This window comes from Equus caballus, chromosome 1, assembly GCF_041296265.1.
Source record: "Equus caballus isolate H_3958 breed thoroughbred chromosome 1, TB-T2T, whole genome shotgun sequence".
Classification (NCBI taxonomy): domain Eukaryota; kingdom Metazoa; phylum Chordata; class Mammalia; order Perissodactyla; family Equidae; genus Equus; species Equus caballus.
Window position 1 is genome coordinate 88,085,562 of NC_091684.1, and position 144,179 is coordinate 88,229,740.

Genomic DNA, 144,179 nt, shown 5'->3' on the forward strand with positions numbered 1-144,179 from the left:
CAGAGGATTCTAGAACCAAGGTCTTGTGGGATTCTCTCTCTTTAATCTCTCAACAAAGATAGACAGAGGAATTTATCATTATCCATTTAAGTTGATTGATGTCCAAGAAAATCCAGCAATGAGTGCACTGATGTTTAGGTAGTTCCTGTTAACATGAGCCCAAAGCACTTGGGGAAAAATTTATATTCATAATGTCTAAGCGAGGCAAGCAGATGTCAAGAATCATTATCCCATTTAACAGATGGAAAACCTAAAGCCCTTGTTCCCAGAGCAAGTCAGGAGCACAGCTCAGTGAGAAGCCATCTCTCTCTGCCTGCACGCGCTGGTGAGTTCCCACAGGAATGTCCTCTGTTACATGCTCCTGGAACATGCCTTCCTGAAGTCAGCTTTCCCTAGTCGGTGTCCCTGCAGGGGACAGATGGAAGGAATGGGTCCAAAGGCGCCCATACCTTTGTCCATGTCTTTCTTAGTGTCTGGGAGGGGAGGCGGGCGAGTGTCCCTGAAGTGTGGCCTCCACAGCATTGCTCTAGCATGGTCACGAGCCTCTCGACCATCCATATTTATCACACACTCTTCATCCTTGCTGTCTTCCTCCTGGGTCGCCAAGTCACACCCCAGTGAGTGCTGCACCCAGCTCACTTTTCCCCATCATGGCTCCTGGGCAGTCTCAATGTCTTCAGGGGCTCAGCGGCAACGCGTAACTCAGCCTCATCTTCCTCACCGCCTCTCCTTGGTCATGCATATGGCTATACCTCGGAACTCAGGCTCACTTGGAACTGCTTCACTCCAAAAATACTGGACTCAGGGGTCTCCCTCTCTGACTACAGCCTTTCACTCCTGTTGCCACTTGCCAAGAACACTTTCTGACCTTATCCACCTCCCTCTCCACTCTAGGCCGTGGTCAGCCGTTTCAATACTGCTTCCTCGGGCACGTGGAACCCCTTCCTGCATCTCTTTGATTCTCTGATGAACATCATGTCCACCCCAGCCTCTGCTCTAATTGCTCCAAAACACATCTACAGCCAATCATATTTCCTGCACCTCAAACCCTTATGTCCAAATGCCCACAGGACAGCCAGCTCCACTGCGATGTCTCATAAGCACCGAAAACGCAACATATTGAATCCTGAATTCATATTTCTCTTCCCAAACTTGCTCTTCTTCCATGTGCCATTTCTAACATGATGGCACCGCCACCCACCCAGGAGACTGTTCAAGGCCAAGACTGGGGTCATCCTTGGCATGCACATCTCCTTCAGCCCTTCCTCCAGGCAGCCACCCCGGCGTGTCTCATTTTGCCCATTTTCTCTCTCCCCACTGCCACCTCCCTAGCTCAGGTCATTGGTCTCCCTTGTCAGGATGATGTCAACCTCTTTCGAACTCGCCTCCTCTTCTAGGCTTGTCCCCTCCAACTCTCATCCATACTGCAGCAAGAGAGATGCTTCTAAAATGCAGGTCTGATCATTCTCCTTAAAATCCTGCAGTGGCTCTCTGTTGCCCTCAGGATAAAATTCAAATGTTGCTAGTTCCCAGTCCACCTCCCACTCCCTCTGCAGTCCTGCCTCTTCCTGTACTCCAGTCTCACCAAACCACTTCCTGTCCCTTCCATGTTTTTGGCTCTCTTGTCTGGGAACTTTGCATATGCTGTTCCCCCTGCCTGAAATGTTATCCCTTCCTCGCTCTCACCCTCCTCCACTTTGGCCTGGCTAACCCCATACTCTCTGTGTCTTTTGGCCCAGAAGTCATCTCCTCCAGAAAGCCTTTCCTGACCCTGAAATTCAGGTTAGATTCGCCCCCTGGATTCCCATAGCTCCTGTCATCCCCCCACAACCCTAACAATGCCTTTCAGTTAACAGCTAGCATGTACTAAGCACTTGCTATGCGTTAGGCTGTTTCTCAAAGACTTTATATGGATTATCATGTCCAATCCTCACTAGAGCCCCACGAAGTATAGACTATTATCCCTTTTTACAGATGGGGAAACCAAGGCAAAAGCAGTCCCCCACACACAGAGTCAGTAAGTGGCAGAGCTGGAATACTAATGGAGGCAGTTGGACTCATGATGCTACACTGCAGTGATTCTCAATAAAAAAAAGGCATGCCTGTGCCCTGCACCGAGAGATTTTTTTGGTAGTGGTGGTGGTGGGAGGGAGTTAAACAGTTGATGGGAGTCTGTATTTCTAAAAATCTCCAAAGGTGAATCTGAAAAGGACCAAGACCCACTGTGCTACATTGCAATCACCTGTTTTCTAACCACTGCCCCCCCCCCCCCCCCCCCCCCCCGCCCCATCCTCGGTCTGCAATGAGCTTGGGGAGGACAAGGAACAACCATGTCTGACCATCTCCCCTCACTGCCTAGGATAGAGCCCAGCCCTTAGTCAACCCTCAGTAAATGTTGAGGAGTAAATATGTTGCTTTTACTCTGTGCTTTCTGGTCTCTTGGGATGCAGAAAGAGGCAGGGCACCCTCCATCACACACTCTCTTTGGAACCTGCGTGGTGCTCTCCCTCCCTCTGATTTCCTGTCCACTACCCCACACTGAATCCAGTCCTGCGGTCCAAATGCCTCTTGCCTCCATCTGTCTTGCATGCCCACATCCCTGCCTCAGCCACCCTAGTGACCTCACAGCTGACTTGCTTGTTTTCATTCCCGCACCCCCCAACCCCGCCACCCCTCCGGGTCCCACGCTAATAACTTCACTCTGTTCTCAAAAATTTTCACAATGCCAAGGAATGGAGTATAAATACAGCTAGGCATTTGAGGTTCCTCACAGATAGGCCTAAACAGATCTTTCAAACACGAGCTCCTTCTCTCCTCTCTTCTCAGACATTTAGGTCTCTTCCTTAAACATTTCCCCCATTCCTGTCTCTCTCTGCTCCCTCCCGGCTTTGTCCCCATCAAAGCCTTTTCCAACCTCGGTGCCCAGCTGGTAGGCAGCCTTCTCCATGAGCTCCATGACCATCCCACCAGTCAAGTGGGCCTTCCTTCCTTTGAATTGATTCAGCGGGTTGTTGGTGCTGCTCTTCCAGCACTTGCCATAGATTGTCTTACTTCCCTAATGGACTATAAACCCCTTGAGGGCAAGGTCTGGCCTTTATACCCCAGAAAACACTTCGCACTAGACTTGCACATAGAGAAGGCCCCATATATGCCTGACGGGTCATGGAATGTCACCGTTCATCCAAGCCTTCTCTGTGCCCTGGGAGCCATTTGTGCACAGCCTGAGTTTTGCCCCCCACATCTTCCGGTTTCCTGGGCCTGCCTGCTGTGGAGCGCTCATGGGTGCTGCACCGGGTCTAACAGCTTGGCTGCAAGAAACTGAAGCTAACGCTGCTTTTCCCCAAGGCAGCAAATAGGCAGCCTCTCCCCCAGGCGAGGCTGCCCTGGGGCCCGGCGGAGTGACTCAGGTCCGAAACCAGGATGGCCATGCCTGATTGCTGGGCCAGGTGGCCCCAAGGAGAGGCTGGCACAGTGACACGCCTCTCTCAGTGTGGGCCGCCTGGACACCCTCACTTTCTTCCAGCATGGGGTGCCTGGGCCCCCCTCCTTCCCAGAGGCCCGGAAGAAGGAGTCATACAGGGGACAGGCTCAGCTGTGGGAGGCTGGAGCAAAAAAGCCAATAAAACCTGCTTTATTTATAATGTTCCCCTGTTTGTTATTCTGTTATCCCTACTCTGTTTCCTCAGAGCAATGAAACAAGGAAAAGGATTAAAGAAAAAAAACCCTGCTCTAAGTATGCAGGAACCGTATGGCCTCCCTCGCCTCCCTCGCCCCCTCCTCCCCACTAGGGTTGCCTGTGAATTCCTCTCCCAGGCTGCGTGTTTTCCATCCAAACTTTTATGGCACTTCCCTCCATTAATGGTTAACGTATTCATTCTCTCCCCTCCGCCCCCATTATCAAAGAGTGCTTTGAATAACCATTAACTCCCTGGTTAACAGAAAGAAACACGTTAATCATCTACGGGCCCTTGGGCAGGAAAATTATTCTTTGTAACCATCTCCCAACGGCAGGGGAGCCCCCGCTCCCCGCAGCTGACCTTCAACCACACCTGGGTCTAGAAACTTGCAAAACTCCTATGGTAATCGTGTTCCAAGGGCTTATTAGGAAGGCAAGGTCATAAACCGCTGAGCGGGAGTGACGCTGGTGCTCTGCTGTCCAGGCAGAGAGGGCTTCTTTCAATCCAGCCAGCCTTGCTCCCGGACCCTAGAAAGAGGCCAGGCTGCACCGCTTTAAAAAAATTGTTTTGCAAGGGAGGGCTAATCTATTGTACATTCTTTGATGCTGGGAGACTCGGAGTGGCTGTACAGGCTGTTCTTTCTCGCAGCCATAGTTCAAAAGTGCTCCTGACCCAAACACACGCATGTTGTAATCCTGCCCTCCCTTTGTGTGGGCTGGGACCACGACTAGGAAGCGTCTCCCTGCAGCAGCGCTGAGTGGCCGGGATCCACAGGCCAGACGCTGGGAGGGTGACCTCCTTCTGAAGTTAGGTGGGTGGCGCCCTTCCAGGGAGGGGGAGGCAGGAGCAGGAGGAGGAAAGGGTGGAGGTCCGCTCCGATGCGCCGCCCCCTCTCCGCTCCTGGAGAGAAGGGCTGAAGCGGCAGAGACCCCTTGACCTCTGGAGTGTGAACCCTGAGCCCAAGGGGTAGAGAGCCATCTTGCAAAAGCTCCCCCTTCATTCACAAAGCGGGTCTGTTGCAGAGAGAGGAGGCCAGGGAAAAGGAGAGCTGTGGTCCAAATTCTTGCTCGGTTTGGCGTGCTCTCCCTCTCCTGCAGCAACTCCATCCCCTCTTCTTGAATAAGACCCGGGCGGAGGGGAGAGGCCGTTCTTCAGAGAGAGGACGCAGGCACCGCCAGACTTATTAGGAAACATGTAGTCGGGGTCTTGGCAGGCGCGGGCGCGGCGGGCGCTTCACGTGGTCCTGCGCGCGTCTGGTTACTGTCAGGCGCTGCGCTGGGCCCCAGCGACCCGACCTCCTCCTCCCCGGGCGGGCGCACGGCTGGCCGCACAGCCTGCACCGCCTGCACCGCTCCGGATCCAAACATTTCCACATTAGGCAGCCTCAGCGTGCTCCCGCCCCTGGCCGTGACCTCGGGTGACCTCCGCGGCCGGGCTCAGAGCCAACCCTCCCTCTCCCCAGCCCCAGGTGCTCTCGTGGTTGTTTTCTGGGTCATCCTTGGGATCTGGTGTCCAGGCCGTCAGCAAGATTCAGCAGACGTTCCTCAGTGCTCTGGCTCGTCTTTTCGCCATTCACACAGACACCCCTGGGAACATGGGACAGGAGCTGGGGCCTCTTGTTCATGCTCTGGTTATAGCGCCCAGCAGCGTACGCCGGCCCCTCGAAAATGGTGGGTGACTCTCCCTCCCTTTTCATCCCTAGCCCTCTCCCTTTATTCTGTTCTGACTTCTCTTTTGAACTCAAGAATTTGAGCAGAAGTTATTATTCCCTATATACACACACCCACATCTGGATCTGCATAGCCATATATGGCAGCCACCAGCGGGGTCCGGCTAGGGAGCGGGGGATGCCCGGCTGGTCCAAACTGAGATGTGCGTAAGTGTAAATTACACGTGGAGTTTGAAGACTGATGTCAAAAAAGAATATAAACGTAAAATGTCACACATGTTGAAATGATAATATTTTGGATAAAGTGAGTTAAATAAAATATGTTATTAAATTTTTTTTTTCCTTTTTTTTAATGTGGCTCCTAAAAAATGCCACATGTGTGGCTCACATTATATTTCGGTTGGGGACAGTGCTGCTCTAGACTGTCCCCACTGTGCACAGTTCCCTCCTTGCTAACTCATGTCCTGTGCTTCCCTGAGGGCCAGACACTGCAGGCTTCTGTACCTCCTGCTCCCTTCCTGTCTTCCTTCTTCCCGCCTTCTTTCTTGCAGAACTTCTAGTTACTGTCCAGGATCCAGGCCCCGGGCCTCCTCTCTGGGCAGCCTCTCCGACAGAGCCGCCGGTTGGCTGCGTTGCCGTCACTGCCCCTGCACATGCAGCCTTAGGCATGCTCTGTCTGCTTGGCTGTCATTAGGCTGTGCTCTCCTCCAGGGCAGTCTTTGTGCCCAGCATCCCTGGCAGACAGCACATGAACACGTGTGTGCTTTCCTAAACCTTGGTCAGCCCTAAGGGTGGGAACCATCAGAATCGGGTTTTATTTATTTTTCCGTTGTGACGGGTAAAAAATGATTAGCCTAAGTCAGGATGCTTTGCGTGAGGGTATCAGCACTTGAAAGGAAGTGTCAGCCGCATCTGGGCTTGAGACCTGCTTGGTATCATTTAAAAGAAATTTTTAGAAATTCCTATTTTATTAAGAGCACTAGCATTTTAAGTCAAATCAAATGTCATGTATCAAAATTTCATTCATTCTCTATAAAAGGTCTGTGGAAAATCAAAATCTTGTGAGCTGGAAGCTTTACCTTCTGAGGCTGCACTGTCTGATACAGTGTATGAGACCTCTGTGGCTGTGAGAACTTGAAATATGGCGAGTCCAAATTCAGATGTGCCATAAATATAACATACCCTTGGATTTTGAAAATTTAGTATGAAAAAAGAATGTAAACTATCTCACTACTAATTTTTATATTTATATTAAATATTTTTGTATTTAATGATGAAATAATGTATTTGGTCAATTGAGTTATATTATTAAAATTCATCTCACTTGTTTCTTTTTTTAGCGTGGCTACTAGAAGAGGTAAAATGATGTATGTGGCTCACGTTATATTTCCGTGGGACCGTGCTGCTCTAAGGGAATTTGCTTTGTTTATTCTGAGACACTTACAGACATATGTGAGCGTTTCATCCAGGCTGATCACACCTTAGGAGCCTGGGGGCTTGAACTCTGAGTCCTCCAGCCTCGCCACAAAACACGCATCCACTTTTGTAAATTTGGATGCTGGTTCCTCCCCCCAGATATTGTCTGGAGGACCTGCCTTGACTTACCCCCTCCAGAAAGGCCCTTTGGGAAACTCCCAGGTTCCGCAGAGACTTGCCAGGTAATAATTACAGGTGTGCAAAGACCCTCCCGCTTCACACACTTAGTCATAATTATTTACCTTTACCAGGCACCAGAGGTGTGATGGGAGATTAGCTGAACAGAGAGAAGACTCAGCAAGCACATCACCTTGAAGTTGACCTGTCAGCCAGATTTCACAGCACCTGCCTGTTCCAGCCTGAGGGGCTGCGATTCATTCCTTGGGACAGAGAGCCGCAAATTCTGCCTTTAGGCCACAGTTCAAGTCCTTGCCACTCTCTCCCAGGCTTTGAAGGACACAAGAGAGACAACTCTAAGGCAGGGGAATTCTTCCCAGGGAAGCTTTTCCACTCGAATTAGCTTTTATGACACCTTCAAGCCATCTCTAAGAATCTGGTCTTTTGACATGTGCGAATATTCACATCTCTATATATAAACATTAAAATCTGCATCAGAATCTACATGCTTGTTGAGCCTCCTGGAGACTGGGTCCTGAGTGGTATGCTCCCCTTCCCAAGCCCTCTGGAGCAGGGACCCCTGGATTGGAGGCAGTGGGAAGAATCCTGGTGAATCAGGTGTTCCTGTCCATTTGCATAAACTGAGCGCCCTGCCTGCCAACCCCACACGCTGAGTACTGCTGGGAAGAAGTGAAGAAACATTTATCAAAGGGCAGGAAAAATTAGGGCCTTTTCATTAAGATCAGAAGATTTTTGAGGTTGGATTAGCTGCCCAGGTGCATGACCAATTTTCTTGGCTCCTTGGAAGCAGGAAAGTATTTGAAAAATAATAGAGTCCTTAGTCCTGTAAGTAAAGACCCATTTATCTCGGGAATTAAAAAAAAAGTGCTGGGGATGGGAATTTTCCGATGAGATGCATTACTTCTCACCTGAGTGTCTTGAATGCCTGCTGGATTTGTCTCCCTGCTAAGATACTCACACTTGCAAATGTGTGCTTTTCAAGGTGAGGAGATGAAAATAAAAAAGTCTGTGAGGCGTGTGTCTGGGAGGGACGAAAATGGGGAGCAAACTGGAACCACGGCGTGTGGGGCTCGGATGCTGGATTCAGGGAGGATGTTTGCTCATTGGACTGAGAGCAGCATTGCATCCCACCCACTGCCAGGAGCTCTGCACCTTGTTAACGTCTCATGGAAACCAAGGTTCTCTTTGGGACTCAGTGGGACTGGGTTATTTTTCCCAGCTTAACTTGTTTTTATATGGTTACCCTCAGTATTCCTTTCTGTTTTGAGATATTTTCATATTTTTTATTAAAAAACCCCAGAAACTTCTTGACTTTGAAAAGGCACATTCACCCAAATAAGGTGCCAAGAGCATAAACAAGGTTCTTCAATATTTCATGTGTCAACAGCTAATGTTCTCAGTATGTTCTTGAGAACAAGAAAGGAAGGAGAAGCTCAGTCCTTGCTCTCCAGGCATCTGAACATCTCCCAGTCCCTCCTCTGACCTCTCTCAACAACTTTCACTTCTGTGGCTTTGAAGGGAGAGAGCTCAGGTTGGAGACGATGCCGATTATGGAACCAGGAAGGCATTTCAGGACGTGCATGGTGAGGAGGTGGGGTGGGTGGGAATGGGGGATGGAGAGTTTGTCTGGAGGGGTTGTCTGGTCATCTGTGGGTGCGCGAAGTCAGCGTGGGTCCCTTCTCAGCCTCCTGCAGCTCACACACTAGGTAGTAGCTGCCACCAACACTCCGTGGGTGAGGTCACAGAGTTGTGTTGATACCATCTTATAGGAGGGGCACCAGGGGACATTCGAGAAAGTTCTTCATCGATTTTGGAAGGTGCAGAGTCTGCAGTCGTTGAACACAGTTTTACTGTCCAGATAAATCCAAAAGATGCTACACATAGTGTGCCACATGGCATGGGATATTTGCGTAGGTTCAAACTTGGGAGCCATCTTTTAGTCCTTATGTGTCTGCATTTCCCATACCTGTCCAGTCACCAAATCTCATGGCTCTTCCTTTCCATCTCCATGACTCTTACCCGGGTCCAGGTACACGGTGTTTAAGGAGAAACGTCCAGCCTTTAGGAGCTGACTCTTGCTCAATGCTGCATGGCTGCTGGTCTATAACTCCGCACCCCACAATATGCTCTGACTTCTCAGCCCTTACTGCTGCCCAGGTCAGAAGCAGATTCCCCAGGAAACTTGCTGAGTGCTGGGTCCATTGACCTGGGAATGTACTTAGTGACCGAGAATCAGAGATCACCTGCCTCTCATTTGGCAGACATGGAGGCTAAGACTCAGAGAGGTTAGGTCAGTTAGCCAATTAGCAGGAGACCCAGAGCTGGCACCTAGATTTTCCAACGCCCCAGAAGCTCCCCCAAACCTACCCATGGGAAAAGTTAACCAGTGCCGAGAAGTTGCACGGAGTAACAGGTTTGGTTTTGTAGCTAACTTATACAGACACACTTGAGCATGCAGAGAGTCACTGCATATATTCCCACGCTGACGGACTCAGCACATCACCGAGTTTCCAGGAGATTCTGCTTCTGAGAAGGGAGGAGGTCGCTGGTGGAGTGTCCTGGACAAGCGGTCGTGCAGTGCTGTGCTGGAGCCAGCTCCTAACTATTCAGCAATCTAGGGAGTGGCTTAACTGTTGATAGCTTGAAGGTGGCCGTGGTGGGAGCATTTACACCACAGGAATTGGTAAATGCTACAAATCAGGGTGTCATTTTCCCTCCCCAGAGAGCTGGTTTACCAGCTCACCACTGATTTAGAGGTAGGATCCCAGCTTACGGCAGGGAGCTACTTTCAGGCAAGACTTTTTGTGACAATTAAAAAATGAAAGGTGGCCCTATCATGTGTGAAGGACACCATCAAATTCGGACAAAATGCTGCCTATCGTATGGGAGCTAAGTGTCACCAAGGCATCTTGTACCAGACTGAGCTCAGCTCCAGGGAACAGCAGGACCACCCAGCTTGGTTAATGACAGTGAGGCCTGGATGGGACCCTGAAGGCCGTCTTGGAACAGCTTCCCAAGGGGCACCCACGAGCCCACAAGCTGGGTGTACTGCTCTGTGATGGGGCAGAAACCCCTGTGCAGCGCAGGCACAGCCAGTCCCTCCCTCCCAGTCCATCAGCAAGTCCTGTCAATCCAGCTCCGCTATTCATCTGACTGTGCCCTCTCCCCCTTACAAGTGCCACTACCCAAGGGCAGGTCACTGTGGCATCTCTCCTTCCCTGCACTTGGCCATCTCTAATCTGCTCTCTACATAGCAGCAGCAGTGATGTCTCAGAGGAAGAAGGAGAAGAAAGAGAAGGACGAGGAGGAGGAGGAGAAGAGGAGATTATGTTAGGTCATCCCTCCCCATTCTTCATTAAAACCCTTCAATAGCCCTGCCTTGTACTTAGAATAAAATCCAAACGTGGAGTAAATCTCTGCATGACCAGACTCTGCCCCACCTCCAGCTCCCTATTCTCCATGTCCCTCTATGCTCACACCACTCCTGCAATGCTGGTCTTCTTTCAGTTCCTTGAACACTGGCCAACCTCCTTGCTGCCACAGGACCTTTATACATACTCTGCCTGCTGCCAGGAATATTTGTTTCCTGAATCTTCTCAAGGCTCCTTCATTTCCTTTAGGTCTCAGCCTGACTGTCCCCTTCTCAGGGGGAAGACAGTTCTTAGCTGATGGAGCCCCTGGAGGGCTAGCAAGAGGCTTTGCACATACAGGGCCAGTTATAATCAAGCAGTTTGGGATTTCTGGGTGAAAGGGGCCATGTGGGTTCAAAATGTTCCTGTTAAACTTGTCAAGGTGGTAAACCTTACAATACTGATTCAAAGTTCTTTTTTGGTGACTATGCAGTTCTGTGTCCATTAGGGCTGGGAAGGCAGCAACCAAGGCTGCCAGTGAACAAGGGCCAGTGCCAGGCTATGGGTGCGCCAGCGCCCTGCTTGGGCCTGGCCTGCAGTAGGCGCATACTCACGGTGGCTCTACTCTTGTCCTAAAGCTCCTGCTGGCCTCTGGTTTGTTACTGGAACCAGCACCGATGATTCACTTTAAATAGATCCCAAGCAAACCTCACCATTTGTTTTTCTTGAAATGGTCTTGAGAGGTGCTTTCCAAGAAACAAGGCAAAAAATGAATTCACAGTGGTGACTTGGAGCCTGTCTGGAGCAGGCGGCCTGAGCCGAGGGGGAGTCGACCGTGACTTCCCAACAGCGAAAACTTTCCTTGCTGCCTGGTGTGTGCGACCGTGAGGAAACGAGCCACAGCCTGGGAACCAGGAGTGCTTTGCAGCTTCTCCAGTGGGGTCTTCAGTGAGGGCTTAGGGGAGCTCACGGGGTGGGGGATAAGGGGGAGGGGGTGTTCGTTTCCTGGGGCAGCTGTAACAAATCACCGGAAACTGGGGGACTTAAAGCAACAGAAATGTATTCCTGCATAGTTCTGGAGGCTGGCAGTTTGACATTAACGTGTCACAGGGCCACGGTCCTTCCATAAGCTCTAGGAGAGGGTCCTTCTTCGCCTCTTCCAGCTTCTGGAGCTGGCTGGAATCCTTGGCACTCCTCGGCTTGCAGCCCCATCACTCCAGTCTCTGCCTTTGTCGACACATGGCTTTCCTCCTTCTATCTCAGTGTCTAAGTCTCACTCTCTTCATAGGGACACCAGGCACTGGGTTTAGGGCCCAGCCCAGCCCCATAGGACCTCATCTCAACTTCATTACATCCGCAAAGACCCCATTTCCAAGCAGAGTCACATTCACAGGTACTAGGATTAAGGCTTCAAGACATCTTTTTGGGGGGACACAATTCAACCCACAACAGGAGGGGTCCCGTTGCTCCTATGCAGATAGTCACATCACACGCACATTTCACAAACATGCTGAACTGATGAGAAAACATCACCTCCAATTGGAGTTGCTGTGATGTCAAAGAATAGGACACATAATTTACAAAAACATCTTGAGGTTTGGAGTAAAAGACTGTTGCAATTTAGGAAGCCTCCTTCGTTCAAATATTCCCAAATACATGTTACATAGGTCACTGTGGTAGGGTTAATAATGGGCCCCCAAAGATGTCCATGTCCCTGGAACCTGTGAATATGTTACTTTACATGGTAAAAGGGACTTTGCAGATGTAATTAAGGATTCTGAAATGAGGAGATTATCCTGGATTATCTGAGTGGGTCCAGTGTCATCACAGAGTCCTTATAAAAGGGAGGCAGGAGGGTCAGAGTCAGAGGAGATCTGACAATGGAAACAGAGGTCAGAGACTGAGGGTTTGAAGATGCTACACTGCTGGCTTGGAAGATGGAAGAAGGGGTAAGGAGCCAAGGAGTGTGGGCAGCCTTGAGAAACTGGAGAAAGACAAGGAAACACATTCTCCCCTCAGAGCCTCCAGTGGGAACCAGCCCTGGTGACACCTTGATCTTAGCCCAGTGAGACTGATATTTCACTTCTGACAAATGAACTGATCTTGTTTTAAGACACTAAATTGGTGGTAATTTGCTCTCACATAATCAGCTCTCAATTTATTCATCCTGCAAATAGTTATTAAGTATCTTTCACATGCAACATACTATTCTAGATGTTAGTCAGTAGAAACAATAGACAGATGGATAGTTTGTTACATTAATACAAGACACTGATCTGGGCTATGTGGCTGTATTAGCTTCCTATTGCTACTATGACAAATTGAGAGCTTATTACATACTTGGTAGTAGGCTAGATCCTTTGGATACACCACTGCCCTCATCTCTATGAGTACAGAGGAGAATTGCATAGTAAACAAATAATTTTACAAATAAAGTGTACAGTCATTTGTCGCCTAATGATGGGGATTTGTTCTGACAAATGCATCATAATGTGATTTCATCATTGTGTGAACATTGTAGAGTGTACTGAAGAGGAACAAAATTTGCCACCCCAAAATGTGTCTCCTTAACACGAGGATTATTTTAGGCTGATTATTTTAAAGAAACAAAAGACTCAGAAAGTTTTTCTTGTTACCTCCTCCTTAACAGCCTAAAAGAATTCAGATTAAAAAATCTGTCTCAGGAAGTGAGCTCTCACCTTACGTAACATGAACTAGATGATAGACAGCGAGGAACCTGGAGATGCCTGTTTGTTGTTCTCCCGTGTTCTTCTGTTTCTGTGGCCAAACACTTGTTTCCCAAACATTTGCTCCTTTCCACCTGCCTGTGAATTGCCGTCCTTCCCTTTGAAGTCCTTGACTCTCCCCACCCCCAACGTCTTCTTTTGTCTTTAGCTGAGGATGGTATTTAAGATGAGGGCTTCAGCCATTTTGGCGAGTTACTCAGTTTTCCTGGGTTTCTCCTATATATACACATTATTAAACTTCTGTTTTTCTCCTGTTAATCTGTCTCATGTGAATTTAATTCCTAGGCCAGCCAGAAAAACCTAGGAGGGTAGAGGAAAATTTCTTCCACCCCTACCGTACTTACACAAATCTTGATGGTATAGCCTACTACACACCTAGGCTATATGGTACCAATCTTAAGGGACCACAGTTGTATATGCAGTCTGTCGTTGACCAAAACATCGTTATGCAGCACACAGCTATACATAGTTTATGTGATGAGTGCTATGACAGAAAACTCTAGGGAATGATGACAGAGGAGAGCAAGGGGGACCTAACTTAGATTCTGGAGTCAGGCAAAGCCATCAGGGAATACACAGCTGAAATGAGGATTGGACATACCTTCTCTCATTTCCAGTTTCAAAGACAGAAACTTTCTCCGCACAAGGAGGGGACCTGATTTGAGCTCTCATAGTGTCCACCATTTTTTTAATGGTCTGAGGTTCTCATTTATTCATGGAAAAAATGTAGTGTAGGCTAAGCCTGGCTCCGAGCTGGAGGTGGTGACGGATTGTCATCTTTGTTCTGCTGTTAATGCATTAAGTGCCCTTCGGTGAATCTCCTGCCCTCCCGCACGCCATTTGCTCTCCAGCTGGTGAACGATGACCTCACTGTGCTCCTCGGGGATGAAGGGAAATGAGGAGGGCAGGAGAAGGGGGCACCACTGCCCTCTTTCCACAGCCTTCATGGGGACGCGGGCCGTGCCGTGTGCTCGCTCCTGGGGCTGCTGGTGCTTCCTGAAGCAGAGCTGGAGCCAAGGGGTAGGTTAAGGTTCGCTGGGCACCTCTGTGCCAGGGAAGGGAACAGGAGCTGGGAAGGCGACACTCAACCAAGCAGAATCCTCGCACCTGAGCAGTCGGTGACATGTGGGAGAGCCAAAGGCAAGCACTCAGAATACACAACAGGAGTGTTATAATAGAGGATGAAGGGAGGCACGAGGAGCTCTGCCTGCGGAATTCCAGGGAACACAGAGGAGGTCTGGAAGGATGCTGGCTTTGGTACATGAAGTTGGGGGCACATTCCGGGCCTGGGCAGCAAGGGTGAAGGTTCCTCACACTTCAGGGTCCTGTATGGTTGGGGACACAGCTTCCTGCCTCCTCCCTTTTCTCCTCACATCAACAAGGGCAGGAGCTACCGTTTGCACTTTCCATGTGCCCGGCTCTGTGTTAGAAGCCCGACACACAACATCTCCTCCATCCTCGCAACAACACCATCACATGATTATCATCACTCCCATCTTTTCAGATGAGTCTCAGAGAGGTGCAATAACTCATCTGACCTCACACAGCCCAGACCTGAGTGCAGTCTACTTACGTTTAAACCCGGGCTCGTACCACCGTGTTGATGGTGGATTTGTGGTAAAGGCGCAGGCCGAGATTTCTCCTTTTGCTGCCACCCAACATGTGCACACCTGCTGTTTTCTGGAGGTGCGTTTCCTGGCTGAGAAGGGAGCCAAGCCCTGGTGAGTTCAGGACGTGCCCCAGATGCAATTTTGTGCCCTGGGGTCACAGGACATAGACTGTACATCCTGGGATGGCCTGCCATTTTAGGGGGCACCCAGGAAAGTTTCTGAGGTTAAGCCGGGCCCTGCTGACCACAGGGAGCTCTCCCGCTTCCACTGCTGCAGAGGAGGGTTTGTCGTGGAGCCAGATGCACGCTCTCTGGATGTGCTCCTTGAAGTCTCCTTTGGGAGGAAAACCACTTGAGTGTGGCAAGCAGGAGGGCCTGGGTTGGCAGAATATTCTGCAGGCTGCCACTTGCCACCTGCCAACCAGAAACCCTGCACTCCCCCTTCCCGTCCCCCCCCCCTCCCCCGCCCCAGCTCAGTCTTATCAAGCGGAATCTTGTAGGAACTGCTGGTACCACAGCAACTGTGCCGTGTGGAAAACACCCTAGTCAAACAAAGGCTTTCCAGAGCTTTCCTGTAGAGGGAAGAGTTAGCCCCCGGCTACAGCCTCACACAGCACTTCTTGCTCAATTTACATGGGAGCCAAACGCCCTCCTACTGGAGGCCCTCCCACATCCTTTGGGTGAATCATTCCCCCAGGGCACCCATTTGAGGGAAGACCTGGGCCCCACAGGTGAAATGGCAGCTGAGAAGTGAAGGGGTGGAGGTATGCTTTGGAGCAGGGCCAAGGAATGTGGGGGTGGGCCCCAGCCCAGCCTGTACTTCTCCATCACCCTGAGCAACCTCCTTCTGGCACCAGGCAGGAAGTTCCCCTGAGGAGGCTGAGAGGAAGACAGTTGTGTTCAGGAAGGGCCAGAGTGCATGGGTGCACTTCCCAATCAACTAGGGAGGTGAGGCCCAACCAGGAGTTTCCCTGGCCTTTGCTTAAGATTAGTTGGGTTTCTAGGTTGGCCTGGAGAGGCCCATGTGGCCTCTTTCCTTGTGGCCCTTCATTCCGTCGTGGGCCAGCTTACCTCAGTGTAGCACTGTGGCCACTGTGATGAAGCCCTGAGGTGGAGACACTCAACCCTTAGCACCATGAAAAATCCTCAAGAGTTTGTGTTCCTAATGCTGCTGGCACTACAGGGTTAGCATATCTGACATCAGGATGTACCAGTGTGTGCTCATTTTTTGTTGTATTTATGATTGTCTGGAATCTAGAGCATATTCTGTGTGCGTGAGGGTGGAGGTGTTCAGCAGGCAACAGACTTCCCCTAGAACTTCCTAGAACTCACTATATTCTCTGACGTCAGGTGTCTATCAGTTCACCCCCCCGTGCAGGACGATGAGCTCCATGAGGAGAGGAGCAAAGTCTTGTTTTCCTTTGGATCTTCAGCTTCCAAGATACTGTAAGTATCAACGCACATTGTTGACTGCAGGATGGATGAATTATAGTCAAGTTGTTGAACAGAGTGGTGTGGGGGGCTCCACGCTTGGGTCCCATCCCGTGGCAGGAAGAGTACATTGGTAATGATAATCAATCTGGAGCTCAACCGGGTCAAGAGGGCTTTGAGATCTACTGGAGGATCTTGATGTGCTGGGTTAGAGTTGTGCGTTTCAGGTGGCTCCATTTTCATCTGAAATAGCAATAACAACAGCGATGAATTACCACATGTCAGGCCCTGCGCTGGCTATTTCATGCACTATTTCTAATCTTCCTAAGGACATTGTGGGGGGTGGGAATTATCATCTTCATTTCACAGATGTGGAAATTGACACTCAGAGAGATTAGGTGTCCTGCTCAAGGCTAAAAGTGGCGGAGCCATTCATTCAATTCATTTATTCATCCAGTATTTACTGTGTGCCCACATACATCAGGGTCCAAGCACCATTGCAGACACTGAGAGAATAGCAGGGAACAAACCAGACAAGAATTCCTGCTCTCATGGAGCTTCAGCTCTAGTGGAGAGAAACAGAACAGCAAACACAATAATCAACAGAAGATACTGTAAGTGAGAGGTCGGTCAGTACCAAGGAGAAAAACAATATAGAGAAGAGGGAGGGGAGGGCTGGTAGGGAGTGTGAAGCAGCTGCTGCAATTCTGGGCGGCAAGGAAGCCCTCACCAAGAGTGTGATATCTGAATACAGACCTGGAAGAGGCGGGAGAACCCGCAGAGAGCCCAGGGAAGAGGGTCCCAGACAGAGGGAACTGCGAATTCCAAGGCCCTGAGGCAGGAGCGTGCCCAGCGTGTTCTAGAAATAGCAAGGCCAGTGCTGCTTGCTGTGGGGAAGGGGTGGGTCGGGGGAGATGAGATAAAGTCAGAGTAAGGGTGTGTATGTGGGGGTCAGATCACAAGGGGCGCTGATCATGCTATCCTGAGGATCTTACTGTCACTCTGAGGGAGAGAGGAGCCATGAGAGGATTTTGAGCAGAGAAGGGACATGATCTGATTTAGGTCTTAGCAGCATCTTTCTGGTTGCTAGGCTGAGAACAAACTGAGGGGACAAGGATGGAGGCAGGGAGACTGGTTAGGAGGCTCCTGAAATAACCCCGGTGGGGGGGGGGGGCTTGGATCAGGGCAGTAGCAGCGTCGAGTTCCGTATATATCTTGAAAATAAAGCCAACGGGATCTGCTGACAGGTTGCGTGTGAGGTGTTAGAGAAAGAGTTGTCCTGAGCAACTGGGAAAATGATGTTGCCTTTCCGATGGGGACTGTTGGGGGAAGCCATATTTGGAGAGAAAATCAGGAGTTCTGTTTGGACATGTTACGCTGGAGATGCCAATCAGACATTCAAGTGGAAACGACAGCACATAGTTGGATCTCCGAGTCTGGAGCTGAGGGGAGAGATCTGGGCAGGAGATAGGACTTTGCCATCATCAGTGTGAGCAAGGTACTCAAAATCATGACACGGGATGAGATCACTGAAGCAGGAGGAAAACCAGGCAGCTGTGCTACAGCCAAGTGAAGGAGGAGGAGGGCGAGGGAGAGGAAGCGTTTTGGAAGAGGGAGTAACTAGCTGGGTCAAATGCTTCTAGGAGATCACATAACATGAGGACTGAGATTCAGCCCCGCTCCTCGCAGCCCAAAGCTTCTGCGCACTGCTCGCTCCCTCAGTACTTGACCATGACGGATGACAGAGGCTGAAAAACTCCATGCCCCAGGCCACAGTCTATTTACTCAGCATTCAGTTTCACTCGACCACTCCAGCGCAGCCCACCCACCACCGTGCTCCCTTCAAGTCTCCAACAGGTGTGCTTCCCTCCCCGCAGCAGGTGGGTTCTTGAAAATGGAATGGCAAAGGAATTATTCTAGAGTGTATTATATTGCAATTGCTCTAGAGGACCTCGCTATTTAAAGGAAGATGATTGCGAACCTCCTTCTTTTTAAGAGAGTTGTCACCATCTAATTTCTGTTTTATAAATTAGGGTTTACAGACAGTGAGTGGATATACCTGCCCTGGGGTTCGACCTATATTAGGAAATCACTGTGCAGCACACCAAATGGTACTGGAGAAGAAATCCCAAAATAAACTGGCCTGAACAAGAGGTGGGTTCAGTGGAAGTGATGGACAGGAGGAGGGAATCCGGGCCAGCCTTGGCTATAGATTGGCCATGTGATCTTAGGTCAATCACCCTACGGATGACCCTTAGGTCATTCTCACTACGCTTACCTCACGGAGGAAGGACCAAGTTCAGATGTTGTAAAAGCATTTTGTAAAGTGGAAAATCTGCGTGTAAATGCGGTTGAGTGCTTAGCACAGTGCCTGGAACATAGTAGGGTGCAGTAATTGGAAGCTAGTCTCAGTTATTACTGTGCATTTTATATAAAAATATAAAAAGTGAGGTAAATCTGAAATGCGTTGGGGACTGAGTGGGGGCACGGTGAGCGCATTCTCTGAGTCTGGGCTTGTCCTCCATCAGAGTGACTTGCTGTTGGTCCAGCTCCTGTTCTACAGAGGCTTAGGTTTGCTGTGTACGATGCCTACAAATATGAGTTTCTCCCTTGCCTACCAGCGGAGCTCCAATTAGGGTTTCTACTTCACTGCACCTTTCATCCAAGGATGCTAAGGGAATTTACCGCTACACCAGTGACACAAAGAATTCATCCAGCATCAACATTGCCCATCATCATTAGCATCATTGTGGCCATTAGGACATGTTGGCAAGGCAATGATTGGCACCACTGATGGGCAGCACCATTAGCCTTCTAAGTGATTTTTCATACTGGACAGTTCTGGAACAAAAAGCATCAGCCCCTGAGGAACTCATTTCATCAGATCTACCTCAGGCTGCCCCTCCTTCATCCCCGGGTAGCTGTGGCAGCCATGAGGGTACCAGTGTGTGGGGTGATGCCTGGCTCAGAAAGAAATATGGATGAAGTTCCTGGATATTCTTGATTCAAGATTACTGCTTGTGCCCATATCCATTCTCACCTTCTTCCACCATAACTGAGAGTGTGGCTGGGCACATGGCTGTCTAGTTAAAGACTACATTTGCTAGTATCCCTTACAGCATGGCAGGGTCATATGACTAATTTTTGTAAGCAGAGCTTGTGCTAAAGTGGGGGGGTGCAATTTTGGGGCCTTTAAGGGGAGAGGTTTGTGCCTACCGTTCTTCTTCCTTTTTCCTCCCTCCTACTCATTGGAATGTGAATTTGGTGGTGAACTATCTTGGACTAAATAGATGAGGGCAACGGACTCGAAATGACAGAGCAATAAGATGGAAGGCATCTGGGTCTTGACATAAAAGCCCTAGATAGCTTACACGTAAACTGATAAAGGAGAGATAAATAAAGTTCTATCTTACATAAACCCTATTATTTTGAGGTTCTATTAGAACTGAAGAAACTACATTCCAACTAATACTTTCTTTAGGCTCTTCGACTGACTTAGTAGATTATAGGTCGCATGAGGACAGAGAACATGGTTTGCTCACCACTGAGTCATTAGGGCTGCACATAATATGTGCTCAATAAATATTTGTTGGAAGTATGAATGAGTTACTGTTTTACTCTGGCATCCTGACTTCTGCTTTCCAAAGAGTGGCTGGCTCTTGACCCATTGCTTACTTGGACTATGATGGCCTCTGTCATGGGCCAAGTACAGAATGTCCCCAGGAAATTAAAAATGCGGGGAAGAGAGTTCCCGTCCAGCTGAAGGACGCTTTGGGAATGTGAGCCTCAAATCAGGCTAGAAGATGTCATCTTCCTATCTGCTGAATAAAAGACTCACATGACTTCCCAGCTCCATGGAGATGATGCCTTCATCCATATATAGTTGATAGAGAATTCCAGCAGAGGTGCGAGGTCCATCAGTTAGACCTGGAGCTATGAGGATAAAAGAATCCACTAGGACCTTATGGATTTTTCAGATCGATGACTCTCCTGGGGAACGACAATCCAGAGTTCTGGCCTATCTTGGCCTCCTATGCTTTTTGATGCACTGAATGAGAGTGTCCACCAATTGCCTGCCCTGCAGCATCTCCTTGCCTTGAGCCTTTACTCTTAACTGGGGTAGCCCATGAACACCGGTGATATACCCTGATTCCTGAATTGCTGGAACCATGAGTAACCTTTCTAGTCTCTACAGATTAACCCAGTCTGTGCCGATAGCCCTTAACTTCTCATCTTAGGACCATGGGACCCATGTGATCTGCATGAATCCTGCCTCCCCTCCATCAGACACTTCATCTGTCAGATCTCAGCTCCCATGTCACTTCCTCACATTATCTGACTATTCAAGTCTGGAAAAGTCCTTCAAAGTGCTCCCCAGCACTCTTGCTAATAGACAGTGAAATCCAAGTGACCGTATCTGTGTCTTGGTCACTTGTCTTGGTGTCTGGCTCCTTGGGATTTCTCACTAAATATTTGTTGAGTGAAGGAGGAGATGAGTAAGCGAATGGCTCTTCTTGCCTAGCACGACCTAAACTCTAGCCTTGTTGCTTGGCCAAGCCATGGCCTTGAGCCTCAGAAAGGTTCCCGGCCCTTATTCTTGGTAAAAATACTTTTAGACTCCCTGCCCTAAATCCATACCCTCATGGCCATCATAGCTACCCAAAGTTTTCGTGCTGGCAAATCCCTTCTCCTAGCGTATTGCCATTTTGGTGCAATTGCTGGCACAGCCTGCCTATTCCTAGGTACATGTCATTTCTACATGAGGAGTCTAAGAGGGAGCATATTATGAGGATGAGAGTAAGGCCAGATCATGGTGATCTGAACAGATGTGAATCTCTGGGTGTGTGACATCTGCCTCTGGCATAGACAAATGAGAGATGATGATGATGATGAATTTTTTAGGAAGATTAGCCCTGAGCTAACATCTGCCACCAGTCCTCCTCCTTTTGCTGAGGAAGACTGGTCCTGAACTAACATCTGTGCCCATCTTCTTCTGCTTTATATGTGGGATGCCACCACAGCATGGCTTGATAAGCAGCGAGTAGGTTTGCACCTGGGATCCAAACCAGCAAACCCCGGGCCACTATCCAAACAGTTATGCCACCGGGCTGGCCTGAGAGATGATTATTTTTTGATTAAACTTTTCATTTTGGGTTAATTGTAGATTCACATGCATTTGTAAGAAATACTTCAGAGAGATCTGTGTAACTTTTACTGTTTTCCCCAGTGGTAACATCTCTAAAACTAGGGTACAATATCACAATCAAGATGTTGATACGGATATGGTCAAGATATGGGACATCCATCACTACAAAGGTCTCTCATGTTGGTCTTTTATAGCCACATCCACTTCTTTTTACTTCCCCCACCCTTAACTCCTGACAACTGCTAATCCGATCTCCATTTCTATAATTTTGTCATTTCAAGTATTTTATATAGGGGCCGGCCCGGTGGTGCAGCAGTTAAGTTCACACATTCCACTTCGGCGGCCCTGGGTTCACCAGTTCGGATCCCAGGTGTGGACATGGCTCTGTTTGGCACCCATGCTGAGGCAGGTATCCCACATATAAAAAAAAAAGTAGAGGAAGACGGGCATGGATGTTAGCTCAGGGCCAGTCTTCTTCAGCAAAAAGAGGAGGATTGGCGGCAGATGTTAGCTCAGGACTAACCTTCCTCAGAAAAAGAAAAAAGAAAAAAAAAAGAGTTTTAGTGGGGCCTGCCCAGTGGCGCAGCAGTTAATTTTGCACATTCTGCTTCGGCAGCCTGGGGTTCACTAGTTCGGATCCCAGGTGTGGACATGGCACCGTTTGGCAAGCCATGCTGTGGTAGGCATCCCACATATAAAGTAGAAGAAGATAGGCAGGGATGTTAGCTCAGGGCCAGTCTTCCTAAGCAAAAAGAGGAGGATGGGCGGCAGATGTTAGCTCAGGGCTAATCTTCCCCCCCCCAAAAAAAAAGAATTTTATGTAAATTGAATCATACAGTGTGTAACCTTAACTTTTTCCAATCAGCATAATTATTTGGAGATTCATCCAGGTTGTTGCCTGTATCGATAGTTTGTTCCCTTTTATTGCTGAGTAGTATTCCGTGGTATGGTGGTTCCAGTTTGTTTAACCACTCACCTGTTGATGGACACCTGGACTGTTTCCAGTTTGGGGTTATTACGAATAAAGCTGCTATAAACATTCATGTACAGGTTTTTTGTGTGAACATAAGTTTTCATTTTTCTGAGGTAAATTCCCGGGAGTACATTGCTGAGTCATATGGTAGCTGCATGTTTAGTTTTATAAGAAACTATCAAACTGTTTTCCAGAGTGACTGTACCATTTTAAATTCCCATTAGAAATGTATGAGTGATCCCGTTTCTCTGCATCCTTGTCAGCATTTGGTGTTGTCACTGTTTGTTACTTTAGCCCTTCTGGTAGGAATGTAGTGATATCTTAATGTGGTTTTAATTTGTATTTTCCTAATGGCCCACAATTTTGAAAATCCTTTTATGTGCTTATGAGATATGAAATGTTTTTCATATTTCTTGAGAAACATTGTCTAAATGATTTTTTTTACCATTGAGTTTTAAGAGTTCTGTATATATTCTAGATACAAGTCCTTTATCAAGTAGACGGTTTGCAAATATTTTCTCCCAGCTTGTAGTGTATCTTTTCATCCGCTTAATAGGATCTTTTACAGAGCAAAAGTTTTTAATTTAATAAAGTCCAATGTATCAATTTTTCCTTTAGCTGATTGTGCTTTTGGTATCAAGTCTAAGGACTCTTTGCCTAGCCCAAGATCTCAAGTACTTTCTCTCTCTTTTCTCTTCTATAACTTTTATAGTTTTATGTATAAATTCATGACACATTTTGAATTAATTTTTGTAAAAGTTGTGAGACTTTAGATTGAGGTTCTTTTTTTTTTTCACCTATGGATATCACTCTCTCAGGACCACTTGTTGAAAAGGCAATCTTTCCTCCATTGAATTGCTTTTGCACTTTTATTCAAAATCAATTAGATGTATTTGTGTGGATCTATTTCTGGATTCGCTGTTCTTTTCCATTGGTCTATGTGTCTCTCCCTTCACTAATACCACACAGCCCTGATTACGGTAGCTTTACGATCAATCTCAAAATTGGGTAGACTGGTTCCTCCTACTTCATTATTCTTTTTCAAAATCATTTTAGCTATTCTAATTTCTTTGTCATTCCATATAAACTTTGTAGTAATCTTGTCTATATCTAAAAAGAACTTGTTGAGATTTTGATAGGAACTGAGTTAACCTGTATATGAATTTGAGGAGAATTGACATTTTTACTGTGTTGAACCTTACTGTGCGCAATCCATGAATATGGTATATCTCTCTGGTTATTTAGATCTTCTTTGTTTTTTTCATCAGCCTTTTAAGCATACAAGTTTCCTAATGAATGAGTGTTGAATTTTGTCAAATTTGGGGGAGGACAGTAATTCTTTGGTTATTCCAAACTCCTTAGTGAAATCAGTCAGTCAATGGGCATGCTATTTATTGAGCACCCACTGTATGTTCAGTGCTGTGCTAGGCCCTGCAAGACATATAGGAGCTTAAAAATTGACCCATGCCTTCAATCACTAAGGGGACACAATTTCCATTCCACAACTTAGCATATACTATCAGTCTGCAGAGGATCCAAGATAAAGGAGGCCAGTAATGACATGGCCAGAGGTGGCACTTAGACTGGCCTCTTGGAATGAGTACAACATAGATATACAAGAGAGAAAGTAGGAGAGAGAACTGGAGAAATCTAAGTGACCCAAAATTCTATTTTCTAACAAGGACGATGGTAAGTCAATAATTAGCAGGATACAGCTAACTTTTGATTTATGGAGATGGATTATCTCTGTTCTGTGGATTATCCCTTACAAATGCTTAATCCTGGACTGCCTCCCTTTCCTCATCCAGTGGACCATTTGGGCTTTCTTTCCTGCCATCAGTCAGCATGTTCAGGGAATGCAAACAACTATTACTACTAGCTAAAGAGAAACAAAATTAGGAGGGCAATCTGTTGTCCCTAAATTGTATCATCTATTCCAGACGAAATATGAGTGATATTTGTATTATCTTTCATTTGTAGACATCCACACCACTTCTCCTCCTCTTAAGGATAAACAAGAATCTGTGTGACTATCATATACACATCACGTTTATTAAGCTATCCCTCTAACAAGTTAGCTAAACTCTTGGGGACTAAGAGTAATGCTCAGAGATCATGGACTCCATGACATCTGGTTCATTGGACCCTTCCATATTTTTATGTGTTTGCTCTAACATAAAGTAATAATGTAATAGTGCTCTCAATGGCAAAATTGAAAATCCTGGCACATTACCCACAGGTCATGCTTTGGGTTGTCTTTCTACAGACTTGATGGATTTGCATGGATCTGGTCCTTCTATCTCACTTTGTCCTGCTGTTGGCCAGTGGCTCATCTTTGAGGCAGATGGCCAGGGTTAAGGGTGGAATCTGAGGCCATGAGGCAGAGCAAAATTAACTGCTCCCTTCACATGGGGATTGAACCCCTGACCTTCACCTCATTAGCACAGTACTCCAACACAGCAACTGCTAACCTCAATTTTACAGCACCCCAGGGTGTTTCCATTTATCTCAAGAGGGAGCTGCAGAATTCCCCAAACAAAATTAATTTTAATTCACTTTAATTTAAACATTAAAATGGGCTATGCGGCAGTTCTTCGTAGCAGTGGAGGAGGATGGCTGATGTTAAAAAATCCAGCCGCCACACTGTGCTGCTACCCAACTGCCCTGAAACACCCTCTCTAACCCACTGAGCCAAGCAGTTTGGGAAGGAAGGAGTCTGTATGTAAGTAGCAGACATGGAAGGCTTTTAAATTATGGGGGAAAACAGCCCAGCCCCACCAGACATCTGCATTTCATAGGGTCTGTTTCATGTGGTCGGCTGGGCGCACTTTAACTTTGCTCAGGCCCAATGGGCACGGTTTAGCTCTGGTCCAGCCAGGCCCTCCCTTTTTCTTCCTGGGGACTGTGATGCTTTGCACAGTCTTAGGAATTTGCTGCAGGAACCATTTGAGATTTATTAAGATAATAAATTGGGCTTTGTTGCCAGGGCTTTTTCCTGGGTCAATACACAAGATTTATCACCTCCACACCAGCCCAGGGAGCATGCAGCTCAAAGGGTTCCGGTGCACTCCGGCCACCAGCTTATTTTGGAGGGAAGCAGGGTCACAGCAGGACCTTTGCAGGGGAGGCCAGCAGCCAAGTGTAACGCAGGGGAAGGAACAGGAGGAATCAGTTATTTAATGAACGTCTTCAACACTCTTCACTGTAGTTTACTGATAACAGCCACATACATTTATTGTAGGATAATAAGTATAGTTCCTTACACTGGTAGTGCACTTTATAATTGATAAAGGACTTTCACATACATTATCTCATTTGTTCTCTACAGCACCTGTCAAGAATTACTATCTTCATTTTATTGATGAGCAAACAGACTCAGAAAAATTAAGTGACTTGCCCAAGGTCACACAGCCAGTAAATCGTGGATGCGATACCAACTCCCATGACTTCTCACACCCTGTGCCCTCCTCATGATACAGCTATCTCAGTTTATCATCAACATCCATTTGCTTCTGGCAAGGAAGGGTCTAGTATCTCCATTTTACAGAACAACAAATTGACACAAAGATGAAATTAAACTTTTTGGCTTCTGCCTCTCTTTTTCTGGTGGCATTATATCCCTTTCTTGTCAAAGGGCAAGGAATTCTTTTGCAGACTGATTTCTGCTCTCAGAGTCTGGAATCTCCCCTGTTATCGCCAGTGCCATGATAACCACTTGGTTCCAATATGCCCTCTGCATCCGATGAGGACTTAGACCGGCTACTTCCGGGTAGGAAGGAGGTCAGCTGTGAGCAGTTTCTTCACATCTACTTCAAACTGCTCTTTCAACTCCATGGTCTCAAGCAGTTGCTGGCCAAACACTCTTCTTCCCAGTCCTTCAAGGATGGGCATTTTGGTCTATATATTTTTGCAGTCGCATTCTGTGAAATTCTTCTAACACAGTGAGCTCAGAGCAGACTTTCCCAATTGGGCCTTTAGTCACACCCTTTCCCCCAAAATGACTAACTTCCCCAAGGCCCATTCCAGATGCCTGGCCACCCTGTGCCTCTCCACGTGGAAGACAGCTTGGCCTCTTCTGAACACTTCTATGTTCATTACCCAGGCTTTGATTGGAACTTACAGGAAGCTATCGTTTTTTAGCTGCCAGTATCTATATCCTCCTCCTAGGTTGAAGGAATTCACTGTGGGGCACAGAGCAGCTGGAGCAAGAGCATATGACACAGCATGGCCAAACCCGCATGAGTGAGAGATGACCCCACTAGGATGCAAGCTCCAGGAGGGCAGAGAATTCTGTCTTTTTGGTTCATGCCTGAATCCCCAGTTCCAGAACAGTGCCTGCCTCCTACTAAATTATTTATTCAGTGAATGAACTAATGATGCAGAGATGATGAGATTAGAACTGAGAGTGGCCAGCTGTGGTGGAGGCAGCCCAGCAATCACTCTGTGTCCATTGGTGGCATAAGGTTATTTCTGCTTCCTGACTCCATGGGTTTACACCTATTTACTAAGCCTGGTCCTCTAGCCTTCCCAATAATTCCATTTTCTGCTTAAATTATCCAGAGTTGGTTTCTAAGGCATGCAACCAAGAAAGCTGACTGATATAAATGGGATAGGGTTGATTAACCACGTATGTATGTTTTATGGGCTAACTTAGACCATAAACTTCTGAAGGCTGTGGAAGGTACCATATCTCGTTGCATTTTTCATAACATCTAGAATGATGCCTTGCATGTAGTGAGTGCTCAAGGCGTGTTTACAATGGTGTTAAGGATGATCTCCTATTGCTTTAAAGGCCAGGCATCCAAGACACTGGTGCTCGGAGGCCTGTCCTCTGTATGTGTGCATGCATACACACTTACACACACACGTACACACACATTCTCCTTTGTGAGGCACCATTTGCAAGAGGCCATTTGGGTAGTGCGGTAGGCCCACTGAAACCGGAAGAAATTCAAGGCCATGGGCCAGCTACACCACGGAAACCCCACACCCAGCCAAACGTTCTCATTGGCAAACCAAACCCAAAAGCTGTCACCAAATTCTGCTCCCTGGCAGTCCCAGCCCGACAATGCACTGAGAGACAAAAGAATAGAAACCCAAGTGAAGATCGCCCACGTGTCTTTTCGGGCAACAGCACATCGCACAGAGGGTCAGCACAGACACCGGTGGAGAGGAACATTCTCCTGGCAGAACTCCATCTCCAAATTAGGCACCACTTCAGAGGCTCTCAGCCTCATACCTTATGGGATTTATTTTTTTAAAGATCCAACATTTGTTCTTAATTATTCTTAATAAAAGTCTTTATTAATGTAGCACCATTCATTCATGCACTCACTCATCTATTCATTCATTCAGTTAAACCTTTGTCATCCAGGCTCCTGGCCTTTTCCCTGGCCCCATTTGATGATAAAACTCTGGAAAGCAGGTAAACCATTTCACCTGTGCAGAGTAAAGATGAAGAAACCCAATTAGACGGAGATTTCTCCCATGGCTGATTAATATGGAACTCGAACTAAGACTCAGATATTCTAACTCCTAATTCTGAGCAGTAGCCCCTGGATAAATGATTACTGAGAAATAGTGACTAGAAAAAGTACTCTTACCTGACATTTTGTGGTGTTTTGGGGCAAAGTTAGTGATAGTGTTTGTGACTCTCAAAATACTGTTTTGGAATTTTGTAGCGATTTTACAGGATGGCTTTGGGTTACCCGATTGTGTCACCAATCATCCCAAAATTCTCGAAAGAAATCCGTTTTATTCAGAGTTACACATTATGTCATTTAGCCAGATCCCCCCAGGTAGGGGTGTGAAGCTGGGGTGGACAGCATTGTCTCAGCATCATGGGAATGCAGGTAGGGTCCACGGCTCCAAATTGAGGCTCAGGGTCTGAAGAAAAGAAAGAGCTAGATAACTTGGGGTGGACAGAGGTTGGAACAACCATAGGAGAGCTTGTTGAATAGAAAAAGAGAAACTTGGATAAAAATTTTAAAAGGGAAGGGATGCCAAGTGGGAGGAGTTGCCAGAGGTTTCTGGGAATTTGAAGGAACCACCAGTTTGGAGGATGGTTTTCCCCATTTGAGTGATGATCAGAACCACCCGGGTTTTTTTTTTTAAACTACAGATTCCTAGGCCTCCCTCTTTAAAGATTCTATTCCGTGAGTCTGGGTTCAGGCCCAGGAATCTGTATTTTTAGCAGCACCCCAGGTGATTTTTATAATCTGGAAAGATTTGGGCAAACTCTGGGTTTGAAGATGCTGCCTCTCAAAGTGAAGACGTAGCTTGCGAAGTTGGCCTAACAGAGGGACTCTGCGTCAAAAAGGCAGGAATGAAAACGGCAACATTTAAGAAAAGGTGAATTGGCAAAAAGTTGTAGTCCATATTTAATGATTTCCCATGACTTTCAGAAAAGAGCTGAGTCCGCAGACCCCCGCTGGCATCCAGGATGAGTGGAGTCCATGTGCTCCTTGGGATGCATCACAACATGCACATTATCACCAAGGGGCTCCATTGCGCCGTTCCATAAGAACTCGCTGTCACCCAAGCTCCCAGGCTGGAATTTCCTTGGACACCCTCCCTCTTTCATGAAAGCCTCAGCTTTAGGACTTCCTCTGATCAGATGACCTCATTTCCCTTCTCTGGGCCTCCTGAAGGCCTGGCTCTGGCACTCCATGGGGAGGCTAGAGGCCTGGACTGTCTGGGACAACAGAAGCTTAATCTCCACCCCCATTCTAATCACACCCCCAAGCAGCTGATCTTTCTGTGAGGGTGAGGACCTGGGGCCTGTGAACAGTTTGGGGCTGGAATCCCAGGAGGCCTTGAAAAATCCCGGGTTTGCTGCTGACTGGTGTGCCCAGGAAAGGACTGGCTGCTGTTGCAGGCAGCCACCCAGGATGGTCCCAGAAGTAAACAGTGAAATGGCTGAGATCCTCAATAGTGATAACAAAGCAGCTACTGTTGATTAGGCTCGCCCTGTGCCGTCCTTTTCATGAGCATTATTTCATTCATATCTCAGAATAATCCTCTGAGGTAGTTATTATTATACCCATTTTACAGAGGAGGACAGAAACTTAATGTGGTTAAGTAACTTGCCACTGTCTCACAGACAGCAAGTAAATAAACTTTCTAGGATTGGAGTATAATGTCCATAAAGAAAGCTGTAGTGTGCTGCCTAATGGATTATCACAAATGTACACACATCTGTGCAACCATCACCTTAAGGCGAGAATATTACCAGCACCAGAGAAATCCCTTCATGCTCTCTCCAATAATCACCTCTTCCCTGATGGTAATCATTTTTGTCACCAAAGATTAGATTGCTTGTTGTGAATTTTATAAAAATGGAATTGTACATGGGTCAGCCCTGGTGGCCTCATGGTTAAGTTCAGTGCTCTCTGCTTCGGCGGCCCTGGTTCAGTTCCTGGGTGCAGATCTACTCCCCTCTGTTAGTGGTCATGCTGTACTGGCGGCCCACATACTAAAAAACAGAGGAAGATTGGCATGGATGTTAGCTCAGGGTGAGTCTTCCTCAGCAACAACAAAAAAAGGAATTGTACGTTATGCTTTCTTTTATCTGGCTTTTTTTCCCCACTCAGTTTTTTTGTCTGTCAGACTGAGCTAATGGTATTAAGGATACAAGTAGCTTTTTCATTTTTAGTGCTGTAAAAATTTCCACAGTACGGATATACCACAATTTATTTATACATTTATCTGCTGCTGGTCATTTGGGTAGATTTTAATTTGGTGCTTTTACAAATAATACTGCTTGGAATGTCTTTCAGTGTATACATTTTTGGGTGGTATACACCAAGGAATGAAATTGCTGGGTCATAGCGTACACATACACTCAGGTTTAGTCGATACTGCTGAAGAGTTTTGCAAAGTGGCTATACCAATTCACACTCCCAGGAAACAGTTATGAGAGTCTGGGCAGATCCACATCCTCAGCAACACCTGATGTCGTTGGTCTTTTTTATTTTTGCCATTCTGGTGAATGTATTTTAGTTTGCATTTCCCTGATGACTAATGAAATTGAGCACTTTTTCAAATGTTGTTGGTCATTTGGATATCTCTTGGCCTGTTTGGGTCTTTTGTCCATCTTTCTATTGAATTGACTGTCTTTCTTCATGATATATAGGAGTTCTTTATGTTTTCTGGATATGAGTCCTGTGTCGGTTATTTGGATTGCAAATATCTTCTTCTCTATGGCTTCCCTTCTCTTAACGTTATTATTTTTTTTATGAACAGAAGGTACAAATTTTAATGTAGTTCAGTTTATCAATGTTTTCTTTTTGGATTCTGCTTTTTGTTTCTGTTATATAAAAATACTATTGACTCATTTATTGGTAATTTTTATCTAACCACCTTGCTTGATTTACTTATTAATTCCAATAGTTTTTCTATACATTAGTTTTTATTTTCTACATATGCAATCATGTAGTGTGTAGATAATGTCAGTTTTGCTTCTTTCTTTTCAATTCTTAAAATTTTATTTCTTTGTCTTGCTTTATTGCAAAGGCTAAGACCTCCAGAACGATAATGAATAGAAGAGGAGACAGGGAAAATCCTTCTTTTAGTCTCAATACTGAAAGAAAGGTATCAATATTTGAACATTAAGTATAATATTTACTAGAGGTATTTTTATAGATACTCCATCATAGTAAGGTATTCCCTTTCTATTCCTAGTTTCCTAAGAGAGTTCTTTTTTTCCTTTTATTATCACTAGGGATTTAATTTTATCAAATACTTTTTGTGAATTCATTGAGTTGATCGATGATTTTCTTCTTTATTCTGTTTCTGTGGTAGACTACATTGATTGATTTTTGACCATTGAGACAATCTTGCATTCCTGGAATAAACGCCACCTTGATTATTATATTATCTTTTTTATGTTGTGATGTACATCCTATTTATAGAGGCCTGGACTGGATCCTGTTTGATAATATTGTGTTTAGGATTCAGCATCCACGTTAAGGAGGAAGAAACGGCCTGTAATTTTTGTTCCCAGTCAGGTTTTGATATTAAGGTAACATAGTTCTCAAAAATGAGTCGAGAGGTCACTTGCTTTCTATTCTTTGCAAGGGTTTGTGTAGGATTGATGTTATTTCATCCTTAAATATTTGGAAGAATTTGCTGGTGAAGACTTCTGGTCCTGGAGTTATCTTTGCGGCAAGATTTATTCATTATGGATTTCATTTATTTTGATAGATATAAGACCATAAATTGGTTCAAAACAGCCTCTTACCTTATTTAATAGCTGTACGCTATACGATTATGTCTTCTTTTTCGTTCCTGATGTTAATTATTTATATCAAATCCTTTTTTAAAGAAATCAGTCTGGTCAGGAGCTTATCAATTTTATTAGTCTTTTTAAAGGACAATTTTTGGCTCAGTTGGTTTGGTTTGTTGTATTATTGTTTCCTACTTTACTGATTCCTGCTGTTTATTATTTCCATCCTGGGATTATCTTAAGGTTTAATTTGCTATTCTTTTACTAAAATCTAAATATGGAAACTTCTTTCATTGCGTCTTTAGCCTTTCTTCTTTTCAAATGACACATTTAAGGCTATAAATTTCTCTTAAGCATGCTTTGGCTGCATCTCATAAGTTTTGATATGTTTTAATTTTATTACCTTTTCATTCAAATATTTTCTAATTTCCATCGTGATTTCTATGTTGACTCATGAGCTGTTTAGAAATGTGTTGCTTCATTTTACATCACATAAATCCAGTCAAGGACTGAGCTCTTTAAAAATCATTCAGGCTTTCTGCAGGCTGATCTCTTCCTGAATCCACCCTTTTGGGGGGAATCTCAACTGAAAGCTGGAGGTATTTAAGCTCACCTTTCCTCCGTGCTGGACCCTGAATTCCCTTTTTGTCACCCCAGCCCCGTAAGACTCCTGGAAGCCCTGCTCAACTTCTCAGTTTCTCGTCTTGTCGATATCCATGTCTTGTCCATATCATTCTGTGTTCTTGGCAGGAAGGTAGTCTGTGGAGAGCCAGTCTTCCGTGACCACCAGGGAAAAAGCCCTGGAGGCAGGATTTACACACAGGTCTGTGCAGCCAGCACCCCAGAGCTGAAGCTGGCTCGTGGCAGGTGGAGCCCTTGGGGTGGGGACAAAATGTGGAGTTCAAAGGAACGTTAAGCCATCCTTGCCACCCAACTCTCTCCTTTGTCTTCTTCATTATTCTTGATCTAGTCCTTTGGATTAAGCATTGCCATTTATCTAACCTCAGTTTTAAAATGTGCTAAACACAAATTTTTTAATTTCTTAGTAAAATTAGTCTTTTGGGATCACTTACTTTCTGATGGTAGTTCACAGCACCTCTGCAACCCCTGCTACCTCTTTCTTAAGGTCTGAAACCAATATGTGGGGCAAACAAAAGCAGAGTGAAACAGTCCTGTAATTCTCTCTCTCCCTCAGTAGACTTGGCTAGTCCCTGAGACGAATCCTCTGCAGGGTTCACAAGGAGCTGTCCTTGAGGCTCTCCCACAGTGGCTTCTTTTCCGTCAATGTGAATGCCATAACTGGCCACATCTCCCTTTTTCCTTTGGCTGCCAGGAAGTCAAGCATGTAGAGCTAAATTTACAGCTCAACTCTAGCAACTACATCAGTGCATAGGGACTCAGCACGACTTTTCCTTCTTAGCTGGACTTCTCCCTCTTATTTCTCTTTTCCCTAGTTCTGGATTTTCTTAATTTTTATATTTTTTTACCATTTTGTTGTCTTTCTCTGTGTGTCTTTATATGAAACTTGAGTTACTTCAATTCTGTCAATCTATATAACCACTTAGAGTTTTTATTTGTGTTTAAAAATTTCCAAGTATGGAGATATTTGAAAGACAACAAAATGGATCCTGGAGAAACAGAGATATGGGTAAATACTGCAATTTCTAGAATTTTTTGCAAAATTGGGTTTTCATGAATCTTTGCCATATGTATTCTGTTGTTTAAGATTTTTCAGAACTTAATATCTATTACTTTATGTGAAAGACTTTTCACAATTAAAACCGAGAAACAGTGTTCTTTGATTAACCAGGAGCAAAGGTGGATGGACAAATCTGGCTGTACTGTCCTTTGAGCAGGAAAATATGAAGATCAATTTTACAAAGTCATGGACAAATTAAAGAAGTTAAGCGTCGAAAACAGAACTGTAGTAGACCAATATGTAAAAGTAAGTGCGTTTCCTTTTTTTCAAAAAATACATTAATGTAACTAAAAGTACTAATTCATTACATTTTTTTGTACCGTAATATTGTGGGTTTCTTTTGATGGTCATGACCATCTATAGAAAGGTCAGAAAAAGAAAAATTTCACTCTCTACTTTTCTTTTCTATCCATTATTATTGTTGTTGCACTTTTGATTATTACTAAAAAAATAGGAATAAGGGAGATGAAATATCTCCTCTGGGGGTCGGTCCACGAGGATGCTAGTGGGCACCCTGTAGGTGGTGAAAAAGTATCTGTTAAGCTGAGTTCTGGCATCTTCGTATCCTTTCCCTGCAACAGACGTCCTCATTTTGCTTTCTCAAGAATAAGCCAGTTCTTTGCAAACCTTTCCTCAGGGCCGATGCTTTTACGTTTCATCTGCCCTGGCCTTTGTTACTGAGTTCAGTCTCCTGCTCAAGTCCCCCACAGGGCCGGGCCAGCACGGGCTCTGTGCTAGCAGCTTTCTGTTTGTGATGTCCCAGCCAAGGAGCTCCAGTCAGCTGCCTGGGCCGCATTCTCAGCCCACCTCCTTCTTACTGTGTGGTCTTAAAGCAGGTCACTTCACCTCTCAGTATCTCTCTCTGTAAAACCCGGATAATAATACTTCCCAAATAAAGACAGGGTTTTCTTTAAGCCCTTTGAGCTCCTCAGAAGGAGTGCACCACAGAAATGCCCATGCTGCACTGGGACGGGCGCTGCCGCCATGTGATCAGGTAATGTGAGATGCGGCTCATTCTGCTTTGTCTGGAATGAATGCGAGCCCTGCCACAAAGCACTGGGAACTCTCGATGACATTGAAACCCCGCGGTAAGCTTGGATTGCCTTACACTCTAATAAAGCACACCAGAAAGGAGCAGTAGTTTTGACTAACCCAGTCCTCAGTTAACACTCTCATTTGCTTTCTTCTGCTGAGTACAAGACATGTAAGTAAGCCATGACCCAGTTACAGGTGGAAGCAGCACAACCATCACTTCCAGCCCACTGAGTTGGGGGAAGGGCAGGCTTCTCTGCCACATGCAGAGGACTGCCGAGGAGGAGGCAGGCCCAGACTGGGCAGAGCTGGACCTATCGCTGTGCAGAGAGGGGAAAAATCAATGGCTACCATATACTGAGTTCCTACTAGGTGCAAGAACTATACTAGGTATGTCTTTCTGTTCTACATCCTCAAGACAACTGTATTAAATTCTATTAATATTCTAAAAACAAAAACAAACAAAAAACACCACTAAACTTTATACATTTTTCACCATAATGAAAGCCTACCCCGTTGGATCCACAAGCCTAAGCCCGAAATTTTGGCCTGGGGCCTCCCCACTGATCCGAGGCTTTAAGACCACACAGCTCGGGTCTGCAAACGGCAAAGGGGAGGTCTCCTTTTCTCCTTCTGATCCAGAGCTGGCCCTGCAGCTACATGCAGACTCCTTCCTTATGAGGCCCTGGCCAGGTCTCACTTAACTTGACAAACTTTTACCCAGAACCCTCTGGTCCTAGTTTGACTAATGAAATCAAAATCCCAGTGGGTTCATTCCTCTGGCTGCTGCATCATGGCCAGTCAATGGTAAGGTCTTGGTTGTGTTTTCCTTTGAGTGGGTTAGGAGCTGTGGGTGGGGTGGGGAAGGGGTCTTAGGGAACTCTGGAATCAGAGAAGATGAAGGCAAGTGTCTTTTTGACCTGGGGTCCTCCAGGCACCTTAAGCCACGTATGTGTCATGTGCATGGAGAGAAGAGGCTGTGGAATAGATTGCTGAAAGATTTCCCTTGATAAGGGGGGGTGGGGGGGTTTGTGGAACTGGCTGCTTGGGCCACAGCCTCCAGTGGCCCCCTAGAGGCAGGGGCTTCTGGAGACCCCAGGTGAGAAGACTTCTCTGCTCCCTGGCGAGGCATCTATTGTGTTGATTGCTGGGAAACATGCTTTGTTGAACTGACACTTTATTGCTGTGCGTGCGTGCGTGCTTGTGTGTGTACGTGCATGTGATGTGTTGTTAGGGAAACCATGGAGAGAAGAGAAGCAAAGGCTTTGGATGGGGCTGCACCCCCTCGGAGTCTGGTGCTGAGTGCTGATTTCTGGGCCCTCCGGAAGAGGTTGCCTGTCATCCAGGGGACTGTTGTTCCCAGAGAGCCCTGGGCTGACTTGCTCCTGTGGGAGCTGGTGTTTAGGGAAGGGTGAAAGCAGCTGGTTTATGGTTTATCAAACAAGGTGAGCTGCAGAATCCATCACATCCCAAACATTTCTTGTCAAGCACCCTTTCATCTAGATTTCGAATGCATCTGTTTCAAAAGCAATTCGTTTAAACGGCTTATCCCCCTTACTCCTAACCCACGGGAAGCTGTAACTCACAGGCAGCAAAGAGGACTCTGAGATTTCTTCACCAAGGCTGCTGTGAGCCGGACACTGGGTGATACCGTGCGCCACCCAGGATGTGGTAGACCAGAAGTCAGGAGAGGGGCCGGTGCCCTGCAAGGAACCCCAGTGGGCAGGTATGCAGCTCTGCAATCCACTGACCTGGGTCTCAAGGCGGATAATTTTGCAACTTCCTATTCCTAACTGAGCAGCATTGTTTGTTACTTGGGACAAGTCATTAAAGTGCAGGGACAAGGACTGTGTCCTGTATTATCTTAACATCTCTTAGAATGCTGCGGGGCCTCCCTCAGTCAATGCTTCTTGAATGAGTGCTTGAATGAATGAATGAGCTCATTGTGTTGACCATAGCAAATTCAGTAGTTTCCTGCCAACTCCACAACTTCCAAAAGGAGCCCCTTGGAGGTTCCTTGCAAAGAACTTGGTACTAGGGACATGCTTATAATGCCTCCCGCTATCATCCTAAGTCTTGTCTTCCATTATCCAGACTCTAGGAGTTCTGTGAAAGAGGGAAAAAAACCCAAAAAAACTCAGGGAAAAAAACCCCTTGTAGGAAGATTCTGCTGCCGCTAGACATTAGGAAAACCACTGGTCTAATTCATTTGCTATGGCGACTTTTCCATCCATAGGACTGGCGCTGCCTGTGTAGTTCAGTCTGTGAAGGCTCCCTTTCAAGTAGACCAGCTGCTCAGCATTCCGGGCGTACAATGTGGAGGGCAGATGTGGCATCCTCTTGATACACACTTGTTGGTGGGGAGCAAAATCCAAAGGCAACCCCCCCCCAAAAAAACCCCTAACTAACGTCTTCTTTTTTTTTAACTTTCCAGATCTGAGTACCCATCTGGAGACTTCATTAGGATCGTAAGACATCTGGGGACCAGCAATGGAAGAAACTCGCTTATGTTGAGTGCCTATTATATGCTTGCATTGTGCTAAGCTCTTTCCCATATGTCATCTCATATAATCCGCCACGAAAACCCTGCCAGAGTGGAATTATTATTTCCATTTTACAAATGAGAAAACAGAAACTCAGAGAGGCAGAGTTACTTGCCCAAGGTCACATAGATGGGAAGTGGTGGTTCCTGAATTTTAATCAAGATGGTGGCATCACAAGGGGTGGTTTGGAAAGCTTTCCATGCAGCCATCGTCTCCAGCAGCCCCCTGCCCTCCAACCCCCTCCCCTCCAAATAAATACACAATCTAAGTCAGGGGACAAAATGAAGCTTCAGTATATGTTCCCTTACCACCTCGGTTTCAATGAGATTGCTGTCTACACAGACATCCTGCAGTCCACACTAAACCAAAATTTGTCTGGCTCCGAAGACCATGTTCTTCCCAACACAATCAGGATGCTTGCTCTCTTAGCCTCCTACCAAGAAGACCTTTGTTTTCTTAAAAACTTTACCCAGAAGAGCCAATCAGTCAGTGTAGGATTCCCCTAATGGAGCCTGGCACCATAGGTTCCAAAATGTCACCAGCCTGCCCGAAGTCACCAGCCCATTAAATGCCCTGCACTTCCCAGGGTACACTGATGCATTGCATCCTGGTGGGTAAGCATCATTGGCATGAAGAAGCATGGGGCTAACGGTGTGGATTAGAGTTTCAGTTTACTTTGAAACATCCATTGGCCAAGGTCCAGTTCATTTTGGGTTCCAACTAATTTTTTTCAGCCTCTAAATGTAGAGACCAGGAGCGTTTAGCATGGCTGTCCGGACACAGGCTATTCCCCGAGTGCTACTGTACCCTCCACCCTGGAAGTGAGAAACAGACTGCAGGTTGAGGTCAGCCAGGGTCTCATATTCCAGACGGGAATTAGTTTTCAGAGACTAAATGTTCACCAGTGAACATCGTGTCATGGGCCAGCTGGAAAAGATAAAAACAAGCTAAGATTCCAGGAATCCAGAATTGTAAATAGGTATAAGCACCTTCTATCTCTTCCCTCCTTCCCTCAGAAGGTTATACCTAATACTACTAATAATTTACATTAACAGATCTCCTTATAATTGCAAAGCATTTCACACACAGGACTCTGGAGAAGAATTGGAGACCTCAGAATGTTAAGGACTTTACCCAAAGTCACGGGGCTGGTAAGTCATAGCAATGACAGGCTCAGATCTGCAGATTTTGTGCCTCTCTCCATCAGATCCGAAGTCATTTATTTCAGTGCCTGTGTTCTCCCTAAAAGGGCAAAGGGCGAGTGTGACTTTTGACGAGCCTAGGTGGTTTCACTGTCCTGGCAGGTTGCCTTAGCCTGATAAGACCTGGGGCTTCAGAATTTAGCTCAACACTTCTTCGCAGCTACACGGCCATCCCATGCAGGCACCACCCCTGGTCCCAGGAGTGGACACAGCCTCTAGGGTAGAGGTGGCTTCTTCTGGTAAGCCACATGCCAGGTCATCTGAAGCTGCTTGGTTGGCCACCATGAGATGGAGCTGACGGAGGCAGAGAAGAGAGAGATAGTGTCCGGGCTGAGCGATGATCTCTGTCAGTTTCCGACTGACCAACATCCTCTAGCATCCATCAGGCCAACAGGAGGCTGAGAAGGTGGAAGTCCCGGAGGTGGCATTCCCAGCCAGTAGGAAGCTCCCAGGAGCTGAGTAGGCTGCGTGCTGGATGGGGCAGGGTTCTTCACCCTTTCCCACACTTTGGTCCTGCCCAGGTCAGCTCGGGGGCTGCTGTGAGGCACGGGGGCAGTCAGCCAACTCAGGGAGACTGCAGGCAGCTACCCACCCCCCCACCATGGACAGAAGCTACCTGGCACCCCAAGGATGTGGGCCCCAATTCCTGCACTTCGTGCTGATGGGCAGATGCCCCTGGAGGGCGGCAGCCCCTCGGGGCCTCTCCCCTGCCTACCCTTTATCCCGGGAGCTCTGCTCCGTAGACAAGCACCCCTTCCTCCTTCAGCCAATGAGCTGCTCTTCTGATTTCAAAATCCTTGACTTCCAGTGCCCGACATAGAGTGGGTTCAAATATTAAGTGAATAAATGGACAAATACCTCATGTCACACCCATAAAGTTCTGTGGGGTGGGCATTCTTATTCTTACTTTTCTGGGGATGAGCGATGTGCTCCTGGTCTTGGGGCCTGCAAGTTGCAGAGCTGGGACCCAAAAGAAGGCTTCTGCTTTCTGCACCCTGAGGGGGCCCCTCATCGACCCAGGCATCAGTTCAAGGCATTGTTGGGGTCCGCAAGGACCCAAAGGCGCCCCTGTGTGCACTGCCCCTGAGGAGCCCTTTGCCTCAAGTCAAGATACGCAGCAGATTCTGAGAGGCTGGGAAACAGCCCAGGAATGGTGGGAGTTCCAGGGAATGCTCCCAGTGTCTTCCCTGTGGGTAAACGCGGCCTCTCCTGGTCTGGGCTGCGACACAATGTCACCTGCTGAAGGGGCGACTTGTTGGAGCAGTGGATTGCAGCCCTGGCTGCATGCCGGAGGAAGCCCACTGAGGGGGCCTGGGAAATGCCCCTGGGCCTTTGCTCAGAGCTGCTCCAGGGGTCATAGCCCGGCTCTCAGGAAGTGCCCTGCTCTTCAGATGGAGGTTTCACTTCCGGCCAGCAGCCCTCCTCAGCGCTGGCTTCCTGTCCCTGCTCCTTGCCAGGCCTTCCCCCAGGTTGTCTCAGAGCCCTCTCAGCCCTGACCACACCTCCTCCTTCACAGCCCCAGGCCCCCCAGCCTTCCAATCCTTCCAGAAACCCCGTCTGTCTGCATCGGGGTCTCCTACACTCTTGGACGTGGGATTGGTAAAATGTGCTCCTTCCTGACGTGGTTTCCTCTTTCATTTGCAGTTGAAAACCGTGACCACGAAAGCCTTCCACAACCCGCTGTAATCGGCACTTGCATAATGGGGCTGGGGACAGCGTTTGGGGGAACCAGGGGGGGCGGCTGTGTTTTTCCAACACTTGTGAGATTCATTTTGGTGAAGCAAGAAAGTCTGACCGAGTCCTCTCAGACTTGGAGAGAGGAAGGCGTTTCCCGGGAGGGGGGCCAACTCATAAACCTGCCCTTTCTCCTTCGCCTTGTGCTGCTCACGGCCCTTTCCTCTCTGCCTAAGGGGGAGTTTTGACATCTGTAGATTCCTCTTTCTTTGCTTTGCGAGATGGCCTGTATTTATCCAACTTAGCAATAAGGTTAAACACACAGACCCTGGAGTCGGATCCCGGTGGCACCACTTACTGGCTTTGTGACCTTGGGCACGTTATCGAACCTGACTCGACTTCCCCATTGTAAAATGTGGGACAAGCATAGTACTTACCTCATAGGGTTGTTATAAGGGTTAGATGAGCTCATACACAGAAAGCCTTTAAAACAGTGCCCAGCGCCATACTTGCTATTGCTACTGTCTGCTACGCTTCTCTTTCTGGGTCTCCACTTTGCACAATTATTTGTCAACATCTGAGATTGTCAAATTCTCAGTGGCCAGTCAGGCTGATTCCCCTGCGTTGTGTGTGTACTGGGCCTGTCTCCCTTTCTGGAACTGAGCAACACCTCCCCAGTCTGTCCACTACAGAGGTCAATGTAGTACCTTAGCTGCTCCTGGTAGAGAGGCCTTAGGCAGAGACAGAGAACCGAGACCCTCGCAGCCACGTGCGTTTGCGATTGCTCGCAGGAGTGGGTGCCGTCACTTGTCGTTTAGTGCAGGCCCAGATTATGGCTCCCTTCAGCCATCCTGTCGTCTCCTGCCTGGGTGAAAGGTCAGTGTGCTGAGCACCCTCGAGCAGGAAGTGACTTGGTTTCCCATGGGAGACCCAGAGCTCGCCGGCTTCCCCAGCCTCCTAGCCACCGGGTGCCAGCACTGCTGCCGAATCAATCCAGGGAGCTCACTGCCCAGCAAAGCACAACAAACCCTGCAGGCCTGGGTGGCCTGTCCCTTTTGAAAATAACCAAACCTGCATGCGTGTTTGGCCAGGTGATTCAAATGACGTTAGGCAGCCAAAGCAACTGAAATGTGTCAAAAGTGACTCAGTCAACACAGCCGGCTGGTGTTAAGCTATAAAACATGGGGCCAGGTTATGTGCCAGGAGCATTTCATTTCATTCAAGCAGAGTAGGTGGGAAGGACCTCCGGCACATGCCCCCCGGGGCGCCCTGGCGGCAGGCAGTGGCGGCAGCCGGCCTCTCGCGGGTCCCAGCTGTGCCAGAGCTGACCTTCTTCCACGGAGTGGCCGCCCCTCCTCTGGGCACTCCAGCTCTGCACTGTGACTCACTCTGCACCGTCTGGCACACTGCTTCTCCAGTAGCGCGAGGGGACAAGAGAGAGGCTTGAGGAGACACGGATGCCGCAGACACAGTGTGCCATCTCTCAGGACCTGTGTGCCTGGGACACACATGCTGGCCCTGAGGCCACGTGGTGCCCCACTCCTAGACCTAACAGCACTCTCTTGAGTAATGCTTCACGCTGTCAGTCCATTTGCCCTCTGGACTCTGGGAATTGTGTGAGGAGCATGAGTGGTCAACAAGGCTCCTGGCCTGCAGGGGACCTCCTCATTAAGAAGTCCATTTTGATGATGCTGTTAATGCTAGCTGTAATGATATGAAAAGCAGCAGTAATGGTAGCCACCACTGCGGAGGTCCTGCGGAGTACCAGCTGTCGTGCTGTCCTGTTCTAACAGCACAATCGTCTCTTCTCAGCATCCCCGTGATGCAAGGCCTGCCGTTTATCTCCACTTCGCAGTTGAGGTAACTGAGGCTCAGCTAAGCTAAGCGCCTTGTCAGAGGTACAAAGTAAGTAAGTGGCTGAGCTGTGATTCAACCCCAGGCCTGTCCGATGCCAGAGAGCGTCCTTTCTCCACTACGACAGGAGGCCTCCTCTCCTCTCATGGTGCTCAAGGTTCTGGGGAGAACCAGACAGATTTCTGGGAGAGTTGCAAGAAGGTGACTGTTCCAGTTCCGTAATGGGAGAATCAGCTCCGTCACGGGGACAGGTGTCATGACTCAGATGTCAGAACTAAGGGTTTCCTACAACTTTGACATGAGGGTGCTTCTCCGCTCCTGCTTGCTGCCCTCCTTGGAGAAGAACAATCTTTTCTCCCCCATAGCCACTATTTTTCAAACATCACTTTTAATTTGGGGCACCCTCTCTGTGGGAGATTGCAAAAATTAAATCGTTTTTAAGCAACCAAACAACACTTCTGGGGTTTGTAATAGACTTGTGAAATTTGCGGAACTTGGCGGTTGAGGTTCTCTCAGTCCTGCTTCCCGGGGCCCTGAGGAGCTTTAGGCTGGCTCTTCCTTCTCTCTGGTTTAGAGCTTGTCTTGCCAACTGGGGCCCAGCCATTGCATCTTGAGCTAAGGAGGCTAGGACTTTATAAACAATCAATCAGGAGCTCCGGGAGGCAGCCCCCGATCTGGGCTTCTGGCCCTGCCCCTCCGTCATTGCAGGAAAGTCACACAGGCCTTAGGTGGGTGGCTGGTCCTTGTTTGAGGCCAGCCTTGTTCATTTCCACAGGGCTTGGCTGCTGAGGAGGGCACAAACGGTAGCCAACTTCCGCTTGTAATGGTTCGCTCTCTGACCTTCCATCCAGTGACTCCAGGGCCCCCTGGAGGGTAGGACCACACTCCAACTTATGGCGCTCTATTTCCTCTCCTCTGTGAAGTCCCCTCCACTCATGGAAAACAGCAGCAAGACGATTTCCTTGCATCAGCTGTCCCTGGGCTTGTCTTGTCATGGTCTAAGCTGAGCACGAGGGGTGGTTGTGTTTCTGGCTCCTCCAAACTCTTAGCTGGACACTCAGCTTCACAAGCCAGGACTCAGATGGCGTCAAGGCCAGAAGGATGAGCAGAACTGTCTAGTTCACCCTGCCCCGCTTACCTCTTCATAGTAAAGAACCTGGAATCTGGGTCAGAAGGTTGGATGCTAACCCTGTCTCTATCCTGCACCAGCCGTAGATATGTTCTGTACCTTTTCCTCACCTGTGTAGCAAAGCATGTAATAGTATCTACCTCATAGAACTGAAGACACGTGAAGTGCTAAGAACCATGCCTAGCAGACAGTACATGTACATTATAGCAATCACATTATTATAGACGAGAAACTGTGTCATACTCAGGGAGACTAACAGACCCCAAGAATCCCACAGACCGTCACAGAATAATAGCCCCGGAAGATATCCACATCCTGATTCCAGAACCTGGGAAGGTGTTAAATTACATGGTGAAGGGGAATGAAGGTTGCAGAAGGAATTAAGGCTGCTAATCAGCTGACGTTAAGATAGGGAGGTCATCCTGGAGTTTCCAAGTGGATTCAGTGTAATCACACGGGTCCTTAAATGTGGAAGGAGGCAGAAGGAGGAGAGTCAGAGAAGATGTGACTCCAGAAGAAAGGCACCGAGAGAGCAACCTTGGTGGAGTAAGGAGACCATGAGCCAAGGACCATAGGTGACCTCTAAAAGCTGAAAGAGCAAGGACACGCATTCTCCCTAGAGCTTTCAGAAGGAACCCAGCCCTGCCGCCCCTCAATTTTAGCCCAGGAAGACCTGTATCAGACTTCTATCCTACAGAACTGTCAGATGATAAATGTGTGTTGTTTAAGCTGCCAAGTTTGCGATAATTTGTTACAGCAGCATAAGGGGACTAATTCACAGAATTCTCCTTTTTATGTCCCCTGTGCTGCCTCTGTGACTGACCTCAGCTGCTTAGAACCCCCCTACAGTCCCGTACAATGCCGTTCTGAGGAGTACACATTTCTTGAGCAACCCTTCCAAGAATATGCGATGTTACCAGCTCTCTGATATCTCTGGAGCTGTTTACTACAAGTCCAGGATTTTCCTCCATCAGCGGATTCTTTAGGTTCTCTTAGGAATGGGAGGCAGCTAGCATTTGTGACAATAGAAGTATTGTGTAATACTTGGCCTGCTTCTGTGGCTTACACAGCTCCCAACCGGGTCAGGGGTCTTACCAGAAGATTGGACTAACAACGCTCAAGGCTGGGCTTCCATTTCCCAAATGACTCCATCTCTTTAAGAAAACTGTCAATAACAATAAAAACATTGGAGCAAAACGGATTCTTGGATGAATCCACTGCCCTCCCATATCACCCGCTGGTAACATCAGAGGCCCATGTTCTAGAAAGACTTCCCTCCCCATAGAGGACGCTGAAGTCTCCCACTGGGTGCTGGGCCATGAGGCCAAGTTGGTTGCCTCCCCCTGGGGGCTGACTGTCTTCAGAGGCTCTGAGCGCCCGGGGAGCCAGCGCAGCCCTCCTTGGGCCTCCTTCCTTTACCAAACAAGGTTAGGACTTACAACTTCTTTCACGGAAACATCTGGCTCATTTCCCTCAAGTCTTTCTTCTTCTTCTTTTTTTTAATCTTTCATCTAAAGTCATTTCACTTCAGTTGAACTCTGCGTCTTTTTTCCCTCTGCGTTCTTCTGGCCTTTGGAGACAGCGAAGCAGAAGAGTAAGAACTCATCACCCACAGCTAACGACTTGGGTTAGAAGTGAAAGCGCTGGCAGGGACCTGACTTCTTTATTTCTCTTTGGCCACAGAGCCACAAGGCTGGGTCCCCAGCGGGCCGCCCGAGGACATCTTGTTGCACCATCTGCTTGTCCCCACCACCTCTACCAACCGCGGGGCTCTGGTTGTTGTTGTTGCTGATTTTTTAAAAAAAAATTTGTTGGTTTTATAAATTCGCTAGCTCTGTACTTTTTAGACTCAGCTTGCTAGCAGAAAAGCAAAGCCAGGGCAAGGAGAACAAACAGAGAGGGCTGGCAGAAGACTGGGCCACACGTAGCAAGGCCACTGAGCGCGGGCGGGGAGGGGTGCCGGCCAAGCGCCTCAAGACGCATCTGAAAACTTCTCATGGCCTTAGGGTTTAAAATACCCACACTTCCTGCTCCTCGGAGAGGGTATGCACAGAATGCGAGTGACTCACCAGTGGTGGTTTTCAAATGTGTCTGTCATAAGGAGGTTTCATCAAACGCTCATCCTGTCTCAGATGTTATTTTTTCCACTCTCAGCTATGCAGTGCTGTAAAAGCGGAATGCTTAAAACCAGTGTTTGTTTTGAGTGCAGAAAGTGAAGGACGAATTAATTGAGCTGCAGCAAGTAAAAACCCAACTCTTAAGAAAAAAAACAATGTGTAAACAGTGTGGAGATTGAGTTTCAAAGCCCTTGTTTTCAAAAAGTTTAATTATATTTCAACTAAGGCCAAACTGTCAAAACACGGGAGGGTGATCTGCCTGCTTTGAAAATGCATTAGCCTCCTTATGTAAAAGCCCATAATGGATATCAGAGACGAAACCGGAGCTGAGCGCGGAAAGAGGACGGCCTCTCAGAACGGCTCCTGTGGGCGCTTCCCTATCGACCATGTGCGACTCTTCAGATGTCGGTTCGTGAAGTGGGAAATTGGAGAGGAGAACAAAGGGAAGGCACTGAACGAGAGGGGTTAATTAAGACATCGGCCTGGATACGGAACGTGTGGGCCCAGCGCGTGGTTCATCGTCATTTACATAAGAGGAGACCTGGTGGACAGCCTCCCAATCTGAACAGCAGCGTCATAAGTGACAGTAGGCGGCACCTTCTTCCTCCCAAAAAGCTTGTCTGCCACCTGTGCTGCCCTCGGGGCTGAGGGTCCCTGTCTAGGCTGGTTTCTAGGTCACCTCTCTTCTCCCAGACCCGCCACCTCCTCCAGAAAAGGATCCTGGGTGGTTTGCCCTCCTATCTCAGCTCCCATTCCTGCCTCTCCTTTGGTGATCTTCTGGAACTTTCTAGTTCCCAGTGCAGAGATTCTTAATCTTACTCTTTTGATGTCTGAGAGTTCTTTATCTTCCTAAACCATTCTCAGATCAAACTAAACTTGAGCTAAGTGAAAGTTAATGGTGCAAGCCATATACCACACATTTGGTAGGGAGAGGTACGCATCAAAGCAGACCAGGACAGGATGGGCAGACCAGGAATTACTGCTCTAAGATTTGGGTTCCCAAAGGTGGCCACCATCCTTCCTCCTCCTCCTTCTGTCAAGCCACTAGCCTCTGGGCAGGCCAGGTTCATCTGGCAGGCCCTTGGCCTCCACCTATCTCTGTCGTTTTCCCCTTGGATGCTGATGTTTTGAAGCAAGCCCAGGTACCTGCAATGTGGATGCCCTTAGGACTTAAAATCCTCTTTCCTCTTTCTTCTTCTATCTTGTGTCACTAGACAACCGTCATTCTCTTTCTTCCTTCTTCCTGGTTTTGCTGCTCTCCCCCAGATGTGGTACATTCCACGTAACCCACTGTGGGGGAGGGTGGACTTGTTGGTTTATGGTCTGGGACTCTGTTGACCTCAGAAAAGAGTTGCCAGATAAAATACAGGATGCCGCTTAATGTGAATTTCAGATCAACAACAAATCATTTTTAGTGCAAATATGTCCTAAATGTTATGCTAAAAAAAAAGTATGTCCCATGCAATATTTAGGACATAGTTACACTAAAAAATTGTGTGTTGTTGATCTCAAATTCACATTTAACTGGGCATCCTGTATTTTCATTTGCTAAATCTGGCAGCCCTTCTGGAGCCCCTTGTGTTCTAAATGAATGTGGGCTCCACAAGCCATGTGAGGGAGTGGGTTCTAATCCGGATCAGAGCCTGGTGGGGCTGTGTGCTCCCTGCAAGGCCCCAGTGAGTGCAACCCACTTGTTGAGTCCTCCCTTGTCCTGTTCTGCGTGCGGGGGTGCTGTGTCCACACCTCTGTCGGTCACAGCACTGGAGTTATTAGTCATGGTTCTGGTCCTAAGAGCCTTTTCTGGCTGAGGCCGTGTTTGTTCATCTGTGGGCTTGGCATCCAGCAGGTGCTCAGTACGTGCAGGCAGAACTGGTGGCATGGGAAGGAGAAGGTGATACGAGGCTCCACAGGCCATGCCTGGACAGTGGAGCCAGACCTTTGACGACACCCAAATGAGTGTGGAGCCAGTGGAAGCCACCACGCAGCTCACATAATGAGAGCTTTCTCCTTTCTTATTCCAGACAGTTTCGATTCTTGAAAAAACTCGCTTTTGGGAAGCAGCAGAGGGTGCGGGAAACTCAGAAAGCGGCCGCGAATGGAAAACAGGAAAGGAGCGCCTCTAATTAGAAGCAGCCAGCTCCCGGCCCCATCTGCGGCCCTCGGAATCCAGCTGGGAAGGGAAGGCCGCTCCCTGGCCGGCCAGCCGGCCGGCCGGCGCTGTGGGCAGGCAGCCTGGGCAGGCCCCGTGGAGGAGCGCTCGAGGCCCCCCGAAGAGGAGGGTCGGGGTTTTGTCAGGCCCTCTCCGCAAGACGCCTTCACCCTCACACCTCTGCCAGGTTCCTTCCTCCCCACCAGAGCCGACGCTGGGCTCTGAGCGGGGTGCCCAGATGCACTGAGTGTGCCTCTGCTCAGAACTGCACAGAGACACGGTCTGTCTCTTTCATCACAGACCGGAAAACCCCCTTTCAAGTTCTCCAAGAAATGGTCTCAGCACTAGACATTTACTGTTGGCGCCACGGTTGGACTCTGCGTTTCCAAGATATTCGGGTATTAACATATACATTAGAACACAGCCATGTTGTGTGATGGGTCAGCAGTATTGTATTTATTTTATAGATCCAAGAGAAGGCCCAGAGATGGTGAACAACTGGCTCACGGTCACACAGCAAGTCATTCATTCATATAATATACGAGTGTTAGGTACAATCACGGTATTAGAGAAAGGAAGATGAAGGAGATACTGTTCTTGGTAAAATTGTAAGGAAAGCAGACACATCTCAAACCAACAGGAAGACGGTGGGGAAAGGGACAGGATAGTGGCATGCGAGAAGTATGAATCACACCAAGAGCGGGAGAGAGTAATTTTGCTGGGCAGGGGGGCATGAGGGAGGATGGTGAGCCATGGCACTGAGGTTACAGGCCAAAGCAGGTGTGTCTGGTGCCGCGGTGATGCCTCCGGGTCATGGCTCTGAGACATCAGGCAAATCGTGGTGGTCCAAGGGCCAGCTGGCCTGTGGCCATGTGGTATGCACAGAGGAGCAGAGGGCAAGCAGCAAGGAGGCCCGAGCCTAGTGTGGCCTCTGACATCAGCAAAATTCGGACAGGTCATCTTACCTCTCAGGACCCTCACCTGGGTTTCTCATCTGAAACGGAAGGGGACTGGATTTGGTGATTTCTGAGATCTCTTTTCATTCTAACATTCCAGAATTCACTGTGAAGCCCCAAGCTCTAGACCACAGACCGCTGCCTTGACTCAACCTTTCACCACTTTAGGCTCAGCGTGGGCCGTGGAGACGAGCATTCAATGACTCGTCTGGTATTTCCTGAGTCCCTACTGTGTGCAGGGCTGCCGTGCACATAGAAAACAAGTGCTCTTCTTGGGGCTGCATTCTTGCTGGTCCCTGCACACTCGCTCACCGTCTCTTCTCCTCCCTGAAGTGCGCACGAAAGGATGTCTGGGTGGCTGCAGACAGAGAGCCTCAGCAAGTCCTCGCTTTGATCTCAGCAAAGTTGCTGCAGCTCTGGCGTGCTCAGCTCCTCCTCTGTGCGTGGGAGCCGATTTTGACACAGAACAGCATAAGCACTACGCTGCTGAAGAGATTTTTCCAAAGGCTCGGTCAGGGACTTAGGGCAACACCGGTAGGGACAGGCTCCCCCACCGGACAGTCAACCCCCTGCCTGTGGGCGACAGAAAGTGCACGTGGCACCCAGAATGGGCCCTTTTCACGGGGAGCGCTCAGGGAGGAGTAGTGACCTGGGCTTTGCTACGCTGATGTTTGATGTGAAAGACTCAAAGGAAAATTTAGCCCTTTAGGGAAAAGGCATTCATTAGACCCAGGAGCACAGGAAAGGCCCAGAGGGAGGCAGGGGAGGCCAGTGGCAGTGGTGAGGCTATACTCTCCCAGAGCCTGGGGCTTTCACTTCCTCCTTGGGTGCATTAAAATGCTAGATCACAAGCCAATTCCTCACCATTGGAAGAGATGGCTAGGGGACTACGCATCCCGCTCACCTGGACAGTCCGATCCCCGCTGTTGTCCTGGCGTAACTATGGAGAGCTCCCCCTTTCATCCTCAAAACCGCCTTGTTTGAACAATATATTGTATGATCATCCTTGAAAAACTGAACTAAATAGAAAGCCCAAGTGACTACAATGTTCTGAGACGAATGCCCAGCTTCTGCCATGTGACCAAGCACTGGCCCCCTGGCTGCAGCAGCTTCTTTCCCAGAAGCTCAAAGCGCTCCTCAGTTAGGACCATTTGTCATCAGGTCTTACCACTTCCCAGGGCCAGGTTTACACTCAAGTTTTGGCCCTGCAACAGAGATTTTTTCAAACTCAAAATCACCAGGCGGCACTTTGACAGCTGTTTCTGATCCTCCTCTCCAGCCACTGCCCCCTCCACCCCTCCTCCAGCATCCATCCATTCCGTTCTGTATCTTGTGACCTTAGGGCTCTGAAGAAGGCACTTGATTAGGAAAGTGCTGCGCAGAGCTGTCCTGGAAAAATTGCATTCAAAGGGAGGTCAGCGGGCCCTCAGGAGGCGGCCTGATCTGGTGGAGAGGACACGGGACCTAGAGCTCCAGTCCTGCTGCACTGGCTGGATGACTGAAGGTCTGGGTTTCTTGTGAGTTAAATGGGCATAAGGTTGGTGAGAGGACTAAACAAAGAAAAGAGTTGCTAATGGTAAAACTTAAGACATGGCGACAGGCTAGTTAGCGGCGGAGCTCTTTGTGCGCCTGAGGCCGTCCTAAAGAATTAAAACTCATCTCTCTGTGCACTCCTGACTGTCTCACGAGATTGGCTCTGATCCCGCAAGTAAAGAGTAACTGAGCACAGGCTCTGGGGATCCCATAGCACCGAATCTGCTCGTGTGTCATGGGAGTAGATTTCAGCACTTTCTGCTGTCCCTCGTCCGCGGAACTGGACTGGCCTGGAGACAGAGATGTGCTAATGCACCTCAGGATGGGACGCACCTTCTTCCCGCAGAATTCTAAGAGTGGTGCCTGGAGCTAGTCCATGCCCTAAGAACACAGCAGCCACCAAAACCTCTCCCTGCCCACAGGGAGCGTGCATGCTGGAAGGAGGGATGGACACACAGGTAATGTGCCACAGTCAGGCAGCGCTGAGTGTGTGAAAGGGAGGGAAGGAGATTAGGAGGTTGGGAGATGGAGCTGCTGTCTTAGATGGGACCGTTGGGGGAGCCCTCTTGGCTGGGGTGGCATTGGAACAAGCCGTGTGTGATGCTTTTCGAGAAGTACCTTCCAGGGTAAAGGCCCTGAGGCCGGACGTGATGGATGTTTGAGGAAGAGTCAAGGCTAGTGGTGCAGATGTGCGGGTGTGGGCGAGAGTAGCAGGATGGGGGTGCAGATGATGGGCCGTCTCATACGCCACGGTGATGACTTCGGGGGTTTGTGGGGGGTTTCTAATTCTGATGAGAAGCCTTTGGAAGGTTTGATCAGAGAAGTGAAGTAACCTGACTGACGTTTCAGATGGATTCCTCTGGTGGCTGTATGAAGACTAGATGGTAGAAGGGCAAAAGTGAAGACGTTTTAGGAGGCAATTGCAAGAGTCAGGGTGAGAGGTAATGGGGGCCCGGCTCCAGCAGGAACAGCAGAGGTGGTGAGAAGCGATTTGGTTCTGGCTGTATTTTAAGGGTAGAGCTTATAGGATTTGCTGTTGAGTTGGACGTGGAGAGTGAGAGAAGAAGGGAGTCATTGATGATGCCAAGGGTTTTAGCCCTGGGTGCATGGAGACTCCATTTCCGGAGAGGGGAGCACTGGGAAGGAATAGGCGTGGGGGAAATTAAGACTTTGGTTTTGGGTACTTTGACTTTGAGATGCTAACTAGACACCCAAGTGGGTGTCTATATTTTATAACAGGTATGATATTAAAAATAGTCAACAGTTCCTTAAAAAATTAAACATAGAATTACCATATGACCCAGTAATTCTACTTCTGGGCGTACACCCAAAAGAATGGAAAGCAGACTCAAACAGATATTTGTATACACATGTTCATAGCAGCATTATTCACAATAGCCAAGGGGTGGAAACAACCCAAGGGCCCATCAGTGGATGAATGGATAAACAAAATGGCAAGATAGACAATGGAATATTATTAAGCCTTAAAAAGGAAGGGAATTATGACATATGTTACTACATGGATGAACCTTGAAGACATTATGCTAAGTGAAATAAGCCAGTCACAGGACAAATATTGTATGATTCCGCTAGTATGAGGCACCTGGAGGAGTCAAATTCAGAGACAGAAAGTAGAACAGTGGTTACCAGGAGCTAGGGAATGGGTAATGGGAAGTTAGTGTTCAATGGGGACAGAGTTTCAGTTTGGGAAGATGAGCAAGTTCTGGGGATGGATGTTGGTGATGGTCACACAACAATGTGAATGTACTCAATGCCAATCAACTATACTCTTAAAAATGGTTAAAATGGTAATTTTTATGTTGTGTATATCTCACCACAATAAAAAAGAATGCAACCATCACCGTGGCAGGGTGCTGGCTGATCAGAATGGGCGCTGGCCGTAAAGAGCAGCTCCGATGGCAACAGATGCCCCACCAACGCTAGCCCTGGAGAGCGAGTGCAGAGTTCGGTCAGAGGCCTGGGGCCTTGTGCAAACCCAGAGTGACAGGCCGGGCACTGGTCAGATCACCTTGGGAGAGGATGCAGGTAGAGGGGGCCAAAGGGTAAAGGAGGCGCTCCATCCTCTCCATGACCGAAGCTCAAGAACACGAGGCTCTAAAACGAAGCTGCTGGACAGCAAGTCTGAGACGCCACTCTCCTCCAACTGGACGTCCACAATGAAGCACGTTGATCTCCACACCGTGTGCTGCTGCTTTAGCTAAACACGCAAACTGCGGTTTGCAGTCTCCTCAGTACGGGTGAAGTTATGACCAGCTGTTCTGGTGTTGAAATGGCTTCCAGGGATATTCCTCCCGCCTCTGTGCTGGCTCATGTGGTGTCATCACATGGAGGCACAGGGCCTGAGGTCACATCATAGTATAAATAGATCCTGTGGCCTCCACGTCCAGGACCAGGTCAACAGGGAAGCAGAGGCAGAATTTGCAATGTGTGGAGCCGGAATCTGGTCTGTGGAGAGTTCTTTCCAGTTATCAGATGTGTAAAATTAGAAGGAGAAAATTCTGTTTTCATTGACACCTAGTCGAAAGGGAAGTTCTCTCCTGCCAGGAATATGCCCACTAATGCAGCAAATGCGATTATGAACCTACAGGGCTGACTTATGGAGGCAAGAGGACGCCAGGGGTCCTGTGGCTGATTGAAACACGGTGGCTGTGGAGCCCGCAGAGGATTGTGGTTGTGTGGCGGGTGTGGGTGTGAGGGTCTCTGTGCTGAAACACATCATCCTAACATACATATATGCTGTATATTTTTCTGTGTGTGTGTACATATATATATATATATATATAATAGTATAAATATGTATGTGTGTGCACTATACAATATATATACATATATTTGCCATATGTATAAATTAGGATATGTGTGTGTGTGTATAATATTTTATTCCCTTGAAGAAGTCAAGGGAAGCTCAACGGAATTTGGGATTCTTCGGTCAATCCAGGAACGGGAAGGGTTTTCCATGCCCCTGTGAAGGTTTCAGGAACAGTTTGATCTTTCCCAGGCATCAGGAAGGGACTTACAAGTAAGGGCAAGAGGGAGTCACCCTTGTTGACTGCCCCACTGACAGCCCTTTGCCTGCTCCAAGAAGGTCTGGGGAACAGCGAGGGTGGGAGATGGGAATGGGGTCTGCTCAGAGCTCTGTGAACGGGGTCATGGGAACGGGGAGCAGGCAGCACCCCGAAAACACATCCACTCAAAGCCAGATCTGCTGACACGTTCAAGAGAATTGCACCCACCTGAGGGCTAAAAGTGAGTCAGGAAGCCACAGGAAATGGGGAGGGGCATGTATGCAGGGACACAATCACATCTGAGCTCCAGAATCCAAAACCTCTCCTAGTAGATGGGAGAAGACTGGAATGATTCTGGCTTTCGAAAACTGTAAATCTGCGCAAGTGTTGGTTTGGCTGACAGGCTGGAAAATTCTTAGGGTTAAAATTCAAATAAGAATAATAGTATTGGAGTCATGAGTATAGTTTTTATTTAAATTATGCTCCCAGATCTCTGTGAAGTCAATCCAAAACATAATTAATACTGTTTGGGGTTTTTTTTTACTACAGAGGATAAGTTTTGATTGCAATGCTACACACACACACATACACACTCCCCTATGCATGCACACATAATACAATGTGTACACATGTACTTGCCACGAGGAAGTAATGGGAAAGATGAAAGCTATCCCCAAGTTGGCCGTAAATGTCGAGTGAAGGAAGCTGGTGGCTGTGCTCCAGGTGTGGGGAGCCTCTGAGCAGGCTGCGCCGCAGTGCCCTGGCCCCAAGGAAAATGCAGAGCCCCCAGCCATGCCTCTCCATGGCCTTAGGAACCGGCACGCCTCCTCCTCCCCTGCCTCCAAGTTCCACTGCCAAGCTCCAGCCCTGTAGAGTCCTTCTCTTCCTCCTCTCTCTCTCTTTCTCACCAATCCTCCCAGACCTGAACCCGCGCTCCTGTTGATTTTAAAAAATGGGTACCCAGCATCTATGCCTGCTTCTCATTTGAAAGGAAGGAAGGCACTTGGGAGAGAAGCCTGCTAAGATCTGGGGTGGTCATGGGATAGAAGCAGGGCTCCAAAAGTGACGTGGATGAGGGAGGGAGAGAGAGAGCATGGCCATGGTCCGAGCGCTACACGTCATATCCTCCGGGAGTCCTGGAGAGCTGCAGGCCCCGGGAAGTGAGAGGGGGTTTGCTTTTGGGAGTGATTGCCTTCCATAGGCTTCTCGAGGCCAGCGGCCTCTCTGTCTACACTGCTCTGTCTAGCCCCAGGGAACAGACTTGACCAGGATTATGTTTCTGATGATGCAAACGCATGCAGCTGGACTGGACTCAGGGCGGAGCCTCAGGGAGGAGGGTGCAGGGGCCCAATGACCCTGGAATATCATCTGGGGCCTTAGTGTCCTGTAGGAGTCTCTCCCTGGGCCTGGGATTCCTACTCTGAGCCTGGACAACGTTCTTCTCTCAGCTCTAGCTCCATCCTTGGCGAGTTTCTGTACATCACCCTCAGCAGATTAGAACAAAAAGTGGGTCACCACCCCACCCCCAGACCAACTCCTCAGGCACCCAATCAATAGCTGAAGAGGGGCCATGGGAGGCGTCCCTGCAGGAGAGCAAGCTCTTAGAACGTGACTTGTGGTTAGACGGGTGGTGTTTTTCTCATTCCTCTCGGGATCCGTTTTCAGGACTCATGAGCAGACAGCCTGCAGTTAACCTAGTGGGCCCTTAGAAGTGGTGCCTTCACATTTGGCCCTGGCACACTTTTTCTGAAGCTTTTTAAGATGAAAAGCATGGCTTTCGGCCCTGAGGGCCTTTGCAGCTGCCATCCCGCTTCTCCACGCTGGGAAGTCCAGCTTCTCCCAGCTGCATGGGCCGGGCGCCTCCGTGGGCTGACAGCATTTCCAGGAAGAGTGAGGGAACACTGAGTCCAGAGGCTTGTAGCACCTTCAAAGTGGGGTCAGAGGCCCTGGATGTCATCTCGCCAGAGGCTTCCCAACTTTTCCTGGCCACAGAATCCTTCCTACCGTGAAATGCAACGAGGAACTCTAGCACCTAAAGCAGATGGAAGGGGAACTGGTCTCCCCGAAGATGGGAGAGGGCCCTCAGAGGTGGAGGGTGAACCCACGCCCAGCCACGGCTCCCGAGGTGACTCGGGGAACCCCAGGGCTCTTTGGAATATGGTTTGCTAAACGCTTATGTACCCTACTGTCGGAGTTCCCCCAAACCAGCTGGAAAGGCCTGCAGGCTCAGTCCATCATCAGAAAGAACCATCTTACTGGTCCAGAGGAGAGTCCAAAAAACCAAACCACCACCACTGCTCCTCCTGTCACAGCTCTTCTCCTAGGGTCACCTTTCAGTCTGCCAGAAGCCTCCCAACCTGGAACTGCCTCACCTGGCCCACCTCCCAAGGTCTTAGCCTCATTCTGCTCCTCGTGGCTGACATGGCAAGTCCCCTCCTCCTGGGTCATCCCAGTCTCCAGGGACCAGCCAAGCACCAGGGTGGCTGTCAGTGTGATATAGAACTTCCCGCTACCAGTGAAGAGGCTGAGGCTAGAGAGCCCCAGATGCTGCTGGAATGAGTGAGAAGCTGTGCCATCCAGCCCAACGAAACCCGTCCAGGGCTGAAGACTGCTACTTTTGAGGCAACTCCTTGCACTGCTGAGTTAATTCGTTGTCCTTCCCTGCAGCGCCTGAGGTCGATGGAGCCTCAGGAGTTACCTTCCAACTCAAAATCGAAATTATTTTAGAAGATAGTTTCATTAAAATTTTTTACCTCTTTACAGCACATGTGTTCCGTCAACAGCTAGATGCACTTAGCACACAGATAGCAAGGTTCGTTAGTTATAAAAGGAAGGTGCCAGAGTGTGGTCATGGCTAATCCCCCCCATCCATGATTCACAACATTGCAGCAGTGATTGCAGCATCCAGGGGGTCAAAATTGCCATTGTGGTCCACTGCCCAGAGAAGGAATGGAAATATCAAGGAGGAGAGAAGGAAGGCGAGAGTGTAGGATAAAGACACAGCGCTTTCTGATCACCTGCTGTATGCTGGCATGTTCCACTCCTTTTGTGACCTGTTTGATTCACACAGCCATTCTGAGGAACCAGATGAGGAGATAGGCACAGAGTGGTAAGTTTGTCAAGGTCACACAGCAGAGCCATGTCCTTCAGGAGTGGCAAAGCGGGGAATGAAGGAGGCAGATAGGAAAGATGGAAGAGGGAGAAAACCTAGAAGCATTTGCTGGAAACATTTCAGGGAGGCCATCTTGCTCCAGTCTGAGGAGCATCATCAAATCCGCAGCCCTTCTGGAGAAGAAAGCTGCTGTGATGCGCCGGTTCACGAATGGAGCCGCGTGTGAGGGGCCTGTCCTGCTGAGTGGTTTGAGGTTCTCGACCCTTCGCTGACACCGCTAGTTTCCTTTTGCTGTGCGTTTTTGTACCTCTGTGTCTTCCAGGCTCACTCTGCCATGGAAGAGGCTTTTCTCTCCTGTTCCTTAGGACTGAAGGCGGGAAAGACGTGGAACCTTCCAGAAAATGATATTTTTGTGTACAGTGGAGAGGATGCAAGCAGGAGTTTTGGAATCAGACTCAGTTAAGTCCCGGCTCTGCCACTGACTGGCTGTGTGACTTCAAGCAAGTTACTTAACTTCTCCAAGCTTCAGTTCTCTCAGTTATAAAAGGGGGACCATAACAGTATCTCTCTCATAGGGCTGTTTTAAGGACAAGATGAAATAATACATGTAAAATACTTAGCACCAGCTCTGGCATGAAGTAAATGTTCCATGTCTCTTGGCTTTTGTTATTTTTAGTATGTCCCAATTAAACACTCTTGGTCTAAGGAGCGCCATGTCAATAAAAGTCTCTAGAAAAGCAGCCCTAGTTTGGGATTGTTTGGTCAAACGTGCCAAGTTCTGTTATGGTGAGTGTGAGGCCAGTCTCTATGTAAAGTCAATGAGATGGGGGCAGGGGGAGGGGGGAAAGAGCTGGTTTGAGGAAAGCAGTGGGGCTGGCCCGGAGAGGAATCAGTGCCTAAGTGGCACCATCTACAGGTGCTAAGGGCCCCAATCAGGTAGCCTCACTTGGGGCTCTGTCCTTCTCTTCCTACCAATGAGAGCTTTACTCCCTGCCCAAGACGGTGCCTCAAATTCCATTGAGATACATTTGTTTAGGATCTCAAAGTGTTTTGGGGGCTTCAAGAAGGTCTGGAAGGAGTGATGCCTTAAGCCATTGTAACTCTCATCAGATAGCCAACATGCAGTTGCCCCCATCCTACAAAACATCTCATCCAATAGCTGGGGGGTAGGAAAGGGCTGGAGAGAGGGCTGGTCTACAGGCCTATTTAACCCAGAGGGGCGTGAATTCTGTCCATCTGCCCACTTCCCCAGAGTTCGCCCCAAAGGTCAGCAATCACCAGGGGAAGATCTCTACAGCCCTCAGCCCTGTGCAGAGGAGCGTTCTCAGTGCACACCTCCCTTTGGTTATGGTTCCCATGTAGAGAAATTATTGTCTACTCAGTGGCTTTCAGGTAGAGAAAGAAAGTGTACGCAGTGCGAAGGATGTGAAAATGGAGGGCCTGAAGTTGTGGGTCATGTTTTGTGGTTAATTTCTCCCACATATACAAACAGTGAGCAAATGTTTATAAACAGGAACTCTTCATTTCAGTGATGAAAGCCTCTGATCCTCGCCCACTCTGATTGTTTGCACACATATACATGTGCATGCGCACACTCACACATCCTGTTTTTCTCTCACGTACACAGCTGCGTGGAGCACGGAGCTGGAAAGGTGTTGAGAGTCATTGATCAGCCTCATCTTCCCATCCGCACCAAACTCTCCCTCGTTAAGGCCCATCCACCCAGATGAAGCGCTGGAGAAATAAACTGTTGGGTCGGCCTGTCGTTTAGGTAGAAAATGCCAAGGGAAGCACTGGGAAAGGAGGGTCTCCAGCAGAAGTGAATGGACGGATTGCGGGGTTGGGGTAGGGGCAGTCCCTATGGGCTCAGCTGCCCTTCTCCACTCCTGGATTTGAGTCCCCTGGGAGGACAGTGGGGCTGGTGCCTGGGTGACACTCACATGAGCAGCGCTGCCCCAAGCTTGCCCAGGCAGTGTCAACCTTGAACTGGGGGAAGCAAAGTGGTTCAAAGTGGGATTTGAGGACTTTTCATTTCTCATCTACATAGAGAGAAACTGCTGCTGAGCATCTTTCTTGTCTTCCTGTCCGGGCCTCTTAGCTTTTCTTGCTTTCCTTTGTCTTTCCCCCTTTCTCTGCGGGAAGGGTAGGCTGGTACTCACCAGACACATCCAAGCGCATCTCTCTTCCCAAACTAGCTCTGCCCCTCCTGTATCTTTCTCGTATACTTAAGTGGCGTTTTCTTAGGGAACTGCCCAGATTTGCAAACACCCTCCATATCCTGAACGCACACATCTTTCTTGGCTACATTACGGCTTTGCATTCCTGGAGTGTCCGAGACGAGATTTTCCAGAGCGTCTTTGGACCCACACTGTGCTCCTCATTTTTGACCTTTGTCCCCAAGTGTTTTACCTCCAGTGGCTGGGATTTGTATCCTTTTTGCAAATAGTCATCTCTAGCCTAGGAGAATTTGTGGGTTTGTCAAGTGGCTTTGAGTAGTGTCTGTGACTGTCCTGCTACTGGATTTGCAGAAGATAAACAGAAAAGGAAAGAGATCCCTCCTTTATATTAAAAACAAGTAAGATTTTCAATTTCTAATTTAAGACATCTTTCCTTTCTTTGAAAATAAATGTACAACTGTCTTGACACCCTCCAAGCCAAAAATATATGGTCCCGATGTTTCTCCTCTATTAGGCTCCTTCCCAAAGCAAGGATCCCTAACCTGGAACCAGCGAGCCCTTGAACAGAAGTCAGTGTTTGTGAGTGGGCTGTGTGCATTTCATGTGAATATCAAAGAGCTTCTGGGCTCAACAAAGATGAAGACCCGCTGCCCTGGGTCATCCTTGACACCTTCTCTCTTTTATCCCCCCAGACAATCCATCCACAAAGTTCTCTCCATACAGTGATCCTCAGACTCCGTCTCCTGCCCCGTTTGTCTGTGTGAAACCTGCTCCATCATCTCTCATCCGGAGACACCCAGCCGACTTCCCTGTTCCCAATCTCTCTCCCCGAGGCAGTCCATTCTGCTCATCACTGCTGGAATGTTGGTGCTCAAACGCCCAGGTCTGTGCAGTTTCTCCACCTCCAACTCCCGACTATGATCTTTCAGGCAATGGCCTCTCTTGCCAGCAATCCCAGCCTACTCGCCACTCCTCTCTCAAACTTCTTATTGAAGTGGAAAGACCAAACTGCCTTGGATTTTAATCCTGGTTCTGCCACACAATAACTGTGTGGCCTTTGACAAATTACTTAACCTCTCTGAGACTTGACTTTTTCATCTGAGAGGGATGACATGTCTCTATCACTGGGTTTTGGATGAGGATCAAATGAGATAGTACATGTGATAAACCTGGCACGTTGCTCACCAATTACCTCAACAATGTTTCTCCCCTTCCATTCCTTCCGCACCCCTATCACCCAGTGCTGGGCTTTGCAGAGTGGCCTCTCCGTAAATGCCTTTGCCTGATGATTTCCTATGACTCAGTCAAAGTCACCTGCAGCTGGTTGTCCAAGCTCGTGGATTTGGGGTGAGTACTGGGAGGTTGACCGTGAGGGCACGGGGATCTGAGGGGAGGGAAGCGTTTAAGAGGTGGGGAGGGGCCGACAGTTCATTTAGGAGAGGTACTCTAGGGCGGGGTCCCAGCCTCACCCTCCTTCTGAGCATCTGCTGAGATGACCCAGAAGGCTCCATCTGGACCCTAGAGAGAAGCCCAAGGAAGGTCTAGACAGCAGGCAGTGGGCCCTTTGCATTAATTGTCCAGGCTGATGAGCAGCCTTTTGTCACAGGGTCACTTGAGGTCAGAGTTGTCCCAGACTGTGTCTAGACTGTGTTCAGGTACCTGACCAGGAGAAGGGCCTCTTGATCTCCTCGGTCACCCCATGTCCCCTCGCTTCCCTCCCACTTGGTGTTTTTATTCCTGTTTTGGACCAGAAATAGATATCGTGTTTGCCAGCCAATTTGTGAAAATAACAGAACCATTATCCCCCACAGAGTAACTTCTTAAAACATGAGTCAATTTTTTTCCCTATAAATTGTCTGTTGACAACTTTTCCTGTGTCTGCAAGGTGCTTTGAGCTCCTCAGAAGAAAGATGTTACCTCAACACAAAGTATTATTATTTTTGTTGTTATCATTATTTCATAACAAGGACCCCTTTAAGATGGCGATAAGAGTGGAAAGCAATTATTTCGTTTGCTTTGGTTACATCTGGGTCTTATGATAGAAGGTGCAATGCCCAGGAAAGGAAGTCACAGGAGGAAAATAAAAGTACAATGTATCTGTGGGTTTTATAGCCTTCGCAGATGTTAATTCGTTAATCCCCCAGGGTTAATTAATCCCCAGGTTAAAGAGATAACTACTGTTGTCCATGCTTTTAAAGACATGGAGAAGTTGGCAGACCTGGAGTTACCAGAAGGAAGAACCCTAACCTGCAGGAGTTATTTGAAACCCCTTAGGGATGTGCCCCAAATGCCCTTTCTGGTCACACAACAGGATCGTTGACAGCCGACATAATACACTGGCCATCAGCTGATGGAAAGGCAAGAGTACCCGTGTCCCTTCCAGCCCCTTCTGCAAGGAGGGCCTCTTCCCACACTCTCCTCCCGACACTCGGACAGTCCGTGGTGCCCCTAGACACTTAGTAGGCACCTCGTGGTCAAGTTGATAACGTCATGTGGAAACTGCCAGAACTAAACAAGGTAACAGCCGCCCTACTAACCCAGCAGGCACCCATCTCATATGTTGCGAGAAAGCTCACGTCTCTCAAGGTTGGGCTTGGGGTTCTTGGCAGTCATGGATCTCTGTCTGGACCCAGTCCTGCTCCCCCAGGCCTGCCAGAATCTGTGACTGGTGGGCCACCAGGGTTGGTCATTCTTACACAGCGGTGTGGCAGAGAAATGGACTGTCCTGGAAGGACAGCGGGGTTGGGAGCCAGGTGGACCTCGGCTTAAGTCCTGAGTCTCCTCTTACGAACTTTGCGATTTGGGGCAAAGTATTTTCCAAGGCTGTTTCCTCATCAGCAGAATGGGAACAACGATATCTTCCCTGTAGGAAAATATTATTGCTAACACACATATAGCACCAGCCACAGTAGGGGAGGTGGTGGGAGTGGCTCCTGCTGGCAGGTGAGGGCTGACTGTGTGTTCAGTCATGTCAGGTTGGTGCTTAAAACTGGCCATGGCGAGAGTATTTCCTCCACGGAAATCAGCAAATGCTACACAGAGGGCTGATTTTTTTCCTGATAGCTTATCTTTGCCGGGAGCCTGTTTATCAGCACATCACTGCATAGTAGGCACTCAATAAATGTAGCTATTATTAGTAAACTCAGGTAAAGCCCATGTTGATTCAACATGTAGAAATAGAATACATCCATTATATGGAACACAAAATCACTGCTTGTTTTACAAGAAAAGTGAAATCACATCTGCCCCAAATTGATCCCACGGAAAGATGAATGGGTGGCTTCTCTTGGTACATGGAGCTTGTCATTTAGATCTATTGCTTTTGCTTATTGAACTTGGGAACATATTTTGTGTTGCTTCTAGTAACTCTCGTAATTGTTTGGCTTATAAGAATGCGCTGGCTAAAACCCAAACCGACAGGAAAAAAGAGAGTTTTGGAAATAATTTTCATTATTTCCAAGCTGGAGAAACTGCTTGTCAATCAACAAACATCCAACATTGGGCTTGATTCTACAACTGATATAAAAAATATGCAAAATGATTCTCGACTTCATGAAACTCACAGTCTGCACGGGGTTGGGAGGGGGGAGGCACCCATATTTGCAGTAATATAAAAAATAACTTTTGAAATATATTACATGTTACAATATGCTTTTGCACAGAAGAAATCTAGGCACAGGGAAGGGAAGTAAATTTTTTCAGGTTACACAACTAGTCAGAAGAAAAGCTGGTATTGAACTCGGACTGTGGAGCCAAAAGTCCTTCCAGAAATAATTAGGGAACAAGAGACGACATTATATGCTGACACAGATATGAGCTAAGTTTTATATCTAGATACTTAGAGAATGGACAAACTATGACAAGAGGCTAATTATTTGGTCATGGGCAACAAATGCAGGAAGATCAGAAGAACTGAAAGGGCAGGAATCACTGTGGATGAACCATTAATGGGGGAAGCCCTGTGGAAAAATGGCATTTTTCCTGTATCTTCACAGATAGTTACACATTTTCATGCTATTTTGCTAAACAATGAACACAACCGGGTCTACGTGTGTTTGCCCCAGATGCAAACAGCCATCTGAGGAGACTGCCGAAAGAACAAGGTGGAAGGAGGGAGCCCCACAGAGGAGGGGGCAGAACAACAGTCGAGAAGGCCTCCTCTCTGTGTTTGGACAATCCTAAAACATTCGGGAAGAGACGATCAAACCAATATTTTGGTAATATAGACCCAGTCTAGTTTTCTTATTACACACGTCTTTCTTGCTTTTCTCTTTCTTCCCCACCTTCCTCCTTGGTCTAATTTTTTTTTTTTAACTTCGGCAGGCTTATCTGACTGTGTCCAACCCAAACACGACTCCCAATAATAAATATTGGAGCAATGATGGTAAAGCCACTGCTTGGCTGGGGGGAAGCCATACTTCATTTCATACATCATTTACTACTGTGCTAGGCAGCAATGCCACAAAGCCAGGAAAGATTTAGAAAGTTAAGAAGGAAGGGAAAAAAACCTCCGACAACATCACTACTCCATCTCCATTATCTTGTAAAGTTTATTGATGCACAACGAGAGGCAATTTATAATGGTACCCGCGGCTGTTCTGATTTACACAAGGAAGGGCAAAATGGTGCTAAACAGTGTTTCTATAGCATTTTGTATTTGTCACAGGCTTTATTGGAAATATAGCGATTTCTCTCTGTGACCCAAGTCTGGGTTTTCTAGAGCCCAGTTCTGAGTTGAAAGCAGATATCACACACATATGCCCTGGATGTCCAAGGAGGCCCCCGAGATGATTTGGGGTCTCCATGGCAGAAAAGTCATACAAACTTGCCAATCAGCTTCGGCAGCCGCTATCTGTCTTTGAGCACAAGTAAGCGGGAAAGGAAGAGACAGGGGATCCTGTCGGCAGCGGGAGGAAGGAGATGCAAGGGACAAAAGAGGTGGCTCCTTCTCCCCACTGGATCAGCTATCAGTGATGCTGAAGAGTCCCTGCAAATCTTTCCCACCCCTTCCTCCCCCAGGACATGCGTGTTCTCCTAACATCCCCCATCTCCCCCAACTTCACTCCCTCCTCCCCACATCAAGTGTCACAAGTCCATGTTGGTGATCACACCCATGTTGTCCACGTCCCAGAGTCCTCTCTGTGCAGACTTTCAACCATCTATGGTACAGTTTCCTGACACCCTGCCGCCCGCAGCCCTGCCCCAGCCAGCACGGAGGTCTGAGGTGCGCAAACCAGAGTGTTGGGCATGTGGAGGAGGTACTCCAGACACACGAAAACCTTAACCTCCCCGCTCCTTGCTGAGAGCTTGGTGACCTCAGGAATGGCCAAAGTACTTAGAGTGCCCATGGTTACTTGTCCCAAAGAGGAAAGGGAAAAACCCAGAAGCCAGGAAGGCTGGTCCCTGGGCAGTGCAGTGAGGGTAGTGTGCTGGAGCCAGACCACCGTCACTTCTCCCAGGGCCCTGAGCATGGCCTCTCGGCTCCTGGGGGTGCTTCAGAGCAGGTTCCATGGGTCTGGTCTCCAGGATTCCCCGGGCTTCCTGCCCCTCCCCCACCTCCAACTCTCTCAGGACTGGCCTCAGAGCAGCCAGCAGGCCCACCTGGGCCCCTCCCAGGACCTATTTCAGAAAGGTCGCTTTTATCTCTTTCCCCCAGTAGCTCCTCAGGCTGCCAGGAAGTCTCTGAGCAAATTCTTGTTGTTTGAGTCCCGCATACCTGTGACAGGTGACCTGTCCTAGGGAATCGCTTCCCCTCACTCTTCCTGTGAATTCAGAAGGCAACATTCCTTTCCCACCCCTCCCCTCGGGCCCCGCCCAGTCTAATTGTTCTCCTAGGAGCCAAAAGCACACTGCAGGATCTCTCAGCAGAAGCCTTTGTCTTTGGATGACTTGAGTTTGACACCTGTGTGACCCCTCTGACAGGTTACTCAAGCCCTCCATTTCTCATCTGTAAACTGGGGTAAGAAGACTAGCTATCCAGTGGCGTGCTCGTAAATGTTGAACAACCAGCTCTGGAGAAACCAACCAAACAAAAAGACATTTCTGCTTTTATAGCATTTGCCAATTTCCACGGTGTCAATACTTCCATGATGGCCAATTTCAAGCTAGTACCACGATGCCAAGGATGCTACCCAGATGTTTGAACTAGGTAATGCGGAGGCAGTGTTTGCAATGTTGAGTGCAGTGCCTGGAACACAGTAGGTGCACTTCCCATAGCTGTGGCGCACACCAGCCGGGGCTCTCAGCTTGCAAGCCTCTTGCCCTTCAGAATGCAGCAAGTGGATCCCCTCTTCTGGGGGAAGCAAATTGCAAATGATTTTTAAATACTGTGAGGCTCTCTTTTCTGGCTTCTGATAAATTGCTCTGAGCACCTTCCTGGAAATAACCCAGGGCCAGTGCATACGCCTCAGGGTGGTGTTGGAAAGGAAATCCTTGGAAGCATCTGCTGAATCCCATCTTGAGAGCCACACTAGGCTGCCGTGGCCACACCACAGCAGTTGCACCAACACGCAACATACAGAACATCATTTTACTTTCAGCTCGTTCCTAATGCGTTTGTTCCTTCCCTAAGCAACAGCCATGCTGCTGGTCACATCCAACAAAGGAACAAAGTCACATTGTTCAAAGCAAACAACTCCAGTATCAGTTGGAACAAATACACAATCACCCTCCCAGACCTCAATCTCCAAACCCAGCTGGACAAGGCAGAGTGAAAAGGCTCAAGGCCACAAGGCAGGAAAACACACCTTTATCTGCTTTCAAAAGGCCTTTATCAAGTGCCGTTTTCATGTGGGTTTGTTCCCCCCTGACTGTTACTAATATCCTTTTAGAAACCTGAAAATAGCATGTCTTTCCTTACTGATGGGTTCTGTTCCAGTGACTTTGATTGATTTATTTTTTCCCTCACCACCCTCTGTGTTTAGAGGAGGACAAAAAAGATTTCTTTCGCTTCTCAGTTCATTCTTTAAGGTCCCTGGAGTAAGACTATCGTTTCACCTTTGTAAACTCAGTCGGCCCATCTGTTGGACTCGATGATTATTTTAGATTCTTCTACCATTAGATAGCCTCTGATTCTGTGAGCAATTACCCCTCTTCCAGCCTCCCGTCCCAAGGCAGCCAGGGCTCCTTGGCAGAAGCATTTACCGTATGGAAATTTACCACCTGCAATTTACTACTGCAGACAGGCGTGCCCCACAATTCACAGCCTCTGGCTTCTTGATGCTGGGCACTCAGAGAATCTTCTAGAGAACTGCTCCTGTGAGTCATTGGCCAGCTGAGGGTCAGGAACACACAGGATCCAGCCTCCCTGCAAAGGTGGACAGTTGGAGGGACTGAGTACCCCACCAGGTAGCAGAGGTTGGAATGAAAATGAAACTAGGCTGGCCTTTAGCCAGTCCTGAATGTGTAGTGTTGCCTTTTGTACACATTTTTTAAAAAATGACTCTATTTAGAAAAGTTACTGGTTACTTGGCAAGCCCCAAGTTAGGAACTGCTCACAGACGCATGGGAGACTGCTAAGCACAGGAGGACAGGAAAGCATTAGGGAAGCCCGATGAATTAGTCACTAAGGGAGCCAGACCCAGGGAGAGACAACCCTGCCTGGAGGGACAGGAGGGGCAGGTCCTTAAAGACTCCAAGGAAGAGGAGGAATGAACAGGTTTCTCCAGGCACAGAAGAGGGAGGGAGGGAATTTTAGGCAGAGGGAACAGCTTGGGCAAAGCGGCAGAGACGTGAAGTGCCCCCAAACCTGTGTGTGTACGTGGCCCTGGCTTGGCGTGTGTCTACACTTCCTGAACAGAGGGTGAAAGAACTCTTTGTTTTGGGCTGATGTATCTACTAGAAAATTATTGAAGTGCTTTCTGGGGTTCTAGGTCTATGACCAGGGCTGTGGTCAATACAAAAGGAGCATAAGATGTCCCACCAGCTGCACACTCTTCCTTCCCTTTATCATCCTTGAGATTCTTCTCAAATCCCTGCATTAAAAACCACGATGGCCTGAAGGGAAGGTGCCTTCCTCCGAAACTTCAATGCAATTATTGTCTATATAATTAAATTCTACTATTAATGATGACTTGCTATGTTTCTCCCATTGTTATTTTGACCTGTTATTTCCATTGTAAAGTACTATTTAGTTCTCTATTCATTTTTAAACCAACTTAATTGCTCTAAATCTACCTACAACAAAACGCATAGAATTAAAGTGTATACAGTTTGATGACACCTCTACGCGTAACCACCACCCCAAGAGGATGAAACATCCCACCACTTCAGAAGGTTCCAGTGCGCCCTTTGCCTCCATCAGTACTCCACCACCCACTCAGAGAGCCCAGACAAACACTGATCAGACATCTATCATCATAGCTTAGTGTTTCCTCTTCTAGAACAGCATACAAATGGAAGCAAAGGATCTTTTGTGTCTGGTTTCTTTCGCTCAACGTAATTTTTCTGAGATTCATCAATGCTGATTGTATAGTCTCATCAATTTTTATTGCTGAGTAATGTATCTCACGAATACAATAATTTTCTTTTTCATCCTTTCCCCTATTTGCATATATTTGGGTTGTTTTCTCCATGCGTTTTTTGTCTTGACTTACTAACTAGCTTGTGAGCTTCAGGACAGGATGTGCCTCACAGACTCTGTCCCCACCCCCTGAAGCACCTTATCCAGGGCCACGTCAGAGTGCATCCTCAAATGTGTTGGTTAATTGAATTATATTCGTGGATGAGATGTGGTCCCTGCCTGTTAAGACCATATAATCTAATCATGGAGGCAGCTACAAACAGAAATCAATGACTCCAAGGCAACACACTGGTCCATTCATTCAGCCACTGTTTAGAGTAAAGAGAAGACAAGCCCGTGAATATCCCAAACATAAGGCAGGAAGTGAAACGTAAAAGAAATTCGGAAGAGGAGCCACAGAAACCCTGAGAGTGAAGGGGCGTCTTTTGCTGAGAAGCTCAAGGAAATCCTCAAGGAGGAGCAGGTACACAGGCCTCACACGTTCGGCAGGGTTTGGACCTTGGGAGGTCACCATGGACCAGTCCAACAGGGTCCAACAGGGTCAAAGAGCTGGAAATGCAGGCGTAGAAAAGGGAAGGCATTCCTGGCAGTGGAAGGAAGGTGACCCAAGTCACAGAGGAAGCACTGGGCATGTAGAGAAGCAGCCAGTTGGTAGGTTTGAGCAGAGTGTGGGAAACGGCCGGCGTGACTAAGGGTTGGAAGACAAGACAGGTTTAAATTACAGAATGCCAAGCGAGGAAACCCATGAGCAGGTTCAAACACACGTTACATGCACATCAAACTCTCATGTGATGATTGTGATGCTATTGTAATAATTTAGCACGTACCCTCTGCAAGGCAAAACCCCTCCATCTCTGAATCATTACATCCATGTTACAGGGGAACAACAGAAACTCAGGGCGGGGGGAGTCATTTGACTAGGTCCCACCAAAGGTGAACATCAGAGTCAGGATTCAACCCCAATTTCTGATAACTGTGGTCTCTTTATGTACAGCAGGTGGTAAATGCATGTGAGGTGTAAATGACCCAGAGTGTAAAGGTCAGACAGAGTCTTTTTTGTGAAAGTCATACAAATAGAGTTTGGTCGTTTGTTTTTAAGGGAGGAAAATGCAGTGAAATTATTATCATCAATAACACTACCTACTTTGAGGACTTTATACTTTTCCAGTGATTTCATCTTCATTATGTCATTAGACCCTCGTGGTAATCCAGACAGTTCGGCAAGTCAGATATTATTACTATTATTATTATTATTATTGTTATTATTACCAGTCTTATTCTAGATTGTTCACGGGAAGAAACCAAGACCCAACGGAGTTAAGAACCTTTCCAAAGGAACTTTAGCTGATCAGCCAGGACTGAAATCTGCATCTCTTGAATGAATTTCTGCAACTAGTTATTGCAAAATTAGAAGGAAGGATTCTACTGGATAGAAGTGTCTAGAAGACCAGTGTTGCCAAACCAAGTCAGCTTGTCTCAAGCTCTCTCCCACTCCATCCCCAGCACACTACTGGCCTATGGGGAATTTGAGAGGGGGCTTAGAATACGTCAAGATAGGGATCCAAGTCAGAGTTTTTACTATGAACACGTGAGTCACATTTTACTTCTGTAACAAAAAGAGGTTGAAGATGTAGATGACTAAGCTTTCTGCCAGTGTAGACATTTGTCCTTCTCTGATCCTCAGGGCCATGGTCAGAAAGGGAGTTGTCTGCACTAAGAGCTGGGAGAGACCCTTAAGTCATTTCTGCAGGGGTGTAGGACTTGCAGCTTTGGGTGTCTGCTGGACCGAGGACTGGCCCTCCACACTGGCCTCCCCACTGCCCACTTGTTCTCCTGGCCTAAAGCTTCTTTCTGCTGCCTGATGTGGCGAGCTCTCAGCCTGGGCTGGGTCCTGAACCGATGGGCCTGGGCAGGCTGTGTCCTGTGACCCGGGGCCTAGCTGGAAACAAAGAGGACTTCAAGCGGGGGTGACCTGGAGGAGTTTACCTGCGTTGTCATTTTGCCTCGGGTGAACAACCAGGAACCAGAGAGAATGAGTAAATGACCAATGTGAGAAACCACTGCCTGTAAAACAGCGTTTCTGAAGAACCATCTGGAGGGGGGCAGAGGCTCCCACCCTGGGCGGGGTCTCTCTTCCAGACCCCGCTGCCTAATTTGGAATCTCCCACAAAGTTCGTTTGCTTTTGTGTGCACATGATCTCTAAGACAGTTTGCTAAACTACTGGAAGGCATCATCTACTGCTACCTCCGTCTATTCACCACCTGCCTCTTCCTTAATCTGTGACAGCCTGACTTCCATCAGAACAATCACCCAATCTCCCGATACTGGATGCTCCAAATAGAAACAATCGTCCTCCCCACTTTGCATCGTCACGTTCCTCTTGAAATATACACATGTTGTGAAGGGACTCTAGAAATAACTCTTTGCTCAATAAAATTCTCTATGCATGCATTAATTTTTGTCCTTCTCAACAGCAGCCAGGCAGTTAGCAAATAACTACTGCCCTTGGTCATTGCTGGGAGGATAAAGTACTATTCAAAAAGGGGCCAGCTGCTTGATGATTACACCCTCTATGTTGAGGGTGTAGAGAGGCTGGTCTGTCATTGCCCTCTGCCTCATAGGAAGACACTAATAACAATCTTCAGCCATGATAACTGTCTGGCCCATTTTCTCCTGGACCAAGTTTGCATAAGTTCTAAGCCTGAAAGTCAAAGAGAAACAGAATCTTACATATAAACATGACTTTTCCATCACTTGAAAAAAGCATCCTCTCTCTCTCTCATAAACACAGCAGCTTTGCTTAGAGCAATCTTGAGCTCTGAGCTGTGAAGAATTGCTGTAGGTAGGAAGAAACGTTAGCTCTGGAATTCAATTAACTATCAGCACAGCTGTTGGAGTCAGGATGAGTCACTCCTCTTCAGCAAACGGGCACGGGGGCTGTGAGCCTCCAAGATTAATGGTGATTGATAAGCTGCTGGAGGACCAGGACTCGAAGCCTCCCAGAGCCTTCCCTCACCCACACGCATTTTTACATGAAAATATAATAAAGAGATAGGCAGAGAGAATGTATGAGTACATGGGAGATGCTGTCAAGAATTTGCTGTATCCTCTTCTTTTATATTGTGAAGTTTATTGGATTCTAAGCTACTAAAGAGCAGGGACTGTGTTTTATATTTCTTCTCTCTCAGTTCATGTCCAAATTAATGCTTAAGAGGAGAAGAAAGGATGCTATCTGGTACCCCGAGAGGTAGGTAGTATTTTTAGTGACATCCTCTAGATAAGGGGAAGTAACTTGCTAAGAAGAGAAGGAACTGGAGCTCGGTCCCCAGAAGCTGCTGGGAGCACCTGCTCTAACCACTGCCCAGGCCACCTCTTGAGGGGACTTTGTGTCACTTCTCTGTTTAACATGGGAAGTAAACATGGGCCTGAACAAGGCAAAGGCACGTTTGTCCATTCTGTACGCTATGTGTGTGCAATCTAGACACAATATACAATTGTTCCTACCACCTGCAGTAGGAAGACACGGCTTCACCCTGTGCCTCGCTCACTTGAAAGGTTCAGGCCACGGCAGACTGGTTTCTTGTGGGTGTTATTTGTTAGTTTCTCCAGCTCCAGCATTCATTTTCCAGACCCCTCTGTCCTTCACTTCAATTTTGTATTTGCAGAAATGATTCAAAGAGAAAAGAAATATTTTCATGAAGAAGGATACAAAAACGAACAAAAAACTGGTTGAATTTAAAATTTCTTCAAGATTTGAGGATAAACATTAGAACATGAGAATAAAAATTCAATGTGAATTTGTCCAGGACGCTTAGAAGTGACATGGTGGAAATGTCACATGCTTGTGAGAACCAAGTCAGGGTGGCCAGAGAGGCAGATGGACGACATTCAAGGAGAGAAAAGGGTGAAATAAGATACTCTAAACACATGGGAAATACCAGCTATGAAAGCACTGGCCCTTTTAGTCACACATTTTATAAACTTCAGGTGATAAGAGACAACAAGAGTAAGAAGAATGGGCTCAGCTCATATTCTCATTCAAACTAGAGTCTGGATATCACGGCTAGAAGTTGCCGAAATTTTAGGTTGGGTCCATTCTCTGTTAGAACTCCCCAGTACATCCCTGGATCACTCGCTTTTGCTTTCTTTCCCTTTGTCTTTGCTTTCTCTCCCTGTTCTCCTACAAAACCAAACATACTTGCTCTCCCAGCTTCACAAAGAGAAAACGATTCCAAGAGGAAATCACTTCACAGCAAGTGAGCCCTGGGAAGAATTCAAGACTGAGGAGCCCTTGTAATGAGATTAAGGGGAAAATGCTTTTGTGCATCCAACTCAGCCCCGTCCTCAGTGCTCGAGAGGAGCCAAAACAAACACGGGCATTGTTTTGGGAAGGAAAAGGTTAACAAGCTATGAAAACAAAATTAGAGATATTTCAAACCATGACCCTGAGCAGAGTGAGTAGGATGCAGTCTGCCAGGGCAGCAGCATTCCCCTCCTCGCTGACATTTCTCCTGCAGCGTGGGGGGAGCAGCCAGGGCTATGATGTTCCAAACAGACGATGAGGGAGCCTCACTCTCCATGGCGGACGTGCTGCATCCATTGGTCAGAGGCATGCAAATCTGGGTCCAGGGGAAAAAGACACGCGGCTCCTTGGCCCCTTATTACAAATGAGCTTAGAAAAAATTCTTTGTGGATCCTGTAGAACTTGGAGCACATGCTTCCGTCCACCCGCTGGCAAAGGCACTAGTCTGCACATGGAAATTCTGAGCTTGTTTCCAGACTTGGGTCTCATAAGGATCCCAAGGACAAGACGTGTGCCTCAGTTTCCTCATTCAGTCACTTAATGTTTATTGTGAACATGCTACGCAGCAGGCTTAGGGCCTCCTGCTGTGGATATAAAGTCGAAAGGTCACATCCTTGTCTTTAAGGGACTCAGTCTGCTGAAGAAACAGGTATGCAGATAGACAGTTATCATTGTAGTATAGGAAGCGTATATATATAATGCTTATCAAATGCAGCAGTTTTCATTGGTTTCTGAATATGGTAGTAATGTCAGTGGGCGTTTGATATTCAAGTGGAAGGTTTTATGTTTATGTGTGTGTGTGTGTGGTCTGACACTCATCACCCTCCGTCAGCAGTGCCCCCTGGTTCTTTAGGAGCCTGCAAACCCACTTCCATGTTCTAAGCTGGCTCACAGTGATGAAGGCTGTCACTCTTCAGTACAGGGAAGCTACTGTGATGATGTGTGTGAAAGGGCCAAGACAAAGTAATAGGAGTGTTTCCTTACCATTCTTCCTCCAAAAAAGATTTCCAGTGCCCCAAGGGCCTGGGCTGTCTTTGTTTATCTCAATGCACACAGACTCCAGCACTTAATCATAAATGCTGTTGGCAATAATGATGAAAGCTTTCATGAAAAGAATCAAGGGCCCGAGAGGAAGAAAGAGATGAGAGTGTCAAGGTGTCTGCAGTGGGTTCCATGACAAGGCACTGAGTTTTCTCCAATAAGGCTTGAGTCTTGCCTGTCGCATTGACATCTCATCTCTGCCTTGCCAAGAAGCACTATTCCTGGATTTTATATGAACTTTTTGAACTTTGCTCAGATTGAGAGGGTGCCACTTTTCTCAACGTCTCCATGATTATTTTATACTCGAAACTTCACAGCCCTGGCTGGTGACTTCCCAAGATCTGAATGGATGAGATGCATTTCCATACATCAAAAAGTGAAGATATCAAAGGCACGTGGAGCAGCTCAAGCTCACATAGGAAAGGCACTGCAGGCGGTGACTTCTCTGAATGGGAGTTAAGACCATGCGATGATGGCCCTGTCCTTCTGCTGAGACTTGCAGTGATGAGCCCAGAAATTTGGTGACACTTTAAAACAAATTTGGTGTGGAGCAGGTAGAAGAACCACTCTGCTGCCCATTCCTTCTTAATTCAGGGGAAGAATTACCAATACTCCACCTTTTGGCCCTCTGATTAACTTCCAGTTAACGATTAGGTCGCAAGAATTTTGTTAACCTAATGTGAAGTTAATCAGGCTTTTTATTTCCAGATCTATACATGAGATTTGAATTCTCTGTTCAGAAAAGTACTCACTTCAAATTCAGTTTATTTCTCAGGCACAAAGTTTCTTTGAATGTATTCAGTCAGTTCCTGATTATCTGAAACAAAAATTACTAATCCTAGACCAGCTTCCTCTCAGGCTTCTGGGTTACTTCCCTCCTGTCTCCCTGCTCACTCAGGTCAGGAATGTCCACTGTACTGACTACTGTGGCACTTACCCCATGAGGCATCTTAAGGGAAACAAGAAGTGGGTATCTGTTTTTGTTCCCCTGATGAGTGAAGCTAACACCTGAAATCTTAAAAGTTATATGTATTTATAGATGTTCTAAAATATTTCCCACGTTCAAAGTACACCCAAAGGCCTTCTTGACATCTCTGCAAAGCTAATAGACATCTCAACCTCAACATGTCTAAAACTGAGCTTCTCACCCCCCTAGCCCCCCTTCCACACACACCTGCTCCACCCACAGCCTTCCCATCTCAGCTGGTTCAGGCCCCAAACCTTGAAGTCATCCTTGACTTCTCTCTTTCTCTTATACTCTATGTCTGGACTGTCAGGAAATCCCACTTACTTCCTCAAAATATATCCAGAATCTGGCCACTGCTCATCAGCTCTGTGGCTGTAACCCTGAGCTACCACCATCTCACCCTGAATTATGGTAGTGGCCTCCAATAGGTGTCCTTGCTTCCATCCTTGACCCCTACACTCTACCCTCAACACACCAACCAGAGCGATCCTTTGGAAACATAAGGCCAGTAGTGCTACACCTGCTCAGAACCCTGTAGAGGCTTCTGGCCCACCCAGGAATAGCCCAAATCATCACACCTGCCTCCACTGTCTTCCCAGCCTCGTCTCCTACCACCAGCCATAGCAGCCTGCTTCCTATTCCTCCAACAAGCCAGACAGGCTCCCACTGTGGGGCCATTGCCCTACTCCTTCTGTCTGGAACTCTCTCCCTTTGACAGGGCACTGGCTAAGTCTCTCACCAAGTGCTAGCTCTGATCTCACCTGCTCAGTGGGCCCACCCTGACCTCTGTTGAACTTGCTTGCATCACCAGACCCACCTGCCTAGCCCCAGCTCTCCTTGGCCCTCTTGTCCTGCTCTGTCTTCTGTGTTTGTTTGTTTGTTTATATTTCTTTTATTTTTTCCATAGCACTCGCCCTCACTGGCCACGAGGTCCAGGATCTTTATGGATGTATCTCTAGCACCCAAAGCAGTGCCTGCCATAGTAGGTACTCAATAAATACTTGTCAAATGGATCAATGACTCAGGGAGTCAGTGCGTAGTGTTGAAAAAAGCATGGATTTGAAACCAGACAGTTGGTCGAAGTCCTGCCATTACCAGCTATGGGCCCTTGGGCAAATCACTTTAACTTTGTGACCAGTTATATGAAGTCATGACTATAAAGCATCTAAGATAGTGCCTGATGTATCTAAACACCCAATAAATGGTGGTTAGTGGTTATTACTGTTGTATTTGCCAGTATCTGCTGTAACAGGGCAATAACCTTCAAGGATAATCTATCTAAGCCCAGCTTCTCAAGTCGGACCATAAACTAAGGACTGGGTGAATGGTCTCTGGCACCTGCCATGCTTCCTTCTTGCCTATCCTCGTTGTTCCTCTGTTTAGCAAGAGGGAGGTGGTGAGAAGGCATGTAATTGCCAAGGCAATAATTTGCTCAGTGACATTGAGCTCCAACCCACACCACGTAAACTGCAGCTCTGCGAGCAGGTCAGAGGCTGGCAGACAGAGGCAGGCTCCTTCTATCTCTCCTTCCCCCTCCGGCTGGTTCAAACTGGCTTCTTCATCATCATTATGACTCTAGGAGGCAGCAAGGGGCAGAAGAATGGCGTGGCTTTTGGAGTCAGACACAGTGGGGTCTAATCTCGGCTCTACCACTTGCTCGGTGAGTGGCTTCAGGCTTGTCCTCCTCTGAACCTCACTTTTCTCATCTGTAAAGTGGGGATAATAGTACCCTCCTCAACGGGATTCACGTGAGAAGTAAATGAAATGCAGGGCGCCTGGCGCTCGCTGGGTGTTCAATATATGATGAACTGATGGCATGAGAGAACAGTCCCACCCATGCGATAACCAGCACTTGCAGCATTTTTTCAGCAGGAAATTGCTGAGTAATTGAATACCTTCTCCTGAAGTAGTGAGGTAACTATCCTTAGAAGTATTCAAGAAGAAATCCGACAGCCACTGAGTAGATTGGATGGCCAGGCTCTCATGTAGGCCTCTTCATGTCTAAGATCTGTGACTACAATGAGGTTGCCCTCGTCTTCCCACCCCTGCCCCCCATAGACTGGACAAGGCTCTTGGCAGTGTGGAAACAGAGCTCCTTGTTCTGAAGGCACAGAACAAAGGAAAGTGCTCAGAGGGCTCACACCAAAGTATAAATGTGATAGACCCGGGGAATTTAGTCGATCCACATTATAGATGCAAAGTTAAATACAGCAATATTGAATATGCAAGTATAATAAAGCATGTTTGGAGAAAACATCCTACAGCCTCCTGCTTTCGGCTTAGAGGGGCACTCTGAATGATGGAAAGATGTAAGTATGGAAAAGAAAATGGGGAAAATGTCTTCCATTTTGTAAAGTGTGAGAGTTTTGGACCCGCTCCACGACTGCTGAATATGCAGGGGTAGAGCCAGGGGGCAGGGGTAAAAAATGCATCTGTACAAAGAATGCTTCCAGAAATACAGAAAGCCCAGCCCCAAACTCACACTGCTGTTTTTCGTGCTGTTTCCCTGCGATTCTTTGCACCCCCTCCCAAAGTGGTCCATAACCAGAGTGTGTTGCCATGGCAACAGTCTCAGTAGGGGAGCCACTCAGCATTACCCAGTAATTCACATCTGTGCTTGTTTCTCTCCCTCTCTCCCCTCTCCCCTCTCTTTTTATCTGTAAATGGAAAGCAGCTCATGAGTGACGCCACCTTGAAGCTGGCAGTTCCAGGAAGAAGGAAAGAAGAAAATTTCTTTCTGGGGGATATCCCCCCCCCCGCCCCAGAGGTCTTTTTTTCCCTCTCCACAGGTCACACTCTCTCACCCAGGGGTGGACGGAGCTGCCTCAGAGAAGCCCACAACTGGGGGTGTGTGAGCCTCCAGAGAAGCCTGGGAACCAGCCATAGCACTTGACCTTTGCTGCTGCAGGAGAGGGTCTTCAAAGGTTAAGGAATGAGCCTGCAGGCTTTTACAAGCGCCCTTTGATTCCAGGTGGGTCAGGCAGGTGAATGGAGGCTAGACGAGGGGAGACCTAGCATTTCTGACCCCCACCGCTGAGCGTCCATCTTTCCTGTAGGCCCCTGACTTCTTCCTCTTCCCTCTCCTCTTGTTCTTTTTTCTTCCTTTCCTTGTTTTTAAATTCTCTCCCTGCCTTCCATTCCAAGGCCCAAAGCAATGGATGACTGAACAGGCCAGGTCAAGGATGGGGCCCGTTCAAAGTTGATTTGAGGAAAGCCAACTGGAGGAGCAATGGTTCTGTCCCTTTGCTCCCACCTCCTGCTCTGCTTTCGCTGAATTCTGTGAAGTCACAAACAACAGTTTGGGGTCAACTCTCTCACCTCTTCCTCACCACTCTTCCTTCCTCTAAGATTAACTATCCATTCATTCTCGTCTGTGCCTAATGGAGCACGATAAGAGAGCACAGCAACTCCGAAAGAGTGGATCCCTGTAGAAAAGTTATTTGTAAATGGCACCAAAATCTGAATAGGATGGGGTTATCATTGGGGTGGCATTTCTTTTAGGGGAATCGCTTGTTGGTATGGTCTAGAGCATGGATTATTTCACTGCTCTGTTTTTTTCTTTCTCTGTTTTTGCTTTTTAAAAAATGGTATTTCTTTATTTCTTAAATAAGCAATCTATTCATATTATCAGGATTTAAAATATTCCAAAGAATTTATTGTGAAATGTCTCCCTCCCACTCCTGTCCCCCGGATACCATTCCCCTTCCAAGAGCCAACCAATATTATCAGTTTGTAACAGAGATAGTTAATGTGTTCACGAGCAAATTCCTATTTTATTTTCTCTTCTCTTTTACTGTTGATTCCTAAAAAGTATGGTTGCAGGATTTAGAAGGTCTTACCCGGTGAACGTACCCTGACCTGTTTTGTATCCAACTTATTTTACTAATGAGGTCTGTACTTTGTTCAAGTATTTGTATATGGACTAAGTAAATAAATTCTTAGGTAATCACAGACCTCCTTTTTTTTTTAATTTTAAGAATCACCTTCCTCCCCCGTCACTTCCCAGAATGACAGAGAAGGGACACAGAGAGACAGGCTGTGTTTGTCCCTTTCTGCCTGGCAAGGAGCAGGTGTTCCAGAATATTTGTCAGATGAAGATGGCAGGAAGGTTGGAAAAACGACAATCAGAAGCCTAGAGCCCGCTCACGTTGGAGAATCAGGATCCGTCTGACAAATTCCACTGGAAAGAGCCCTGGCTGCCTTTCTGGGAGGAGCTGGGGTGCCTTGGGCCTCTCGTCCTCCTTCAGGAAGGAAAGGACGAGTAGGAGAGGAGGACCAGCCTTCTCCAGGCGGCATTTGAGATCAGGGGTGGGGAGGGAGAAGAGAGTCGATCAGACTGCTTATTTGGCTCTAAGTGACTCTGTCCGTATTTCAGTCAAAGCTGCTCAAAATGGCTCATGTGGGCAGACAGGGCCTGAGTCAGCCAGTCAATAACATTCATCGAATGTTCCCTGGGTACAGAGCTGGGAGCTGTGGAACCGGAAACGAGAACTACATGGTTCAGTCCTTCCACTGAGGAGCTGAAAATCTGGGGGAAACAGAAAAGACAGATATGCCTGAAAAAGACCCAAAAGCCTATTAACACACAAATACAGAAACCAGGACAAATGAACACACAGGGTTTGAGACTGACCATGGTCCAGGCCAGGCCTGAGACAAGCTTACTTTCCAGGTTCTCTTCTGGAAAGGGGTGCAAAGACTCTCTGACATATTCCCACCTGTCCATGCTACATGGGCAATCATTTGATGGAGGTGCTGTAAGGGAGATGATTCAGCCTGTGCGGAGATACCCCTGGGATGCAATCTTGCTCTGCACCGCTAGATGTGTTATCTGGACGTGTTTCTAAAGCTCTCTGAAGCTCAATTACTTCTCACCCCATGCTTACAATTGCTGTGAGATCAGAGGATACAAAATGCCTGCCCAGTGCTGGCATAGGGTGGAAACTCAGAGAGTGGCAATATTTATTATTGTCCTAGCAATCATTCTAGAGTCGCACCATCTTGAAATCCATAGGGACAAGCATCTCGCTCTTCTATTGCCTCTCTCTTTAGCGAGTGAGTCTCTTCCCTTCTTCCTAGTCTCACCTCTGAACCCAGTCTGTTGGTTTTTGGTCAGCAGGGCTGCCCACTTGTCAGGCCAGGCCAGATGAGATGTGCCCACGTGGATGGTGTCCAGTGGTGGTACCATCGGGCCAAGTCAAATAGGAAGGTCCTTACTGTACGTTCTGTGCCTGGAGCCACTGGGCTGAGAGACAGCACCAAGAGGAGAAGCCAGGAGACGGAGCCAAAGGTCAGAAGCCAGGAAGAAGCCAGGGTCTGAGTGTGGAGCTGGCCCGGCCAGTGGCGGGTAGGACAGGGGTAGTGGGGAGGACTGAGGACCAGAAAGTCAAGGGATGACTGTGTGGTGCATTCCGGGTTAAGGGAGGGAAGCTGTTGGCGAAGTGTTTCTTCCCTGTGAGATCATTTAAAGATAGAAATGACTAAGGGGTTCTCAATGACTGGGTCTATCTTTGAAGACAACGTTTGATAACTAGGATGAAGCTGTTGTGTCAGTTTTGCTACCATTGCCGTGACGGTCACCCTGTCTGGCCATCATCACCCCTCCCCTGAATTACCACCGCAGCCTCTTAACTTGCCTTTTGGCCTCGCCCCCACAGCCTCATCTCAACTCTGCAGCTCGAGGGGTCCATTTGAAACGTAAGTTGGATCTTATCCCTCTTTACAACCTTCCAATGGCCCCCATCTTCTCAGTGTGAAAGCCTCAGTCCTTACAATGACCTACAAGGCCCTTGGCAAGCTGGACCTGGTCACCACCCCCATATCATCTTCTACTTTCCACTCCCAACCCCTCCAGCCCCAGTGGCCTCCTTGCTGGTCCTCAGACACTCCGGGTGCTCTCCTGCTCAGGGCTGCGCGCTGGCTGCACCCTTGGTCCTCAATGCTTGTCCCCCAGAGATCCACACAGCTCACTCCTCGCCTCCTCGAAGTCTTTGCTCAATGTCGCCTTTACCAGGAAGCCCAGTCTGACCCCCCTGCTCCCCCTCCCTCCAGCCCAGCGCTCCACCCTCTTCACTCTGCTCCATTTTTTCCCCGTAGTAATTGTCATCTTTTAACAAACTACAGTCATGCGTTGCTTAACGATAGGGATATTTTTCTGAGAAATGTGTTGTTAGGTGATTTTGTTGTGTGGATATCACAGTGCACTTACACACACTTAGATGGTACAGGCTCCTACACACCTAGGCTGTATGGTACTAATCTTACGGGACTGCTGTCCTATATGTGTCCCACCGTTGACGGAAATGACATTATGCAGCATATAACTGTATTTACTTTTAAAAAAAAAAAAACTGGTTACACCTTTGTGTGTCTTCTTTTCTAGAACATCAGCTCCATAGGGCAGGGGCTTTGGTTTACTTTGTGCACTGATGTATCTCAGGCACCTAGAACAGTACTTGGCACATAAGAGGCACTTCATAAATATTTGTTCAATGAATGAGTATTATTTTATTGCTATGACTACCACACTGCCATGAAGACATTTTGATTGCCTACAACGTGCCAAGCTCTGTGCTGGGAGCTTAAACAAGTTAGTTCACACATAGCACTGTGGGGCAATTATTATCCTGATTTTACATATGAGGAAGCTGAGGCTCAGGGAAATTCAGCCACTTGACCTGGACCACTGAGTTAGAAGGTGGCTAAGATGGGGCCGAAACCCTGGTCATCCCAGCTTCAGGACCTGTGGTCTTTCCATTAGAACATCTCTGTGTTCCACTGGATTTAGTCAAGCTCTGTGGTAGAAGAGCTCGCAAGGATGGCATGAGGGGGAAGGCACTGCCTGCATCAATGATGGGGTTCCCTCGTGAACCACAAACAAAAAGCATGGGACATTCCCAAGTGTCATGTTGGAGCCCCTCGTGGCAGCAACGGTCCCCGTGGAGGACACTGTCAGCGCCCTTTCCCTCTCCTTTGATGGGATCCCAGAGTGCACTTCCTACCCAGTCGTCCTGCCCCGTGTCAGGCTTCTCTGTAGACATCTCCTCCACACAACAATCAAAATGGTATCTAACAATTATAAACCAGACCCATCCTGCCCTTCTTAAAGCCCCCTACTGGTTGGTTTCTCTTCCTGTTCAGAACATATATTGAAAGTCCTACAGGCTCCCCACCTGCTCCCCGCTCACTCTTGTTCTTTCGCACACACGCCAGGCTCTCTCCTGCCCGGAGGCCTTGAACCAGCTGTTCTCTCCTCCCGGAATGCTGACCCCTGCCCCAACCTTGCAGAGCTGCCTTCTTCTTCCGTCTAAGCTTAAGGTCACCTCTCCAGAGAGGCCTTCGCTGACTACCCAGGTGCCCTCTGATATCCTGTTCTGGTTTTCTGCAGAACAGTTACCACTGTGCGGTATTTCCTAGTTTCTGTGTGTGGTTATTTCTTGATTCTCGGTCCTGCCCACTACACTGGGGGCTCCGTGGGAACAGGCCCTTCATGTTCTCTGCTGTCTCTCCAAGGCAGGTGGAGGGCCCGGCAGGGGATGGGTGCTGGTTCATACCTGTTAAGTGAAGGATGCCTCCCTACTTGAGGAGCTGCTGCCCCAGGCCCTCTGGGCACAGGGGGAGAGTTGCGGTCCCAGGGAGGTTATCCTTGGTGGCCTGGAGCAGGACAGCATCACGTCCACCATGTCCCGTATCCCAGGGCACAGTCAAAGAAGACAGATTTCCACAAGGAAGCCTGGAAATGGGAGAAAAAGCCTGTGGGATCAGGAACAAGAAAGATGCAAGAACACAGTGGTAGGGACAAGCCAGGGTGAAGAGGAGAGCAAAGTGGGAGGGCCCAAGAGGGACATCCCCAACCAGGCCCTGGGCCTGTGCTGCCAGCCTCCTGCACATGGCTGGGTGGGCTGGTGGCTTAGAGTCCAGGTGAGGGTCCCTTCCTGTCCCAACACCTTCAACACACACATAGCCTCTGCCATCTTAAGAGGCAGAGAGGGAGTGTTTTTCCATTAGAAATTTGAAATTACCATCTACAGTGCTGTTCTTCTAACTTTGGGATTGTTGATTCTAATTCCCAACTGAGTAAATATTTTTGTGAGTTCTAATGAATCACGTAGATGTACATATATACAAATAGACCAGTTCTTGCGTTTATTCATCAATGAGAATGCTGGAAAGAGCGATGGTTAGATTTTCATTATTTGCCGCCAGCAAAGGCCTCAAACCTGGGTCCCTGTAAAAGCGTGACTCAGCACCGGTCTCCCTACTCGCTCTTGTTCTTTTCGTCTTTTTTCCGCTCCTGCTGGTTTTACCGCATTCCCCTTTGATGGTGAAAGAATCGGATCAATGAGGACGTCAGAGGACTGACCTGGCAGGGTCTTCTTGTCTTCCTCATTCCCAGTGTCAGAGCTGAGTCTGCTGTGAGAAGCTGGAGGATGCACGGATTTGTTTCTGTTGGTTCCTTTTGGGTTTTTTTTTCCAAGTTTTTATTTTATTTTAGGAAGATTAGCCCTGAGCTAACATCTGCCGCCAATCCTCCTCTTTTTGCTGAGGAAGCCTGGCCCTGGGCTAACATCTGTGCCCATCTTCCTCTACTTTATATGTGGGACGCCTGCCACAGCATGGCTTGACAAGTGGTGTGTAGGTCCACACTTGGGATCCGAGCTGGCGAACCCTCAGCTGCCGAACTGGAACGTGCAAACTTACACTCTGCGCCACCAGGCTGGCCTCTCCTTTTGTTTTATCTTCACGTTTCTGGCTGTTTGGTTTAGAACATCAGGAACGGTGTGCAGCGACAAGATGTCCTTCCCTCGATGGAGAACATAGCTTTGAGCGCATTTTGGAAATTGTAGAGCACTCGCATTGCAAGGGGTTTGGTTGGTGGTGGTTCCTTCCTCCAGGCAGCTGCCTGGGTCTGTGCTGTTCCGTTCTTGCTCTGCATTTACAGAGATCCCAGGCTCTCCTGAGCATCCGCTCCAGGAGAAGCACCTCTGGGGTTTCTTCTGCCCTTGCTGGGAAGGAAGCCTCTGTGCTCCCTGAGGCTATGCACAGCCCTCTCTGGGACCTGCGGTTTGGTGAGCCTACACCATCAGGAAGGCTGCCCTGGAGGGAGAAGACATGCCCAAGTTTGTCTCTGAGTGACAAACCCTCGGCTGGGAAGCCCACTCTCTCTGGTCTGCAGAAGGCCACGGCACAGGATGGGCTTTCCTATCTCTAAGTTGGATCCAGTTCCCAGACCTCACTTAGCTAATCCACAAATTTCCATAAATGGCCCCCAGTGGGACCTAAAATGCAGCTGTAGCTTGCTCTGGGAGTTGGCGTGGACTACCTCTGGGTTTGGGTGAGCCGAGGAGACCCCCTCCTGCCCACCAACTGCTGCCTCAGGAGGGCTGAGTCCGCCCTGGAGCCAGGCAGAGCAAGGTTGCCATGGACTGCTGTGCAGGGCGGGAGTGCAATAAATGTCTCTGGGGGCACCGTTGACAAGGACACAGCCCTGCCCAACCATACTTGGTGGGTCTGGGCAGGAATACCCACCTGGAGACTAGGCACCATTCTCCTTAATCACAGGCCATTCTTACTAATCAGAATTCTCCCAAAGAATCAAGGCAGGCTGTCTCCATCACTTTTCTTTCTTTCTTCCTTTTTTGGTGAGGAAGATTGGCTCTGAGCTAACATCTATTGCTAGTCTTCCTCTTTTTTGCTTGAGGAAGATTGTCGCAGAGCTAATATCTGTGCCAATCTTCCTATATTTTGTATGTGGGACACTGCCACAGCGTGGCTTAATGAGCAGTATGTGGGTCTGTGCCCGGGATCCAAACCTGCAAATCCTGGGCCGCCGAAGCAGAGGGCATGAACTTTAACCACTATGCCACTGGGCTGGCCCAGCTGTCACTTTTCTTGACCTCCCTAAGATCACATTCCTCTGCAGGTGGACTTGCACATAAGTAATGTACAATAAGAGTGCATGAGTTGGACAAAATCCAGACGGCCAAAGCCAGCCTGTGACTTTCGCCGGAGCCGCTTCACCTGCCTGACATAAACTCCAGCAGATACAACACAGACGCTGAGGAAATAGGAGCCCAGCCCAGCAGGGACAAGGCACGGGGGCAGGGTGTGTGTTTCTCAGCTTGCCCATCCTAATCTGCGGAAGGGAGTTCCTGGGGCAGGCAGGGGAGGAGCCGGGGGCTGAATAGACTGCTTGTATTCCTTTCGCTGGGTACTTCCTGCAGTTTTATGTTATCTCCTGCAGTTAAGGGGAGATGTAGATAATCCACATGTTTGCCTTTTCCTGATTTTATACAGTATCACTTGGCTAAAAATCTACACCAGCCACAAGGATACGTTCTGGCTGAATGTTAGAGACTTTTCTCATTATCTTTAAAAACAAAAAACCAAAAACCAGCCTCTCCACTGTTATGGCACATAAAGTGATGCAAATGCGCATGCCACTGCAATAAAAGCCACAGTTAGAGAATTAAATGCTCCGGTTTGGGGCCATAAGTAAGCAGCATGACTGAGTGGGTCATTTTCTGGTCTGTTGCAGGCCTCTTCCTCTCTGGGGTGGAAGATGGCCGGGTGAGCTGTTCCATCACAGCTGCTCCGGTGGGGCCACGTGGCCCTGAGACCACCTGCGTTTTCAGCCATCTTTAAAGCTAAGCTCGATTTGTCTGAGGAGCTGGAATTTGGTGCCCACTGCAGGGACTTCCCTGAGTCCAGACTGTGCAGCTAAGGTCACAAGGTCGCATTCCTTCTCGCAATGTTCAGCCCAGCAAGAAGATATTTTTGGTACTTCCAACAAGGACTTGCGTCCTGCCAGGTTCTACAGAGGACGCAGGGGAACCCTGCAATGCAGCCTCGGCCCTCAAAGAGCTCACACTGGGTGGAAAGCAAGACACACAGAGGCCACACATTTGCGAACCGGCACTTATGGAGCTGCTCATTTGTCCTTACGTAGCTTGATTATAACTCTGCACATGTGTGGAACACATGGAAACTGAGCCCTCGGTGCCTGGCCTCGAGAGACCAGCCCACTCACTGGCAGAGCTAATAAGCGCTTTCCATCCTTCAAATGCTGATGGCATCTGCCATCTTCACTATCCATTCAGCACTGCCATACAACGCCATGGGCGAGTAGTTGTTTTTTAAGTTTGTCTCCCATAGCTCTCACTTGATTGTGGAATCGTCAAATGCTTTAGAGATGTCATCTACCAAAACGGGGAAATTGAGATAATCAGAGAAGTATGTGACTTGCCCAAGGTCACCAGGTTCCCTCTTCATCCAGGGGCTGGAGAGGCCAGCCCTCAGCTGGAGGGAAGAGCCTCCAGGCCCTGGTACCTTAGTGACCCCTTCAACTGGGCCTCTCCAGCCTCGTGGCCCTTCCCTGCAGACAAGTGAGGGAAACATCCCTTTGTCCTTCAGGTCCTGTCTCAGGTTGATCACAAACAGGCAGATGGAAGTGCTGTGTGTGACATCAGCACGGATTTATGCACCAGGACTCTCTGTGGCAGGAAAGAACATTCCTGGTTTTAATAGATGCCTTCTTGTGTAAATATAAAAGGACCAGGAAGCAATCTGAGAGTCAGTGCCCGGCTTACGGTCACATAAGGTATTTCTGCTGGCAGTCTGGGTTGGGCTTCTTCAGGGAAGCAGCTGGGGCCTGGTCCCCTGTTGGTCTTCACTTGGGCCCACCTCAGAGGTGGCCCCAGTCAGGGCCTGTAGGAGGACTCGAGACCCACCCCTGCCACCCACCTCTGTGGCCCTGGCCCTGTCAACCTGAATGGCTAGTCTTCATCTCGAGGTGGCACTGACAGCAGCTGCCCCCGCAGCCTTCTGGGATGTTGCAAGGGTCACATACCAGGACAGAGGTGCGTATGGCCTGACCCACAAACGTGATGGAGCTCTTCCCCTCTCTGTCTTGCAGTGAAGGCCTTGTTGCACCAGTAGAACAAGCTAGAGAGATAAATCAATGAACCTGTTGACTAATCCCAGAGGTGTCTAGGTGGCATAGTTTTAAATACCCAAAGATCCATTTATGTGTGCGTCAGCTGGTCCACCTCGGGACCACCCGTACCAGGGCGATGCAGGAAGATGCAAGATGCAGTATGTCATATCATGAACGTTCAAACGTTAGTGAAAACCCAAGTCTCTTAAAAATCATTGAAACCAGTTTCCTAAGTGGCAGTTTTTCTGCTCATCTCTGTTAGAAGTAGTCCGAGCATGCTTCTCAGGGCCCAGCTGATTTTGCAAACTTCCCAACACGGATCTGGGGACCGATGGCGCAACTACCTCTCACCACCTGGATCAGTCTTCAAACTCTCCAAACCCAGGGAGGTGGAGCTGTAAAAGCCATTTAAGCAAATGGCCACTGGCTTTCCCTCCCTGTGCGGATGGCCCATGCTAAACGCCCAGGGTCCTCGGACTTCAGGGAGAGCTGTCTGCGGGGGAAGGCAGCGTGCGGACGGGGGTTCTGGGTGCTGGGGCTGTTGGCGCCTCCCCAGGGTCCTCTTTGTGCCCTCTCTGGTTTAGGCTTGAGCTCCGGGTAAAGGAGAAGGATCCTGCGTCTGCTAAAGCAGCAGCAACACCGTGGAGCCCGCGTCTGAAGTTAGAGCATTCGATTAAGGTGAGCATCCTAGCATCTTTCACTTAGGCCCTTGACTCCCTGAAATCCGGGGCAGAGCCTTATCTGAAGTTCCAACACTTGACTTTCACTAACATACAAAGGCTTCTCTCCAGCTACAAGGCTGGTGAGGAGTTTCGTTTGTCTGTCTACAAAGAGATGTATTTTAAATGCTTTCTCTTTATGGCTGCAAAGTCTTGTGATGACTGAAGGCAAAGACGGAATCTCTCTGTATATTGATTCCTAGTGCCGGCTTAATGTCTGTGTGTAATTATTTTTACCATGCAGGTGAAGCAAGAAATTAAACTGGGCTTCTCAAGGAGGGTGAAAAACCAGCACCAGAAATGGGAGATCACAGGAGAACACGAGCAGGTAAGCTGTTTGCAAATACTGTGGCTGCTTTCAGTCTCTGTTGCTGCTGCAAGTGCATCGACCACCCCACGCCCAGGCACACCCCCGCACAGATCTGCTTTTGCTTTCTCTTGGTTTCTCAGGAAAGAAAAATCCCCCAGGATCCTCCTTTTCTGTCTGCCTGACAAACCTAATAGGAAACCTACATTAATCTGTAAGTGAGGGTAATGGTTTTTCTGCTGTTTCATACGTGCAACGTCAAATTCAGGGGTCCTGAGGAAAGAGGAGCCCTGGAAGAACAAGATTCCCCTCTGCGGGGCCAGGTGACCTGCGTGCTCCAGGCTGGAGGAGGCGCACAGGAGCTGTCCCTTCCCCAAGGAAACAGCCTGTTCCTCTGCCTCGCCCTTCTCTACTTACAGACTCTAGGAGAGGAGGCAGGACCTCTGGAAACAAGACCCAGGACTCAGATTTCCACCCTTGTCTGAGGTGGGAAGGGCAGGTTCAGACATTCCGGCCAGAGGTTGGTTTTCCACGCAGAATCTGGGGACACATGCTGAGCACATAAGCGGAGGCCGTGGGGTTTCATAGGCTCAGATATACTGTGACGCCAGGTCTCTGATGCGCCAAAAAGGACACAAAGCCGTCTGACTCAGTGTTGCTTCTAGAAAGTCACCAGTGAGCATTTCCCTCCCTTGAGTCAGCTCAGGAGCCAGGGATGTGGCTCTGCCAGGCCCCGGGTGGAGCGGTGTCAGCTCCCTGCGGAGCCTTCCTCACTCAGGGTGGCTGCTCTGGCGACGCCGGAGCTCCCGGCTCTGAGGTGAGAGACCTGCTTGCCCCTGGTTTTGAGTCACCACTTAGGGAGAGGGGACAACAATGTGAAGTTTCATCCCAAACCCCAAACGCCCATTCTGTACCTAATTTTTCAGAAACCGGGGTTTCCATGGCCATGTCCTCAGTACCAGTAACAGCCGGGACACGTGGGGGCAGGGGGGCCATGGGGTTCGGGGGGCAGTGAAGTGTGGGGCTTCTGCCCAGCCGGGATGGGCAAGGAGACTGGCAGTGCTCTGCCTGGGGAACCTCCCCAAAGAGGTCAATGACTTCCTGCCAGTGGAGCCTCAGGCCTCCTGGGAAAGGCAGCGAGCCTGGGACGAAGGCAGCAGGCGCAGGAACCGAGGCTGCTGGGACCCATGTCCTGCTTGCCAACTTTTCCCTCCACGACCTGGAGCTGTTTCCTTCCTGGCACCTCCGCTTCTATCCCTGGACATGAGAGGCGATCACACAGGCTCTTGAAAGGCAGAGGAGGCCCCTTTCCGCGGGCCGGTTGTGGTCCGCGTGAAGCTAACAATCGGCTGGTTTGTTCTACGCAGGCCTTGTTAGAACAGCCTCTGCTTTGGCCTTTCCGTCTTCCAACGGAATGGGCCAGGAAACAGCCAAGTCAGCCCCTGCCGTGGCAGCTTCTAGAACCAGAAGAGGCCTTTCTGAGAATCTTGCTGAACCCTAAGGATGAGGAGTGTCAGATTCTGCAGTGGGGGAAGCTGGCAACCCAGCCTCCACTTCTAAGTAAGCTTTGCCTCGGACACCCGCCAGCTATCTGCCTGGAGACTTGCCTTTGATCACGACTTGTCACCTCCCAGGAGGTGTTCCACTTTCCAAGCAGGTGAAAAACGAACCCGATTAAAAATAGTAGACTGAACTCTTCACAGAGTCCTCTTATAAAGCGAAACTACCGGTGCTTCTCCAAGTGGCAAAAAGGACGGCCTAGTCCCTCGGGTTCCAGGACTCCGTGAGCCAGTCAGGCTCCCGCTGTGCCGAAAACCCCAGAGTGCTCCTCTGCTGCACCCCAGAACCCCAGCACAGCCTGGAACCCCGGGACCATCACTTGGCTGTGCTCCAGCAGCCAGCAGAGCCCTTTGGCCATGGCCACGGGCCAGCCCTTGCTCACTGGTTCACCTTGGTGACCAGGGGCTGATGTGACCGTCCACGCCCTCTCCCCTCCTTCCTGCTCCCTTTAGGGCTTTATGGACTGGGAGTTTCTGGAGCTTTCTCAAAACCGTGGACTCATTCCCAGTGGAAATCATGACATTTTCCGTTTCACATTACGCACTCCACAATGCCTCAGGAAAACAGAGAGAGAGGGAGAGAGAAGGAAAACAAGGCCTGGGAGCCAGCCCCCTCTCTCCGTAAACAGCTCGGGCCAGGCCATGTCTCTGCCACGGTCCTCTCTGTTTATCCTGGAGTCACCTCCCCGAGCTTGACAGCTAGAGCTCCAGCGTTTTCTTCTTTAGTCAACGGCCTGATGAATAGGTTAACTGCCTTTTCTCTCTGCTCATGTGGCACATCTGGATAAAGGCGTGCCTCTCTGCTTGGTCGTGTTTTTTTTAAACTTTACTTTCGACTGCCATGGTAACTGCTGCATGTTTGGCAAAGGGAAAGAGGAAAAAAAAAAGGCTCGGAGAGAAGAAAAGGAGCTCTCAGCGCGGGGCTGGCGGCCGGCCAGGGTAATCATGCCGCAGAGCTGAAATGAGGCCTCTGGCGGGCAGCCAAGTTACAAAGAACAAAGCTGTCAGTTCCTAATGTTGGCGGCAAAGCTTGTTTGGCACCCTTATATGGTTTCCCAGAACTCCCTGCCTTGGCCGCCTTCCATTCCCTTCAGGGCAGCAAACAGGATTAGCACAGCCCGAGTTGTTTTTCTCTTCTCTCCTCCAACTGTTCCAATGACATCATCCCTGCCGCATTCATTTGCCAGCAGGGTGGTTTTTTCTCTCTCTCCACCTCCCTCCCTCCCGCTCTCCCTCCCGCTCTCCCTCCATCTCTCTCTCTCTGTCTCTCAAAACACACACACACACACACACACACACACACCCCTCCACTCCTACTTCCTTCCTGTAGCCGCCCCCTCTCCTCTGACTTTCCTTAAACGCAACGTTTTAGGTCATTCTTCTTGTCCAGCATCTCTTGTTAAATTAAAAACGCCCTGGTGCTTGTACATTTAGCTGAATCAAGCCAGACGTTGTATTTTATTTTTATAACTGAATTCCTGTGAGATAAAAATCTCATTTTCCTTAGCAGGCTGTAATCAGCGCTCACAGGGCTGTGGTTTCCAACTGCCGCATCTCGAGCTTCCTTACGAAGCTCCGCTGAGAAATGGACTTGGCTCCTGTTCAGGTTTAAAGGGCCCGAAGCTGGCCACACGTTGCTTGTTCTCACACACACACGCGCGCACATACACATAGACGAGGCGCACACAGAGACCATCATGCACGCACACACACATCCACACGCACCCACAGCTACACAAAAGGCATGAATATAACCACCAAGACAGACGGACGCACAATCAGTACACACTGTCATTCTTTCCCTTTCAAGAAGAAAAATAGGTGAATCAGTAGAAGCCAAAAGCTGCTTCCGAAAAGACTGGTTTAAACCAGCAGGCAGGGGAGCGTTATGCAACTAATGGCTGGGTTCATGAAAGGAATGGAGGTTCGCTGACTGCACAAATGTGCCCCCGCCCTGCCCCCACCCCCACCCCATCTCACTCTGATTCATGAACTAGTTTTCAGATTCATGAATCACTCGGGAGCCAGCAAGAGAAAAATGAGTAGTATTGATCTCATTTCAATTGAAAGTGGCTCATTATGGCCATGCTGGCTGCGGACAGCTTTCCACCACCAGGCACTCACCAGCATCGGAGGTCTGTAGGCAGGCGCCCCCACCTGCGGGCGGGGCAGGAATCCTTGGGTGAAGGCTTCTGCAGAGGGTTTCCCTTCTTACTATTAAGTGAGCATAATAAGATCTACTGGTACCAGGGTCTGTGGCTGGACTCCACTGTCCTTGGGCTGGTCTGCTGCCTTCTTTTAGTGTTCTCCATCTATTTTTTTCTTTTCATTTTCAATACAATCTTTTAAGAAGTGTCTCTGTGCAAATTCTTTTCTGGATTTCTGGTGACTTTTCAAGGACTTCCTAAAATAGAAATTCACCTTCTACTAGGTAAATTCAACTGAAAATCCAACCAGGATGTCTTGGGTTTGTTTCTTCGTTTTAAGGCAAACCAGTAGCTTTTACCCTTTTCACCCCCTTCACTGTCTTCAGCAAACGAGTGGAGGATATGGACCCTCTAGATTTGGGCCAATCTGATTTATGTACCGGAAGATTATCCACCCACTGGATGACTGCCATCGCATGGATAGGGGACTCTAGGATTCTATAAAACCCTTCTTTTCCTTCCCAAATGAAGTGGTGCTCCTCTCACTGAACATCCAGCAAGTGGACACTGAGCCCTGGTCCAGTGGCACCACACAGACAGACGCCTTAGGTCAGGGGCTGCCCACCAAGGCCACACTTCTCTCCAACTGCCTTTCCCCTCTCCTCTTGAGTTTCGACTCAACCATCTTCCCTCTTGACATGGGCCCCCCAACCCCAACCCAGTCCAACATGTTAGATTGGTCCTCAGGGCTAGGCAAGCTTTCTCTCTTCTTTACACCATTGCGGTCTGGGTTATTGTGTGTAAGTAGATCACGACAGGCCATTGGCCTTGATTTGCCCCTTGGAAATGGTACTTTGTGTGGTTTCTGCTCCCAGGTCTCCTCACCCACCCCCACCTTCCTGGCCTTGGGAGAGTTAAAACAATTAACTGGATATATGCTTTTCAGAAACCCCACGAAAGTTGGCAGCTATCACTGGAAAAGGATTCGATCCTAATCTGCATAATTTGGGATCCAAGAGTTTAGAAACGAGATTCTCATCCGTTGACTTCAGACACACAGTCGCGCCATCAGATGCATTTCACTTGGCTGGGCTTCGACGACATGACCTTCCTCCCTTCCACTCCTGCAGTGCCCAGAGAAATTGGGAGCGGCCCAAAGAAGGGGGAAAGATGTGTCTGTGTGAATTTCAATGAGAAACTGGTTCAGAGGCAAAAAGAGCTGCTTCGCGTTCTGTGAGGTCTGTGCGAAGGTGCCTTTCAGCTCTGAGCTGCCCAGGCATTCTTGGGCTGAACCTGCAGCCCACGGGAGTCCCGGGCATGCCGGGGCACCATGGGTTAAAATCACTCCCACGAATTTGCTGGCTGGCCTTGGAGCAAATGGGGATAGTGGGTTGGCTCATGTTTTGCATTAACTCGTTTGCTTTTTTTCCACTGCAGCCTCACATTCTGTGATAAACCTGAGTTGCTAGGAAAGCTTTATGTAACACCCACCGGCCCCAGCTTCTCAGAGCAGCAAGTGTTCTGTTTCCAGAGTTCCCCATAAACCTGGCAGCACATCAAAACCTCTGTTTCATAACAGACCAGAAATAGGATTTTCTAATAACATTCCGAGGACTGGACTTACCGTGCGGGGGTCTGGACTTTTATGAATTGTTAATGGTTAACTAAACAGAGACCCCCACGACACCCAACCTGCTATCTCTGGGGTCCAGGAGGGAAGGGAAGTTGGAAGAATGTGGTTTCTACATCCATGATCTGTTGGGTAGTGACCCAGGGCTCCTTTTAGAGAATTTGCTAAATAATCTCAAACATATTGAGGATCTTACTCATGTTTTAAAAAAAGAAAAAGAAAAAACTACCTTCCTCCTGCTTCTTCCTTCATTCATGGAGAATGTGGTTTCCTTTTATTTTGTTGCCAAACACGCTGACAGTTACGGATTTAACCCCTACCTTTCCTCTGGGAAAGAATGGCTGTCTTCAACAGACACACCTAGTTTAGGGGATCCAAGCATCCTCATGCAATAGACAAACCCCACATTTAAAATGCAGCTCCATGAATCATGGGCTGAGAGAATGATTATAGAGAGGAAGAAAGGAGCATGTCGGCCTCGCCCTCCTCCCTCACTCCTGTGTGTTACCTCCCCAGGAGGCCACCCCGCCTAGATGGGTCCTGGATTAGGTTATGACAGGCAAGGGAGTTCTCCAAAAGGCCATTTGCAGCCTATTTAGACACCACTCAGGAAACTTCTCCCTGTGTTCCATTTCATCAGCTGTGCCTTCTTTCCTTCCGGTTCTGCCTGCCCTCCTTATGCAGTTAGCACATGGGCAACACTTGAAAACAAAAGAAGCCCTAGGTGGAGTGTGACTGTTGAGGGCAGGGCTCAGAGTTGGCCAGGCTCACCTTTGGGGAGAACCTGATGTCACTCGTGCCATTGCTGCATCCAGCCATAAGGAGCCGCCATAAGAAGATGCTGCTCCACGCGCTCCCCGTCATCCCTTCCTGCATCCCTGCCATTTCCCTGCTCTTCTTCCCCGGATGATCTCTCAGGGCTCACCTGAACCCCCCAGGGGGGAGCATATCTCAATGACTGGACCTAAGCTTTGGCTCAGCCGGAACTGTGCTGCCGATTGCCCTCAGCGCCCTTCGCTCTGTGCTCCTGTGTGGTTTTGCTGTTTTAAACTTAATTGTTGTCTTTCTCTCCCTGATCTTCTCAAATAATTCCTGCATTGTAAATCTCTTCTACCCTCTCATGTTGGAATATTGGCCCCTAAATCTACCAACCTGGGGCTTTCCAGAACCATTCACATTTGGTTATTTCTTCTACCGCCACTGACATGATTTTTCCGCTAATGTTTGTAACACCTTCCTGTTTAGGTTCACGTGAGTTTAATTACCTGCTATTTACCCTTCCTTCTGGATCGTTAGTAAAAATGATAACAAAAAGTCTCGTCTCCCATCATGGCTGTCCCTCTGCAGAGCTGGCCTTAGGGGAGCCGCACCAGGTCTCCTGAGCCTGCCCATCAGCTCTCAATAGGAAACGGCTCCAAGGAAACTGCCGTCACAGTGGGCTTCCCTCACCAGGCTGAGATTTAATATCCTTGAGATCCATTTAGTGTCTGGACACCTGGTTGCTATGGAAATGGTTGTCATAAAAACACACCGATCTGCAGAGAGATATAAAACCGATCCCGTGGTACACAAGTGGACACATTAGCTCAGAGAAACGGTGTGCTGCTTATCGCTTCCCTTTGTTGACACAGCGCCTCTGCCTTTCAAATTCAACCTGGGCGACCTTCTCAGAAGCAGGCCAACGCACATCCATTTTCAGTTAATATTTCGTAGGAGACAATCAGGGCTTCACCAAATGCCAGATGCCCCCTGTCTTCCTGTTCCAAGCTGAGTCAGCCTAGAAGAAGAGGACATCTTCTTTGGCACAGTTTGTTCTTTGCTCACTGTCATTGATCCATCAGCACAACAGAGCAGGCAGAATAAAAACACTGACCCTGACAACGCTTCAGATCAGGTGGCTGGGAATGAGTAACAGGTGTGAGCAGGGAGGCCTCAGAGGCACTGCAAGGTTTGGAGGGGCCAAAGCTGGAGGGGCCCCCAGAGACCAATCTGGGATGTAGTGTAGGCCTGTATCTGTTGTCCGCCAGCTCAGGACTGGGTGATTCGGCCAGAGATGCTCATAAGGCGTGTAGGGGCTTTGACTAACCACCTTGACTTCCTTGTCATCTAAATTCTCAAAACCTGCATTCAGTTATCGCCTTCTGCAGGTTAATTTCTCCCTTGGTCTGGTCTATGTGCAGAAACCAGTAAAACAGTTCACTCCTCTCTCTTGACTGAAGCTCTAGTGGGGTAAAGGGGCAGGCACAGAATTATTTTGCAATACACAAAGGATAGTGGGAGTCCTGAAATTTGTTTTGGGGTAGGGGGTGAAAGAATGATTTTGTGGTCATATTTTTAGCTCTGCCATTGGCTGAGTGTATCTCAGAGCAGGAAGACAGCTGGAAAAACCAGGCAACAGCAGTGGTGACGTTATGAATGCAGACAAGGTCCACTTCCAAAATGGCTCCCAGTGCTAGTGGCTGCAGCTAAAACGTGAGACAACTCCCCTCTTCTGCACTGGCACGCCTGCATCAACACCTGAGACCCAGGTCACCTTCTGTGCTCGCTCTTATTTTGGAAGATGTCTGAATTCTAGAAAATGGGTCATAACTTAGCCATTGACTTGGTATTTGATCTTCAACAATTCCTTTGATTACTCAATGCCTATGTTTCCGTCTTTTTTATTGGGAAATGTGTTTCTGTTTTTATTTAGTGCCCCCAAACATTTTAACATCTTTTGCTTTAGTCAATCCTATCACATTGCTACTGAGAGAGGAGGCCAGACTAATGCGTACGACCCTGAGAACTATTAATGCATTCATCATGAAAGATATTAATATGAGACGTGATATAATAAGACACCTGCTCTTAGTACCTCCTATATGCTACTGGGTGATATTAAGAAAAAAAGCCACTGTGGTGTTGCAAATTCTTTAGCTAGTTCCACCGCATACCGTGGCGTGGGTATTATTTCAGCCTCTCGTTTGCATGTCTTCTGTTTCTCTAAATACTCCCTTAATCCCTCTTATCAATAGTTTATTGACAACATCTTCATTATTTCCCAATTGTCTTTCCCCTTTATCTTTATTTTTCTCTTTTAAGATAAATTTTCTTTCAAAGCAGTTGAAAAGCTCAGCTAATATGGAATCAGTTAGGTTTCAGCTCCCTCCTCATTCATTAAATGGGCCTGCTTTTTCTTTTTCCACACTCCTCCCCCTGAACAAAAAAAAAAAAAAAGCAAACATGTTTATAAAAACACACCCTATTCCCTTAGTTCCTTTGGCTGGCATTAAATCATTCTGCCTTTTTTTTTTCTCCCACCCTCATGTTTTTCCTGAAAACTTTAACTTTGTTCTGGTGTGTTCTTTCTCATTTTCCTCCCCCTGTGTCTCCATTTCTTGAACAAGTTCAAGAGAGAGCTGCTCTTTTGAGTTTTTTTCCCCCCTCGCCTGACTGAAAGCACATGGAACGCTTCTTTCTTGCTATTTTTTCGTCCTGTTTGCATGGGCCCCGTAGTCTTGGCCCTGCAATTATGGCGTCTTTCATGTTATCTTTCTCCCAAGGCAGCGGCTCACATCCTGGCAAACCAGACAATGGCAGTGTGTGTCTTTACTTAGTTTTTATACCTTTTGTTTCAGAATGCAGGATTTCCTTATGGTTTGTTTGGGCTTTTCAAAAACCTTATTTACTGATCCAGAGTGGTGCCAGACCGAAGAATACAGGCCAAGTTTATATGTGCCTGAAAATATACCATCATGTCCAGGCCCACTTGATGTTTTGGGCCAACTTAGAGGCTGATTTGATTGCTCTGTATTCTCTCCTGCAGCGTGCCAGAAAAGTGGCTGCTAAAGCAGGCCAAAACCTCAGCTCACTGAGCCTCTTGTATAGAGAGAACAGGGCTAGAAATTCAGACCAGGATAACATCTGAAATAGGAAGGACGACGATTACATTTTTAAATTATGGTCTTGTCTGTACGTTGTGAGTCAACTCTAACATTTATTTGTTTAAATTAAGCTCCCTTACCTTAATTAGAAGTTGGGATATGAGGTTTTAAAATTTATCCAATTATGTCTAAACCTCGCATTCCTATATTTTGTACCAAGGCTCTATCTTTATACAATATTTTCAATACAATCCAATGTTTTCAAAAACGAACACTTAAATCAAGCCATGAGGTCTTTTTAAGAGAAAGAATATGTGATCTTCATGATAGAACCAGAAACAGGGCCCTAAAGCATGAGTTCATTGCAGATTTTACTTAGTTATCTCTGACCAATGTAGGCCAACATGATCATTTTATTTTCCTTGATGCCAATGTGATGTCATTGCCAAGGAACACTGTCCCAAGCATAAGACAGATTCATCAAGAATGTGCACACGAATGTGCACACACAGAAACAAAGGGTAGGCTTGTTCCAGTGCCCTAATCACAGAGCTACAGGGATATGCCCTAGGGAAGATGAAGTGTGTTGATGCTTTCTTCATGGTGTGGAGCCAGCCCTCCGTCCAAGAGCAATTAGGAAGCTTCGATCTGGAAGATTCGAGAGGACATTAAAAGCCTGGATCCAAGTAACTTTTCCAATAAGTCTGACTCTGTGCTCTAGATTCAAACTTGATGCTTACTCCTTTGTTTTAAGACAGTGTCTCTAGAGGTTTCTCCTTAAAACTTCCTCTCCTTGAAATATTACATCCTCTGCCTGAAATGACCATCTCCGCCATCCCATTAGCCTTTATAGCCCATTGTTCAAGGTTTGAATCAAATGCCACCTTCTCCTGGAGACCTTCCTCAATTCTCACTTAAAACTTACTTTATTTTTTTCTAGGTGCCCAGAGTACAACATTTCTCTATTAAAGCTTTATCCCTTCTGCTACTTCATAACTGTCTGGGGGCAAAGTAAATGGTAAGCTCCTTGAGAGCAAGGATGATGTCTTTTTTTCTCCAGATCATGGCTTGTGCTAAATACGCCTCCGTCCAGCATTTACTGTTTGGATTTTGGTGTCTCTGTCCAGGTGTCTCTCTGGAACCACAGATGGAAAGCCCTTCGGGCGCATGGACTTCGTCTTGTTTATCTTTAGCTCTCCACTGCTGAGAAGATTGTCTGTCCCATTGAAGATGTGCTCATGCCTGTTCCGTGCTTGAAGCTGCACAACCTGTAGACAGAAGAGCTAAGCATCCATACGCTTTTGATTATATGTATCTTTCTTGCTGTATCTACTTTTTTCCCTTATTCATTTTTTTTTTTTTTTTTTTTTTTTTTTAAGATTTTATTTTTTCCTTTTTCTCCAATCCCTTATTCATTTTTGATGCAATGAAAGCTGGCTTCTTCCCTTACCTATAAGTGTTCCATTGGAATTTTTCTTGCTCTGATTACCACAGACCTCCTAAATGCCTGTACTCCAAAGGGCGTTTTTCAGGATATAGCTTATTCAGTCCTTCTGAAATATTTGACACTGGGAATGGCTCCCTCATGTTGAAACTTTCTCCTCCCCTTGGTGTCCATGGGGCGACCCTCTTCTGCTTTTCTTCCTTTCACAAAACCTTGTGTGTCCAGTTGACGACGGTGCCCCGAGCCTCCTGGGTCCATCCTCTTCTTCAGCTGCGTGTGCTCCCTCAGCAACCTTAACCCAACCTTTGTTCCCACCACCATCTCTATTTGAATGATCTCTAATTTTCTTCTCTAGCAAAGACCTCTTCACAGTGCCTTGGGTTCTTATTCCCCAAAACATACCAGATGTCTCTACATTGAAAACCCATATCACGCTTAAACTCAGTATATCTTCATCTTCCCACCAAAATTTGTACACACCCTCAACTCCTTGTCATCCTTCTTATATCCTGAGAGTGTCTGTAACTATTTTGCTCACCACTTTGCCTCCCATTCACCTCCACACTGCCACTGAGCATATCTTTCTAAAATACACGATCTAAGAAACGTGATCATGGCACTCCCAAGTCTCCATGTGCACACAGACTGAGCCTGGCACCAACACATAAGACCATCTGAACTCGGGCTCTGAGCTCCAGCCTCAACGAACTGCTCACAGTTCCCACAGGCCTCCAGCCTTCACACATGCCCGCCCCTCCTGGTCTACCTGGTAATTTCTACTGATTCTGCAAGACTCATCTCAGCAGCCTGTCTGCCCATAAAGCCTTTCTTGACTCTCTCCCCCAGACCTGTTAACTCCTTCCTTTCTGCTTCCCATCCCCCTTGGACATTGCTCCCCTACAGTGCTTCCTACATTGTTTTGTAGCCCTCTGATTTCCTGTCTTTCTTCTCAAGTAGGTTATGAACCACTCAAAGGCACAGTCACCTGCAGTTCCCATTTTAGATGCCACCTTCTGTCATTCATCTCTCCTTAACAATCAGGACCATTTTGAGGCATGGCCAAAGGAAAGAGGAGAGTCTTGAGGCCTGGAAGCCTTGCTATTATCTTGTCCATTGGAGTAAGAAACGTAATTCGGCTGAATTCATCATTGAGTTCCTTGGTGTTGGCTTTGAAGTTGCTCGAAAAGAAAAATGTAATCTTCTATGTTAATGTACTTTTTAAAGTCCTTCCAATTATTAGACTGGAAGCTCCTTCATCTTTCCTTCATGCTTGATTGGAGGCAAGAGATGAGGAACCCAGAGAATAAAGTTCCCCTAATGCCTTCATTATATTTATACACACTACAGAGCCCTAAGTCCAAATCTTTAAAGGCCCACGCATAAGCTCACCCAAATGCACCACTTATCCCCCGTGTTCTTGCTGTGTTGCTCAGCCACTCTGGCGGCCAACACTGTGACTCTGCCCATGTTCCTGGTCTGAGGATTTCCAACACTCCATTCAGGTTTCCCTTTTTGTTCTCATCACCATGTAGGAGCAAGTGTGACTGCCTCCATTTTACACATGTAGAATCGGGAAATGGCCAGCCTAAAGCAGGCCAAAGACCACGCTCCAGGAGAACAAAGGCAATGGGAATCTAACAGGTCACCTACAAACCCTAACTCTCATGCCACATAATAGGGCTGTCCCAGTCGCTAATGCTGAGTATTGACGCGATATAACGAAGTGGTTTGTAGCATGTGCTGGGGCATTTCCCATACCTTAGCCGTGGCCCCCCATGGCTCGACTTTCCAAGACTGCTGCTCCTGAGCCAGTGACTGATGAGCGCCGAGGCTGCACAGAGGATCAAATAGAGGCCTGAGAACTGTGGCTGCACAGACACTCCTGCAGCAGACACCACAGCCACCTTACTTGAAGGCAGAGCTGCCCTACTTGGTATTTTAAAGAAACCTATAATCTATTCTCCCTGGTTTTTAAGGATCCTCGGTGCATTTTCTAACATGGCAGCTATTTCCATTATATTTCATTCTTGATTCATCATTTTTAAATGCACCTTGTGGGTTTAAGGGCCGATAAGAAAGAAATAGGGCTGGGGGTGGTGAGAAGGCCTGCTCCGGATGAGAGGCACCGCGGTAAATCTTTGAAGTAAAATTATCTTTGTGAACTAAATGGTACCTCACTTTTATTCAAGTGAAAAACTGGGCAATTGACTGTGATTGAAAATGATCACTTTTCTATACTTCAAACGCACTGAAACAGGGTTTTTTTGCAATAACCTAGGGAACGTATGCAAATTGAAACTATATTGTTTAGTCTAAAGAAGTGAAGACTGACTGAATAATTGATCTACAAGTATGTAAAGTGTTATGTTGTGGTTGTACACCATTATTGACTGTTAAATAGTTCACAAAATTAAAATGGACTTAAGGTCTGCAGGAAATAGAGGTTAGATAAGAGAAGATAACAGAAGAGCAAAAATCTTTTTTTTTTCTTTTGAGGAAGATTAGCCCTGAGCTGACTATTCAACGGCCAATCCTCCTCTTTTTGAGCTAACATCCATGCCCATCTTCCTCTACTTTATATGTGGGGCGCCTACCACAGCATGGCTTTTGCCACATGGTGCCATGTCTGCACCCAGGATCTGAACCAGCAAACCCCAGGCCACTGAGAATCGGAACATGTGAACTTAACTGCTGAGCCACCGAGCCAGCCCCAAAAATCTTAAAAATCCCTAATCACTAGTGGATTTTCAAAGATTTTTTGGAGGTAGGGAGAAGATATTAGGGAAAAAAAAATAGATTGGAAACTCCCTTGTGGCTGTTTGGTAATACTCGAGGGTCTGGCCTACAGTGCAGAGGTTCTGAGAGGCTGGTCTTGGGAAGCTTTTGTTATTTGCCTCTTTTGAGATGCCGCACTGCTCTGTCCCTGGCTACGGAGGCTCACATGGCTTCTTGATCTGCTCGGAAGGCCTCATGTCTAATTTCCCAGGCTGCACCCTGCAGGAACCAGTGGAAATTAATCCGTGATGGATTGTTCTACCCACATATCACCTTTCCTAGAGAAGATGATGCTGGCCGGGGCGTTGAGGTATTGAGAACATACACTTTTCTTCAGAGAACCCGACTCCTTCCCTGTAAAGGGGGAAATCACAACAGAGTGTGCCCTGCAGCCTGATGGCAGCTGTGTGAGAGGGGAGAAAAGCAGGACAGCTGTGGGGGGCAGGGTGAAGAGTTACACTCTTCCTCCACATGCTTCATTGAGAGGATTTCAGAGTGGGGTTCTTGGGGTGCTCAGACTTGACATGGGGCAACTGTCTGTGATACATCTCGGAAGGTTCTAGAAGTGCCCACCGAGATCGTACACGCAGGGACAACCTCGCTGGCTCTGCTTGCGGCAAGAAGGCTAATGGAAACACTCCCTGCCGCCAACACCAACCGCTACCTCTTGAAATGGACTGCCCTCTCTACTCCCAAACCCCTTGTGGCCCCTGTCTCTGCTAAGCTAGACCCAGGCAAGAGACAGGCCCGGAGCGGTGCTGTGAGGTGGTGCTCCATAGCGAGGTGCCTATGAAACTCCGTGTGGTCCTGATGACCTAGTTCATGCCCTCGATATGCCTGAAAAAGTCACAGGAGCTTTCTGAAGAGCCAAATCACCTGGCCTTTATTTTTGTACCTCTGTCTAAGCTGTTCCTAACTCTGACTGCCGACGGGAATCACTTAGGGAGCTTTTAAATAATACCTGTGCTTACTCCCCACCCCGACCAATTAAACCAGAGTCTCCAGGGAGGAAGCTGGCAATGGTGCTTTTTAAAAAGCTCCCCAGTTGATTTTAATGTGCGTCCTGGGCTGGGAACCACTGGATCAATGGCCACAACTCTGCGAGAAGGGATGTGCCAATGTTTGGGCAAATTTTCATAAGAGTAAGGAGCCCTACTCTGTGCAGGTTCTGTGCCTGGGTCATCCATGCATGAAGCACAGGCACCTTGACACCTTAATGAGGGATTCAGACAGGTAAAGCATCATTTCCAGCCCAGCTGGTCGCGCTATGGGGCATGTGCAGGGAGCAAAGCGCAGGGACTGCTTTCTGGGAGAGCTGTGAAAAGTTGCCTGCCAAGGTCAAAGCCTGAGTGGTTTGTGTCATGAGTGGGACTTTGGCGGAGAGAGATGGGGAGACAGGCCATTTCAGCAGGAATGACAGTGTGCTGGCGTGGAGCAGCACAATTTGTCAGGGGACTGGAATGTCAGCTCCAGGAGAGCAGGGGCTTTGGGTCGTCTCTGTTCTTTCTTGAGAGCGTAGACCTGAGCTGCACACCATCAGGTGCAGAACACATATTAGTGGAATGAATGAATGAATGAATGAACACACGAGCATTGCCTTCTCAAGGGAGTGGAGGATGCCATGGAGACCAGCAAGAGCCCCGTCCTGGATGGAATTCTGTGCCATGTTAGTTAGACTTTACCCATGAGCTAGTCATTCTCAACTTGTTCAAGAATGAAGACCCATATTTAACGAGAAAAAGAATTCTCTCAGACCTTTGCACAGTAGCAGCAGTGCTGCTGGTACCATTGATTGAGAAAAGGCATATAGACTAAGAAATTACTACAAATCCCATGCTTTTTTATATGAATTTTCATTTTCATCACCACAGCACACACAAATAATATATTTCTCCACAACACTGAGATTAAGAAATGTTTACCTTTATTTTTCTAAAGCAAATCATGATTGTGTGAGCTCCTTCTCATAAAGGTAGCTCAGAGAGTCTTTCTCAGTCACTTGTCTGGCTTGGAACTTGTCAAGAACTGCAGGTCTACCGTGGTCCAGCCTGTGCTGGTCCCCCCGTGTAATTACAAATCATTCGTTTGTAATTAACCCAACTCCTAACTATCGATTAAACCCACCCCAGCCAAAGAGATAAAACTTTGACATTGACTGTTAAAAATGGATTATCTCAACTTCGTTCTTTTCCTAGTCTTCCACATGAGCATGATTCATTACAGCCAGTCTTTAAATCAGCTTGGAAATGGAAGGAGAAAAATCTATGAAGCCCAGCATGCACTTCGTGTAGGCACAATGTATTGGATGTGCTATGGCCTGGCTTCCGGAGACAGCTCTGTGGTCACTGGTTTCCTGGTAAACAACAGCATCTTGCCTTTGTCAAATGCTGTTCTCACTCCACAGCTGAGCTGAGCTGTGGTGTGACCGTGAACCGAATGCAATGTCAAGTTGTTTTTAAAATGTGTCTTCAATCGTTCATCTGAAAGGTATTTCTCTGATTCAATTAATCAGTCACTCAGGAGATAATTATTTGCCTTGTTTGTACAAGACATTGTGTTATGTCAGAAAAAATAAAATAGAAAGAGTTACGGTAGACAGTTTTTGAGCTAAAAAAGTGAAACGATGTCTAACAAACATTTGTCACACTCACGGATGTGATATTGCGATGAGAGCATCCTGGGGCATCTTGGAGGTGAGGTTGCCACAGGGACAAGATGAGTGGTCCCTGCCTGCCTCTGTGAGGGCATATTTTGCTGAGATCATCCCAGGTCACACTGTCACAGCAGCCGCAGTAATAACTTCAGCCTCGCTGCTCTCATTGACTGCAGAGCCACGCATCTCATCAAGTCGTCCCCCCTCCGCTGCCCCCGCCGTGGCCTCGGAGGCTCCATCAGGACTCTCACATGTGTTCACACACATTCTCCCCAGAGCCCCCTTGTCGATGCTGCTTGCTCACAAAGCCACCCAGGGGCTGCGCTCCCCACCACGCCTGTCTTCAGTGACCTCGGGTGAATCCTGTTGTGTAGGGTGAGGACCCTCTTCAGGGCTCCTCAAACCTGCCCCTTGGAGGGACCCCAGTGGCCCTCAGTCCCTGGCCTGCAGCTTTGCTACGTCCTGCTCAGACATTGGACAGCCTCTTCCCAGCCCTGCGTGTCACACTTGTCACCTGACACCAGACTGCTGCTCATGCCTAGTGGTGTTGGCTTTTGTGCACAGCCACCTCAGCATGGGCCTGCTCTGGAGTAGACCCTGTTGGTCCCTGCACTTCCCCAGGCTCTGAGGAGATTTCCAGGGGCCAATGGTTACCATCACATGAGTGATCTGATGCAAATAGGTGACTGGGGTGGGAGGAAGGGAGAGCAGGCTCTGAGGTCCCAGTTTGGGCTCAGGCTGACCCCACTACATGAGGCTGGGGCTGCGACTAGCAGGACAATGAGTGCTGGGCAGGTGGCAGTAAGAGCAAAAATGAATACTCGTTGACCCTTATGCTGTGTTGAGATCTGCAATAACCGTTCAGAGGAGGGACTGAGGCCCCAGGTGGGTGGAGGTTTTAACAGAAGCAGGTTGAGCCCTGCAGCCTGAGGCTGGAGCCTCTGCAGCCCCCTGAACCCTGCATGGATGGGTGGTCTCCAAGCAGCAGCACAGGGAGCCTGGGCCACTTCAGGGCTCAGGTCGTGAAAGGAACTCACTTCAGCCCCTTTTGCTTGGTCTTTGTTGCCGTGAGGGTGACCCTCACCATCAGCCCCTTGCCATGGCCATTGGGCTGATGACACCAATCCCAGTGAGTCAGCCCCTGGGGACAACTTGGAGGATCCTCAGGAGCAGATGGAACGTCCTCTGAGATCCTCACTGCCCACAGGACAGGACCCAGTTCCTCAGCTCGCCCCTCAGGTCCAGGCCGCCGAGCCTCCCCTTGAATCGCTGCCTCATCTTCCACTGCTCTCCCCTCCGTGACCGCTCATGGTCCGTCTGACTTTACGTGGGTGCAATCTTCCTCACTTCTGTTTACTTTGTTCTTCACCACTTGGCAAACTCCTGGTCAACCATCAGACCAAGATGAACTGCCCTCTAGTATGTGAACTTTCCTGAGACACAGTCAACCTGTTTGGCGGCTGCTTCTGTGTTCCCCTCAGTCCAGTCTCCACACAGGATGGGAGCGATCATGTAAAACCGTATTTCAGGGTATGTCACCGCTTCTGTTCCCAATAAGTTTAGAATGAAGTCCACACACCTCAGGGCCCACGGGCCTGAACCACTTGGCCCACCGCTGACTCACTTCACATGACCCTCCTCTTTGTTCTAGCACCACTGGCCCGCTGGCAGTTCCTGGAACTGCCTCAGGTCTTCCTCCTGGCCTCAGGTCCTTTGCACAGGCTATTTCCTCGCTTTCCCTGGGATTCTCACTACCAGTCTTCCAGGCCTCAGCTTAAATGTCACCTCCTCACAAAGGCCTTCCATGCCTCCCCGTCTAAAAGAGGTTCCCACCATTGTCTCGTTACAGCACTTAGCACGATAAGTCATTGTTCTGTTGCCTTCTTTGTTTACTTCAGTTCTTCCCACCTCCTTACCAGATCGTGGGCATGACGAGGACAGGGATCACGTGTGTCACAGCAGAATATATGTTGAATAAATGTGTGGAGCATCAGTTACATAGTTATCACTATTTTAATGAGCTGGTTTCCTCAGCTGCACCGCAGAGCCCTTGCACCTGGGACACTGTGTTGAGTCTTTGTGACTTCCATAGACACATATTTTTTAACCTGGCCCCAAATCCAAATATTTGCAGAATTGAAGAGAACTTGACCCATTGTTAGAATTAACTGCAAAGAGGAAGTCCTTCGTACCTAAGCACTTCAAACTGAACCTCTGGAGTGAACCCAAAGCAAGCCCGAGGCCAGGATTCAAGGGCACTTCCTTGATGTTGCAAGTGGCTTAAGGCCACCATAACCTGCCCAGGGCGGACTTGGAGAGAACACACTGAGCCCAAGGGAGAGGTACTGCCTTCCTCTGGGATTTCCCTCTGTCTCTTGCTCTCTGCCTTCCCCTCAGCTGGGGCTGCCCTGGGGCTGGGACAGGGCTGCTGGCCTTCCACAAAGCTACAGCCTGGCTCTGGGAAGGAACTGATGGCCTCCTGGTTCTGCTCTCCTCTCCTGCCCTGTGTTTGGTGAATCCTCGCCAGCAAAGGAGGGTTGCTGGTAACTGGTAACGAGAAGGGCATTTCAAATGGGTTATTAAAACAGACAAACAAACGAAAACACACCCGAGACATAAATGCTTCCAAAAAACCGAGATGGTGCACTGCAGGACAGGGGTCACGGGCTCAGCTCAGCTCTCCGGGGAGGTCTCATGATGCTGACAGCTGGGCCCCAGGCCCCACTTCGCATTGTTACCAGGCATAACCAGTTTTGGGTTTAAGCTCTGCAAAACCTGGGGAAGAGCCTCCTACATTGTCCACAAAATCTCCAAGATTTGGAGAAATTGAAATTAGTGCCTCTCATTTGTGAAGAGCCAAAGCCCCAAAGACAAGATCTACCCACCCACTGAAAAATCTCCTGCCCTCTCGTGTTCTCATAGGGCTTCCTCTTGGAGTTTATAACAGTTCAATCCCCCTGCCAGGCCCAGTGGGGGTCTGGGCTGAATATGATGCTCTCAAGCTAACATGGAAGGGAGGACTCGCTCAGTTACCCAGGACCCAGAAGCCATGGGGCCAGTGATCACAACTTCCACCCCAAAATGATTTCCTTGGGTTTACAGAGGTCTCCTCTTGGGGGATATTTAAAGGAAAGAGTGGAGGGATGGCTCCGATTCTGTTGGCGGAGGGAGATGGAAGCCCGCCTTCGTATACTCATTCCATTGACCAGCAACACAGGAAGCACTTGCACATTGCATGGGGCAGGGACACTAGCCCGCTTCCTAGCTCCAAGTCAAAAGGTAAGTACTTCTCGTTCTGTTCCAGCCTTGTTCATGACTCTTTCCCTTAGTGGAGCCAGTCAGCCCTCAGTATCACTGTGAAATACACGATGTAGGCCTCTCATTCCCCTTTTCCTTCCCCCACACCTCTTTTGTGCCCCCTCCCTCAAGGCCCTAATACTCTCTTGCAACTCAGGCTATTCACAGCCTCCTTGACACCCAACTGTGTATCCAGACCCTCCCCAGACGTACCTTTTTGCATTCCCCCATCAAAACACAACACTTCTAGGCCCTATTTCCGCTTGCTACTGAGAAAGAAGTTTGATGGCCGATTGCACCTTCTCCTTTCTCTGCATCGTAATCAAGTAAGGACCGACGCAACTTAAAGTGCCCCGGGGTATTTTGAGTGATAACCGAGAATTCCTAAAGGGACATTGCCCAGGCTGGTACCCCTAGCAGTGATTTTCTGTTTGTCTTCTCATCACTGGAGTCTGTAACACAATTCAGACTTTGGTATAAGCAGCTTGTCATATTTTGGCCTGTCTTCATGTGGGTTATTTCTAGAGTCTCCATCTAGGTTTTCAAGTCGAAATCCACTCCGTGCTGGCACAGGGCTAGGACACTGGTTACCTCTCAGGAATGACTCTCTAATGCACACGAAGTCAGCAAGGGAAACAAACTCATGAAATACTTGGAAGTTTGAGTTGGGAGGACCTTAAGGAACCTAGTTTGGCTGCCTTATTGTATAGCCAAGAAAGTTGAGTTCTGAGAAGCATGAAACAGTGAACCATTATTCATTCAAGAACAAATATTTATTCAGTGTCTAATCTGGTTGCTGTAATAGGAATATAAAGATGAATCAGCCATGGACCTTGCTCTCCAGGAACTTAGGGTTTGATGTGTGAAGGAGATAAAATATGAATGAGCATCAATAACTATACTATGTGATATGAAGCTGTGAACACCGTTAAGGTGCTAAATAGCCTATAATCAAGTGCTAAAAATGAATAGGTTGAACTTCAAATGCTGTGAGTGGCCAGGAAGGGAAGAGCTGAGGGCAGGTGGCAATAGAGGGGAAATTTCCTCGTAAATCTATGTCAAACAAAACTAGATGATGAAGCCAGTCCCGTGCCCTGCTCTTTACTTGGTTAGTGAAGGCTCACAGTCCTGATTTAGCTCCATGTTTACGGTGAGTGTACTATGTGCCCTCTCATGACTAAGAGAGACCTGGAGGGAAGCTAAGAGAGTAAATGTACCAGATTGCCACCTTGAGAACTTCCAGCTCAGATGGACTCTAAAGAAGATAGCAACTTAAAAAATGGAAAAGGGATCTCTTTGTTTCTTTTAATATCCTCTCTTTCCACCAAGTACAGGTATACCTTGAAGATATTGCAAGTTCAGTTCCACACCATCACAATAAGGCAAATATCGCAATAAAGTAAGTTCCATGAAGTTTTTGGCTTCCCAGTGCATATAGAAGTTATTTTTACACTATACTGTAGTCTACTACGTGTGCAATAGCATTATGTCTAGAAGTACAATGCAGGTACCTTGATTAAAAAATACTTTATTGCTAAAAAACACTAACCATCATCTGAGCCTTCAGCGAGTCATAATCTTTTTGCTGGTGGAGTGTCTTGTAAAAAACACAGAATCTGAGAGGCCGGCCCCATGGCCTAGTGGTTAAGTTCAGTGCGCTGCACTTCAGCGGCCTGGGTTCAGTTCCCAGGCACAGACCGACACCACTCGTCAGCAGCCATGCTGTGGCAGCGACCCAAAATAAAGGAAGATTGGCACAGATGTTAGCTCAACGGCAATCTTCCTCGAGCAAAAAGAGGAAGATTTGCAACAGATTCTAGCTCAGGGCGAATCTTCCTCAGCAAAAAAACCCAAAAACAAAACCAGTAGCTGTGAAGTACGATAAAGTGAAGCACAATAAAAAGAGGTATGCGTGTGCCTATTATTATTTTTCAGTTGTAAGTTGGGTTTTTCTCCCCATCTTATTCATATTAAATTAACGCTTGCAGAATGTGCCAGGTTGATATGAATAACTTTTAAAGGCACAGCCCTGATCTCAAGAGATGAAGAATGCCTGGTACTCAGTACTTCTTGAAGACTTGCCTAGATAACCTGAGAGAAAAAGGCAATCAGCGATGAACAGGGCTGGGTTCATTCACAACTCACTCAATTCTTGTATTTGGTGCTGTTGAGATGGCAAAAGAAGTCAAAGCCAGAATCCTTGGCCTTCAAAGCAATGACTATCTAAGGGAGAGAAAATGTCCATGCTTGAAACATGCAGAGAAAATTGACTCCTAAGTGCAAGATAGCGTGGTTTGCATCACACACAGACACACACACACACACACACAGACACAGAGTCCTGAGAGCAGGCTTGTGTTTTGGGGCCCAATAAGTCCACCACTTTACCCAGCTTCTCATCCATCCTGAAAACTTTTCCTCTGCCAAAGAGGATGAAGTTCATGGGTCTTTAGGGGCTGCCCTGCCAGCTAACCCCTCCCCTATTCCTCCTCTGAGACCTTCAGCTCTCTGTGATCACCTTTCTACTCTGAACCTTCAATTCTGTCCCCTTGTTGGCTCCTTTTTCATGTCCTTCAAACCTTCCAAAGACCCCCTACTCTAAAAAACCTTCTTCTCAAACCATTGCTCCGTCTCACACCTTCCCTTCACCATCAATTTCATTTTCTAGAAAGGCTACATCCGCTACCTCCACTATCCCTTCTTCTGCTTGTTCCTTCACCTCTGCAGTTCAGCTCCTACCACAAGCACCCCACTGAACGGCTCTCTCATGTGCTTGTCTGCTCTTGAGATGTAGATGATCTCCAAGTTTTGGTCTAGAGATGCTCTATTCACTTTCTGTGGATGATCCTTTGCACCCCCTGGCTGATGCCTCCCAGCTGCAGGTCTCCAGTCCTGACCCAAAATCCGGGGTAGAGAGACTATATTTCCAACTACCTGCCAAGCAACGAGTCTGCCTGATCGTCCTTCGGAAAACTTGAAACTCAACATGCCCCGAATGGACTCATCTTCCTCCCCAAGCCTTCTTCTCCCCTAATCTGTATGGTAGTTTATATCATCATCTTGCATCTACCAGGCAGCCTCCAAGCTAGAACCTCAGGATTGTTTTAGATGCCTCCTTCTCCTTCATGTCTCCTATCCAATTGCTTCCTAATCATCTCTTAAATCTGTTCCTCTTGTCTTTCTATCCCTCATCCTTTAACTCCAGCTCGCCCACCCACATACTTTGTCCCAGCTGCCCCTGAAAGCTGTGAACAATAGCTACTTTAGGCAAGAGCCCCAGCCCCCTCTTCATTGTTCTCAGCTCTCTGTTCCTGATTCCTGCCCTCTGCCCCGACTTGATTTTCCATTTCTGGCCCCTCTGGCTTCATTGGTTTTAGATTTCCATGCGATTTTCCACAATGATTCTTGACCTGGCTTATACCTCTGGTTTTCAGTATAACATCATACCTCTTGTTTCTTGGAGAAACATCTTAGTTCATTCCTACTCCTTTGAACCCCACTAGCCAAGCCAGCCCAAGGCACCTACCTCAGTGCTTCCATAGCAATGTTGTTATTTATGTGCTTGTTTCTTTCATTGGACTGTAAGTTCCATGAGGACAAGGATAGACATTATTTACTTGCCTTCGAATTCCATTACGGGCACAGTATAGGATTATTAAAATGGAAAGGGTGTGGTATAGACAGGAAAGTTTTAGAAATGATTCAGGGTAATACATGCCCTGTAGAAATAGAGGGAGGGAGGGACTGTTGTAGACAGAGTCAGTACAGGAAACTGGATCCCAAGCTGAATACAGACGTTGTAATTACGTGCCTTAAAAACAGGAAAGTGCTAGTTACTCTGATGAAGCCTATCTTTTAATTCCTCCCAGTGCCCTGAATTCCTCACTTACTCTGTTACCTTTTCTTAACCCAGCTGGGATGACTGCTGCCTGTAACAGCAAGAAGAGCTGTCCAGAATGTCATGAGGAGCATGGTCCAGCCAACATGAAGTCATGGCCAACAACCTCCCTGCGTGTTAAGGCCAAGAGCTTGGGAGGCCCTCTTCCCTGTTTACTTGGACCAAAGGGACCTTGAAGCTGTGCTTGGCCCTAGAGTAGCTCCGGAATCAGAAGCGTTCATCATTCCTATGAGCACATATCCAGGGAGTGTATGATCATGACTTCTCCCCAGAGCCAGCTCTCCAGCCAAGTGTGAATAGCCCTTGTATAATCCTGGCTGATGCTCAAGGGCCTTGTTAGCTTTTTCCAAAGAAGTATCCTGGGCCTTCTCCTCGGTTTCTCCATTTATTGTTTCCTGTCATGCTATCATGTGATGAGAATACTGCTGTCCTTAAGGCTGTGTCCCTTTGGTACCATGAGCTCAAGTTCTGTTCTTTCCTCCTGGCCTTGCCTCTGTCCAACCTCCTTGGCTGAGAGATTAATGGACCGCTCTGCAGCATCAGCCTGGATTGTGGGTTTTCCCAAGATCCTCCTCTAAGCTGTTCATCACAGACACATGGAATTGCGTATGCAGCTCATGCCCCATTATCTGTTCTGTGAAGGGCACTCTTCAGATCCAGCTCACGCTGAAAGAAAACCCAGTCCATAAGAAGGCGTTGGATCATGCTAGCAATCTTCTCAGATTCATTTTGGCAGCCTGGCCCCTCTCATTCTCCCCTTGCCAGTCTCATCTTCCTTTTGGCCACTCACCCTTACCTCATTTGCTCTCCCAGCTGCTATGGGCCCCAGATGTTCCAGAGTTGCTCCTAGAGGTGACTTGCTATTCTTTGTGAGGTTGTGCGGTAAGGGGAAACTTGGCCAACCACACCATGAGCAGGCTAACCAAATGGCGCCCAAGGGAAAGCACGTCTTGACCCCCAGCCCTCTTCAGCATGGGTTTGTCCATTCCAAGATGCTTGTGTCCTCAGGATTTCACTGACTTCTTAAACTTGCCACAGCGGTATTTATAGCCCAAGCAACCTCACAGTTGCTCAATGGTCTTATTCATGGTCAGCTTGTAAGCTATCACAAAAACCCTCTTCTGGTTTCCTTGGTTCCTGGAAAGCCTTGGTGAACTCTGTGCAACAGTAATTTGGGCATGTAATAGCATATTAATATGCATGTTCAGGCTTAGGGAACCGAAAATTCAAGACATGATATGGTCACTCACCCTTTTGGATTTCCAAATACAAAAGAAGGCACTGAACTGAAAGAACATACAAAGGGAAACAATGGAACAAACAAGTAAGTAAACAAAGGAAAACATTCTAAGATTCTAGAAAGCTTCTATTTCTATCTATTGATCCCACCCATATATATGTCTTCTCTTCTTGCCTGATCCAATCTTGTCTCCAGCAATACATAGAGGATAGATGGATAGATAGATCCAAGAGAGACACTGTACACTATCACTCTCCTTGGAGTAGTTCATCAGATTGTGGAGAAGAGCCTGGCTTTACCACATATACTGAACTTGCTATGCAATGGCCTGGAATTTGTACCATCTCTGTTGATACAACCACCAACTGTAGCCTTGTGTAAATCATGGCATACGTTAGTCCCTTGACAAGTATTTCCAGGTGTAATTTATATACAAAGACATTAATGTGGAAGCGGGCTTACTGATATTTTTAAATGATTAAAGGCCTTGCTCACCTTGAAGAAATGCTAGTCTAGTCCCTTGGGCTTTAAGCTGCCTGCTTGGTCTGGTTGGGCCAGAGTATCACTTGCTATTTCTGTTTGGTGCTGCTCAGCCGACCCTTCCCTCCCTCTTGCTTCCACGTTGCCTTCTAACTTGCAGCCCAAGTCAAAGAGGGACTCCCCTGAGAATCAGCCTTATGTCATTTGTACATGGCTGGACCTGGAAATCTTGACAAAGCACTTTCTATAAACCATTGTGAAGGAGGGCAAAAATAACAACAGTAAATAACACCTCTGAGTCATCCATTAACCTCTGATGATGCTGCCGCCGTGTCAGCTGTCACATGTTAATAGTGTCACCTAGAATCCCTGATGGGGCCACGCAAGCTTGTGTGTGTTCCCTCAGCAGTGCTGAGGAACACTCCCCCCTTTAGGGCCCATATGTCCTGTTCTGTGTGGCCTGGCCTGCTTCTCTCAGAAGTGCTCTGAGCAAAGCCAATTTTATTCTCGTTACTGTTGCCGCTAAGTTTCCAGGTCCTGTGCTTCCCTTTGGTCTTTGCTGCAAATCACGGCGTTTGCTCTTTGGTGATGCACTGCTTTGATAGCTTGCCTTCAGGTGAGACCTCAGTGCTCTGGTTTCTAAAGTCTCTGGGTTGGGTTTGTCTTGGGAACCCTCCACCCCCCAGGGCCACAAGGCTCAGCCCACCAGGGAAGTGTCTGCTTAACTGAATGGGCGATTTCTCAGGCCTGTACCTCCCTCTTCCAAGCTGCCCTTGTTCTTGCTTAGCGAGACATTCAAGGCTAGTTGTGACATTGTTCTGTCTCTATGGACTTGCCCTGAACAGCCATGGTGATAAGTGCACACCGGTGACTCACTTGTAAATGGTGGCCAAGTCTTCCTCTTCAGGGGGCCTGTCATTTTAGCGAACTGAGGAGAACCAGCCGAACCAAACTTAAGCTCATTTGTAAGCTCCATTCAAAACCACCACTACATTTCAGAGTATAGTTTGATCATTTAGCTTCCTGACTTTCCGAAGCTCTCAAGTCTATCTTGAAGCATAAATGGGGAAGGAAGTGGGGCTGCCTCATGCCTTTCTGGACTTCCATCCACTTCTCCTATGGTTCCTCAACCTCTGGGTTCAGAGGTCCCCAAAGCGTTTCTTCTCTCATTTTATTAATTATGAGTCATACACTATTTGGTCATCTAGCATAAGCCTGGCCCCGTGCCAGCTGCTGAGGCTCCTGTCATGGTTAAGATCACCCTCACCAGGAGCCTACTGTACTGGGAGAGACAGACAAACCTGAAGGTAAGTTTCAGGTATGAGTGAAGTCTGCAGGCCCCTAAGGAGGAGGGTGGGTAAGTCTTCACAAGGCAGTGACATTTGGTGTGGGTCTTAAAGCAGGATTAGCAGTTTAGAAGGAAGGTGCAAGGCCGTGGAGCCCTGAGGGCTCTGATGTGTATAGGGCATGGTATGGAGGTCAGGGAGTCCAACCCGTGAATGGGCCTGGCCAGCAGTGAGGTACTTTGAGGCTATCAGAAGGTGCATGCTAAGGAATTCGGACATTGTCCTAGAGATGCCAGAGTCATTGAAGGTGCTTAAGCAGAGGTAGGTATGAAGGATGGATCAGAGAGGCCAAGTCTTTGCAGAGAGACGAGTTGTGATGGTCTTGGTCACAGATGGTGAGGAGGCTGGCTTTGAGGCTGTGGGTACACAGAGGAAGGTGAAATTTCCATGACAGAATCAACCAAATCTGGTCACCTGTTGATTATAGGGAGAGAAAATGAGGGAAGCATTGAGAATCACAATGAAGTTTTGAACTTGAGAGACTAGAATCATGAGGCAAGGCAGGACAAGGACGGAAGCAGGGGAATGATGGGGTCAAAATCAGACTGTAATGGCTTTGGGAATATGGTCACTGACAAAGAGGAGGCAGTGAGTGTAGACAAGACCTTGATGAAGTTTAGTGATGAGAGGAAAGGAGCAGGTCTCTGACAGTCCTAAAAGATTTTTCTAAAATAGGGGAAAGAACATACAGTCGTATGCCACATAACAAGGTTTCAGTCAACAACAGACACATATACGACAGTAGTCCCATAAGATTAGTCCCATAGAGCCCAGGTGTGTAGTGAGCTATACCATCTAGGTTTGTGTAAGTCCACTCTGTGACGTTCTCACAATGACAAAATCCCCTAACAATGCATTTCTCAAAACATATCCCTGTTGTTGAGTGACGTGTGACCGTATATGTACACAGAGGGGAAGACACAGTGGAGAACGAGAGATTGTAGAGTGTAGTGGAGCTGCCATTGATTGAGTGGGCACAACGAGCAGACCCTGCACCACATGCTGAACACACACATCACATTTCAGCATCACACCAGCCCAACAAGGTAGGTGTAATTATACCCACTTACAAGTGAAGGAATTGAGACTGCCTGATGGATGCCCCAGGCAGAGGGACTTGTTGAGCAGTTGAAGCAGAAAGATGGAGTGGTGAGGAAGGGAATAAAATGGGGTTCAGAGGGGAGCTAATAGAACGGGCCTGAGGAATGTCTAAATTTTAGATTTGAGGTTTGGAGCAGTTCTGGCTGGTGACAATGACCATACACAAGGATCTTGGGCTCGATGGTTCATTCACATGTTCGTTACAGTTACCCAGGATGAGCCAGCTACCAAAAGCCCTCCATGGATTGTGGCTGCAGGGGACAGTAGCGCCAATGTCTGCTCCCTCTTTCTCTGCTTTTTCCTCAGGCGTCTCTGAACCTCATATTCAGAGTTGTGTGTTTTCTACAGAGCATGGTGTGTGCAAGAAACACCCTGGGTTCCCTTTACCTCTGCTATTTAACTCTGTGGTTGGGAGAGTCAGTCTTGCTTTCTGCCCATCTTTTTGAAGCATATACGAGCTACAAATAGATACAGCCCACATTTTCCCTCAAAGATTTATTCTTTGTTTTCTCCCAGTTACCAAGTTGAACTCTAAGCTGATGTTTAATTTATCTGTGGTAATGAGGTAATGAGGGATGGGGATAGCCTTGCATAACTGGAATCTGAGAATAAGCCAAAAGCTCATTTTAGCCAAAATTCCTATATCCTTTCCCACCCAGTCTTTATGCCCATATTGCTAACAAATAGCGAATTGGCTAATCTGAGTTTCTCTGGGTCTTTATGTGGTATGTCTGACCTTGTATAATTGGTTGTAACTGAGTGTTTCAGTCAGTCCTACACACCAGAGCCCACTTTCAGGGTCGTGCAAGATGCAGGCGTCTTGTGCTTGGGTGACCGTTTTAACAGATCACAGAAAATGAAATCTCTTGCATCTACTGCTCACATATCTTTCTGCTGATGTTGGAAAAAAACACCCTCAGTCTACAACTAGCTTCTGATGAAATTAGTGAATGGATAAAGAAATTAATGAATGAATGAACTTCTAAGCCATCCATAAATGGCATTTCTGGACAATTCATCCAATGTGGAGGACAACTACTATATAGATTTCTGTGAAGATGTGTGAACTCTCTACTCTCAATTTCTCTTTCTCTCTTTCTTTTTTATTTTTATTTTTTTGCTGAGGAAGACTAGCCCTGAGCTAAAATCTGTTGCTAATCTTCCTCTTTTTTTGCTTGAGAAAGATTAGCCCTGAGCTAACATCTGTGCCAATCTTCCTCCACTTTATATGTGGGTCACCACCACAGCATGGCTGATGAGTAGTGTAGGTCCATGCCTGGGATCAGAACCCATGAACCTGGGTTGCCAAAGTGGAATGTGCCAAACTTAACCACTAGACCACAGTGCTTGTCCCTCAATTTTTCTTCTATTTATTATTTGATAATCAAAGACCCAAAATAGCCCAATATATGAGATGTTTTGGATGATTAACCAGAACCAAGATGAAATTTCCAGAGATTACATCTAAAGTTATACACTTACAGTTTTATTTTCAACACCCTCCCAAGTATAGTGCATAGAACGGGAACAATGTGATGCTGAATCACAGTGTGAAAGGAGACTATCATACAGTCAATTAAATTTATCCATAAGGAAAATTAAGCCCAATGAGGTTCAAAGACTTGCCTAAAGTCTAAGTCGAGGATTGTCTGTTCAGAACCAAAATCTATTCTAAGAATCTTAAATGTGAAAGAGGGTTTATGACAGAGAAACCTCATAGAAACTAGTCAAAAGAAGTTTTGTGGAAACTGTCAAGGCGTTGGTTAAGTTCTCTTACTCAGTTTCCACGGGGCCTTTTAGACTCCCCTCTGCTTCCAGGAGCCTTCTTCGTACCCTCTGCAGACTGGCTCCCCGGACCTCTCGTACCCATCCCAAAAGGCAGAGGCACTTCCACGTCTCCATGGCCTTCCAGCCAGGTTCCCCACAGCTACTGGGCCCGGGCATGGTTCTCCTTGGCCCATCTTAGATCAGAGGCCCACTTCTGGCCCATGACTGTGGTAGGGGGTGGGGCTATCCCTGACAGCAGCTGATTCTCCAAGGGGGGGTGGTCAGGTTGGGAGGACACGATCAGCCACTCTAGTGCCCCCAGCACGGCACAGGCAGGTTAGAGCCTGGCTGTCCAAGACCAGGCCAGTGGTCTGTCGATGACTGGAAGCGTTGGGTAGACTCAAACACAACTGGAGTTAAAAGTGAGATGTGCTTCAAAGGCAAGTCCTATCATAAGCAGGAAAGGATGTGGGAGGCCTGCGCTATTCCTCCCTGGTCAGGCACCATCCAAAGGTGTGTGACTGACACCTGGGTTTTGAGAATAACCCAGAGACAACTTAGAGCACAGCCAGAAAAAGTGACAGTGGTGGTGAAGGGATTCCAAATTATGTCAAAGAAGAAATAATTGGAGGAGCTTGACATATTTCACCTGGAGAAAGAAAGATTTAGAAGAGTTGTGATTTTTTTTGTGCAAATATTGAAGGGTTAACTTCATCCTTTAAGGGATTCTACTTTTGTGTACATCTGCAGAAGTCCAAAACTAATACCAACGGGTAAAAATCAAAAGGAGGTAGACTTTGGCTTCAAACTAGGGTCAACATTTTTTTTTTTTTAAAGATTGGCACCTGGGCTAACAACTGTTGCCAATCTTTTTTTTTTTTTCTGCTTTATCTCCCCAAACCACCCCCGCCCCCGCCCCCGCCGTACACAGTTGTATATCTTAGTTGCAGGTCCTTCTAGTTGTGGGATAGGGTCAACACTTTTTCCAAGAGAATTTTCTAGAAATAGACTGCCCTGTCATGTTCAAGAAGAGATGGGATGATCACTGTAGAGCTGATATATGAATTAAGAGGTTTCTAAAGTCTATTCTTCTGGAATTCTATGCCCCTGCTGCAGCTACACCTGGTTGGCTGGATTGAATGCTATGACAGGAGCAAAGGCCACAGTGTGTGGTCAACTGAGGTACCAGCAGATGCCAAGTGGCTGTACCACTGGGGAAGAGCAGGTCACCCTGATCTCACGTCGGATCCCTTCTATCTCAGATCTGTTTGAGACAAAGCTCCTTCAGCTGAGATGCTCTGGGTCATTCAGGCCTCCCTCCCACCTGCAAGGTCACCATCTGCTGGAGCGCCCAGTGGGGCTGCAGTTTGCGCATCCACTGCCAAATGGCATTGAGAGGAATGCTTCAGACATACCTCATTAGGTTGCAAAGATCAGAGTATCTCAGATTCTAGAAAGACTAAGGGAAATGTGTAAAGGTATGCATTTTAAGGATATAGAGAGGTTTTCAGAAACTCAAGAAAAGCTGAGCACCAGGAACCAGGAAGGGCAGGATGTCAAGACAGCGGGGTGGGGGTGGGGGGACTTCAGCAGCAAGAGTTCACGCCCTTGATGTGAGCACTCTGCTGGTCCTGCGATGCGGCTCTTCTCCTCAGGGCTGCTGACTCTCCCCTGCGTCTCTTCACTCAAAATCCCTAGAGGCCTCTGATTGCTGTCCAGTTGGCAACTTGGCTGACGGACTCTCCTGTCTACCTCCAGAATAATAATAGGTAGCCGGGAGGCCTGATTATCCAGGGGCCGTCCTTAGAGCAAGTTAGGCTAGAAAGAGAAGTTGGGCTTGGGAAACGTGAACCAAATTATCCAATACAGAGATAACCCAGGGTCAGTGTGCACTCAACTAGTCCACACTAATTTGCAGTTTTAACTCCTTTTCTCTTCCTCCACTGTGCCTTTCTCTGCATATCTACCAAGTTATATTGCTCTCCATTGATTCCGCAATCCCAAAATACCACATCACTATTCCGCTAGGCCCGGGACCTGTGTACAGTTCCAAACAGTTTAGGCAAGGAGATTGACTACCCAGCTTTGATTACTCATTCTAATTAACTCACTCATTAGAGCACGCAACAAATAATTATGGGGTGCTTAATTACCAGCGTGGCTCGCTACCAGAAACAGAGAGGAGTAACCTATGGTTTATATCCTCAGGCAGCTTGCAGTCTATCTGGGAAACCAAGACACACACCCTTAAGCAAATAAATACAATTTAAGGTAATTCCTATTATCTCAGAGCTATGTGGGTTTAACCAGCCTTGTGCTAAAAGGAACCAGGCCCAACTCTTTCAGCATGGCATGCCAGCTGAGCAGAATCCAGTGTCTTCATTCAGTACCTACAGAATCGCTGTCTGTCTGCAGCATTTAGCTACAGAATCTTTGAAGACTCCTGCAATTTATTAAGCTGAGTCCAATTAATCAACACGCGGCATAAAGATGGAGCTCCGGGAAAGTTAGCGTGCAATCTGGGTGACGGTGCTGAGCAAGGACAGCGTCTTCCCATGCTCTCCATGCTGCCTGCTGTTCCTAAGGAACGGCGTTAGCATCCTCGTCTAGGACAGGACTCAACGTAAGACTGTCGAAGAGAGTCCTTGTCCACAGAACATGGCAGCTTCAGGGCTGAGACTAGCGTGAATCCTCAGAACTGTGGAAACAAGGAGCTCTCAGGGGGAACATTTCTAACTGAAAAATTTATAGTTCTTATTTGTTGATGTTTCCATTTTTTTCTTTATTTCTACTTTTAGAAATGGGATTACAAAGGGCACTTGTCCTGAACAGAACTCTTGCTGTCCCCCACTCTTACTGCCCATCCCTTCCTCCTCTAGCCATGGCCGGCCAGCTCCACCACCGCTCCTGCCTGCTGCCTTTTACGAAGGGGCCAGCTTACTAAATGGCATCCTCCTGCCCCTGCCCTTGGCCCGGACAGAATCAATCAACACGCACTAGTGGAGGCCTGCTCTGAGGAGGGCCCTCGGCTGAAGGCTATGGGAGAGTCAAAGCGAAAACAGCCCTGCCCTCCAGGAGCTCACCACCCAGGGCGAGAACTCCGACCTAGAGAACATCTCTAACGCAAGGCTGGGCTTGGATTGGAATTACATTGAATATATTAACTTGGGGGAGAATCAATATCTTCCAAAGAAGAAAAAAGTAGGAGACCTAATGGAAAAGTGAGCCGTGGATGTGAAGACATAATTCACACGAGGGGAAACCCAAACCTGACGTAACCCTCTGTCACAGAAGAAATCAAAGAAATAGCAATAAAGACACAGTGAGACACCATTCTGCATCCATCATATTGGGGGGAAAAGATTGAATAATGCCAGTTGTTGTTGGGGGTTGAATAAGTAGAAACTTCTATGAGATGCTTATAGGTGTATAAATGGGGCAAACACTCCAGAGAGCCGTCTGGTGGTATTTAGTGAGACTTACACACGGACACAGAATCCAGATAAACTCTGATTATAACCGGGTTTGCCTGAGGATATTTATCCCAGTGTTATTTGTGATCTTGATGAGTTGGAGGAGTAGAAGGAGGATTGATACGGGCATTTGAGGGAATACTATGCAGCCATCAGAATAACAAAACAGATGTCCACTCAGCACGGGTAAAGCTTCGTAAGAGACATTGATTAACAACAGTAAGGAACAGATTGAGATATATACCACAGTGCCATTTATATAAATTCGAAACACGTGCACAAAATGACCACCTCCCCAGCACCTACAAGAGTGCACAGTACAGGGAAGGCCCCCATAACGTTGTTGCTGTTGTTAAGTATATATTCTAAACACCACTATACGGTTTTCAATGATACAAACAAAACAAGATCTATAACACTATATTGATGTAAATTAGGAATAAATAGGCGTAGATACAGAAATCATATATTTTTAAGGATATATGCAAATCTAAAGACATATTTAAGGGCATGATTCTTCTGGATATAATCACTCAATATTAGGATGGAGCTCCCTGGGGTGAAGTACAATTAATTGATAGAGCTCTGTTGTGCCTGAGGTCAAATGCCCTCAGGAGCACCCACTCTCTGTTCTCTGGTGTTATATTCACAAGCAGCATCCTGAGAGTTTCTTAAACAGCTAAGAAACTGGTTGCCAGAAAAGGCAGAGGGCTTCCCCAAAAGAAACTGCATGAATACTCCATTTATTAGAAAATATCTCAGCAGCTCTGAGCAATAAAAATTAATATATTGGCATCAGGCTCTTGCTGTCTGAGTTATTAAGATCAGTACCCCAAAGGTTAACTGTTTGTTCCTCTATCTCCCTAAATCAATGGTTTGGTTAAGTGTAGATTTAGGTTCAGCTTTTTGTGTGTTTGAAGGAATGCTTCATAGATAGTTCTGCGCACACACTTCCCCTTGTTTCACACCAGGGGCACATCACGTCTTCTTGTCTTACTTTCAGTGATCCTGAGATCCGTCAGTGGGTTCAGGCGGTGTCTGGACTGATTTCTCGTTACAGAAGTCTCCATCTGCTTTTCACCTAGCGGTTTCAGCATCTGTGGATAACCACAGGACTTCTCAAAGTTTGCAAGATGATTTTGTAAATCTGTAATTCCTTCTGCATACACTAGCTGGAATTCATCTACGAGGAAGGATTTTTCCTTATCAACTATTTCAAAACTCTGAAATATATAATTTGTAAAAACTAAAAGTCGCTATAAGTGCTTGACTTTTCTCCTTCCTTATCAGTTTTCAGAAGAGTAACAAAAGTTACTACTAGGAACTTCTAGTGGAGACCAATTTTTTTTATCATAATAAGCTCATGAATTTTTATATATTTGATGAGTTTGAATCAATTGACATCATTATTCTCCTTTTTGCTCTCTCTTTAGGATCTTTTCCTTTAAACAGCTTATATTCAATAAACTGCACATATTTAAACTGTACAATCTGACAAGTTTGGGCATACGTGTACAGTCATGAAACCACAATGGAGATAGTGAACATGTCCATCCCAATGTAAAATTTCCTTGTACCATTTTGTAGGCTCTTCTTCCTGCTCCACCCCCACATAATATCCCCAGGCAACCACTGATCTCCTTTATGTTGGAATTTTCTAGAAATTTGTATTAATGGAATCATACAGTATGTACTTTTTGTGTCTGACTTCTTTTACTTAGTATAACTGTTTTGAGATTCATCATGTTGTTGCACGTATCGATACTTTTAATGGTCAAGTAGTATAATATTGTACGGCTATGTCAGACTTTGTTTCGCCATTCACCTGTTGATGGACACTTGGGTTGTTTCCAGTTTTGGGGCTACTACAAATAAGGCAACTAAGAACATTTGTATACAAGTCTTTGTTTAGACATAGAATTTGATATCTCTTGGATGAGTACCTAGTGGTGGAATGTCCACATCAGACAGTAGGTGCATATTTAATTTCTTTACAACTGCCAGACTGTTTTCCACGATTCCGTTTTATATTCCCACCAGCAGAGTATGAGAGTTCCAGTTCCTCCAAATCCTCTCCAATATTTAATACGGTCAGTCTTTATAATTTTAGCTATTTTAATAGGTATGTATACGTATTTCTTTGTGGTTTTAATTTGCATTTCCCTAATAACTGATGATATTAAACATCTCGTCATGTACTTATTTGCCATTCATATATCATCTTTGGTAATGTATCCACAGTTCTTGCCCATTTTTTTTATTGAGGTTTTTTTTGTATTATTGAGTTTTGGGAATTCTTTATGTAATCTGGATGCAAGTCCTTTATCAAATACATGCTTTGCAAATATTTTCTCCCTGTGTGAGGCTGGTCTGTTCATTTTCTTAACAGTGTCTTTGGAAGAACAGAATACTTTTAGTTTTGATGAAGATCAGTTTATCAATTTTTTTCTTTTGCAAATTATGTTTTTAGTGCTGTATCTAAGAAATCTTTACCTAAACTGAGGTTACGAAGATTTTTTTGTCTATATTTCTTCTAGAAGATTTATATTCTATGGTTTACATTTAAGTGTATGATTCACTTTAAGTTAATTTTTGTATATAATGCGAGGTATGAATCAAAACTCGTTTTGAGATGTGAGGGAGATCTGGCTGTGACATTTGTCACCCCATTGATTAGCAGGGTTGACTCAGCTGATCTGGCTGGCTAGGTGGCTGGCCTTTCCTCCCTCATCTCTCCATGTGCATCCCTCTCAAAGCTGCAACTCGGTCAGAGAGGATGACCTTCTCTGATAGAGCAGGACGTTGTTCTGTCATGGGTATGCAAGTAGCTGTGTTTCTCTGTCAGAACCTCAGACAAGCTTTCAAGGTCCATTTGTAGGAGACCATAGGGTAGTTAAGCTTCCAAGACTCCAGACACATCTAAATGAGGTGCTACATGTGGCAGTCTGCCTTTCTTTTTTTAAAAAAACTCATTTTATTTCCATATGTATATCCAACTCAATTGTTCCAGCACCATTTGTTGAAAAGACTATCCTTTCACTACTGAATTGCCTTTGTACCCTAGCTGAAAATCAGTAGCCTGAGTGCGTGTATGCCTATTTTAGGATTAGCTAATTGGCTATTTTTATATCAATAACACACTGTCTTGATTACGGTAGCTTTATCATAAGTCTTGAAATTAGGTAGTGTTAATCTTACTACTTTGTTCTTCTTTTTCAAAGTTGTTTTGGGTGTTGTAGGTTCTTTGCATTTCCATATATATTCCAGAATCAGCTTGTCAGTCTCTATAAAAGAACCTGCTGGGATCTTGATTGGGATGGTGTTGAATCTATGGATCAATTTGAGGGAAAATGGTATCTATACAATACTGAGTTTTCTGACCCATGAACATCTCTCCATTTATTTACATCTTCTTTAAATTCTCTCACCGTGTTTTGTAGTTTTCAACGTTCAGGGCTTGAATATCTTTTGTCAGACTAAGTATTTCATATTGCTGATGCTACTGTAAGTGGTATTTTTTGAAATGTCCGTTTCTGATATTTCATTGCTAGTATATAGAAATACAACTGATTTTTGTATATTGATCTTATATCAGTTGCAGAAGCTTTTTGTGAAATCCATCACATTTTCTACATAGATAATCATGTCACAAAGAACAAAGACAGTTTGACTTCTCTCTTTGCAATCTGGATTCCTTTTATTTATTTTTCTTACCTGATTGCACTGGCAAGGATTTCTAGTAAAATGTTGAGTAGAAGTTGTGAAAGCAGACATCCCTAACTTGCTTTCTTAGGAGGAAAGCATTCAATCTTTCACTAAGTATGATGTTAGCTATAGGTGTTTCACAGATGTTCTCTGTCAGAGTGAGGGAATTTCCTTTTATTCTTAGTTTGTTCAGTTTCCTTTTTTTAAAATCAAGAATAGACGTTAGATTTTAAAATATTTTTTCTGTGTCTACTGACATGATAATATGGTTTTTCATTTTAAGTCAGCTAATGTGGTGAATTACATTTGATTGATTTTCTAATATTAAACCAACCCTGCATTCCTGGGACAAAATCCACATAGTACTCAGATGTTATCCTTTTTATGTATTGTTGTATTTGATTTGCCAAAATTTGGTTTAGAATTTTTCTTTTTATGTTCATGAGGCATATTGATATGTGGTTTTCGTTTTCTTTCTTTCTTTTTTTTTGTTTGTTTTTGGTTTAGGTCTCAGAATATGTTGATCTCAGGATAAGTTGAAAAGCATACCTTCCTCTTCAATTTTCTGGAAGAGTTTTTGTAAAATTGGTGTTATTTCTTCTTAAATGTTTTTCAGCTCATATCTACTTGTGATGAATACTTTCACTTTTTGTATGTTTGAAAAAAGTCTTTCTATTTTCACTTCTTTTTTGAAAGATATTTTAGTGGGTATAGAATTCTAGGTTGACAGTGTTTTTTTCTCTCAGCACTTTAAAGATGTTGCTACATTTCTTTTCACTTGCACTGTTTCGTATGAGAAGTCGCTGTCATCCTTATATTTGTTCCTGTGTATATTATGTGTCTTTTTTCCTCTGGCAGCTTTTAAGGTTTTCTCTTCCACTTGTCTTGAGTATTTTTATTATTATATGCCTTGGTGTAGTTTTCTTCATAATTTTTGTGCTTGAGGTTTACTGAACTTTTTGGATTTGTGGGTTTATAGTTTTCATCATATTTGGAGGAAATTTTTTTTATTGAGTTCATAATAGTTTACATCAGTGTGAGACTTCAGTTGTACAATATTTCTTGACTGTCACCACATAAGTGCTCCCCTTCACCCCCTGAGCCCACCCCCAACCACCCTTCCCCTGGTAACCACTGAACTGTTCTCTTTGTCCATGTATTTGTTTATATTCCACATATGAGTGAAATCCTCTGGTGTTTGCCTTTCTCAGACTGGCTTATTTTACTTAGCATAATTCCCTCCAGGTCCTTCCATGTTATTGCAAATGGGATGAATTTGTCTTTATTTTATGGCTGAGTAGTATTTCATTGTGTATATACACCACATCTTATTTATCCAATCATCAGTCCATGGGCACTTGGATTGTTTCCATGTCTTGGCTATTGTGAATAGTGCTGCAATGAACATAGGGGTGCATATGCTACTGTGGATTGTTGACTTCAAATTCTTCGGGTAGATACCCAGCAGTGGGATAGCTGGGTCATATGGTAGTTCTATTTTCAGTTTTTTGAGGAATCTCCATACTGTTTTCTGTAACGGCTTCATCAGTTTGCATTCCCACCAGCAGTGTATGAGGGTTCCCTTTACTCCACATCCTCTCAAACATTTGCTATTTTCAGTCTTAGTGATTACAGGTATTTTAACAGGCATAAGGTGGTATTTTAGTGTAGTTTTGATTTGCATTTCCCTGATGATTAGTGATGTTGAACATCTTTTCATGTGTTTATTGGCCATTTGTATATCTTCTTTGGAAAAATGTCTGTTCATCTCCTCTGCCTACTTTTTGATCAGGTTGTTTGCTTTCTTATTGTTTATTTGTGTGAGTTCCTTATATATTATGGAGATTACTCCCTTGTCAGATATATGATTTGCAAAAATTTTCTCCCAATTGGTGGGTTGTCTCTTTGTTTTGATTCAAGTTTCTTTTGCCTTGCAGAAGCTCTTTAGTCTGATGAATTCCCACTTGTTTATTTTTTCTTTTGTTTCCCTTGTCTGAGAAGACATGGTATTTGAAAAGATCCTTTTTAGTTCAATGTCAAAGAGTGTACTACCAATATTATCTTCCAAGAATTTTATAGCTTCAGGACATATCTTCAAGTCTTTGATTCATTTAGAATTTTTTTGTGTGTATGGCATGAGATAGTGGTATACCTTCATTCTTTTGAATGTGGCTGTCCAGTTTTCCCAACACCATTTATTGAAGAGACTATCTTTTCTCCATTGTATGTGCTTGGCACCTTTATCAAAGATTAGCTGTCTGTATATGTGTGATTTTATTTCTGGACTTTCAGTTCTGTTTCATTGATCTGTGTATCTGTTTTTGTACCAGTACCATGCCGTTTTGATCACTATGGCTCTGTAGTACATTTTGAAGTCAGGGATTGTGGTGACTCCAGCATTGTTCTTTTTTCTCAGGATTGCCTTAGCAGTTCAGGGTCTTTGGCTGCCTCATATGAATTTTAGGATTCTTTGCTCTATTTCCGTGAAGAATGTCATTGGGATTCTGATTGGGATTGCACTGAATCTGTAGATTGCTTTGGGTAGTATGGACATTTTAACTATGTTTATTCTTCTAATCCATGTGCATGGAATCTCTTTCCATCTCTTTATGTCATTATCAATTTCTTTCAGTAATGTCTTATAGTTTCCTTTGTATAAGTCCTTCACCTCCTTCGTTAAATTTATTCCCAGGTACTTTATTCTTTTAGTTATGATTGCAAACCAAATTGTATTCTTGAGTTCTCTTTCTGTAAGTTCTTTATTGGAGTATAGAAAAGCAACTGATTGTTGTAAGTTTATTCTGTACCCTGCATTTTACTGTAATCGTTAATTATTTCTATTAGTTTTCCTGTGGATTTTTGGGGTTTTCTATATATAAGATCATGTCATCTACAAAAAGTGAGAGCTTCACTTCTTCATTCCCTATTTGGATTCCTATTATTCCTTTCCCTTGTCTAATTGCTCTGGCTAAAACCTCCAGTACTATATTGAATAAGAGTGGTGATAGTGGGCATCCTTGTCTTGTTCCTGGTCTCAGGGGGATGGCTTTCAGTTTTTGCCCTTTGAGTATGATGTTGGCTGTGGGTTTATCATATATGGCCCTTATTATGTTGAGGTAATTTCCTGCTATATATTTGGGGGAAAATTTGACCACTGTTCTTCAACTGTTTTTCTGTCCCCATGCTCTTTTGGGGACTCTTATTACATATATGTTAAAATCTTGAAGTTGTCCCACAGCTCAAGGATGCTCTTAGCATTTTTAAAAATCCTTTTTTTTGAAGCCAGGAAAAGAAACAAAAAGACAACTCACCAACTGGGAGAAAATATTTGTAAATCATATATACTACCAGGGGTTAATCTCCAAAATATATAAAGAACTAATAAAATTCAACAACAATAAAACAAACAAGCTGATCAACAACTTGGGGGGAGGATATGAACAGACATTTTTCCAAAGAAGATATACCTATGGCCAACAGGCACACGAAAAGATGTTCAACATCACTAATCAGCAGGGAAATGCAAATCAAAGCTACACTGAGATATCACCTTACACCCATTAGAATGGCTATAATCACCAAGACAAGAAAACAAATGGAGAGGATGTGGAGAAAAGCAAACCTTCATACACTGCTGGTGGCTGGTGGTAATGCAAACTGATGCAGCCACTATGGAAAACAGTATGGAGATTTCTCAAAAAATTAAAAATAGAAATACCCTACAACACAGCTATCCCACTACTGGGTAATTATCCAAAGAACTTGAAATCAACAATTTAAAGAGACTTATGCATCCCTATGTTCATTGCAGCATTTTTCACAAAAGCCAAGACATGGAAACAACCCAAGTGCCCATTGACTGATGATTGGATAAAGAAGATGTGTGGTATTTATATGCAATGGAATACTATTTAGCCATAAAAAAGACAAAATCATTCCATTTGAAACAACATGGATGAAACTTGAGGGTATTATGTTAAGCAAAATAAGCCAGCCAGGGAAAGACAAACACCATATGATTTCACTCATATGTGGAAGATAAACAAACACGTAGACAAAGAGAACAGATTAGTGGTTACAATAGGGGGAAGGGGTTAGGGGTGGGCATAAGGAGTAAGGGGCACATATATATGGTGAATGACAAGTAATAACATACACCTGAAATTTCACAATGTTATAAACTGTTATGACCTCAATAAAATTTAAAAAATTCTTTTTCTGTTTTCATTTTGGATAGTTTATATTGCTTATGCCTTCAAGTTCACAAATCTTTTCTTGTATAATGTCTAATCTGCTGTTAATACTATCATCCCATTCAGTGTACTTTTGATCTCACACATTGTGGCTTTTATCTTTAGAAATTGAATTTTAAAAATTATGTTTCATGTCTTCCTTAGTGTTTTGAATAAATGGGATTCAGTTATAATAACTGCTTCTATATCCTCGTCTGCTTATTTTAGCATCTATGTCTGTTCTGGGTTGGTTGCTAATTATAATTTCTCACTAACTAGAACCAGGGCTCTTTAAAAGAAATGGCTGATTACGGGTATGGGGCATGAAATGTCGCAGATGATCCAGCGATATCCTCTAGTGCCAGAAAAAAATGACAGTAATCAAAGATCCATTGCTACTGAGTCTTTATTTTTGCTAAGCCGTTTCTCCTAAGAGATAAAAACAAATCAGGAGTGCATGCTAATATTTCCAATTCAAGTTTAACATTATAGGGCTTTTATTTAAATTCTTTAATTTTATCTTTGTACGTCTTTTGTTATGCTGTTTAAAAGTATCCATAGCCTTTAGATATGCATACGGAAGTATGTAGAGTGAAATTACATGATGTCTGGGATTTTATGTAAAATACTTTAGCAAAGATAAAAAAGCAAATTAAGAAAAAAGAAATCTAAATGTAATGTAGCAAAATCTTGATTGAATCTATAGAATCTGATTGATAGGTATATGGGGGACTTATAATATTGTATTCTACATGTGTGTGAATGTGAAAGTTCAGGGGGAAAAAGAGAAGTCCTCTCGCCTAATAAGACTGGCAACCCCAGGGCTGGCCCTGTGGCTGAGTGGTTAAGTTTGCACGCTCCACTGCAGGTGGCCCAGTGCTTAGTAGGTTTGAATCCTGGGTGCGGACGTGGCACTGCTCATCTAGCCACACTGAGGCAGCGTCCCACATGCCACAACTAGAAGGACCCACAACGAAGAATACATAACTATGAACCGGGGGGGGCTTTGAGGAGAACAAGAAAAAAAAATTTAAAAATCTTAAAAAAAAAAAAGGTTGGCAACCCCCCCATCTTCTGACTCCTCTTTCTCTCTCCAGGCAGTTGCAACATTAGCTTGTGCTCACTGTTTTGGTATTTACATTCATTTTCATCTTTTACTCCAGGATTTTCCTTACTTTCTTAGAACTCAAATGACGAATTTAAAAGCATCTTACAGGTTTTCAGCATTTCTAAGTGTTTTACAGTAGGAGAGATTTCAAGAAATCTAATCCACTCTACTTTTGGAAATGGAGGTTTTCAGCTGTGCCTTCAAAATAGTTTTAATTATTTTTTAATAAATAGGGAGGCAGCCTATAAAGTGACTATCTCTTTATCAAAAACTATCTTAGAAATACATGTTATTGGTGCCTAAAGAGTATAAATGAATGATACTAACCCCTCTCCTCACTCTCAGAAAAAAGATCATTCAAAGTACATTTCCTACCTTAAGAATCTTTGTATAAACAGACTAACAGCCATTTTTTACTTTTGGCATTACCAAGCATTTTGTTCCAATTTTCCCTCAAGAGTAGCGAATGTACAGCACTGAGCCAGGTAGGGAAGACAACATCGCCCTAAACTGCACAGAGTCTGGGAGGTTGCAAAGCATCATCTCATTTAACCCTCACAACACAGCAGATATTGCCATCTTGTATTTACAGATGGAGACACTGAAGCCCAGGGCGGCGAAAGAATACAGCAAGACTCACACACTCAATACCAGGGCCAGGATTGGAGCCCTCGGGGTTAAACCACCCCGTAGCATCTGCCCTCCAAAAATCTGTCTCTCATAATGGTTATTGGCGTATGCTTTTTCAGTGTAAAGCAGCTAAGCCTTAAAAGAAAAAAAAAAGGACCAATAATTTCAAAATCCATAGAAGGGAGTGGACCTTCTTACTTTAGACTAAAAAAAAAAAAAAAAAAAAGTGGTAGTGGTAGTGGGTGGTAGAAAAAATAAATCCGAAAGAAAGAGACCACCTTCTCCAGGTTTAAGGAGACAGAAATCTATACCCTCTCCTGTGCTTTTAGGAAAACATGCTACACCCATATTCTGCAGACAGACGTGAATGCTCTTAAGGGGCGCTCCTCTGCTGCTGGCTGGCCAGCCTTTGCCTGCTCTGTCATTTTCATGCGAACATTTAAATCTGGGGCTGGGTAGATGTTAGTGGCTGGGTCAAAAAGACAGTTTTGGTATGAACTATTTATATTTAATTGGCCTCTGTGTTTGTCTGTGTAGTTTTGCCAAGCATTTTAATAGTTTTCATTGAGTATTCTTTATTCTTTTTTGGGAAAAAAGCTATTTAGGGTGGGAATGGGAGGAGGTCAAGGCCTGAAATGCTTCTGTCTCCCCTAAAGACTATGGGCAGCCTTCCCGAAGTAGATACAGAGGGGAACACTGACTTCTGACTTGCAAATAGTTTGGGATATTTTTCTTGCAGTTCGCCACTGTTATTCTTTGCCTTTTGAACTCTCTGATTTAAATTCCGGTTTAGTCCTGATTTAGCAGAATAATCAAAGTGTTGGATTGGAGGGAGATTGTTGATTCCTAGCACATGACAGAGTGAGATGTAATTTCATTTGCAATCTAACTTTTTTCTTTGGTAAGGAAGATTGGCCCTGAGCTAACATCTATTGCCAGTCCTCCTCTTTTTTTTTGGTGAGGAAGATTTTCCCTCAGATAACATCTGTGCCAATCTTCCTCCATTTTCTTAGTGGGATGCCACCACAGCTTGGTTCGATGAGCAAGGTGTAGGTCTGCACCTGGGATCTGAACCCTTGAACCCCAGGCCCCTGGAGCAGAGTGCGTGAACTGAACCACTATGCCACTTGGCCGGCCCACAATCTAACTTTTAAATACCACGTTTACTTGAATAATTTTACCCAATTTTGTTTTATTTATTTTTTTATTTTATTTTATTATTTTTTTTTAAAGATTTTATTATTTCCTTTTTCTCCCCAAAGCCCCCCAGTACATAGCTGTATATTCTTTGTTGTGGGCTCCTCTAGCTGTGGCATGTGGGACGCCGCCCAGCGTGGTCCGACGAGCAGTGCCATGTCCGCGCCCAGGACTCGAACCAACGAAACACTGGGCCGCCTGCAGTGGAGCGCGCGAACTCAACCACTCGGCCACGGGGCCAGCCCCCAATTTTGTTTTATTTTTTTGAGGAAGATTAGCCCTGAGCTAACATCTGCCACCAATCCTCCTCTGTTTGCTGAGGAAGACTGGCCCTGAGCTAACATCTGTGCCCATCTTCCTTTACTTTGTATGTGGGATGCCTGCCACAGCATGGCTTGACAAGCTGTGGGTCGGTCCACGTCCGGGATCTAAACCAGCAAACCCTGAGCCACTGAAGCAGAGTGTGCAAACTTACCTGCTACGCTGCCTGGCCAGACCCCTTATTCAATATTTTTAAAAGTCTTTACTTTTATTACTAGAAAGTAAATGCAGGCTATTGACACAAAAAGGAAAGTGCAAAAAAATGTATAGAAAGAAACAAAAACCACCCATAATTTTACTTTCTACCCTGACAAAAATATATATCTATTAATTTTAAGTGTATTCATTCCCAGTTTTTTCTATGCATTTTTATTTCTCTTCAAAATTTGGATTTTATTATATTTATATATAAAATATATTTTTATATATTATGTACTTATATATAAATATAAAACAAAATTGTATATATAAATTTTAGAACTTGCTTTTTATTAGTATTATATATTATATAGCAGATATTTATAATATAATGTATAATAATATATCACAATATATTATTAAAATATGATTATGTATTATACAACAAGCATTTCCCTGTTATTGCCTCTCTTGCAAAACATAATCTTTAAAAATGTTCATGTTATTCAAAAGTATAGGTGTGTCATAATCTGCTGGACAGATCCCTATTGTTTACTTTTTTCCACTTACTTTGGTACATTAACAAAGCTCTGATGTGCGTTCTAAGCTTGCACCTTCGTCAACAGGTTTGATTATATCTTTACCATAATTTCCTAGGAAAGAAATTGCTGAAACAAGATAGGCGCAATTTTAAGTTTCTCAGTCTGTATTTAAATCTTTTTTCCAAAAACAGCTTACCAAGTTCTACCTTCACAAGTCGTGCATGAGAGGGCTTGGCTCCCAAGACCCTCCCCAGCATTGCTCCCGTTCCTCTGTTTAACCCTTGCCTCGCCCACAGGAGATGAGGAGCCCCCAAGCTCCGTGAGCTCCAGGTAATGCTGCCCCTCACCTGGTGTCCACCCCTCTCCTGACAGGACTGAAGGGGGTCACACTACGCGTTTCTTCCATATTTTCATCCACAGGAGCCTGGAGGAACTGCAGAGCATTTAGGATTCGACGTGCTCTGGAGGGATCCTCTCCCATCCTGCCCCCCTCCAGTCAACACTCCACCACCACAGTCAGCCTTGCTGACCTACAGTACCACCCCCATCCTGAGCCCCCAGGTCATCTCCCGTCAACAAGACTCATCCCCACACCTCATTTAACTTGACCCACCCCGTACTCCTCCCCACCTCCAAAGACTTTCCACTGTGGCCTCTAGAACTCATGATCGGCCATCAGCTAAATCCGCTGTGTCCTCAATCTCTTGCTTGGTCGTTCCTGTCAACTTCTTGCTGTAACTGGAACCCAGCTCTCCTCTGACGACGCTGCTTTGCCTGCAGCCTCTTGACATCATAGCTCATTTTCTCCCACACTTCTTGAACTACTTCTACCAAAGTGGTATATCATTGCTGCCTTTTCCTATCAATGCTTCCAGACCATTTTCCCTGCCTCCTCTCTAAATGCCCCCAGCTTTGAAAATCATGTCGCAGAAAATGTGCTACCCGCCTTGCTTCAATCATCTACTTCTCCCCACACCACTTCTCTTCATTTATGAAAGATTTTTGGCCTATAGCTCACATGGAGCTCACACACCCTCTCACCAACTCTACTTATGTCATGATCTTGGTGACGTCAATATTCACTTGGCTGATATTTCCAATACTCTGGCCTCTCACTTCTTTGATCTCTTCTCCAATGATGTTGTTCTCCACCTCACCACAATACACTTCATACAGCTATCTACTCACGTGGTTCTCTCCTAATTGTTGTCATTCCCAATAATTGCATCTCCTCCATAATCTCAACGTCAAGCATCCTATTTTCCAGCCATCACCTCTTACTTGCTAACTCGCTCTCCAGTATTCCATCTACACCCATTCTCTGTCTCCAACAGGACCCCAAATGCATTGATTCTACCCTACGCCCAAGCCAAAAACCTTGGAGTCACCCTTGACTCTTCTTTCTCATTCTGTCTATCTATTTCCTACGTAATCTGCTTGGTTCTACTTTGAAAATGCAGATGAACCTGACCACTTCTTCCTTTCTCCCAAGTGCCCATCCATCCTAGCCACCATCACCTCCGCCTGGATCACTGCAGCGGCCTCTTTACTGCTCTCAGCACCCCAACCCTCAATCCATTCTCAACACGGCAGCCAGAGAGCCTCTTAAAGTGTAAGTTAGATCCTGTCTCGCTTCTGTTCCAAACCCATAACTGGATTCTCATACAGAGTAAAAGCGAAAGTTTCTTTATTTTTTTTAATTAATAGACTTTATTTCATAGAGCAGGAAACTGAAGTTTTCTTACAAAGCCCTATGGGATCACCCTCCAGCCACTCTCATCCACTCCTCCCACTTCATCTTCTACCTTTCTACACCTTGCTCACTCCACGCCCCCCCCCCCCCCCACCTCCCTGCCCTCCCGGATATTCTGTGAAGATGCTGTTCTCTTGCCACAGGGTCTTGGCTTGTTCCTCTGCCTGGAGTGCTCAGCCCTCCACCGCAGATCACCACCTCCCGCTTCTCAGGTCTCTGCTCAAATGCCACCTCATGGGAGAGGCCTTCCAAAATCCCTCCATATCAACTACCAACCTCCGCCACCGGCCTCATATCCCCGTCTCCCTCACCCTGCTTTTTTTTAAAAACAATTTTGTTTAGAGCACTTTTAGGTTCAGGACAAAACTGAGCAGAAAGTACAGAGTTCCTATATGCCCCCTCACCCTGCCCCCACCAGCCTCCTCCACCATCAAGATGCCTTTCCAGAGTGGGACTTCTGCTACAATCAATGAACCTACCCTTTGTTTCCAGTAGGAATGCTCACCACCTGACAAACTACTTATCCAGCTATTTGTTCATTGTCTTTTGTGTTCCTCACTAAAATGTAAGCTCCCTGAGGGCAGGCCATTGGCTGTTTTCTTTGACTCTGGAATCTCCAGGCATGCTGACCTGGTAGTCATTCAAGAAATACTTGTTGACTGAATGAAGAAAAACTTTGGTAGGAAAAAAAAAATCCAAAAAGAAAAAACTTTGGCATTTTATAGTTTTGATTTGCATTTTTGGGTTATTAATGGGATCAAACACCTTTACATGTGTTAGTTGGTCATTTGTATTTTTTTCCAATTGTGCATTTGCTTTTACCTGTTTTTCCCTGGGTTGAATTTTCCATATTGATTGTTAAAGATATTAATCCTCACTGTCACATTTGTTACAACCATTTGCCAGTTTGGTTTTTTGCCCTTAATTTTGTTTATACCTTTTAGGCTTTTTACTTCAAGCTTTAAGTGCTATGTAGTTAAGTATATGAGTGTTTTAAAAATATGCCTTCTTTCCCATTATGTTTATATTTAGAATGGCCTTTCCCATCTCAATATCAGTTAAATATTCACTGGTATTTTCTTCTAATTCACTCACTCAGTAAATATTAGGTATCTTTGGAGCCAGACTTTATTCTAGAAGCTGGGACCAAAACAGCAAGCAGTATGGACCAAACAGCTTATTCCCATGGACCTCACATTCTGCTATTTTATTACTTAACATTTTATGTTTAACACTTATGGTTCACTTGTAGCTTTTTAAATATAAAGTATGAAGTAAGAGTCTAACTTTGTACTTCTCTCTTTTCTTTTGATGAGAAAGATTCACCCTGAGCTAACATCCATTGCCAACCTTCCTCTCTTTTTTTTTTCTTGCTTGAGGAAGATTGGCCCTGAGCTAACATCTGTGGCAATCTTCCTCTACTTTGTATGTGGGATGCCTCCACAACATGGCTGATGGGTGGAGTAGGTCCATGCCTGGGATCCAAATCTGTGAACCCTGGGCAACCTAAGCAGAGTGCATGGAACTTTAACCACTTGGCCAGCCCCTGTACTTCTCTTTTTTAAATTAAACCTTAATTGAGGTATAACATTCATATAGAAAAGTGTACAAATCATAAATGTATAGCTTGTTGGGTGTACTGAGCACAGCCTTGTGTCTATCACCCAGATCATGAAACAGACTTGACCAGACCCCAGGAGGCACTGCGTGTGCCCCTTCGTCCCTGACCTCTCTCCAGACGTATCCACCCTCCTGGCTTTGATCATCATAGATTAGGTTTGCCTGTTTCCGAACCTGATATAAATGAAAACTGTTGTCACTGACTTCTTTCCTGACCGATGCTTGTGAGAGTCACCCATGCTGCTGAGGTACATTTCTTTGCAATAATTTGTTATATTTGCATTTTTATAATATTTCACATTTCATTTCAGAATCATGATACAGATCTTCATTTAATCAAATCTTTTACATGTGTTAGAAAATTTAGGAAGTATATTTTTGATAGGATTGTAACTTGGTGATTTATGGCTTTGGCTGCTATTGAGAATAGATATACTTTTCAGCACATTTTTAAACTGATTGTTGCTGATAAAATACCAGGTGATTAAAGACATGTATAATTGTCGTCTCACATACAAAATACTTTAGTCAGCTTGTCTTTGATTAGTTGTCAGACAAGCATGTTTTTGTGTGTTTATTGATCACATTAATTTTTATTCTCCTAATTGTTTCTTCTTATCCTTATTTTGCCTTGTTAATTTTAACAATTCTTTATATTTTAAGGAGGTCTTTAGAATACATCGTGCAAATATTTTAGCAGTTTATCTTTTCTCTTAACTTGATTATATTTTTGACACCATATTCTTGGCGTTTACTTAAAATGTGTACAAAGGCAAATCTCTCATTTGTTTTTTGTGTGTGACACGTTCTTCCCGTTTCATTTTAGAAAACCTTTTATCAAATGATTTATCCTCTCTCTCAGTGTTTTTTGCACAGTGTCTCTATCGTGTGTATTTCTGGACTTTCTATTTTATTTCATTGGCTAGACATAGAATTGCACAGTTCGAGTTGTTATGGCTCTATTAAACGTTTTGAATTCTGTCAACACAAGTCACTTTCCTTTATTCCACTTTCCAAAAAATTCTGTCTGTTCTCATTTTTTCCTGCAAACGAACATTTGTCCTTTTGTTGAATTCCAAAAAAATAAAATCCTTTTGATTTTTTGTTGGCGTTACACTAAATATATAAATTATGTCAGAAGAATTTATGTCTTCCTATTATCTGTCTTCCCATCTAGGAAATTATATATCTCTTTATTTGTCCAAATATTCGTTTTTGTCCCTCATTAAAATTTTTATTTTTCTTCGTATGAATCCTGCACTTTTATTGTTGCGTTTATTTCTAGGGTTTTTATCTCGCTTTGCTGTTTTCAATCTAATTATTCTTTTAAATATATTGTTAATTGGTTATTAATGGTATATAGGAAAAGTATTGATTTTTTTTATATTACTATAATAATGGTCGCTAAACATCACAGGGTGAAGCAAGGAAAGGCAGGGCAGCCTGGCAGTTAGGAGGAAGGATTCTGGAGTCGGATTCCACCCACTCAAATCCCACTTGTGTCACGCACCAGCTGTGTGATGTTGGGCAGTGACTGAGTGACTCAGTTTTCTCACGCATGTAATGGGGTGATAAGAACACCTGCCTCCTAGGATGCAGGTAAAGTGATTAGCACAATGCCTGGGACAAAGTAAGCGCTCAATAAATGTTAGCTACTTTGTAGTTATTTAACGTCAGCAGTTAAATAATTTATCCGTGGTCACAGAGCTGGTAAGTGGCAGAGTTAGGCTTCAGATGTCAGTCCTGAGCCCTGTCCTTGGTTATCAAGCTTTATTGCCCCTCAAATATATATTTGATGAACAATTTCTTTTTAAAATTTTACTCAGGTTTCTTTAGATAGACAGTCATATAATTTGCAATACTTTTTCCTCTTTTTTGATATTTTTACTTATTTTCTCTGTATGTTTTATAACGGAACTTTCTAGGAAAATGTTTAAGAATAATGAAAGTAATAAACATCCTTATCAGTTTCCCAGTTTTAATGGGAATATCCTTATTATTTTATTGTTAACTGTGATGTTGGTTATTTGGTTATAGATTGGTTTTATTGGGAATGAATGTTGAATTTTACCAAATGCCTTTTTAGTATCCGTTGAGATTATCATTTTTTTCTCAAATGTTTCTGTGTGATAAACTCGATTATTAGTTTCTTCACATTGAACCTTCCTTGCATTCCTGGAATAAAACTTCCTTGGTATGACATGTTATTCTTCTAATATGCTTCTGGATTTGATTTGCTAAAACATTTTTAAGTTTTTTATCTGTACTTATCAATGAGATTGGTGTGTAGTTGCTTTTTTCGTTCTAGGTTCATCAGATTTGTTAACAAGATCACACAAATTTATAAACTGATTTGGAAAGCGTTACATATTTTAATGTGTTTTGCAATGATTTATTTAGTGTGGGAATCAATTTTTTGTTCTAAGTTTGAAAAAACTCACCCATAAACTATACACCTATCTGAGCCTTCTGACTTTCTTGAAAGCAGTCCTCCAACAACTTGCTTAGTATCCTCTATAGCTATTGATTTATTAAGGCACCTACTTCTTATAGACTTAACTTATATTTTCCTAGAAAATTCAGCTACATGCTGCCTATAAAGAGGCATACTAACTCATAAAAATGAAAATACTGGAGCAATTCACCAGGCAAACACAAACCAAAAAGAAAATAAATATTACAAAATTAGTATCAGTCAAATTAAAATTTAAGGCTGCAAAAATTGATGGGTCCCAGAAGGTAATATTTTGTTGATAAAGAATATCACCTTCAGGAATGAAATCAATAACAGGCATAAATTTTAAGTCCTAAGTAACATAGACGTGAAGTGTAGAAAACAAAACTTGTTCAAAGTATAAGTATTAATTGACAGAAAAAAGTGATAGGAAATCATAAAGCATTAACTCATTTCTTAACAGACGAAGGGGCAAAACATAAATGAGGATAAGGAGGTTGAGTAGCTTTCTCACATCTTCAGGTGACGAGTGGGTGAGCTGAGCTGTCTGGTCTCCCAGCCTGGACCCCAGGCTCCAGCAAGCGTCCATGTGACACAGCTCAGGTATACGATGTGAGCTCTGCCTGCCTCTTGTTGACCTCATGGAGTACATGAGAACGATAGCCCCAGCATGCACTGCCGTCAGGTGGCTTCCTCCCTGGGCCACATCCAGAGCGTTCATCACCATCAGTCTTCCCTCTCCCTGAAGCGATTTCCCGCCATTTATCTGGGAACTGAAATCTCTCAACATTAGGGAGACAGCTAGGCAGATCAAGAGTTGGGAGGGTAGTATTCAGGCTTCCTCAAAAAGCAAAACCCACTCACAGAGGCCAGGGGGCTGAGAGGGACTAGGAGATAAAGCCAAGCTTCTTCCTACCTTTTCTGGAAGTCACTTGGCTCAGCTTCAGGAAGTGAGAGAGGATATGCGCTTCTTCGTTTATAATCCAACTCTATCTCTCTTCCTTTTAATGGAATTTCCCTCCAACATCCCGCTGACTGTGCTGTGTCCCCTGACAAAGACAGCTCCTGAAACCTGCAGTATAATTCCCCCTCTGGCAAAGCTGATGAGGGCCTGAAAAGAACAGCAGGACAAGAAGGGTTGCTAAGGACCTTTCCTCTCACTTCCGTCAACAGGCTTATCCATGCCCCTCACCAGGCCCTCAGCAACCGATGCAGCTGCCAAGGCGGCCGCTACCGGTGACAGGCCTAGCAGCCTGCTCAGGAGGATTACGCTGAGGAAAAGTCTCTATTTCCTTCCAAGGTGAGGAGTTCAAGGTGGGGGAAGAAGGAGGGGAACAGAAAGGGACAGAACACATAAGTACAACATTAAATGTGGAATAATGTCGTCCTTATTGATGACCATTTCAAGGCTGTTGTCCAAACTGCGGGAAAAGAAGGGAGTGCTTTCAATGCAGTAGGAAATCTTTCTGTGGTGCTCTTGTTTATAGCAAGTAGGTGTGTTATATAAGGACCTGGCTCAACACCAGCCTCCTTCAGGAATCAGCTTTCTGGGATCCTTTAATTAAAGTACCAAGACACCATATTAAGATGAAAGACTTAGCAGATACGTGGACTGTGCCCGGCACCGCTGGTGGTCTGCCCGGAACTGGTGAAGGCACGGGAGAGTCCTGTCCCGGCTTGCACGGGATCTGGCTCTAACGGCTGCTTGGGAATTTTGGGGACAGCGTTGGGGGAGCTGGAAAGCCTGGGTGGGAGCTGTGGGCTGAGCTCCTGGTGAACCCCCATGCTCGTGAAATGTGTCTGTATCTGGATGCCTGTGGAAATACCCTGGATGAGCAGGCACCGCGGGGAGCTCCCCCGGGCAGTCACGCAGCGCACCTGCCAAGGTGGACGTGCCGTTACTCGGCCCGTGTGTTCTCAGCCTCCGGACGAGGGGCTTTCCAGGGCCCTCGCTGATCCCAGGATTTACTTTGTGTGCTTTTATTTCTCTAAGTCCGCACAGGCACAGGCTTCCACACTCCGAGCTCCTGTAACTCGGATCGTATCCACAATCCTGGAACTAAAGGCCTTGAGATATCTTTTCAAAGAGAAATGTATCTATATTTATATATTCTTATATCATGTGTTTATATCCCCAAGCACGAATGTGAGCCTCCCTCCTTTTCAAAGGCTGCCTGGTGGTGGAGAACCCACCGCACCTGTATTCATGGACCACCCCACTCATGTGAGTATTGCTCTCATAAGGCCAGGCTCCAATGATGTGTGGATACTCATGAGTCACATTAACAGTAACAACCCAGATTTCACAGGCTCTGATCACCCCAACACACCGGAGTACGGAATAGAGGATTTCAGTCCTCGGCGCCGCCTTCCAAGAATCTCTGTGGGCCCTGAAGGGCGTCTCACAGGTGCTCACTAGCAGCCCTGCCATTGTTCTGCTGGCTTCCCCACCCCCACCCCATCCCACCCCACAGAGAACATCCAGCTCCCCCCCACCCCTTGCCCAGACCCCTATGGAAGGGAAGGTAACAGTCCCCTCCCCCACCCCACGTGACTCTGGCACTCCCTCAAAGCAGAATGTTCCTGCCCCCTCCTCCCTGAGCCCTCCATGAATCAGCTCCTACAGCAATGCCTGCAGACCTTCTGGCCCGGGGATTGAGCATGAATTTACACTGCTAGGCCTGAGACAATTTCTGAGACAGATGCCACTCTGGCCTCCCCATTTCAGTTGCTCCCCCAGCTACCTATGCCTTCATCCTCCAGATGAAATCACACACAAAATGATGCTGCCTGAAGCCACGTGTGAGTTCGCAGGTCAAGTTTGTCCAGATTAGGACTCAGACAACATTCTTACCTTCTGGCTAGTCAAAAAACCCCTTGAAGGGGAAGGACAAAAACAAGCAGATGCTAGGTTAAATTAAGGAGCAGGAATAGTCTTTTGTAGCATCTTTCCTTGCATTTGGGGGCAGCTCCTTCTTCAAGGATAAGCATTAGGGACTATCACTGGGCTATCTCTTTAGTTCTGGAAATACGTGCCCGTCAATGAATCCAGAATATTGGATTGATATTCCCTACAAAAATGATCAGCAAAGAGGGGTCCATTCTGTTCTTCCAGTGATCTATAGAGTCAGATCAGATCTTATTAAATTTATCAGCCAGATGATATAGATACGAGGATCTTTCAATGACATGTGTAACGAAAATTCAAAAAAACTTATGAACGAGTTCTGTGAGCTATCTGATTGGCCCATGCACTTGGCAAGGGGAGGGGTCCTCTCCAGACAAGGCCTGGGGTTTTCCTGGAAAGAATGTGGCCTTGATTCTAATCCTGGTCACCCATACTCTCTGAGTGGTCCTGGGCAATTCGCTCCACTTTTCTGAGTTTCTTTTTTCTTACTTAGAAACTGAAAAATCTCGCTGGATTGTGGTAAGGATTGGAGAAGACTTAACAGGCACTCTTGGAACCATTATTTAGTCTGGGAATACTTTTTGGAGAGGAACCACATGAGCCATATGCTTATCACCATCTCCACGTCTGTATCTCCTTTTCTCTCACGCACATGTGCATGAACACAGGCATGCATATGCACACACACACATGTGGATAAGACTGTGGACTCTGGACCCAGACTGCCAGGGTTTGAGTCCTGGTATCACACCGTTCTCTCTTGTGACCTTGGTCACTTAACTTATGAGTGTCCCTTTCCCCCATCTGTTAAATGGGGACTATTGTAGTTGATATGAGGATTAAATGTTATGTATTAAACCATTAGAACAATGTCTAGCATATAGAGAGCATACATGGGTTAACTATTCTTCTTCTTATTATTACTATCTATTATTCACTATTCCCCTGGCAGGCAATGGGGGAGAGGGGACTCTAATGGTAAGAAACCTGAATTTCAGTTCTCACTTCCACCCTGACCTCTGTCTGTGACCATGTATACACTTCTGCCTTCTATTTACAAGACTGCTTTCCTTTCTAGAGCAGCTGGTACAAGTGGGTCTGCTGGGCACCTGTGACCTAATTCCCTCTCAGGCTCCCTTAAGACTCACCTCTTCTAGGCGTTAAGCACCCCATTTCCCAAAGAGATTATACTCAAGCAGCACAGAAACAGTTTCTTTGCCTCAGGTGGCCCCATGGAAGGAGAGGGCCACTCTGTACTGGAGACCTCTCTCTCAATAAAGCCAGCAAAGGAAAGGGCCACTGCCCGGAGGATGCATATTTGCCTCAGTCCATCCCAACCATCCTAGCAGAGTCTCCCCCTGTGAGGAGAGTTGGGTCTGCTTGACCAAGGAAGACCAGCTGTCACCGCAGCCAGAGTAGCTCTGACTGACCTCCTGTCTGCCCCATCTGTCAGCAATCCATTAGTAATCCCATCAGTGACCCTGGTCCTATCGCATCTCTGCTCAACAGGACTCCCGGGAACACCCATGGACCAAGAACGATGGCCACCCAGGCCACCTGGAAGGGTGGCCACTGCAATGACAGGCGGGCAGCACGGACGCTGAGTAACAAGTGGTGTGGAGGGTGAGCCCTGTGGGAAGACAGGAGGGAATGCTCTGGGGCAAAAAAGGGCACTATGAGGACAGAGAGGAAGACAGGAAAGATGGAGGGGTTAGACCTCCTCTCACCATTGGCTCTTCCTCGGGAGACCTGACAAAGGAAGCAGGAGGAGAAGCAAGTTTCCTCTGACTTCTCTAAAGCAAGCGTTCTCCAGAAAAGAGAATCGATGAGGCTGGTTAAAGTGGATAAACTGTCTGATGTCCATCCAGAGAGGTGTCTATTAATGGATGTAAGATGGAAAGATGAATCAATGGGATCAATTAATATTTATGAAGAGTTGAACTAGGCAGAGTGAAAAAGGCTTGTGTCCTGGACACAGAAGGGAAAGGGTTGTGTGCTATAGGATGGATTTGTTTGGATGAGGTCTCTGTTTTAATCACTGGGTAATCTTATAGAGCAAAAACATCTGACAGAGAAATAAAATCTATATCTAGAAGTTATTAACTTTACGCAAAAGTGCTGTTACTACCGATTTGTGTGGACCATTCCATCTTAAAAATAACTTTGATTTTGTTCAGTCAGTTGTGGTGGAAAAGGAGCTCCAAAGGGTAAGGAAGTTTCCTATAAAAAGAAGCCAAGATATTAAAATTACAGTTAAGAAATTTAAAGAGTTACTGATTTTCCTCCTTTAGGTGAAAGGAAATTTACAAGCAGGAGAGAAATTAAGGACAAGAACAAGTTCTGAGGATAGAGTTTCGGAGACAGGAACTCTAATTACACCAGAGCAAGAGGAGACTGCTTCAGGAAATTTCTGAAAGGTTAAATAGGAAAGCTGAGGGTCAAAATCATACTGTGACGAGAATAAAGAAAGAAGATGTGTTTGCAAGGAGGTAAGCTGGGTAATCGTGAAAGGAAGGACGATGACAGAGAAGGAAACCTGAAGACCCAAATAAATAATAGAAACCTAGACCACAAAAGATGCTGAATACAGTGCACAAATATTCAGGTGTGGAAAGATAAGTCAGAAGCCGAAACACGGTTACCATTATCATGCAAAGGAATGGAACTCTTAGCAAAAATAAATGACTTAGCATGTGACCAATGCTTCTTTTCTTAGGTAGCTTGGTCTGGAGAGAAAAAGCTGATAATCACCCCCTATCAAGGGTTTTCAGCCCATTTAAGTGAGCCCTACACACAGGAGACACAGCAATGATTGTTGACCATTGTTATCTTCCAAAGAATAGAAACAAACTGGTCTTACACAGTGGAGTTCGTTAGTACTCCCCAACGCAGACTAGAAAATACTGGAAAGAAGTCTCCTGAGGACATTAGCAATGTTTGTAAACGTGTGCAGGTACGTGTTGACTATGCGATCACTCTGGACTGGAAAATGGTTCTCAGCAGATCACAGCATGATTTCTTTTTCACAGTTGAAAACATGAATATTATTATAACCAGCTAAGAGCAGGGAGACATGGCGGGCGAGACTGACAGATATTACAACTCTTAGGAGAAGAATTAGAAATCAATCTAGCAACAAATATTTACTGCGCATCAGAGTATGCTAGGCATCGTGAGAAATAATACCTCCATAGCTGATAAAGGCTTTCCAAAGTATGTCTGCAGTTAATTCGCACATTTCCGTGACGTGGGTATTGTCAGCCCTCTTCGTTAATGAGAAAAAATGAGATTCAAAGAGGTTAATTGAATTGGAGATCTCCTGATTTCTGGTTTTATATCCTTCTTGTGTACTTTCTCAGTTTCACTTCTGATTCCATCGTTTCTTAGCTGATTTACTTGAAGGAGTTATTCATCCTCTGTATTCTCAGTCGTTAAAATGGAAACACTAATACCTACTGCGTAAGGTTGTTGAAAGGATTCAATGAGGGAACATGTATAAAAATGCGGGACATGGTGCCTGGCCCATAGTAGGTCCTCAGCAAAAGTTGGTTTTCTCTCCCTTCTCTTTACAAAGCACAGTGGTAGATGGATTAAGCCGTCCAGCATGGATAGCACAACCTAGCAGGCACAGCATAGAGAGATGTCCCAACCCGGGCAAGGTCACCTGCCCACCCGTGATTTGGCGTCAGGCAGGTGAGTCCTCTTGGGCTGCAGGGGCATTGGGTGAGGCCTGGGAGGCAGAGGGACTTGAGCAGAGCCTTGCAGGAGGAATGGGATTTGCGTAGGTAGAGAGATGGACAAGGGTTGAACGGGTGGAGAGAGAGAACAGGGACACCAAGGCGAGAAAAGCCTGGGATGTGCGTGAAGGACCCAGAGCTGCTAACCAGTTTGCTAAGCAGTGGGCTAGTGCTGGGCAGTGAGAGGGGGTAGGAAGTAGCTGAGGCTCTCCTGGGGGGAACGTCCATGCTCAGGCGTTTCACCTTGATCCTACAAGTGAAGGGGAGCCAGTGAAGCTGTGTCAACTTGGAGCCTCATCTATTAAGATGAATCTGGTGCCAGTGTGTAGAATGAACTGTCAGGGAAGAGGTGGAAAAACAGGGACATTTCTATTTTATACACAGAGAGAGTGCTTTTCATTACAAAATATATATAATCTACTTAATCCCGTTTTAAATGGCTTGGACATTAATTTTACTCTTGTAATCGATTACAGGGGTTTAAAACTGCTGTGTTTTTGCTTTTGTGACATATTATGGTCATATCTGAAATTCATTTGATGTTAAATCAAGAATAAGACTCTCAATTCTATTCTTGTTCCTATGGTAAAATATAATCTACTTTAAGGCAATTCACTTTGTCATAAACTTTCCAGGAACGAAACTTGATAAAAAGCAGAGACTCACCACACATGACAATATTAAATCTATACTCAACAAGCTTAAAAGAATGACTGTAAGGATGGGTAATTTGCAAGAAAAAATACAGACTTAACTATGTCAGGAAATCATACTGAAGTTTGATATCTATGATCTATTTTGAGATATGGAATCATGTTATATATTTGAAAAAAAACAAAATCCAGGGGGCTGGCCCCGTGGCGCAATGGTTAAGTGCGCACGTTCCGCTTCAGGGGCCCGGGGATTGCCGGTTCGGATCCCGGGTGCGGACATGGCACCGCTTGGCAAGCCATGCTGTGGTAGGCGTCCCACATATAAAGTAGAGGAAGATGGGCATGGATGTTAGCTCAGGGCCAGTCTTCCTCAGCAAAAAGTGGAGGAATGGCAGCAGTTAGCTCAGGGCTAATCTTCCTCAAAAAAAAAAAAAAAAATCCAGTAAGGGCCCAAATTATGAAATGAATTTTGTTTTCAAAATACAGACTGGAAGTCCAAGATCAAGTGCTAACAAGTCTGATTTCTCCTAAGGCCTCATTCCTTTGCTTGCAAATGGCTGCCTTCTCACTGTGTCTTCCTGTGGCCTTCCCTCCAGCACATGCACATCCTTTGTGTCTCTCCCTCCTCTTATAAGGACACTCGACCTACAGGATTAGGGTAGACGTTATGACCTCATTTAACCTTAATTGCCTCCTTAATGGCCCTATCTCCAAATACAGTCACATTCTGAGTACTGGGGTTTAAGACTTCAACCTGTGAAATCGGGGGAAGCGGACACAATTCAGTCCATAGGTGTTGGCCTTAAGGAGAATTAGGGATGTGGTCAGGTCATCCACCCAGATGGAGATACAGCGGACCAAGGGGGTCTGCTACAGGTGCTCACACGCTGGGCCTTGGCCACAGCGCAAGTGCAGGTTTGAGGGCACTTGGGTGCCTGAATCCCAACACTGGGCTGCTCCAACTGTGAACAGCATTCCTCTGAACCCTGGCTGCTTACTTGGAGATATTTTTAAGTGTCCCCAGTTTTTGGAAAGGAAACTGAGCATTCCCTCTGCTCTGGCTCCCTG

General features: G+C 46.5%; 6 long non-coding RNA genes across 7 annotated transcripts; 3 read left to right on the top strand and 3 right to left on the bottom strand.

Annotated features, from left to right (window-relative positions):
- The first annotated feature begins 4,302 nt into the window (after positions 1-4,302).
- On the top strand, positions 4,303-39,625 carry LOC111774667 (uncharacterized). Its single transcript, XR_011423774.1, has 6 exons — positions 4,303-4,488; positions 5,140-5,347; positions 7,074-8,543; positions 33,253-33,387; positions 36,608-37,867; positions 39,563-39,625. It is a non-coding gene; the product is annotated as an uncharacterized lncRNA (long non-coding RNA).
- LOC111774671 (uncharacterized) lies at positions 15,149-89,573 on the bottom strand. Its single transcript, XR_002809781.2, has 3 exons — positions 89,123-89,573; positions 80,032-80,210; positions 15,149-16,340 (listed from the first exon to the last, which is right to left on the bottom strand). It is a non-coding gene; the product is annotated as an uncharacterized lncRNA (long non-coding RNA).
- LOC138916463 (uncharacterized) lies at positions 41,739-44,611 on the bottom strand. The gene is made up of 2 exons (XR_011423779.1): positions 44,015-44,611; positions 41,739-43,740 (listed from the first exon to the last, which is right to left on the bottom strand). It is a non-coding gene; the product is annotated as an uncharacterized lncRNA (long non-coding RNA).
- On the top strand, positions 84,747-95,986 carry LOC111774669 (uncharacterized). Its single transcript, XR_002809777.2, has 3 exons — positions 84,747-85,091; positions 85,377-85,460; positions 95,766-95,986. It is a non-coding gene; the product is annotated as an uncharacterized lncRNA (long non-coding RNA).
- Positions 95,987-135,713: 39,727 nt separating this feature from the next.
- LOC111774665 (uncharacterized) lies at positions 135,714-138,273 on the bottom strand. 2 transcript variants are annotated; one of them, XR_002809768.2, is made up of 3 exons: positions 138,144-138,273; positions 136,730-136,924; positions 135,714-136,586 (listed from the first exon to the last, which is right to left on the bottom strand). It is a non-coding gene; the product is annotated as an uncharacterized lncRNA (long non-coding RNA). The 2 variants fall into 2 exon arrangements; XR_002809767.2 differs by lacking the exon at positions 138,144-138,273 and adding an exon at positions 137,325-137,676.
- LOC111774663 (uncharacterized) lies at positions 137,001-143,069 on the top strand. Its single transcript, XR_011423783.1, has 3 exons — positions 137,001-137,113; positions 137,953-138,037; positions 140,231-143,069. It is a non-coding gene; the product is annotated as an uncharacterized lncRNA (long non-coding RNA).
- Positions 143,070-144,179: the final 1,110 nt, after the last annotated feature.